At 42.6% G+C, this 143423-nt stretch overlaps 3 protein-coding genes and 3 long non-coding RNA genes across 12 annotated transcripts; 3 read left to right on the top strand and 3 right to left on the bottom strand.

Moving 5' to 3' along the window:
• Positions 1-645: 645 nt before the first annotated feature.
• On the bottom strand, positions 646-4254 carry LOC141578328 (uncharacterized). Its single transcript, XR_012508528.1, has 2 exons — positions 3921-4254; positions 646-814 (listed from the first exon to the last, which is right to left on the bottom strand). It is a non-coding gene; the product is annotated as an uncharacterized LOC141578328 (long non-coding RNA).
• A 39991-nt stretch (positions 4255-44245) lies between these two features.
• UBE2E1 (ubiquitin conjugating enzyme E2 E1) lies at positions 44246-112429 on the top strand. The gene is made up of 6 exons (XM_074371645.1): positions 44246-44376; positions 45470-45654; positions 49441-49491; positions 108948-109080; positions 110404-110551; positions 111628-112429. Exons 2-6 carry the CDS (start codon positions 45503-45505, stop codon positions 111723-111725), a joined length of 582 nt encoding a protein of 193 aa, XP_074227746.1. The 5' UTR covers positions 44246-44376; positions 45470-45502; the 3' UTR covers positions 111726-112429.
• On the top strand, positions 95956-104330 carry LOC141578813 (uncharacterized). Its single transcript, XR_012509510.1, has 2 exons — positions 95956-102940; positions 103506-104330. It is a non-coding gene; the product is annotated as an uncharacterized LOC141578813 (long non-coding RNA).
• LOC141578812 (uncharacterized) lies at positions 105767-110150 on the bottom strand. The gene is made up of 2 exons (XR_012509509.1): positions 109439-110150; positions 105767-109104 (listed from the first exon to the last, which is right to left on the bottom strand). It is a non-coding gene; the product is annotated as an uncharacterized LOC141578812 (long non-coding RNA).
• Positions 112430-113796: 1367 nt separating the features above from the next.
• On the bottom strand, positions 113797-129932 carry NKIRAS1 (NFKB inhibitor interacting Ras like 1). Of its 7 annotated transcripts, XR_012509508.1 has the most exons (7): positions 129775-129899; positions 123176-123224; positions 122217-122327; positions 119506-119747; positions 116687-116816; positions 114463-114684; positions 114215-114353 (listed from the first exon to the last, which is right to left on the bottom strand). XR_012509508.1 is itself a non-coding variant. In XM_010947762.3 (5 exons), exons 3-5 carry the CDS (start codon positions 122308-122310, stop codon positions 114111-114113), a joined length of 579 nt encoding a protein of 192 aa, XP_010946064.1. In that variant the 5' UTR covers positions 122311-122327; positions 123176-123224; positions 129813-129932; the 3' UTR covers positions 113797-114110. The 7 variants fall into 7 exon arrangements, 5 of the variants coding, with proteins under 5 accessions (XP_010946064.1, XP_010946062.1, XP_045367195.1 ...); XR_012509507.1 differs by lacking the exon at positions 114463-114684 and having other exon boundaries at positions 114222-114353; XM_010947762.3 differs by lacking the exons at positions 114463-114684; positions 116687-116816 and having other exon boundaries at positions 113797-114353; positions 129813-129932.
• On the top strand, positions 129930-132304 carry RPL15 (ribosomal protein L15). The gene is made up of 4 exons (XM_010947759.3): positions 129930-130079; positions 130707-130888; positions 131032-131168; positions 131948-132304. Exons 2-4 carry the CDS (start codon positions 130717-130719, stop codon positions 132251-132253), a joined length of 615 nt encoding a protein of 204 aa, XP_010946061.1. The 5' UTR covers positions 129930-130079; positions 130707-130716; the 3' UTR covers positions 132254-132304.
• The last annotated feature ends 11119 nt before the right edge of the window (positions 132305-143423 follow it).

The following is a 143423-nucleotide window of genomic DNA, read 5'->3' as shown; positions in this document are numbered from 1 at the left end:
TTGGAGAAGACAGTTCTCTAGGACATTAGTCCCCCATCTTCTCAGTCTGCCAGCTTTCTGAATAAAGTTGCTATTCTTTGTCCCGACACCTCGTCTCCTGATATATTGGCCTGTTGTGCGGCGAGCAGAACGAGTTTGGACTCAGTAACAGAAGTGGGGTGGAAGTAGGGGGCGTTACCCTGCATCACAACTTGAAGGGACCATTCATGTCATAGTCTATGGGATAACTCCCCCTGTGGCTGTTCAGTGCAAAACCTGAGTGCCCTGTTATACATATTTATATGGCCGGGGACAGTGTGTGTGTGTCTGTGTGTGTGAGTCCTCTCAAATTGACTGATTTGGACTTCTCACCAACTTTGACAGTGGGGGGCCCGGAACTTTAATTAAAAAAAATAAATGTAACATGTCTTACCAAGTGCGGTTTAGCAATTAAATTCTATAACAAAAAATAAATTCTTCTCACAGAAAGCACATTTGGTTCTCTGTACCCCTCCCTAGTGCTTTGCAAAATAAATGTGTTGACTCTGAATTACAGGTCCCAGCAGAGGATTTCTCTCCCCAGTAAAAGTTAGATTTCCCATTTTTGTGAGTGACCAGTCCTAGGCAAAATAGGCTCATGCCACCCAGATTTACCTGAGGTTCACATGTTTTACAATGAAGAGTTTATTAGTGAGTTTCCACTTGTACAGACCAGTCCGTGTGTAGTCTTTCCAGGAGGGAGTTCAAACAAAGCTCTCTGTCATTAATGCTCTGTCTGCAGCCTTTAAACTTTGAGTTCCTTTGATCAGAAATTCCTCTTCTCAGAAATTGGATCCTAAGAAAACAATCAGGAAATGTGAGCTAAGATTTAGGGGCATAGATCTTGTAATATAGTAATGACAGCAGCAATAAAAGGAAACAACCTAAATGCTCAACCACTGAGGAGTGAGGAAATACATTTCTGTGACGGAGCACCGTACAGCCTCTGAAAATAGTGTGCTCTGGGTTCTGAGTGGTACCAGAAAGTGGTCACCATATGTTTGTGAGACCTCGAAATGCTCCCAAATATGTTGTTAACATTGCAAAAGCTGTGGCTATTGTTACAAATATTCAGCCTCTTCTCCTCCTTTGACTGTGGGTTCAGTCGTGGGGATTGTGACCCCTGGGATGCAAGCAGGTGAGAAGCCAGGGAGGCTTGGGAAGCACTGGCAGGACCTGGCTTGCTCTCCTGAGACTTTGCCACCGTCCAAGAACACATCTAGGCGAGCCCGTTCGTTCTAGAGAAGGACAGCAGGCATGTGCAGCCCAACCCCTCACCCCAAGCTGAGCACCGCCTGGTTCCCAGCCCCCAGCACACCCACAGGGCCCTGAGACTAAAGTACTGTAAACCCACTGATGGGGGGTTTGTTGTGCAGCCTTTTGTGGCAATAATTGGCTAACACAAGAAGAAGGTCTACTTCAGTTCTAGAAAGATCTTTTCTCCAAAGACATAGCATTTGACAACCTGTGCAAAAAGGTCTTGACTTTTCCCTGCAAATGCCCATTTGATCCATGCTGAGTCCACTGAGGTTCAAAGGGAGAGGACATAATCCCCAGTCCTCCGTGGGAAGGACATCCAGGCCATATTACAGGAAGAACATGTAGGAGGGCGATATTTTATGACCTTTTTTGGAAAATGTAATCTACTGTTTAAAGTTCTCAGACGATTGCTTTATGAGCACTCTGTGTGAGTTCTTTTTTTAAAAATTTTATGTATGTATTTTTATTATTTGGGGGGAAAGGTAATTAGGTTAATTTATTTCTCTTTGGAGGGAGTACTGGGGATTGAACCCAGGACCTCATGCATGCTTAGCGTGCGCTCTACCACTTGAGCTGTACCCTCCCTGCCGTGTGAGCTCTTTTCATTCAATGCATATTTACTGCACACCTACCATAAACGCACCAGTTACTGGTCTAAGATGGGAAGCTGAGAAGCGAACATCACAGAGGTGGTCCACGTATTGCTGGGCGAACCAGAGGAAAGCTTCGGGCTCGGACCCGTTAGAAGGACCCCCTAGTAACTGACCAGATGAGCTGGTTGGCTGGGGGTCAATTCCTAGCGAGTAGCCCAGCCCTAGAGGACCAGAGAATAATTCCAGCTATAGAAGGATTTTGCTGTGATTGTGTCTGTTGTGATGGAAGCTTTCTTGGCAGCTTCTCTGAGTGTCGAATGAGAAGGCCAGAGCTCTCAAAGGGCTTAGAGTCCAATTCCATTTCACTTAAGCCGTTACTATAGCTTTAATGCAAAGCAGGTGCTAGGATTGTGAAAAAGGAGCTAAAGGCAGCTTTGCAGCAACTGCTGACTCAAGGTAACTCAACGTAACCCAACATGTGATCCTCAGCACGGAGTGTGGTCACATGGCAACAGCCTTGCCGGGAAGTTTTATAGAAATGCAGTCTCGGGCTCCAATCCTATGATAGTGAATCAGAATCTGCATTTTTAAAAAAATAATTTTTCACTGTGGTAAAAAAAAATACACAGATAAAACTTACCCTCGGGGGAAGGGTAGAGCACGTGTTTAGCACGCACAAGGTCCTGGGTTCAATCTGCAGCACCTCCATTAAGATAAATAAATAAATAAACCTAATTACCTCCTCCTGCCCCCCCAAAAAACAAAAAAAGGTAAAAAAAAACTTACACTCGATTTCTAAGAGTACAGTTCAACGACATCAAGTACTTTTACATTGTCGTGCAGCTGTCACCATCACCTCCAGAATGCTCTTCATCTTGCAAAACTGACTCTGCCCCCATTAAACAATGACTCCCCATGCCCGCCTCCCCAGGCCCGGAAAACCAGCATTCTACTTCTGTCTTGATGAATTTGACTACTCCAAGTACCGCGGAGAGAGGACTCATACAGTATTTATCCTTTTGTGACACTCAGCATCTTGTTTTCAAGGTTCGTCCATGTTGTTAGCAGAATCTGCATTTTAACAATGTCCTGAGTCTGCATGTTGAAGGCTGAGAAGTCCTGGTCTACTAGATGACTGGGCCGGGACGGGGGAGGGGAGGAGGTCCAGAAGGACCATCCTGAGGGGACTCAGGCTCTCCCCCCTCCTCCCGAAGCCACCCTCTTCAGTCATATCCATAGTCCCCCCATGTGTGAGAGTAGTCATGGATTCCTGAGGTCAACCATGCTGGCTCTGATCTACCAACAACTGGACGGCTAAACTGGCCCCTGGACCTCAGAAGTTCCTGGCCCACAGGAACTGCGCTTGGGAGAGTGTAATTTGTACATCACTCATGCAGCAGCAAGGCAGTTAGAAGTCTGTGGCTGGCCTGCACGGTCAGCAGCCTGCCTAATAACACACACTTGCACAGTGCCAACCATGATGCCAAGTCGTTATCAAGCTTTACCATGTTTACCTCTTGTAACAGTCCTAGGAGTAGGACCTATTATGACCCCCATTTAACAGATGGAGAAACTGAGGCACAGATGAAGTAACTGTCCTGAGGTCATACGGCTGGCAAATGGTGGAGCAGAGATTTGAAGATGGGACCCTAAGGGGTACACTCTGCCTCCTCTCGTAATTGCTGGTTGTGGGGAGGGTTCTACTTTTAATCATAGGGGTTGGTTTATATGTAAGAAAAAAACGAAGCCAGAATGTCAGAAAGTGAGTAGGAACCCCTTGTGATCTGGTGGGCTTTTTCACAGTAAGCAGAAGAAAGTTTGGGGTCCATGTTCATGTTATTAAATAATCAGTTCCCCTCCTCCTCTCCCGCCACACTTCCTCTGTCTCCTTCACAGGCTCCTCCCCGCAACCTCCAAGCCTTCCCCTCCCCCTGGCTCCCCCTCCCCCTCCCCATATGCTTCCTCCCTCCCCCACTCCGTGCTCCCTCCCTTCCCCTAAACTCCCCCTCCCCCATACTCTCCCTCTCTCCTTCCCCCCTCCTCACTAACCCCTCAATTCATGTTGCTTGCTGTGATCTGGTTTCGGATCATGTTCCGTTGCTTCCTGGTGTCTCAGTGGAAATGTCACAGCAAGATTTCAAATCCCCGCTCTGGGAAGATGAGCCAGGTTGGCTGACACCTTGGAGATGAAAGGGGAGCCCAGGGTCACAGCCAGACTGCTGCTGTATCCCAGCATCTCCCCGCCACTCCCTGCCGGCCCCAGCCGCTGCTCCCTTACACCATCCTCTCCAAGGGGCTTGAAACCTTCCTCATCTCCTCCTCCTCTTTTCCTCCAAATCTTAAGGGGTCTCCCACCTCAGAAGGTCTCACTTCTGTCTTCTACTTTGCACGTCTCACTGCCTGAGTTCAAGCCCTTATCGTCAGCATCTTCTCCTAGCCCCTCCTCTGCCTCCCTCCCCGTGCCCACCCCCCACATGCCTGGCAGGGCAGGTGTCTCCCCAAAACACACATCAGCCTGTGCCGCTCCTCAGCACTGCCTTTAACTCCCGCCCTGCATCGTGGGTGCATTTGCCAGCTGCTCAGTGAACATGACCTCTTTCCTTGCTCTTTTTTAAAAAAACAATCCCAAACTTACTGAAGAGTTGCGAGTTCTTAGCTCACAGGGGAAAAAAAAATGTGACAATGAATATATGTATGTTCATGTATAACTGAAAAATTGTGCTCCACACTGGAATTTGACACAGCATTGTAAAATAACTATAACTCAATAAAAAAAAGTAAAAAAAAAAAAAAAAAAGTTGGGAGTTTAGTCCAAACAGCATTTTCGTTCCCAAACCATTTGAGAGTGTATCGCAAACTCGATGCCCTGACTATTCCAGTATGCGTTTCCCACACACTTATAGAGTCCAATCCTTTGAGAAGTTAAGAAATTAACACAGACATTGCTGCCACCTGATCTCCAAGCCCCATTCAAGGTTTGACAGCCATCACTAGCACGTCATCCTCACAGCAGAAGGATGCAGCTCCAGGTCACCTGGGCATCAGTCATCAGGCTCCTTCGATTGGGAGCAGCTCCTTGTTCTTCCCTTGACTTTTCTATCCTTGGCACTACCATCCAGATTAGCTCGAAGGTCCCTCAGTTTTAGTTTGACTGGATGTTTGCCCTTGATTAGATGTAGGCAGGAAAAGAGCCCCTTTGTCGGGACTGTCAGAGAAGCCACACTGGGTTCCTCCGGCTGCATCCCGCCGTGCGGGGCGCCAGCTGTTTGCCCAGGGCTGGTGATGTCCTCTGGGCTCCCTGAGCTAAGCGGTGTCTTCCAGGCTCCTCTTCAACAGTGTGACTCTCTCCCTGTCCTAAGTATTTCCTAGAGACCACTGAAACCATGTAAACATTTCATTCCTCATCAGACTTTCAATTGAGTCATCTGTGTATCTACCTCAGAATGGACTAGTGGTTCCCTATTTTATCCAGTGTGTTATGTACAACCTGTGACTATCATCACGTTCCTGCCCTCTTTCATCCCACTGCAATTGCCTATATAAAGACGCTTTTAGCCACATTTTTGGCCATGGAGGTTCGTGTTTATCAAAACCATGTGCTTCATTCCTACCCAGGGTAGGGTTGTCATCCGAGAATTTGTTGTTACCCAAGCGCCTACAGCCATGACTTGCATATGAGACAAAAGTCGTCATAAAAATGAAACTGTACCAATGGACCAGAACACAGTCTCTCCCTGTTTCACACCAGCAGCCATCCCCACCCATCACATCCACACCCGTGTGGTTTGTAGCAGTGTCCAAAATTACAACTCAGCTTCAATGCAAATCAGTTCCGAAGGTGAAATGACAAATCTTGCAGTGGCGCGGGGTTTCCTGAAGTCAGTGAAAGTAACTTAGCAGGACTGTTCAAAGCCTTGACCGAGTCAACAGCTACCAAAGAGAAAATGGAGAAGTAAGACGAAATAATGTGAATAACAAGGATTCAGAAAAGGCCTTCAAAATTGATGAGACCATCAAATATTTTTGCAGAAAAAAAGAAGTGTGCCTATTTACGAATGTGATGTGAAACTCAAAGATGAAGCAGAGGACAGCACACGATTTTATCAGGGGAAAAGGTTCAAATTTGTTTTCTCTCAGAATGACCACATGGCTGAGATCCTAATCTCAATTTTGTTAGAGGGTAAAGTTCCTTTCATAATTTTGGTATCTTTTTTTTTTCTCCAGGATGAAATGCCAGTCAAATCTTTTCCTCTCTATTTGCTGTAATGTTTCGGGCCCTTCCGTAAGTTGGTCCTCTGTCAATGTCCTTGTCTCGTGCCAGTTACCTGTGGGTCATGACCCCTCCTCTGAACTCAGCCAGACACTCGAAGCCACGTGGAGAGGGAGCCTCTGTCCCCTGCGGTGACCCTTGCCTGTGTCCCCCCTGCCTCCCAGTTCCAAATCTCTTTCTCTCCCCCTGGCCTCCCCAGCCCCTATGCTTGTTTTTGACTTTCTGATCTCACGTTCCTCACTTATCAGAAGAAGGAAATATCTTCAAAAGAGAAAAATGACTTCAAAAGGGCTGTCAGTTGAAATAGGTTCACGGATCATGACGGCAGTCACCACCCGATCTGCCCACGTGCTGCGACCTGCATGTGGGTTACTGCAACGCACTCTCCCCGGCCTTGTGAGGGGAGGGGCCGGGAGTCTCCTGCGTGTCACAGATAAGCAAGCTGAGGCTCCAGGAGGTTAAGTCATGTATTGCCGTTTCCTCAGTCACTGGAGAAGTGACGATTTGAGTCCAGGAGTTCAGGCTCTGGACTGCTGGGTTTTACCCTGTCTATAAACGGGCCCTGAGGACTGAGTGGTGCTCTGTGAATACAGGCATTGTCACGACCACACGTCCCCGGGTATGCTCTGATGCCCGGAAGACACTGAATGATACAGGAGGCATGACTCAAAGACACTCCATGTGTGTGTGACTGGTTCTTTAGACCCCAAAATACTCCACTACTGGCACCCAGTGGCACCCATAGGCATTGCCTAACCCCACTCTATTGGCCTTGGAAGATCCACTTGGCGGTGAGTAGAGGAAGGGAAGCAGACCAGCTCGCCCTGAAGGACATGTCACACAGTCCCCAGACCCTCCCCCAGCCTCTCTGGTAGAGGCTAACTTTGGTCATTCGGCCCTCGCTCCCTCAGGCCTACGTGGGTGGGACCAGGCAGAGGGACAGAAAAGGAAGTGTGGTTTCTGTTTGATAACAGAGTCATCAAGATATTCACGGGGTTCTGGGCTGGCACTGGAATTTGCTATTGGCAAATGCAAACAGGGGTGTCAAATGCCCGCCTTAACATGAGAGAATCCATCTGCCCCCTGCCCCAGGGGCTCCTGGGGCCCACAGGTAAAGTAGGGGTATCGGTGCATGTCCCTCCCTCCCCTACAGACCCCAGGTTTGATGGCCCTCCCTCTGCTGAGGCTGTGAGCGTCTGGCCCCAGGGGACAGAAGTCCCACTGCTGTGCTTTGTGTTTTCACTCTTTCAGACACACTGAGCTTGTCCCCAGCCAGCTTCTGCAGGGGCCCCGGTTGGTGAGTGGGTGCTAATTTGCCTAACAGGCATCAAGGGGGGTTGTGTGTCACCAGCGAGGGAGGTTACAACCTGAGGACGCCCTGGAGGTGTTGGATCTGACTAAGGCAGTAAAACCGCCAATTTCACACATCTGGGGGGAGGGGGCGGGAGGTAGAAGGAAGAATTGTTTTTGTGGACACGAGCAGTGAGTGTCAAGCAGACTGGGAGGAAAGCAAAGACCCCCAAACCACCAGGCTTCTTCCCAACAGAGACTTTTAGGGGGAGGGACAAGCACTCAGGCGGGTCCTCTTGTCCAACACGTGAGGAAGCCAAGATCCAAAAACCATCAGGACTGGAGCAGGTGCGTCCGGGGGGTGAGGGACGGAGCCAGAAACCAAACCGGGTCTGGGCTCCTCCCTCCTCGGCTTAACATCACACAGCCAGGGCTGAACAAACATGAGGTTGTAAAATGGCTAATGCATATGGTCCCATGCAGAAGCCGAAGCTTAAGCCTGTCAGGCAAGAACCCTCAGGGCGAGGGATCTCTTTTAAGAGGCTTTAGGTGGTTATCAGGACATCTGCCCGCCCACCAGTGCCACCCCTTACAGTTGCTCAGTTGTCACACTGTGCAAGAGTGTTCTGCTAAAAAGGCGAGTGGGCACTGGGAACACCTGGGTTTATCTCTGCTCACTCAACCATGTGTCTCCGTCTAGGGCTGCTTTCTGCCCAGAGGAAGGTGGGTACCATCTGCCCATCCTGCATAAGGCTGCATTAGCCTGGAGGGGCTGCCTCTCTGCAATTCACAAGGGTCCCCTGTGGGCTAGCCATGGCATCCTGAATCCATTTCCCCTTCTGAAACGCCTTTTTCTTTGGGGGAACCAACCCCAACCCAAACTCAGTCCTGCAGTTTCATGGAGCCGACCCCATTCCCATCTCCAGCAACGGACCAGTGACTTAAAGCTGTAACCAGTTTAAGGATGGGCACCTGACTCAACGAGAATTAATTCCAGAACTATTGCTGGAACTATTGGTACCGAGGCAACCCTTTCTTTGGAGCTGCTAATTTTGGGAGCGTCTCCGGGAGAGGAAAAGTCGATGGCATTGCTTGAAGCCTTGGAACCAGTTGTGTGACCAGATTCATCCTCTTAAATTTCCCCGGTATATGAACCAATTCTTTTTCCCTTAGGCTGGATTGTAATGAGTTCTGTCCCTTGCAGCCAAAAGAGACCTGACCACTACAGTGACAGAGTCAAAGTGTCACCTTATATGAAAGCTCCTGTAGCCGCCACTGACAGATTGGTCAAGAGAGCTCTCCGAAGCTGAACCAAGTGTGATAACGCATCCCCATCCCCCAGGGCTTGTTAGAGAGACTGGGTATCTGGGCACGTCTTAGCACACACCTGTAGCGTCTAACCTTTCTCTTCTCCTGGTCCTGGAAGATGCTGAAGCACTCATCTCTCGTGTCACTTACAGTACTGTCAAGCAAAGACCCGCATTTTAAATTCCATTTAAGCTCTTTCTGCAGACCTGGGTAACCAAATGAGACAGCCATGGAAAATATATGACTTTCATTATTATGACATGGGAAGCAGAGCTGTCTAATTGCTTTTGTCCACTGGTGTATAAAGATTGAGACCAGATGTGTTTAAAAATTTAAAAAAAGGAAAAGAAAGAAAGAAAGAAAAAAAGCTTGTGTAGGCTGTTGCTTTGAACAAAGCAGTCTGATTTCCTCTCCCTCTCTGTCTCAGTAGGGGGAGGACCCCACAAAAGTCCTTTAACTGTAAGTTTTCATAGCCTCATTGATTTTGCTTTTCACAGGAGATAACATTGTGAAATTGACCTAGAAAACTTTATTTTCGCTTCCCTCGATTCAATGGGACGCCTGTGAAACTAAAGGGCCAAGCTGTGGTCAGCTTTGAGCCTTTCTCTCGGGACGGCGGTTGCTCTGCTGAGCCCGTGGGAGAAGGGGGCCCCTGGACAGAGCAGGTGCTCCTGCCCTCCACTGGCTCAGCTCAGGACGTAAAGTCTTCACGTGTAGGTCCACAGGAATGGCTGAGATGATGCTCATCTTTAAATAGAACCACCCAGGGCCCAGCTTCTGTGTTTCATTTTCCAGAAGAGCCCTTAAATCTGCTTCAACATTTTCTTTTTAACCTCTCCAGTTATTTTTAGCACACCCAGCCGCAGAGCCCAGCAGGCCTGCAGAGGCCCAAATGACGTCCCGAGCTGGACGGGTGGAGTCCACGTCTCCTTTGGCAAAGATGCATTTGAAGCATTAAAAGAAAGAAAGAAAAAAAAGGGCAGATCTCAGAGGAGGGTGATGGAGACGCCTGGATCGTGGTCCTGATGCTTCTGTGTCAAGCAAGGGCTGCCCACTAAAAATACAATTCATTGAAAGGTTACCTCATTCTTTTCCAAATTAATTATTATCCTGAAAATTAAGAGTGTGTGGGGGTGGGGGTTAATTGGGTAAAGAGAAATCTTCCTGAGGGTCATTTCCTGAGGGTCCTGGGTCACCAAGAACCATGCCTGGGAGACTGCAAAGAAAGGAAGGCAGACTCCTTGATAAAACCTCAAAGGGGATCCTCCAGCCCTGGTCCCTGGTGCAGCCCATCACTTTCCTGGTGCAGGATCTCCTGCGCATTCCCGGGACGGAAGCCATGTCGCTGCATCTCTGAATATGTCCAGGGCTCTCACAGCTCCGTGGGGGGCCTTTCTGTGCTCCGCTACAGCCCCCCACGGTTCATTCCTGATCGAGGGAGGATAAATAACTGTAATTAATTTCCCCTCACATGTTTTATAGGCAACAAACCCTCAAGGATAATACTCGAAGAGAGAAAAAAATGTGTGAAAGAACTTGAGATTCGAAATACTTCTGCTGGAACAAGCGGACAATGTCCTCCAGCTCTCCATCCTCAGGTATGTTATCGTTCCCATCAGAGTTCCCCCAAATTCAGCCCTCTTTTCTCATACGGTGCCCTGGGCTTTGCATGAACTCTAACCTGATCTCCAAAGGCAGTGACTGAGGTGTGGCATTAGCCAGGATGGCCACCACAGAGAAGCTGCCTGGGAGAAGGCACTGTACTTGGGAGCCAGGTGACCTTGGGCAAGTCATTTAACTGCTATAAGCCTTGATGTTCTTGATGCTAGGGACCCCCTCGGGGGATTGTTAAGAGGATTAAATGAGGAATGAAAGTGGTGATGGTTAAGTAGGGCTGCTGTGATCACAGCCTCCCTTATAAGGTGACCCCTGGATTCATGCTGATGCCTCCCCCAAAGCGTGACTCCCTTAGAAAAAGGAGTTTCAATAGGTGGAACACAGTGTGAGGTACAATGTGGAGCCCAGGAACCCACCACATTCTCCATGCAAGAGAGGTCTACTCAAATAGCTCCCTTCTTTTTTTTTTAATTCTTATTTTTCACTGAAGTATAGTCAATTTATAACATTAGTTTCATGTGTACAGCAAAGTGATTCAGTTATACATACACATACATATGTATTTTTTTAGATTCTTTTCCATTACAGCTCATTACAAGAAATTGAATATAGTTCCCTGTGCTGTACAAGAGGTCCTTGTTGTTTATCTCTTTCACATATCGTAATGTACAACTCTTAACCCCAGACTCCTAAATCTATCCCTCCCTCCCCTTTCCCCACTGGTAACCACAGTTTGTTTTCTGTGTCTATAAGTCCATTTCTGGCTTGTAAATAAAATTTGTTTTTTTGTTTTTAGATTCCACGTTTAAGTGACATCATATGATGTTTGTCTTTCTCTGTCTGACTTACTTCACTTAATATGATCATCTCTAGGTCCATCCACGTTGCTGTGAATGGCATTATTTCACCCCTTTTTATGGCTGAGTAGTATTCTGTTCTCTCTCTCTCTCTCTCTCTCTGTATATATATATATATATATATATATATATATATATATATATATATATATATATATATATAGCACAACTTTTTATCCAGTCATTTGTCAATGGACATTTAGATTGTTCCCATGCCTTGACTACTGTAAATAGTGCTGTTCTGAACACTGGGGTGCATTTTTCTTTTTGAATTTGTTTTCTCTGGATATATGCCCAGTAGTGGGATTGCTGGATCCTGTGATAAGTCTATTTTTAGTGTTTTAAGGAACCTCTATATAGTGGACAAATAGCCTCCTTTTAAGGAGACTCCCTCCCCAGCCCCAGCAAGGAGGGCTGAAGGAGCGGGCTAGGAGGTCATGTTCTGAGTCATGAGCCCTCAGGTGTCTACCTGACCTAAGGTCAGCCTGTCCCAGGCTGGCCAGCACCTTTCAACACTTGGAATTTGAATTGGGAAACCTGGAAGGGCCTAGGCTGCAGCAGTGGGATCCAAAGCTGAGGGCCGTGAATCAGGGAGAGGGCGAAATGGTGGGAAGCAGGGGCAGCTGGGGAAGGACGGAGCAGACCCATTCTCCCGTTCCCTTTCCTGTCAATGGTCCCCGACCACTAACCACCTTTCTCCTGGGGCAGGGGAAATGCAGGACAGCCACGCCTGCACTGAACTGTGGCTCCAGGAAATACCCGCCCACATTGTAACGCCTGGAAACTGTGAGTGTGACCCGATTGGGAACAAGGGTCTTTGAGGATGTAATTAAGTGAAGGCTTGTTGATGACATCATCTTGGATTATCTGGTGGACCCTCAACCCAATGACTGACAGTGTCCTTACAGGAAACAGAAGCAGAGAAGACACAGAGTGACACAGGGAGGAAGGCATGTGAGGACGAAGGCAGAGACCGGAATTATGCTGCCAGAAGTCAGGTAGCGCCAGGAGCCCCCCAGAGCTGGGAGAGGCAGAGGAAGATGCTCCTCTATAGAACCTGGAGGTACTGCAGGGCTGCCCATGTTTCCATTTTGGACTTTGGACCTCTGGAACTGAGAGAACAAATTTCTGTTGTTTTAAGCCAGCAAGTTTGTGGTGATCCATTTATAACAGAAGCCACAGGAAACTAATACATCTTGTGAGCCAAAATTGCCTGACTCCAACACATAGGTCAAAAATAAGGGAAAGTTCCTCTTTGAGGAGTTATGCCTACTCTAAACTCTTCCTTAGGTTCCATCTCTGAATGTTGTTTACTGCTGCAGAAATAATAAACAGAAATGGCTACTGTTAATTGAGCACACACTATGTACCAGAAAATGTAATATGCTTTACAAAAACATGAATTCGAAAAGATTTGTGCACCCCAGTGCTTACAGCAGCATTATTTACAGTAGCCAAGAAATGGGAACAACCTAAGTGTCCATCAACAGATAAATGGATAAAGAAGATGTGGTCTATACATATATAATGGAATACTACTCAGCCATGAAAAAGAACGAGATTTTGCCCTTTGTAGCAGCATGGATGGACTTGGAGGGCATTATGCTGAGTAAAATAAGTCAGACAGAGAAAAATAAATACTGTATGATATCACTGATATGTGGAATGTAAAAAATACAACTAACTAGTTAATATAAGGAAAAAAGCAGCAGATTCACAGATATAGGGAACAAACTAGTGGTTACCAGTGAAGAGGGGGCAGTAGACGGGTGGGGGAGTGGGAGGTACAAACTATTGGGTGTAAGACAGGTTCAGGGATGTATTGTACAACACGGAGAATATAGTCAATATTTTGTAATAACTGTACATGGAAAGTAACGTTTAAAAGTTGTGTAAAAATAAATTTTTTTAAATGAGGGATACTGTCAAGAAAGAAATACATGGGAACTCTTTGTACTATCTACTCAATATTCTGTAAACCTGAAACTGCTCTAAAAATTATTTATTTTAAAAATTGTAAAAAAAATTTAGTGTGTTTTCTACTTAATTCTCACTGTGTTTTCATTAAAGAATATCTTTTTCTTTAACTCTGCACTAATGTCATTCTCATTTTCCAGTTAAGGAGACAGAGGTTTAGAGAAGTGACCAGAGGAAACCCTCCAGCCCAGAAGAACGGGCTGCTCTCTGTTCCCTCACCCCCGGGGGTCAGAGGCAGAGGAGGGGAAGGAAGGTGGAAGGAAGCCAGGCGCGAGGTCTTGGCAGGCGCACACTGACACTGTACGGGTCTACATGATGGGTCCAGGCTCCTTGGATCACAGCAGGTAGAAGGAAGGAAGTCGATCTGGATCCTGGTCCCAACACTACATACTGGCTGGGCGACCTTGGGCCACCACTGCCATCTCTGGGCCTCAGTTTCCTCTCCCCAGCAACCGGGAGTAGAGCGCTCCCTTTCTTGTATCAGGATTAAAGTAGAACTTTGTGTTCAGCAGGGAGCAGAGGCTCAGCCAAGCCCGTCAGAGCTGTCAGACTCCCCGGCTGGCAGTCCCTCCTGCACCGCCAGGGTGTTTCAGAGACCTCCCAGAGAAGTGTTTACAATCTCTCTCCAGGAGGCCGATTTCCCCCTTTGACTTTAAAATTATGCATTTCAGGTACTGCTTACCAAAATTATCTGATCAGAAGACTCACCCAGAGGCTTGTTAAAAATCCACGTTCCAGGGCCTCACCCCAGGTTCATCGAATTCATCTCCACTGTGGGGAGCATGGGAACCTGAATTCTTTAATGAGCAGTCCCAGAAGATTGTTGAAATCAGGAAAGTTTAGGAATCTCTGCACTAATTCAGGGCTTCTTAAACTTTAATGGGCTGGCCAAATACCCGGCGATCTGGTTGAAATGCAGACTCTGGGTCAGCCAGCTGGGTGGGCCTGGGAGTCTGCATTCCTCACGGGGCCCCAGGGGATCTCCCTGTGGCTGGTGGGGTGACCACACTCTGAGTGGCAAGAGCAAGGAACAAGCATGATGTAAATGGAACTTAGAGGCTTTAGTTTTCATCCTTAAGGTCTATCAGTGCTTTGCCGTCTTTGAGGACCCACGCTGGCCTTTAACCATCAGAACAACCATAGGATGTGAACATTACCTTCCTTCGGCATACGAGGGTCCCAGCACCACGGGCAGCCAGGCAGCTTTCTGGAAGGAAAATGGCAGTTTCCCACGGATGTGCATTTATCACAGCCGCGTTCACAGCGCATGCTCATTCATGCGTGTGTGCACCCCCAGAGCCCCAAGGAAATTGAGGCGCACTCTGCCCTCTCTGCCTGCCCGGGCTGGGTTTCTCTCTGGTCATGGAAGTGCTGAGGTAGCACTTTCAAGCTGTGTCATCCCTCACAGAAGTTTCCACTCTGGAATCTCCCCTTGAGCTGCCCTGCCTGTCACTCTAACCCTCCCAGTTCACAGGCGTTTACTTGACTGGATAAAGCTCTGGTCACTCCCCCACTTCCCTGAACTTAGGTTTCCTTTTCCTTCCACCTGGGTGCACACTTTTTTTTTGTTTTTTAACTTTTGACTTTGAAATAATTACAAACTTTGAGAAGAGTTGTTAAGAACAGTACACATAGTAAAATGATGCAGCCACTTTGAAAAAACAAATTGGCAGTTTTTTAAAAAGTCAAACATACTGGGAGGATGTAGCTCAGTGGTAGAGTGTGTGCTTGGCATGCAGGAGGTCCTGGGTCCAATCCCCAGCACCTCCGTTAAAATATGAAACCAAAGAGGCAAGCAAACTTATCATACGACCTAGGTATATACCAGAAGAAGTGAAAATGGGGACTCGAACACAAAGACACACAGCAGCATTCTCCACTGGAGCCAAAAGGTGGAAACAACCCAAGTATCCATCAGTGGATAAACAGATGGACAAAATGTGGCAGATACATACAATGGACTATCAGTCAGCCATAAAAAGAAATGAAGTCTCCTGATACAATACGGGTGAACTTCAAAAACACTAAAGTCGGTAAAAGAAACCAGACATATAAGACCACATATTGCATGATTCCATTTACATGAAATATCCAGAGTAGGTAAATCCATAGATGTAGAAAGTAAATCACAGAGGGTAATAGCTCAGTGGGGGAGTGCGTGCTCAGCACATGTGAAGTCTTGGGTTCAATTCCCAGTACTTTCATTAAAAAAAAAAAAAGTAAATCAGAATATGGATGCTAGGGTGTTAGCATTAAGGGGCTGTTTAATGGGTATGAGGATTCCTTTTGAGATGATGATGATTTGAACCTAGATAGAGGTGGTGATTTGATTGCACAGCACTGTGATGTTATTAATGTCATTCAGTTGTACACATTTACATGGTTAGTTTTATGTCCTGTGAATTTCACCTCAATTGTTAATAACTGCTAAGATTTATGGGATTCTGTATATGTTTCGAGACTGTATTATATGGGACTCTCTATCTATTTTTTTCTCTTTCTCTGAACCACTTATGCCAACCAAGTATTTCAGCATGTGTCCTCTTAAGAATAAAGACATCTTACAGAACTCCAGTAAAATTATCAAATTCAGGAAATTTAAAATGAATGCAATATTATTACCTAAGCTACAGTCCACAATCAAATTTTGCCAATTTCCCAACAATGTCATTTATGGCAATTTTCCTCCCAGTGCAGGGTCCAGGATTATACAATGCATTGAATGGTCACATCTCTTCACTTTTCTTCAATCTGGAGTAGTCTCTCAGCCTTTAAATTTTTTTTCCTGTTTTTTTTTTAAATTAATTTTTATTGAAGTATAAATTTACTTTTTATTGAAGGATAGATTTACAATGTTGTCACGGCTTCAGGTGTCCAGCAAAGTGACTCAGTTTTATATATATACACATACACATATATATGTTCTTTTTCCAGATTCTTTTATACAATAGGTTATTACAAGCTATTGAATATAGTTCTCTGTGCTATACCTTAGGACCTTGTTGTCTATCTGTATTGCATATAATAGTTTGTATCTGCAGATCCCAAACTTCTAATTTATCCCTCTCCCTTTTTCCCTTTGGTAACCATAAGTTTGTTTGGTATGTCTGTGAGTCTGTTTCTGTTTTGTAAATAAGTTCATTTGTATCATTTTTTCAGGTTCTACATATAAGTGATACCATATGATCTTTGTCTTTCTCTGTCTGACTTACCTCACTTAGTGTGATCATCTGCGGGTCCTTTTTTTGGGGCAGGGGTTTGGGGGGGGGCGGTCTTTCCTGACAGCCATTTTTGAAGAGTCTAGGCCTGTCGTTTCGCAGGCTGTCTCTTGATTTGGGTCTGTCGCATATTTTCTCATGATTAGATTCAAGTTACGCACCTTTGGCAAGAACACCCCACAAGTGATGCGGGCTTTCTCAGTGCATCACATCCATTTGTCCCCTTACTGACAACGTCCACTTCAATCATTTGGTTCAGGCCGCGTCTGCCAGCTTTCTTCACTGTAAAGCTACCGTTTTTCTCTTTGTATTTAATAATAGCGTATGGTGTTTTTAAGGTCTAACAAAACTAGTAACTCATCATTTTTTCGGTGCCAGGTGCTATTTTTGTCTCTCATTCAATCTCTACTTAATCCAGGGAGAATATAAAGCTACATATATAATTTAAAATAGTCCCTGCCTTCAAAGAGATCTTTGCTCTGTTGGGGTGACAGCTTCCAAAGTCCCTAAATTCTAGAGTATTGATTCTGCCCATTATATTAACTACTTCTTTTATCCATTTTGTAAGCTGAATGCAAAAGAGAGCTGTAGGAAAATCCAGGACAAATATACTCATTCTGGCCATGAAAACCAAGCACTTGTTAAACCTCTTGCAAACAGGAGGACTAAGGAATCTAGAATATTCAACCAGATCCAGCAAAGAAGTGAAATAGCAGTATACTGGCCGACACATGGAGTTTTATTGTAAATCCTGTTTCCATATTGTGTGCTTTTAAATGATCATTGCTTTTTCTTTAAGTTTACTATTTTGATGGACTGATTCTTTGAACTGTTGGAATACAGCTTGAATTAAAAGGAACTGAGATCAGGGTGAGAAGTAAGTCCCACCTGGAGGTGTGGTTAAAGGGCCTCTGTGTGCCTGTGAAGAGACTTGCTTTTACCTGCTTGTTTTCCCTTATGTGATTAATCTTCATCGTCTCCAGTGTGAATTGTCCAAAGGCGGGGGGGGGGGGGGGGAATCACACCGACAAAAAGATATGTCTTGTGCAACTTCCAAGTGTTTATCATACCATGTCACCTTATTCATTTTCAGTGCTAGAAAAATGATAAAAATACATTGTAGAATTAAAAAACAATGTCTATGTGGCTCAGATATTTGAAAAGATAGTTCCCATTATATTATTTGCTTGACTTACATCATTTCAGATTGATTTTACTATTTAAATTACCTATTTTACTGCAAGATACATATATGTATTTTTCAATCATCTAACAATTTCATAGCCGCTTGGAATAAATGCACTGGTCCAGTGACGTTTTCAGTGACTTTTTCTAGAAAAAATGTGCACCATGGCTACCATGTACCAGACAGAACACACAAGTAAGCAGCCCTAGGAGGCGGTCAATGGACATCTCAGGTCACTGCTTTTCAGATTTAAAAACATGGTTATTTGCTCTCAACCTGCCTTCTCTTAGGTCTGGTTACATTCCTAGGACTGTCAGCTGTGATGTAGCTTTAAAAGCAGCTATACTGGGAGGAAGGGGTGGGAAGGGATAAATTGGGAGTTCGAGATTTGCAGATACTACTATATATAAAATAGATAAACAAGTTCCTACTGTAGAGCACAGGGAACTATATTCAATATCTTGTAGTAACTTATGGTGAAAAAGAATATGAAAATGAATATATGTATGTTCATGTATGACGGAAGCATTATGCTATATACCAGAAATTGACATATTGTAAATTGACTATACTTCAATGAAAAATATATATATATATAAAGAGAAAAAAGCAGCTATAATTTTGTACTATTTAAGTCATATATACTCACCATAGAAAAGGTAGAATACAGCACAGTAAAAGAAAAAATTACTCATAATTCCCATCCAGAAATAGTTACATACCCTGGCTGGTTACTTGCTACATCTCAACTCAGCAAGGTGACAGCACTGTCTTCAAAATTGGGGGACACACAAAAGCAAGGCACAAATCCCTCTTTAGACCTGTATGTTGGTGCTAAGGCACAAAGGCTCAAGGGCTCTCAAGGAAGTAATAGAAATGATGGAACCGTGAACAAAATCCTAGGGCAAAAACTGCTAAGGTGAGTGGTCCCAATAAAAGTGGCCAACATTTAACTAGCACAGCTCTAAGCCACTCATGTTGCAGGCCTAACTTTTTATTTTATCCTGCCTGCAAAATAAAAGCCATGATTACTCTCACTTTTAAAAACAGCCCATGAGACTTGGAGGGTGTAACAGATGCTCCCATTGCTTCACTTCATATCTCCTCACCATTTTGGTACTCCCCAGCCTGGCCCCAAATGGCCTGTCCCTGTATCTTTGTGAGAACCACCTTTAGGCTGCAAAAATCCACTTTGCCCATGAACATGACAGGCCAGAACCACCTGGAAGTTAACTAACCCCTTGAGAGGTCCTTAACATGTGCCCAACATTGTAGGGTATACATACCCCAGCTCCCTCACCCGTTGGCTGGGATGACTGTGAGCTGGGTGTTCTATCCCACTTCCCAGAGCTTCCCCGTAGGTTGAAGTGTTAGTTTCCCACTGTGGTAGCTGGTTTAATAATGCACTCTATTGGCTGCTTCTATAGACTGAATGTTTGTGTTCCCCCAAAATTTACATGTTCAAACTTCATCCCCAGTGTGATGGTATTTAGAGGTGGGGGTGCGCTTTGGAAGGTGATTAGGTCATGAGGGTGTATTAGTGCTCTTATAAAAGCGACCCTACACTTGGAACAACATGGATGGACCTAGAGATTGTCATTCTAAGTGAAGTAAATCAGAAAGAGAAAGAAAAATGCTATATGATATTGCTTATATGTGGAATCACAAAAAAGAACACAAATGAACTATTTATTATTTATGACTTAGACGATTGAGTTCTTGAATATGTGTAAGCACATTTGACTGTCTTTATGACCAGATTACTACATTCTGTTGGTTCTTTTTTTTTAAGTTGTTTTTTCTTTTTATTTATTTTTTTGAAGGGGGAGGTAATTGGGTTTATTTTTTATTTTTAAGAGGAGGTACTGCAGATGGAACCTAGGACCTGGTGTATACTAAGCATGTGCTCTGTCCTTGAGCTATACCCTCCCACTTTGTTGATTCTTATTTTGTGGTTGGCTTTATTCCTTTGATAACTATGTAAGTTTAAAAAGCTAAAGCTCTAAACTGTTCTTAGAAACAATGAACAGTACATATATGTATATTTTTAAATGGAATTTAAAAAATAAAATGAAATAAAATAAAATAAAATAAGAGACCCTAGTTACAAACTTCCAGTTATAAGATAAATAAGTCATGGGGATGTCATGTACAGCGTGGTGACTACAGTTGACAATACTGTCTCGTATGTTTGAGAGTTGCTAAGAGATTAGATCTTAAAAGTTCTCATCACAAGAAGAATTGTCACTACATGTGGCAATGAATGTTATCCGAACTTATTGTGATAATCATTTCACAATATACACACATATCAAATCATTATGCTGCACACCCCAAGGACAATGCTGTATGTCTATTATACCTCATTAAAAAAAAAAAAAAAAAAAAAAAAAAAACAGGCCTTAGCGATCTCCCTTGCCCCTCCTGCCCTGTGAGGACATAGCGAGAAGGTAGCATCTATGACCCAGGAGCAGGCTCTTGGCAGACACAGAGTCTGCAGGCGCCTTGATCTTGGACTTCTCAGCCTCTAGAACTGTGAGAAATGAGGTCCTGCTGTTTACAAGTCACCCAGGAAATGGGGTCTGTTAGAGCAGCACGGGTGACTAAGACGGCTACCTTCCCCCCTTTCCCTGGCCTGTCCCTGCACCTCCCAAGTGACTGACTGCCCCGACCCCTCATCTGGGGGTCGGCTTCTGCGGGGACTGGGCTCCAAGAAAGGGGTGAGGGGTGGGCAGCCTGCCAAAGGCGGTACGGGGAGAGACAGAGCCAAGGTTGGAAGTGTGAGGTCTCTCTGGAGCCAGCTCCTGTAACGTCTAAGATGAATTGCTTCCCCCAACTGGGGCCCCCATGGGGCTGGCAGAGATCAAAGAGGTGGAAGGAGGAGGGGGCGTTCTCAGGCCCCATCATAGAGGCCCTGCTGCTCAGCCCGCAGAAGTCGCCAGCACCTTCCAGGCTCTCCCAGCACAGGAGACATTCCCAGTCAGCCTTTGTCACACACTCGTCAGACCACACGTTGACCTTTTGTCTGTCAAACGAAGCTACTGGTCCTGGCCTTCCTAAGCTCAGTCCGCGGTACCCAGACGCCCGGAGTCGGGCAGCCAGAGGTGCGCAGTGGCCTGAGGCTCACACCTAGGCTGCGGGCTGCTGCTTGGGGCAGGAGCAAGGCTGTCTTTGTTCCTGAAGGGCGTTCCTCTTGCCTTGGGCTGGCAGAAGCCCGGGCTTTGCCCTCCCTGTGGCAGATGGGCAGAAAGTTTGGGCAGTCTGCGAGCCTGGCACACAGCCCCAGAGGACACACAAATGTCTTTGTGGTGGATGCCAGGGCTGAACCGTGCCACAGAGAGCCATGTGATGTCCTTTAGAAAAAATGAGGCATCTTTCCTTTCAAAGGAAAACCCACATTTCAGAACCACTAGGGAGTAAGCCGCTGACAACATGAAATCACTATCCTTTGTCCCCCTGGGACCGAGAATGAGGTTGCAAGTTTCTCAAGAAAAGTATGTGATTCTTTTCTATAAGGCATGATTCATTCCAGAAAAGTCCACTTTGTTCTCCCAGTAACATTAGGGAATTAGAATCAGTATTTTGAACGTACAAACTGGAGCAGCGTCCCCTGTGAGCACATAAGAGAAAGAACCCAATTCTGTAAGAATCTGTGATGTGGGAGGGATGATGGGGTTCAGAGTTTTCCTGAGCATCATTACTATCTTGGATTGTGGGAAGAACCATTTTATGTAAAAATCTCTATTTTACATGCAAATCTGCTTTAACCCTTGTCCTGACCACGCGGGTGGTCCCCTGAAATCTGTCGTGGCTGCGGCTCATCTGGATTTGCAGGAAGGACCCAGGTCTGCCTGGAGCAGTAGGCAGCCCTCCGCTCAGAGGCCAGCATGCTACCTGGGCTCTCCTGGAGCCAACCCCTTTCAGGATGACCTCAGCTGCAGGACACCAAGCCTTCTTCCCAGGAGAGGCCACCTCCCCAGGCAGGTCCCAGCAGCCAGACTTCTTCCTTTCTCCCCACTGCATGGTCCTCTCCGGCTCTTGGCAGCTTCCCAGCTGCTCAAGCTGAGCACGGTCCTCCCAGCTTCCCTGTCCTCACCGCCCTTTAGAAAAGCCCACTTTTCACAGGATGCTCTTACCACCAATTGCAAGGAGATGGAGTCGGAGAAAGACCAACAAGCACAGAAAAGATTTTGTTTAAAAATCATAAAATGGCAGAATTTTGAGGGTTAAATGAGATTATATACAGAAAGTATCTAACCCAAGGAAGTAAAAGAAGTAGAATTGCCAGATTCTAATATGGGCCATGCCTAGCTGAGCTGTTTCATTAACAATGGCCAATATTCTCAGTATTCCCACACTCGGGGGCTAACTCAGAGATGTCCACAAGAAATATGATGCAGTTTTTTGGGGGGAGGGGCAATTAGGTTCTTTTTTTTTTTTAATGGAGGTACTGGGAATTGAACCCAGGACCTCATGTATGCTAAGCATGTGCTCTACCACTGAGCTATACTCTCCCTTTTAAAGAAATATAATGCAAATCACAGACGTAATAAAATGTCCAGCAACCACATTAAAAAAAAGAAAAGGAAACAGGTAAAATTCACTTTAATAACATATTTTTTAACCAAATATTATCATTTTAATATGTAATCAATATAAAAATTATTGAGATCGTTTGCAATCTTTTTTCCATATGAAGCCTCTGAAGCCTGATACGTATTTCACACTGAGAGCATGTCCCAGTTCAGTTCAGACTGTCCAGACGTCGAGAATGACTGTCATACTGGACACCTTGGGTCTAACTTGTCTTATTTTATTTCTCTGCCCTGCAAGATGAGAACTCTAACCACTCCCATTTTACAAACAGGGAAGCTGAGGCTAAGAATTGTTCAATAACTTGTCAGAGTTCATCAGCAATGAGCAGTGGTTTTACCATTAGACAGAGTCCCATTTGAATCCTGGTTTTTGCTGCTTCTGACTTCCATGGTAGGCTGCTTCAAGTCTCCCAGCCTCAATTTCCCCATAATTGAAGTAAAAGAGAAAAAAATAACATCTGCTATTCAATTGCAAGGATCAGAGATCACGTACAAGGAGGCCTGTCACGTGGCCAGCACATAAACAAAGTTGAATAAATTTTGGCTATTTGGGTAGAAAGGATGAGGCAGAAGACCTCCACTCAGGACAAAGGAATAACTGCCTCCCTGGGTCTGTGAGCCTAAAATGGGCACATCCCCTCCTTGTCAATCTTTCCTCTGTGCCCCACGCCCTCAGCATCCTCAAGCATCCCCTTGGCTGCCACAGACCAGGACTGCCCAGCCCACCAGCACCTGCCTCCCAGGAAGCCCCTCATTCCTCCCCTGGGACCCAGGAATCTCTCCCAGCCCCTGTTTTTTTTCCCTTGTGAAACATTTGCTTTTTACTGGGTGACCATTAAGCCAATGGAATCTCAATATGTCTAGTCACGTTATGTATTACTGCAGAAGAATGACCGTACTCAGCCATAAAAAAGAATGAAATAATGCCCTTTGCAGCAACATGGATGGACCTAGAGATGATCATTCTAAGTGAAGTAAATCAGAGAAAGACAAATAACATATGCTATCACTTAAATGTGGAATCTAAAAAAAGACTCAAATGAACTTATTTACAAAATAGAAACAGAGTCACAAACATAGAAAACAAACTTACGGTTACCACAGGGGAGAGTGAGGAGGGATACACTGGGAGTTTGGGATTCACAGATACAAACTACTATATACAGAATAAATAAACAACAAGTTTCTACCAGATAGCACAGGGAACTATATTCAATTGCTTCCAATAACCTAAAATGGAAAAGAATATAAAAAAGTATATGTATTTATATATAACTAAATCACTATGTTGTACACGAGAAACTAACATAATATTGTGAATTGACTGTACTTCAATTAAAAGAGAAAGTAGAGGAGGTGACAGAAAGTAGAGGAGGTGACAGCTCTACCACTGACAGCTCAGTGGTAGAGTGCCTGCCTAGCATGTACACGGTCCTGGGTTCAATCCCCAGTACCTCCACTTTAAAAAAAAAAAAAGAGAGAGAGAGAGAGAAAGAAAGGATTACCATGAAACTCAGTGGCTTAAAGCAACGTTTATTTTGCTCACAAATCTGCAACTTGGACATAAATTCAACTGCCAAGTTTCAGAGGTGTTCTGTGCATCTATTTGGTGCCAGGCACTCTGCAGATCTGTGAACATGGGAATGACTCTAAGTCCCTGACTCTTGGGAGCCAAGAATCTGGTGGCAGCCCTCCCACAGAGCTGCCTGCCAACTCCCCCTCCAGCAGCCATTCTGCTCCCTGTGGAGGTCATGCCTCAGAAATCCCGGGTCCATTTGTGGGCTGGGGGTTTTCATCCAGGTAACAGCAGTGTCTGTACTTCCAGGGACTTGCAAGCCCTGGAGGGAGGAGGGGAGAGAGGACTGTTGTGTCCTGTTGTGTCGAGAGGGTCTGGGTGGGACATCCGTTTCAGAAAGATATCCACAAGAATTCCCACTAAGTGATTTCATTTGAATCCTGAAGCTGGATATGTATTTTTTTTAAACTTAAGAAACCTTCACTGTGTTCCTGAGAGAGTAAATCCTAAGAGTTCTCATCACACAGAAAGTGATACGGAACAAGACAATCATGGATTGTGACAAGCTCTCTGAAAGAATAAAGAGGGTGATGAAACAGTGACTGGTGAAGGGAGGGCTTCTCGGGGGAGGTGACATCTTTAAGAGACACTGAACTGAACGAGACAATAATCCAGCCAAGTGGGGATCCTCTTGGATTGAGGGGAAATAAGTGTAAACACCTGAAAGAGGGGAAAGGCTTAGAATGTCCAAGCGAGAGAAAAAGCAACAGAACGAAAGGAAACACAGTGTGAGAGGAGACTGGAGGGCTCAGGAGCTGTTGGTCCCAGAGCAGAACGTTTGAAGTTGACATTGGTCTTGCCCAGTCAAAGCTGTGAGGGGGGATGGATGCTGGGGAGGGGGTGAGTTACTGACAGGCTGGGGTCCTGAGAGACCCTGATGTGGTGTTGACATTACCGAGAATGGGGGCAGAAGTGAAAAGGAGAGGAAGACAGTAAGCCGGGAGATTAAATCCTCAATCAGTAAAGTGCAGCAGGAAGGCAGCTGGTTGATGGCCTCAGGGAGTGATGCCAAGGGGCAAAGCTGTCCAGACCTTCCAAAGTCTTTGAGGTCTCTGAGAGAGAAAGGAGGTGGAATGGTTTGGCCAGAGCTCTGGGGAGCAACATGGGCACTGATTTCCCCTCTTGGACATTTTTGCAATGCCTAGGAAATAGTCTGGAATGATACACACCAACCTAGAAGCACAGAGCTGGGTGTGTGGACCTACATTAGGGATGGACGGAGATTTTCTCTCTTGACTCATACACTTGTGTTTTGTTCCTTTGTTTTTAACAATGAATGTATATGCATGATTTGTGTATTTTTAAAACAACGATGACAAAAAATAAGATTAATGGGGGGGCGGGAAGCAACATAAATAGGACACCTCTCCCCACATGACTATTAACAGAAGAATCTTCACAGGCGATAACAGGCCTCAGGGTATATGAGGTCATAGTGCAGGGTCCCCATGAAATCAGCCACTGGACTTCTCTGATGGGGCAGCTGTGCTCCTCTTCCGGGTCACCATTCCAACACCAGAAATGAGCCATCAGAAACTACAATGGGTCCAAGAGGGGCCACTAGCATTGATAGAGTATTTCAAGATAGTCTCAAAATTTTAAGGAGGGCTCATTGTAAGTCTATCATCTTAAAGCTTATCCTGACAAGATTAAAAAGAATTATGCTTTGATGGTTTCAAAAGGGATTTTGTGAAATGTCAGATGCTTCTGAGTCAGTCTCTATTAAAGTGCAGTATCTCTGGGTGGTGGCTTGTTCTCAGTCCCCTGTTTGCCCTCCCCTCTGGGGTGATTCCTTTGTGGGTTCCCAGGGGAACATTCCAGAACTGTCTCAGTGCCAGAATCTCTAAGGAGCCCACTCCAGGTGCAGAGCCTCTGGGTGGAGTTTGTGGTTTAGGGCGGTTTGGTTCTTGCCTGCAGGTGGTTGATGATCCTTGGGCAGGCTTTGGCTCCACTCCCAGGGCACTGGCTTCACAAGGCCGCTCTGACCCTGCCCCAAATGGAGGGGATGGAGATCTCGGTGGGTGGGGCCCAGGAACCTCCATACTTTTAACCATGATTCTTCTGCACAGTCAAGTTTGAGAAATATTGACGTAGGGGCTTGATTGAGGCTGTGAAGGGTAATTTCAGAGGGATCCCATTCATGAGATGCCCTGCCTCCTTCCTGGGCTTGTAGCTGGACAGATGCCATTCCTGAAATTAAATTATATACTTAATAAATATAAAGACGTAAGGGAAATTATCAGGCCAGTGCATTCATTGCTGCATTGTCAATGAAGTTAGACCATTTTCTAAAATAAGCTGAACTGAAACACAGCATATCTGTTTTGTTGAGTTTTGCATGAAATTATGGATTAAAAAAAATTTTTTTTATCAAGTTAAGAAAAATTCAACTCTCAAACCCTTGATTGTTTTGAACCCTGGCATTTAAACTTTAGTCCTCATACCCTGTCCTGAAGTCCAGTGGCTAAATCTGAAAAACAATGCCACGTGCTCTCCTGTACACAAACTCAGGATATTTGGTCGTCCTTAAAATAAAGCAGGAAACCCAGGCACATGGCGCAGAATCAGATCTCGGCTATTACAGAGCCTTGTTTGTGGAGCAAAGGAAAAAAAAATCATTGCATGCTTTATTACACTTCAGAATCTATTTACCACTGCTTGCTCATTCTGAGTTTGGATTTTCCTTTGAAATAAAAAGCACTGTAATAAAAAATCAGAGAGAAGGGCACTGTGTTGAAAGAATGGCAATGGAACTATAAAAAATAAAATAAAATAAAATAAAAGTCATACTATTGTTGTTCTTTCAGATTCATTCAATATTCACTTAAGAAAAAAAAAAAAATCAGGATCCAGGCCAGGTTCTAGGCACTGGACCACAGCAGCAAATGAAACTAAATAAGCATCCTTGTTCTCCTGGAGCTTTTATTCTAGTTGGGAAGGAGATAAATAAACAAAATAGAATGTCCTGTGGTGAGAGATGCTATAAAGAAAAAGAAAGTAGGTCTGGGGGTAGAGGAGGGGGCAGGGGTGTTTTTTTGGTGGGGGGAGGGGGTTACTATGTTTAGGTGGACCAGTCAGGGCGTTTGAGCAGACACCAGCAGGAAGTGAGAGAGTGAGGCAGCGGGGAGCCTGGGGGGGGGGGGCGGGGGCGGGTCTGCCCTTGCAGCCCGTCAGTAAGGGCAAGGCCTGGAGGCAGAAGTGTGTTTGGTGCATAACTGGAGCAGCTAGGAGACCAGAGTGGCTGCAGTAGGGTGAGCAAGAAGCAGGAGATGAAATCAGACAGGTGGCTGGGAATGCCAGATCACAGGGGGCCGTGCAGATTTAGATTCAGATTTTGTTCCAAGCTGGAAAGCCACTGGAGGGTTTTGAGCAGAGAAGCCACCCGATGTGATTTAGGAATTGTAGATCAGTTGGAGGCTACAGGTGGAAGCAGAGAGGCTAGGGAGGAGGCCACTGCCGGAATCCGGGTGAGCGGTGATGCCAACTGGCCAGGAGGGTGGCTGTGAAGGGGGTGGGTGTTGCACCCCTGTTTTGCTTCCTCTTGGTTGTCAACTAAAGAGCTGACAAAGAGCTCTAATTCCTCTATAAAGACAGGACGCGAAGCAAGCCCACGTAGTTACTGAGCCCCAATCTATTTAGGTGCGTCTTCTAACCTGCCCACTTCTGCTGCCTTCCAGTCCTTCCAAGACCAAAGTCTCCAGGTGGCAGGGGCCACACTGCCCCATCCAGATTCTCCCTTCTTTGCCAGGGGGAGCAATGTCACCCCCGAGACCTTTCCTTGGGGAGATTCTCCTGACTTCTCTGCTCTCTATTCCTTGAGTTTTGGGGGCCAAATTCTTCTTGCTCTTGGGGAAAACACTCTTAATAGGCATATAATTTATGGATATTTGAAAGGACAGAGAACTCAGCTCAGGAAGCCAGTTTACCTAGAACAGTAATGACTATGACCAAAGGTAGGAAAACCTTCTCCTAAAATCCCAACATCTGCATGTTTACAAAAGCTAATAAATGAAACTTGTAGCCCACCCTCCCAGGGATGCTCATCTGGGAAAACAGGCTCCCTGAAGACTGCTGCTAAGACATAATCTCCCCGTGGAACTTGAGGTGTAGACAGGAGATGTTTGGGGCCAAGGAAGAATGTGAGGAGATGCCTCGTTAATACCACTAGGCAGTTGCCCTTCTCATCCGCTTCCTCCCTTCCTTCACTCACTCATTTATTGACCCATTCATTCATCCATCAGATGTACTGGTTCCCTACTATGTGCCAAGCACAGTGCTGAGCGCTGGGGCACAGAGACTTAAACATAAAAGTGAGAACCAGACAAATTCTTACATCAAAGGAACTTGCACAGTTGGAACCCCAGCTTTTATTCCTCGCCTGATAGGTGGAGTGGCTGTGATGCCCAGAACAAACATGGGCCCCACTAAGACCAAGGCAACAGAGTCTCTGAGGCCTGCCTCCAGTCTCTGCCCACCTCCCCTCCTCTGCCCCTCCCCCCAACCTCCACCCTCCCCTCCCCCTACCTGACCCTCCCACAGCTCTCCCTCCCTCCCCCGTCTCTGTCCTCTGCCCCATTTCTCTCTCCAAACACATAGGTATATCTCTGAAATACTCAAGCCCAGGGCCATCCCGATCTTAACTCTTAAATTGAAGCAGAAGGAATTAAAATTATATGGAAAGAACTTTCTGACCCAGAGTCTGAGCCCCGGAAGGTGGCTTGTGTATTCACTGGCTTAAAGTATTTTTTAAATGCTCATCATGTAACTGTGAAGAGAAAAAAAAATTCAGGATGCAAATGTATACATACAGAATGATCCCAATTTGGTAAAAATAATATATTGAATCACAAACACATATATATAAGGAAAATACTGGAATCAAATGGAACTCCATGTTTTTGCCGTTATCTCATGATAGTGGATTTATGGGAGAACTTTTCTGTTTTCTGTATCTATTCTTCCTTTGCTAAATCTCGTGTGCTGAGTGTGTATTGCCTCTATTATTCAAAAGTAACTTTTTGAAAAATCGGGTTTCAATTATGGCTACCATTGACCTAGTGCCATTTACTGAAACTTCAAAAAAAGTTCCATAGGGACCTTTAGAAAGTGGCTGCTAAGTTCCAGTGAATTCTCAATGACAATCTTGAGCCCATCTTCGTTTGAGAGAGGAGAACCTGAGCCCCAGTAAGCAGGGCCCATGGGGGTCAGAATAAGGACGTGTGCTCAGGCGCACTAGCAGGTGTTGGCAGATCACACTGGGCGGCTGCTGAAAACGCAGATTGCCGACGCGGCTGGTCCAGGGGCCGCACGGGAGCAGCGGGTCTGGGGTCGGAGCCCTGCATCAGGATGCTGGCTCTTAAGACTGTCGCCGGGAGACACTAGGTCCCTTGCCTCTCTGTGTCTCAGTTTCCTCACCTGTAAATCAGGAATATTCTTTTCTACCTCGGGGGGTGGTTATGAAGATAAATGAGAAGATGATGTCTGTAGGGCATCTCGCACAGTGCGTGGTCACCGTGCGTTATTGAAAAACGTGGGACACTTTTCACAGACCCAGGGCTTGCTCCCCGGGTTACACCATACCCACTCTTCAATACCCGCCAGCCTTCCTGGAATCTATCAATGCCTCTCTTATTCCAAGTGCCCCAAGCACAGTCTCAACTCACCCACACGTAGATGTAAATATTGTCTAAGGGGCCTCTGTTTGCAAGAAGGCCCAGGGAAATACTAGGTCTTTCTTTGCTGGAGAAACTCACTTTGAGTTTTTTTTTTGTTTGTTTGTTTTTTTAAGGTAAGGGATCTTTGGTTGAAATGTTTGCTTGGGGTGGGGTGGGGGGAGATGGGAATTAAAATTTATGTTCCTGAACCCACCAAAATAATTTTCTGTGAAAATTTCGGTTTTAAAAATTAGTGCAAAGAACCTTGGAGGAAGAAAAGAAGAAAGAGTTGTGGGTTTTTTGTTTACTTCATAGAGGCTTCAAGGGGTTTCCTCTTACAGAGATGTAAGGAGGGGCGGTGTAGAGAAGATCCAGGGAGAGAGGCCCCATTCGTTCACAAAGCCCCTCACCCCCTGTGCCGCCCCTTCTCTAAGGTCTTACTGTTGGGTGGGCTGGGGCTTCCTGAGCAAATGCGGCTTGTCTCGCTTGCTCAGGTAAATCCAAACACGGAGGAAAACCAAGTTAGGAGGGGCCAAAGGCCATTCACCTGAGTTTTGTTTTCCCTTTTGCCCTGGTAAAGATGGATGGACACCGGTCAGAATGGCCATCATTAAAAAGTCTATGCATAATAAATGCTGGAGAGGGTGTGGAGAAAAAGGAATCCACTTCTACTGTTGGTGGGAATGTAAATTGGTGCGGCCACTCTGGGGAACAGGATGGAGGGAGGTTCCTTAACAAACTAAAAATAGACTTACCATATGGTCCAGCAATCCCACTCCTGGGCATATATCCAGAGAAGACTAATTTGAAAAGACAGCATGCACTCCAATGTTCACAGCAGCACATTTACAATACCTAAGACATGGGAACAACCTAAATGTCCATCAACAGATGACTGGATAAAGAAGATGTGGTATATATGTGTGTGTGTGTGTGTATACACACAACGGAATACTACTCAGCCATAAAAAAAGAATGAAATAATGCCATTTGCAGCAACATGGATGGACCTAGAGATCATCATTCTAAGTGAAGTAAGTCAGACAGAGAAAGACAAATATCATATGATATCACTTCTATAATGAATCTTAAAAAAATTATATAAATGAAGTTATTTACAAACTAGAAATAGACTCACAGACATAGAAAACAAACTATAGTTACCAAAGGGGAAAAGGGTTGAGGGGATAAGTTAGGAGTTTGGGATTCACAGATACACACCACTATATATAAAATAGATAAAAGACAAGGACTCAGCACAGGGAACTACAGTCAGTATCTTGTGATAAGCTATAATGGAAAAGAGTATATACATATATATATATATGTATAACTGAATCCCTTTGCTGCATACTTGAAACTGACATAACACTGTAAATAAGCTATACTTCAATTTAAAAAGAAAAGGATGGATGGAGAGCAGAAAGTGGGACGCTGCCTCCCAGTGGCTCCTGGAACACACCCGCCTGGGCGGGAGCTAGCCTCAAGTTCAGCATTGATGTCAGTGATGGTTGTCTCCAGGGTGATTGCGTGGCTTCATAATACAATCAAATGGTTGGCAGTCAGTCTAGACTACCAGGGTGGTTGTGGCTGAGACTGAGCTGAGGAAGAGCAAGGGGTCTCTGGAGGTTTCTGGGGCTTCCAGGGGCTGTTTTCTGGATTCTCTCAAGGTGTGAACTGACTGCTGCCACTCCTTGTTCCACGGGTCCACTCACAAAGCCCGGCTTCGTGCAAGCCCTTCTCTGGCTCTAGTCTGTTTTGTTCCAGGAAGTGGCATCAGGGGGCCCGGAATTCTCTCCGCAGCACCTCCCTCCTGAGCACTGCAGATAGGTTCCCGCTTACTAGGAGCCCAAAGGCTACAAAGAGCAGGGGGCAGTAAATGCAAGACGAGCTACCATCATCAGATCACCACCCCTTGTGACCTTATTCGATCCTCAGGACGACCTGCGAGGGAACACTTAATAGCATCATTTTATAACAGAAAACAAGGATCAGAGATGGTGTCCGGACAATCACACAGAAAGTGAAGTGTGGAATAATCTCGAGGCAGCCAAGTATGAAATGTGAAGTAAATAACATGACACTTAATAGAGAATAAATAAAGGTTCCCCAACTTAATATGCAGTTTGGTGAAATTTATACTCTGGTCAGGCTGAGGCTATTCTAGATAAACAGCTTACTATTTATGTACCTCTGTGTACTTTTCCATTCAGTGACTGGTTTGACAGCTGTTTGCTCATTCACTCATTCATTCATTCATTCATTTGACAGATATTTATTGATCAGTTGCTGGGTGAAACCAGAGAGGATGGGAAAGGGAGAGGCACTGCCTGCCAGAGCTTTGAGGGGGAGGTGGAAAGGGGAGGGATGGCCATCAGCTGCCACCACCCCAGGGGCTCTGAGTCCTCAGGAAGAACGCCCACCGCCCACATTAGGGCGCCCCCTGCCCCTGCCCCCGCCCCCGAGTGCTGAGAATCCTCTTTACAGGAAATGTGAGTCTGACTCCAGCTTCCTTTTGTGATTCAGTTCCTTGTGTGGAGCTGTTCTAGGCTCAGCACAAGTCACTCTGCTACGTGACTATTGTGCAAAGTCCTAGCGGTTGAAAGTTAGTTAATGAAAATTGTAGTCATTCTCTGTTGTCATCCACGGGTAGCTGGGGAGATGGGGCTCCGGGTCAATCCTGAGTTTGAATTCTGACTCTGCCACCTAGCAGTGTGACTCTGTTCGAGTTACTTCATCTCCCTAAGCCTACATGTTCTCATCTGTAAACTGGAGACAATAAATGCAGATGCCTTAAAGGGCTGTTGGAAAGATCAAGTGAAATCATGCAGGTAAAGTGCTTAGGACATAGTGAGCTATCAGCACATCCCAGCTTGTCTTAATAACCCTGTATGACGACCCCTCATAAGATCATTTTTAAGAGTTTTAGAGTGGAAATAGGCTAGGTGAAATTTTTAAGAAATCTTTTTTTTTCTTTTTATACCCATCCTGACATGATAAATGATAATTATAATTTTTCAATTTTGTGATATAGTTACCACAGCTCGCTGAGATTTTCGTGTCCCTTTCCCATACCAGGTTGATGTATGTATATTTTAAATCTATTGCAAAGATCTTATTGGCTTTCATATAAGCTATAGTAAATGTTTCCAGGATTAGGATTTTTTATAGTTCCCCGATTAAACATTTTGTATTTCTGATATTTGAAGCAGAATGAAAAGGTCAGGGAAAAAAACCTAGCGGCAAAGATCTCGTGAGGACTGCACACAGTTTTCACAGCTATCTTTACTGCGTGTGGAACATAAAGCGTGATGGCTCTGGCTGAGGGTTCTAGGGGTTTAGATGCCATTTGCCAAGTATGATTGCACAGCTTGGAGAGGACAGATGCTCATCGGAGAGGTTTAACCCAGAGGACCCGCTGTCAGCTGTGCCTCTTTAAAGTGCCTTGACCACAGCCTTTAAAAAAGAAATTGTGTTGTCATCATGTTTGGGTGTAATCGACCAACTAATTCTCTCGATTCAAAATCCTGGGGGGAGATCGCTGGTTCATTTTATTGGAGAGTGATATTAAAAACTGAGATCTGGGTGCTAGGTGTGCTCTTTGCTATTGGGTTACGTTTGCTTCTGTGCCCTTTTAGCTGACGGAGCAAGGAGCTAGGTGTGTGTGTACTAGTGTGTATATGTTCACGTCTGTAAATATTTCTGTACATAACCATCCCTGTAGTAAGACTAAATGTGAGTTCAGACTGGAAAAAAAAATCCTGGGGGTGGGGAAGGAAACATCTTTCACAGAAACAGCAGAACAGATCCTTCCAGAAAACACACGATCTGTTAATATTGTTTTAGGACCAAGTGAAGCTATTTGGAAATCAATATTTAAACATTTTTATGAAGTGAGCCATATGTCAAGTGAAACAGGACAAAGGGAGGAGAACTGTGAAGAGGAAAACACGGAGTGTCTGTTTCTGGCATCACTCCGTGTGTCTCTTTTCCTCTAGGCGAAGTTTTTCATTACTGTTCATGGGATTCCTTCTTCCCTGTTGGCGGTACCACCAGAGCAGGTAAGTAATAAATGATTCTGCTTGTTATTTTATATCCATGTTGTATGTCTTCCTCTGTAAATACCTATTCATTTTCTGGTTATTTAAGTGATAGAATAACATCAGTGAAAGTCTAAAAAAAAAAAAAATAAGGGAAAAACAAAAACAGAATAACATCCTTTCCATCCCCTAACACAACACCTGGCATTTCTGTGTCCACACTTTACCTCTGTATGGTCCTTACAGGATTTCCTGCCCGGGCTCTGCAGTCAGCCTAGTTGAGTTTACATCCTACCTCCCCTTCTCACCAGCTGTTTGACCTCAGCCTTGTTGCTTAAATTTGTTGTGTCTCATTTTCTCACCTGTACAACAGATAAGACTAGTACCTGTCTCTCCAGGTTAGCTGAGGATGAACGGGAACAGTGATTGGAGAGCTCTGGCTTAGGGTTTGACATTGTGATTGCTCAAAGAATGGTAGTTACTAGTGTTACTCTTATTTCCTCCAGTGGTCCTTACCACAACCCTGTGAAGTTACAGAGGTTAGCACAGTTGCCCTCAGCATCTGCTGGTTTCAAATCCAGGGATTCAACCAACTGCAGAACAGAAATGTTGGGGAGGGTTGTTCCAGAAAGTTCCAAAAAGCAAAACCTGAATTTGTTGTGCACTAGCAATTATTTACATAGCGTTTACATTGTATTAGGTATTATAAGTAATCTAGAGATGATTTCAGGTGTATGGGAGGATGTGTAGGTTAGATGCATATGCTACTCACAAGGGACTTGAACATCCTTGGACATTGTTATCTGCATGGATCCTGGGACCAATCCCCCAGGCATACCGAGGGCCAGCGGTACTGGTTTTGTCTCCCACAAGAAAACTGAAGATTGGAGAGGCTAAATGACATTCACAGTTCTGGCTTCAGGTCCAGGGCTGTTTTTTAAGAGATTTGAGAAATGGTACATGTTTCTGCTTGTCAAGAGATGCCTTTTAAGGGAGAAGTCATTGCCTCCTGGTGTGATGCAAAGGGAAGTACACAGTGTCACCCAGGACTGGACTGTCTTGCCCCAAATGTTTGACTGAAATGAATCACAGCTTCCCATGAAACCTCAGATTTACAGGACATAGAAGGGACGGAGGGGTCACATAAACGGCACCGTGAGAAAAAACAATCAAACAAATCTAGAATGTGGGACACCCTGCAGTACAAACTGGCCATGTCTTTTCTACAAGTCAAGGCCACAGCTAAAGAAAGGCAGGAGAGCTGAAACAGCTGGGGCTTGCTCTGGATTAAAGGAGACAAAGCAAACAAAATGTGCAGGGTCTTTAACAGGATTCTGGTCTGAACCTAGAGGAAAATTAGAGAATTGAATTTGTACAGAATATTTTGACGATACTAGGGAATTGTTAGTTTTGTCTGGTGTGATAGTGGTATGTGGTTATTTTTTAAAGAAGCATATTGAAGAATTTAGGGGTAAATTGTCTTGATATTGGTTTGCTTTATTTTTTCTTTTTTTGTTTGTTTTTGTTTTCAACTTTATATTTTGTTAGTTTGCATGCTTACTTTTCTAAGTGTTTAAAATAGATTTTTTTAATTTAATTATTTTTTATATTTATTTATTTGATTACTGTTGGTGTTGTTTTTATTTATTTTGAAGTTGGGAGGTAATTAGGTTTATTTATTGATTTACTTTTTTAAATGGAGCTACTGGGGATTGAACCCAGGACCTCATGCTTGCTAAGCAGGCACTCTACCACTAAGCTATGCCCTCCCCCAATATCAGTTTAGTTTAAAATGTTGTAGCAAATTAAAAAACACAGCAAAACAAACATGACAAATATTATCAATTGAGTGTAGACGGTAAGGTGAGAAAATGGGGATCCTTGTAGTATTTTTTCTACCTTTATGAATGTTTGAAATTTTCCTGATGAAAAGTAAATAAACAAAACAAACAAACGAAAAAGAACCTTTTAAGAAAGCAGAAGCTCTGTATTAAAGTTGTTCCAGAGACAGCCTAGCACTGCACACTGCTAAGGAAAACCTCTCTAGCCATTTCTAGAAAGGGCCAAACCTAAATTATCTGTAGAATAGATTCAGAAGGGCAATAAATAAATAATGGGATGGTATCAATAACAATGTGTTCATAATGTAAACATATTGGAGCGCCAAGCAATTTTTTATTTTTAAATAAGAGAACGGTTGATGATCTTGGTAAAGATTGATCTATAAGTGGGGACAGAGTTAAGATAAAATCTATAGAAGTTGAACTCCCGATTCTGGGCTCTGCTCTAACTCATTCACTGACAAGTGAGAAAGTTTGAGCAGAGTAAATGTGGTCACCTCCAAACTGATAAAATCTTTATTTCACTTTCAAGCCAAGTTCGAGGAAGATCACAAGTTTTCATTTCATTCTCCAGCAGTTTCCAAAAATAACATCTTAAATATATACCTCTTGTACCAACCCACCATCCCAAGAATTTATTTTAAGCTAAGACACAAATGGAACTAAATAAACTCTAAATATCAGAGCCTAAATCTCTGCCTTAGGAAGGCATCCTTCTAATTTCCCTGCCTCCACCACTCAAGGACAGCAGTGCCAAGGAGTGACCCAGAGTTGTGGGTAACTAGCTTTTCAATTGTTGGAGGGTTTCTGAGTATAAATCTTTATATAATTATGTGAAAAAAAATCTATTTTCAAATAAAAGTTATGGCTCTCAACCCCTGATTATAGGAAAATTTAGAACTCTAAGAAGAGGACAAACATCCCCCCCATCACCCAGTTCTAAATCTCTCTCCTAGACAGGATAGAGCCTGAATAGCTCATAAATGCTGAAAAAATGACCTTTTCAAACCCAAAGCGCCGATTATGATGTTTTATTGCCTCTGGGAATCCAGTGTGCAAATCTTACAGAAAAGAAGCATGTTAAGTCTAAACATTTTTATCAACGTTTTTCACACTTGTCCATACTGTGACTGACAAACTTCTTAGAGAAGTTCCTTGTGTTTTAAACTTCTTTGGAAATCCCAGCTTGCCCACCTCCAGTTTCCTTTCAGACCTCTGGATTTAGCACTTTCAAGAAGCCAGACTAATGTGCCGTCTAGAAGAGAATGAGTTCCAAGTAATAGACACAAATCCTCTGAAATGACCCTTCAGCTGACAGTTTTCCAAACAATTTAAGCGGAAGCATCACATACTTGGGCCATTCTGACTCACTCATTAAGCGAGGAACATTTCTGGGCAAACCCAGTGCTTTTCTGACTTACCTGTTTGTTCAGGCTTTCAGAGGCTCCTGCCTCTGTAACCACCAGTCAGCAGGTGACCACTCAGCTCCCTGGGCGTGGCATTGGGCTGGAGCTGGAATGGGGCAAGGGTCCCGCTCCTCCCTTTGCTTACAATTTCTCCAGTGACAGGAAACAATGTGAAATCCTGTACGAGTAAAGGGTTGGCTGCGTGTGTGCTTCTGATTTATTAACTCTGGAACAGCCAGAGAAAGTCTGAGGTCGTCAGATTAAGTCTTGAAAAATCCATTAGACCAGGATAACGTGTTGGAGTCAACTGATGATAGCTACCATTTATTGGGCGCTCAGGCCGTGCCAGGCACTGGACTGGGCAGTTTACAGATATTTCTTATTGAACCTTCAAAAAAAACCGTATGAACTGAGCTGTATTATCCCAGTTTTACATATGCAGCAGCAAAGGTTCAGCAGGTTGAAGAGCCTTCCTGAGTTCACTGCTAGTACGAGGTGGTGAGAGTCTGGAAACAGGTCTGCTTATTCCCTAAGTGCCCCGACCTGGGCTCCTCACTGAGATGGAGGAGTAGGGAAGGATGAGGCAGTGGGAAGACCGGGCGAGGGTCCTCCCCAACGCTCAGCCCCTCACAATCTCCGGAGAACCCAGTGGTGATCTGGGTAACCCCAGCCACAAAGCCATTCTCCTGTTTTCCTACTTTACCAAGATTTAAAGAGACTTCTTAAGGTGATGAAAGCCAAGGATGAAGAAGAGCATGTTGGAATCTTTGCTTCAATTCTCACAGTCACATATGGAGATATGATCTGCCCCCATATCACCATGAGATTAAGGATTGCCTTTTCAGTGAGTGTAATTCAGGAAGCAAAGGGTGTGAGTGTGTGCGTGTGCACTGGAGTGGTGACTGTGCTCAGCTGATGCCCACTGCTGAGGGGATGTGGAAGACTATGACACAGCCCACTCCACGGAGAGCAGAGCTGGGTAGACGGGACGAGTGTGTGCTTGCCTCTTTGAGGTTACTTCTGGCGGCTGTGGTCTCCGCTGCCACTCCACAATTGACATGTGGAGATGTGGATTCCACAGGCCCCCGGGTTCACTTTGATTTCTCCAAGGGAAAGGCCTCAGTTGTGCTGCCAACTAGCTGCCTGACCTCAGAAAACTCACCTTGCCTTTCTGGACCTCGGCTTCCTCGTCGTTAAATAAAACAGGGCACGTTCGAGGATGATCTCCAGAGCGCTTCCAGTTTGGAATTCTGTAACGCTGATGTCAAGGCTGGGAAACCTTTCCAGGCTGGGGGGCTAGGAGTCGCTTCAGGCCTCATCCTGGGGTCACTCATGCTTCTCCTGGGGAACAGTGACACAGACCGCCGCCCCCCCCCCCCGCCATCGCTTATCAACGGCCTGATGGTGTGATCACTCACGCTTGAGTGATGGAACATTGGAGGAGGTGGGCAAGGGGGAAATGGCATTATTGAAGACAAGGATGCTGTTCATTCCCTGCCTTCCTGAATTGCTTACTGCGTGCCTACTAAGTGTCAAGCCCTGTTCTAAAATAGTTCTAAGCAGACATTTCTCTGCTATCGCGGGACTTAAACTCCCAGAGCTCCAGCATTAAACAGTGATTAACTGAAACGAGGGCGGAGAATTAGGAATTAGGAGCTGCTTCCCTGAGCCCAGACTCGTCCAGTGGCTTCCTCCTGCTTTCCCGACTGCTTCCTCTACTTCCTGGCTTTTCTATCCAGTGGATCTTCTTAAAATACCCCTTAGGCTAAGATGCCTCTAATGTCTTTCTCTTATACTCTTATCCTGTAATGAAATCCAGTCTTCTCAGCTCCCCGGGGAACCCTCTGCAAACTCAAGGTGCCTACTTTCCAGCCACCCCTCACTTTTCTGAGTCCTTTAAACAAATTCATCTACTCATGGTTTCCCCACACACTTCCTGAGTTTCTTTTTGCTTCCATTTTTTTGTTGTTGTTCTTTTAGTAGTTAGATTTTGGTTTTTAGTGGCTAGATTTTTAAAACATACTAAAGGAAGGCACACTTATGTTAAGTAAAACAATACAGAGGTATGTATTGAGTTCACAATCTCTCTTCCATTCTCCACCATCTCATTCCCTCTGGGGTAACCGCAATTTTTTTCCTCCAAGTTTACAGGAAATTCACACGAATGATTGATATAGGGAACATCCATGCGTACATCCTCTACCCAGATTCATTAATTTGTAACATTTAGATGCCTTTGTTTTCTTTCTCTCTCTCTCTCTTCCACACACACATTGTTATCTATTTTTCTCGGCAATGGTTTTCAGGTGTCATGCCTCTTTACCCCTTAATGATTCCCTGTATATTTCCTAAAAACAAGAATATCCTCAGTATAGTTATCGACCTCAGGAAATTGAACATTGATATGATACTTTAATCTAACTTCTGTACATTTTTCAATTGACCCAATTATGTCCTTTATGATTTTTTTTCCCATCCAGTACAGAATCTGTTCCAAAATCATTTATCACATTTAGTTCTCATGCTTCTTTAGTCTCCTTTAATCTGAGATCTCAGTCTGTCTTGGTCTTTCATGCCAGTGACACTTTTGAAGAATACAGGCCTGTTTTTTTCTTTTATTTTTTAATTATAAAATACTTTGTATTTTGCAATTTGCATATATTTATATTTTAATAGTAAAATATTTTTAGTCTGTCTGATGTTTTCCATATCTTTTTAAATGCCATTTCAATGCCTGGTAATGCCTCTCCATTTTCCCAAATCCTATTTGTCCTTCTAGGCTCAGTTATAATCTCTTCTCTCTCGGCCTTTGCTGGAGGCAGAGAGTACCCCTTAGATTTTACGTCTGCCACAGCACCAGGCACTGTGCTTAGCACACACAGGGCAGTTAATACATATTTTTTGATTAATTGATTTGGGGCTGAGACTGAGTTCTCTCTGCTGCAAAGACAGAACTCATCAAGTAAGCAAGTCAAGATTGGTATCTCTGCTGCCAATTGCTTCTGGGGTTTGCAATTATTAAGGTAATTTTTTGATTCAAAACTGGATCCTTGACTAAAGATTTGCCACACCAGGGAAGTTGCGGGACAGTTGGTGTTTTTTAAAAAGTTTCACACACAAGAGAGAGTTAAAAGTGTGAAATAAAAGTAAATTCCCCCACTATTTCATTCCTCCAAAGTTCAGTAAATTGAAAAAGTGTTGAGTTCAAGAAAAGGTTTCAGAGGCTAATGAACCAAACTCAATCCAGTATATTTGAGTGTATCGGTCCTTATGTCATCAGTGTATAGGAGATTGAAGGCCAGTTTATTTAGAGAGTAGGCCCCTCAGAGGAGATGCTAAATTATAAACAGAGAAGAATGCTTCCTTACTAAGCACTATCTATTTGTTGACATCAAACCCACCTTTCTGCCCTTGCCAGAGAAAGCATTAGATTCTTATCAAGTCTTGGTAAATTTTGAAAATCACATGGTTGTTCAATGCCTCCATGTGGTAGAAAAAATTATTTAGCTCTGTCCTAGGTTCCTGTGATGGCAACGTGCACGACCAATACAGCTTGACAATACTTAGGGTCCTTCAAAGGGGTCAGTGTTTTGTTTTGTTTCAAAGGCCTGTGGAAAAGTGACCCGAATTGAAGATAAAAGCCCCAGGTCTCATTAGACTTCATGGAAGTGGCCGTTCTTTGCAAACCTTCCTTATCCTTCTATATAGGGAATGGATTTTTCAGGCAAAGGAAAACCATAAAATAAGTGGACTGAAATCCACAGTGGGTCCATCTTTTCAGAAAAGCTTAACAGAAATTCTTTTTACATTCCAAATCTAAGTTTTTTTTTTCTTTTGACAAAAAAAGGAAATCCTTTCTATCCATTCATAAAGTAACTTAAAAAAAAGAATAGTAACAAATGTTCATTTGCTTGACAATTCCTTGGATGTGAAATTGGCTAAAGAGAATAGTCACTTTTATGTCGAAGTTCAGTGTAAGCAACAAGCCAAAAATAGGAGTGCTCCAAAGTTAGGCTGGGTCTCTTTCTTTTGAATCAACTGTATCATTTCACCTCCTCAGGATCAGTCAACACCTTGATCTTCAAGTGCTTCTACTTAAACGTACTTGATACCCTAAAGATGGCTTGAAGAAGAGAATTGGGCCATTCTGAGAATCGGGAATAGGCATTAGTAAAAACTCAAGACCACTTTTTCAAAGCCCATGGATGGCACTGTGTTGCACCACATGGGCCCTGTGGCTGAATGAGTCTTTTAAATGTAGATTGAGAGCATCCTCATCAAAGCATCCACTGTATATGCACGTATTTGCTTATGCACGGACTACCACAGAGTTGGGGGGAGGGGCAGAGGGTGTTTTTGTGGCATCCCCCTTGGTTTTAAACTTTAGGATAATATAGCAGGAGAATATGTTATCTACTTAAAATATACCCATAAACATGAAATAAAGAAATAATAAGCATTATTCTCAGAATGGAAAGTAGGGAACTTCAATAGCGGTCATGAATTGGTTCAAGTGAATGTTAGAAAATCAGATATTTGAGATTTGCAAATGTTAGCCACTATATATGAAAATAATAGATTTAAAAAACCAAATTTCTTCTGTAGAGCACAGGGAACTATATTCAGTATCTTGTAATAACTTTTAGTGAAAAATAATATGAAAATGAATATAGGTATGTATATGTACGACTGGGACATTGTGCTGTACACCAGAAAGTGACACATTGTAACTGACTGTACTTCAATTAAAAAAAAAAAAAATCAGTGATTCCCTTAAGTTGCTTCCAATTTTTCCTTTTTCCCAACTGTCTTGATCGCTAATATGTTCTTGGAAATATTATCAGAGTTCTTTTATATTTAATATACTGTTCTTTAAAGTAATCGAGACTCTTCTCCACCCTCCAACATCGTCAGAACTGACAAAATCATCTGTGGCCACTGCTGGCCACAGCCACAATTCTGCCACCGACTAACTGCTTGACCTTGGACAAGACACACTGGTTTCTTTGCCTTAATTTCTTCACCTGTAACTTGAAGATATCTTAGGCCCCTTCCAATAAATAAAATCCTAAGATTTCTTGACCCTATCTTTTTCTTAGGAGATTTCTTATACTGCCATCAATTTGAAGTCATAAAGACCCCGCGTCCTAACAAAACTCCTGAGAAGTACGATCAGGGTGAGATTAATACTTCACTTTGCGTAACGGTTAATAAACCACCTTTATTACAGATACCCATTTGATCCTTCTCACAACTTGCCAGTCAGTACAGCGCAGATATTGCCCATCATAGATGAGGAAGTGAGGCTTAGAGAGGTCAGTTTAGCTCCTTAGGCCTTGTAGCTAAGAAGTACAAGAGGAGGGTTACAAATGAATTATTATTTTTTTATGACTGAGACAATTGTATATTTAAAATAATCTGACCTAAAGAATACTCTTTTGAAATGAGTGGATTCTTTTCTAAACATTTTGAGGTTTTTATTTCCCTTCAGTAGGTCATTCCCAAACCATAAAGCACTAACCAGGGTTAGAGATAAGAAAGACTCTGTACACAAAAGAGAGCTAGTGTCCCTCCAGACTGGTGAGCACTTCCCTACAGAGGATGAGCCCTTCCATTACACGATTTATTTCTCCAGGGACTAATTCAATCCAAGCATCAACAACAAAACACAGACTATCACGTTCAGATTTTTTAAAAAATATTATTATAGTTAGTATCTAAGTGTACGATTAATGCAAACCAAAATTAAAGAAAAAAACTCACCCACCATCCTAATCATATCAACAAATCAAATCCTTTATTTTCCTGTATTCTCTGCCAGCCTTCGTCTTTATATATATATGTCTTTGCGGGTTGGACTTATAGTGTACATGTTTATTTTAAAGTATCAGGAACCCAAATTTTCGTAAGAGGAAGTCTCCATTTTAATAACTGTCTTTAGATTATTTTTTTCATCCCAACCAAGTTTACTTTGTGTTTGCTTATTGTTTTCTCTTGAATTTCTATCTTTTTCATCAGAAGTTCAAAAAGTATCCAACCTGGTTTGAAGGAGATGTTTTTGGGTGGTTTTCGAATAACATACAGTGGGGACGGTCATTGCTTTTATACTACCAGGACTCCTGAAACCAAACACATCTAGGGAATTTTCAAAATTTCTAGGCATTCGAGTGACTGAGGGACAGCTGTCTGGAGGTAGGAAGTTGGAGGCTGAAATGAGGACCTATATGGTTTTTCTAGCTTCTGGACCCCTTAATTCTATGACAATTCCTGGTCAATACAGGTTTCCTGGTGCGTATTGAGCAAGAAGTCTTATGTTAAGGGCTAGAAGGGGTTTGGGTGGGTGGTAAGAATGCTTGTTTTCCTGGTTAGTGAATATACCACGAGTTTTATATCTTGTGTTGTCTGTGGTAACTGAAGCCACTGTTGCCATGGAAAAGGATGGCAATTTGAATGAGATAATTTAGAGTGGCCCATGGAAATCTGACTGGGCAGTTGCTTAATGTACCAGACATAGTAATTGTGACGTGATACATATCACTTCAGTTTCCTTCCGTTGAAATGACAAATAAGTGAGAAACTAAATTGTAATTTGATGGCTTAATTGTAAAAAAATTAATCTTGGTAAAAATGCTAAAGATGGAACAATTCAGAAGAAATTAGAGGGGTTATAAAAATACAATGATTATTTGAATAGCATTTATATCGTAGCTGAAGAAGGCACAGCAGTCCTCAAAACTTTTAATCCAATTTCCGACACTAAAAATTCTAAATCCAGTCTAAAGTCAGTAGTATAGGGTTTATTCCCATTGATTTCTCACATTTGTAAACCTGCACACATTGGTTGGTTTTATCTGTCACGAAATCCTTTATATCGCTTTTATAAAACACCACATCCTTCTATAAAAAGTGACTGGAAGAATCTAAAATTGTAAAATTGCACGTGCCTGAGCAGAAAACTCCTATCCTGGGATTTTCTCACAGGCGTGCCTAAACCGACCTCTGCTCCTAGCAGGTAAATTGCCAGTGTCAGCCCAAAGGAAACCACGTTGTGGGATTTCTTTTTTCCCCTTAAGCTGATCACTTTTTAGGAGAAGTCCCAGCGGCATTCTCTAGTCCAAAATCCTGGCCACCAGATTACCATCTTTTTCACCTATTTGCCAACGCCCCCCCTTTCCAAAAGCCCTTTTTGGAAAAAGGTCCTCTCGTGATCACCCTGTTCCATACAGTTCCCAGCGCCCCGAGTCTCCGAACGGCTTCCCCTCTCCAGTCCACGATCCGGGGTCCCCCAAACCACTAGGGAGGAAATTCACACCCCTCGCCCCCTTGCCCCGCGTCCCGAGGAGGCGCCGGGGTCGGGTGTGGGTGGGGAGGAGCAGGGCTTCCCGGGGTCCCCCGTGGGCCCCTTGCGCCCCCCCGGAGGTGTGCAGGGGGAGGGGAGCGCGGGTGGGTGGGACCGGGCCGGGTGGGGGAGGGGAAGAGGGAGGGAGGGGGGAGGAGGAGGAGTGTGTGTGCGAGCGTGTGTGGCTGGGGGAAGCCATTGCCTGTTTAATAGTTGCTGTTGCTGCACTTCCGCTTCTCTCCCAGCGAGAGAGAGACACGAGTGGCCAGGCCCAGCCGCAGCCGCAGCAGCAGCCGCCGCGGCGGCACGGAGCAGCCAGACACAAAGAGAGGTACGGGGATCCCCCTGCCGCCCGCCGCCCCCCGGCCGCGCCGCCGGGCCTCGGGGACACCCCTCGCCGTCTCCCCCGACCCGCTCCGCCCGGGCCGCCGGGCACGGGGCCGGGGGAGCGGAGAGGGGCCGGGGAGCCCCGGGGGTCCGGGCCCGCCCGCGGGGGATGGGCCCGGGACCCCGGGCCGCGTGGGGTGCGGGGGCCGCCGGCGTCGGGGGTGGAGGGGGGCACTGGGGCTCGAACTGTCAGCGCTGCCCTGGGAGCCCCCCACTGGCCGCCCAGGGGGCCGGGAGCGGGGGAGGGGAGGCGGGGGAGCCCCGTTTTCCCCCGGGGCGGGGGCCCGCGGGGATTAACCCCTCCAGGGCGGACAAGCTCATTGTTATTCCTTCGCCAAGGAGGCCGAGTCCCCGCGCACCCCCACCCCCACCGGGGGTGCCGATCGGGCGTGTGCTCGGGACCCCCGCCCCTACCGCGCAGCCCCGAGCCGGACGGCCGGGGGGCGGGCGGCGCGGAGGGGCGTCGGGGCGCGGCGGGGGCCTTGGGCCTCGTCGCCCCGGCCCCCCCCCCCCCCGCCGGCCTCTCCCTTCCCCCACTCGGGCACCCGCTCCCCGCCTCCGTCCCCCCGTTTCGGCTTCCTCTCTTACTCCTCTCCTTCCTCCTCTCCTCCCGACCTCGCCAAACTCTGCTCCTGGCCCCCCGCCTCCCCGCGACCCCCGGAAAGCGGACGAAAACAGCCAGAGGCCGGCCGACCGCCCGGACCTTCCCTGCTTGCCCCGGCCGGGCTCCCAGTGCCCCCGCCCGCCCGCTCCCCTCCCTGCCCCGAGGGGAGCCCCGGGGGGGGGCGAGGGAGGGGCTGCTAGCTGCGCTCCCGACCGTTTTCCCACTGCGTCCCCCACTTAGGGCAAAAAATAAACAAACAAGCCGCGTCCGATTTGCGAGAGCCGAGATGGGCCTGAAGACTTTGAAAAGCGAGTGGAGGGCGGTGGGCGGCCGGGTGTACCCCGGGCCAAAGCCCTCCTGACAGCACCCGAGTTCCTTATTTACACTGGCCGCATGGTTTGTGTGTTTCTGTTTTGTTTCCCTCCCCCTGCAGGGGCAGTTTGCGGGGTGGGGTGGGGGGTTCGCTATGTCGGATGACGATTCGAGGGCCAGCACCAGCTCCTCCTCATCGTCGTCCTCCAACCAGCAAACCGAGAAAGAAACAAACACCCCCAAGAAGAAGGAGAGTAAAGTCAGCATGAGCAAAAACTCCAAACTCCTCTCCACCAGCGCCAAGAGGTACCGTAACCCCCCACCCCCAGCAGGCTTCCTATTTCCCGGACTGCCTCTTGCTGCCTTCGGTCTGCCTCCAACGAGGGCAGTTTAAAACGTTCCTCACTGTTCATGTGTTCTTAAAAAGGAAAAATAGGGCCTTGGAGGCCTTAATTATTTTTCTCTATTGCTTCTGTCTTTTTCGTTTAATCCTTGTCCACATGTAGCGTTGTGGCTTGCCTTTCCCTTCTCTTGCTGAAGTTTGTAAGAATCCTCATTACTATTATTAGTGACCCCCAAATCTGATTTCAAATTACTTATCCTGTTAATCACTAATCTGTGACCCTCCCCAAGGCTGTCATCCCACCTAATTACTAATACCTGTCCAGACAACTCTATCACAATGAATTCTTCTCACTTCCTCCTCACCTGTTGCACATATGATCTGTTTTGAATAGAGCTTTCTCCACAAATTGCATAAGGAATAAATAACTCATATTAGAGTGAAAAATTTAATAGGTGGAGATAGGTGTTTTCGGATGGAATTTTGAGAGATTTTTCTGACTTGGAGAGTTTAGGCTAGTTGAATGAATAATGATGTAAAGTGGTTATTCTAGGCTAAGAGATTTTGGAGATTCTTTTTTGTTCTCTTTGAGAACTTAAATTTACCAAATTTCAGGGAAACTCCAATTTTTTCATGCTATTTCGTCTCATGCTGTAAATGTTTTTATTCAAGTTGAATTCAAGCAGTGGCTTTTTCTTTTCTCTCTTCCTGTCATGTGTCGAGAAGAAGGTACTTTTTACCTACATCATCCTTCAGTAATATCGTCTGATCCCCATGACCCTTAAAGTGATCTATGGCAGATTCGTGGGAACCCCACAAACCCTTTCATAAATCCTGTTGTCAGACGTTCAGTCATTAAACTTTAAAGTGGCAAACCAGAAAGGTAGGAAGGATTACAAATGGTAGGTTAGAGTTATCTTAACAGCATGTAAAATAAAATGGAACATGAGGCTTTAGATCTTTCCACTGAGAAATGAGCCCAAACTCAGCTTGAACGTTCTCCCTGGCCTGAAATTTGGAAGGCTGGTTAAGTGCTTTGGGGATCTAACCATAGGAGGTTGAAGGAATGACTAGCTTGTTTTAAACAGCGTAGAGGTGCAGAGTTAAGAGGCAAGATGCCTTGGCAAGATTGTTCTCATTTTCAGAAGGTTAGGCTGATTGCATCTCATCTTCCCAGGACTCCTAACTGACCCTCCTTGGTTAGCCCTGTGCTGGTTCTCCCAGAGCCTGGCAGGTACCCTGCTCAGTTTGATGGGGCCTTCCCTAATCTCCCCTCTTCTCTTCCCAGCCTCTGGGCTCCCTGATCCCTCCTAGGGCAGCTTTTGGCCTGACCTAAGGCAGAATATTTGCTTGAGGTCATTAGTATTTTTATATTTTGCTGGATATCCCTGGTGTATATGAATATATTTGAGGATAAAGGTATGGGTGTCAAATATAAAATAGTCTGCTTTGTGTCAGCAAATTACAGAGGGGGGTTTTTCATTAGACACAATTTGTCCATTTATGCTGAGGAGGTTAAAAACTCATTTGGAAATGCTTGGGAAAACTCATTTGGAAATGCTTGGGAAAGGTGTAAAAAAAAAAAATGAAAGGTGGGAAGCTACCCGCAGTAATTTTACTTACAGGGTTATTTAGGTCCCTGAGTATCTTGCTGAAAGAATGGCTGTTAGTATAAAGCAAGGCTACGGTTAACAGTAAAGATGAAAAATAGGAGAGGGATAGTGGGAAAGAGTAAGGGTAAAAGTGATGTTAGTGGGACCCTATAAATGCTGTTCTGGGAAATATATTGATTTGGAAGGTAGGTGTTGCCCATAGAATTGGAAAAGGCGTATGTACCAGGAGATAGAATGAAAAAGAAGCCTGAATTGGCAGACAGGTTACTTAACTGCATATTGGAAAGTAGTTTCTAGTACACGGGTAAAGGAGAGACGCCATTGAGGGTGGTCTAGGCAAGAATTACTGTGGAGCGTATGTATGAGTTACTCTTACAAACTTTTGACCAGTACTGTCGAAACAGTGCAGATGTTTGTTACAGAGATGAAGTGGATAAAGCTGTCTGGTATTGCACTTTCCAGGTATTAAAGAAGAGACTACTTTTTCAGTGAATATTTTATAGGAGAGGTTGGATTGGCAAGAAGTGAAGTGAAGATGTATTTTTATACCAGTTGTGCACAGGGGAGGATATTTTTGCCCACTTACCTAGGTCCTAACAGATACAGTCATTCTCGTAGATGCAGGTTAAGAGTCAGGAAACCAGGGTTCCAGACTTTTAGCCTAACACAACAGTGAGTCAGACAGTGTCTCAGAACTGAAGGGTTTATTGATAGCAATAGAATTGAGCAGGACACAGATAAGTAGATGTCAGAGATTGTAAAAACCCCTTTCTAAAGTTGACCAGATTTGTAGGGGACAGGAAGTGTCCTCCAGTAGGAAAGTTTAAAGAACTTCGCTAATCACCACCCCAATCATAAGTAAATTTCTCTTTACTTATATATAGAAAAGTTGCATCCAGGCAGCCTGTCTTCCTATCCTCAGAAAACGTTTGGAAAGAGAAAAGCATCCATCGTGGTTGCTTTTAGAGTGTGTGTGTGTGTTAGCGTGTGTTAGTTTTTTACTACTGTGCTGCCTCGGTGAGCTTTTTAAGTTGTAACATAGCCCTTTAGGGCTTTATATGACAGGAGCAGGAAAGGTTAGAGAAACAGAAAGACACCGTTCAGAAGGTGGAAGAGGCTTAAAGGCCTCAAACTTTGTCGTATTAATTGATGCTCCAAGCGCCTAGGTAAGCTGGAGACAAAGGCCAGGGCCTGGTGTGAACTGCCTGGTGGCGTCGGCCTAGGCGTGGGGGATGGGCCCTTTGTGAAGTCGCGGGCTGGTGCGGAGATAGGACACCGGGGGGGGCGGTGTCCCGGGCCCTGTGCCAGTGTGGGGTGCAGAAGTGAGAGGGGGTCCGGGCGAGAGCAGGTCCGGGCAGGTGGGCCGGGAGTCCGAGCGGGCCAAGCGGGCGGCCGGTGCACCTGTGCGGGCCGCGGGCCGGGGTGTCCCGGCGCGGCGGCGGAGAGTCGGGGGCCGCGACTTAGCCCGCAACTTCGCCCGGGGCCCGTGTGTGCGCGGGGTGGGGGCGGGGCGCGGCGGCGGCGGGGGCGGCTCACCTGGGGGGTCACCGTGCGGCCTGCACCCCCCCAACCCCGACGGCGGCGGGTCAGTCAGCGCCCGCGGGGCCTCGCGGGGAGCGGCCATGTTGGCTTCGTCCCCGGGGACGCGGGCGGCCTTGGGGGGCGCTCTGCTGGGGATGGGGGGCTCCCGAGGGGTGGGGCTGCCTGGCGGGGCGCTCTGCCGGGGGTGGGGGGACCCGAGATGTGGGGCGGCCTGCGAGGCGGGCGCGTCCTCCCGATCCCCTGCCGCGGGTCTCTGATTCCTCCGTGCAGGGCTGGCGGGACTGTGGCCCCGCACATTCTAATACAATTCTGCAAACTAGTGAGGAGCTTCAGAATGATTTTCTAAATGGAAAACTCCGAGAAATAGCGCTGCCTTAGTGTGCGAGGCGAGGTTCGAACCAGGCCTGCTGGAGGGTGCCGAAGACCACGGCTGGAACTCCCTGCCTGGGTGGGCAGGTTCTTTCCTCCACGTGGACTGCAGCCCTCGGGTGCGGGTCCTCTTCCCCGGAGAGGCGGTCGCGGCCGGCGGGGTGGGTTTGATGGCCTTGCAGGTGGAGGCCACCCACGCCTAAATGTCCTTCTCTCTGTCTTCAGGATTCAGAAGGAACTGGCAGACATCACTTTAGACCCTCCACCTAACTGCAGGTGAGCTCCCTTTCCATTTTCTTCTTGTTAAATTTTTATCTATTTTTTTCTTTTATTATTATAAAGTTTTGCTTTTGTTCTTTGGTTAATGTTTGTTTGGGTGCCAGCATCAGTTAACGACTGAAATTTAGTAACCTCAGTATAATATTTTGATGAGCCGCTGACCATTTCAGTACTGTGTTGAAGAGAAGTAATGGATTTATTTGGAGTGGACGCTTTTATATATATGAAACAGAACTGTCAGATGTATTCAAAGATATTTGCTTGCCTAGTCTTGGATCTTTGACAGGTCATAAGATGCTTAGGTAGGTTTTAGTTTAGAAAATCGCTTTGCTATCTTAATCTGTTATTCAAGTGCTTTACTAAGTTAATAGAGCATAAAGTTAAATCAAACACTGGATCCTCAAACTTATTACATATAAATTTTGTGTTGGATTTTGGGCATACCAATTCAGAAAATAATTTGTGACTTTGATAAAAAGATTTTGCTTTATTTTATAGATTTAAACTTTTCCATAGGGATGCTTTTCCTTGAAACTGCTTTACTTGGTCTGTATACGTACGTGTCTCAGTTTGAAAACAATTTGATACCAGCCTTTGAAGGGTTTGTTGGTGACTTGATTTTATTTAGACTAGCCATTTGGCTACTCTTGAGTCAAGGTGGAAGACTTAGTTTTACTGAATCAACAGTGAAGTGAGGAAGGACTTATTATATATTACAATAGAGCCATTTGAGAGCGATTAATAGTTGAATTCTATTATTCCCATAGTTTAAAAGTTAAGTATAACAGTTAACCTAATTCTTAGTTCTGAGGACTGGCATTGGAATGGGATGTGAGAGTTCAGAAGTGTACTAAACAGATAGGTAGAGGTAGCTGTTCCTGGCGAGGAAATAATTCAGATGGCTATACACAGAATTTAAAATGAGCATGTGGAAGTAAATATTCAGGTTGAAAAGCTAAGTGAAGTATTTTACTTATTAACACTGAACTTTCTAAACTGGTTAGTGGATTAAATGGAAACTTTAATATTGCCATTTCGGTAGCATGTGCTTAAATTAATATTGGTCTGGTGTAGGGTGTTCTTTGGTAAAATTTTGTCTTGTTTTGTCAGCAAAGTAAGTCATTTTGAGTTTAAAATGCTCTTAAACTATCATTCTGGAGGATTTCTCTCAGGGCGTTAAGAATCTTTTCAGACTATTGTTCTAAACAGTGGAGAAATGGATAAGACTTAGGGTGGTGATGTTTTTCTTTTTTCTTTTGGTAGAACCGCTGTTCAGGGGGAAACCTGTAGCTTCCCTTGGTTGGTTGTGTTGAATGCATGGGCGTTCCCCGTGGTGGATCCGTGCTAGGTTGTTACCACCTGTTTGGTATCATGCCTCTTCTGTGTGTGTCTCCTGTGAGTTCAGACAGCTCTAGCGAATCAAATTACAAAGTTTTTAAAGCCTGGTTTCAGAACTAGTAACATTTATCAAAGCATAAATGGCTTTCTTATGAATAACTAGTCAAATTTAAACTTGTAAACAATTTAAAGGTTTTCATGGGATTAATCACTTTTTAAAAATCAAAGAAGTACACTTTAGTTTCGTACCATTTTAGTTGAAAGTGAGGGATTTGTGCTACTGACCGTGTAGAGCTGCTTATCCTTGGAAAACCCTCCTAATTACCCCTTCGAGGTGAAACCTTTGAGTCTGACTTGGGGGTCAGGGGAAGCACCAAACCTGGTGGATACTAACTGGTGTTTGGTGGTTGGTGGCGAACCGTCAGCATACTGAAACATTTTGAAAAAAATCTCTTCCATTTCAGAGAAAACACTAGGCATTCTTATTCTACAGGAGAAATGTGTGTTACGTTGACTTTTAAAAATAAAAACTGCCTCATTTTCTGAAAACATTTTGCAGTAGGGCTGATTAGGTAATAAAAACTACATTTCCTACTTCTGGTTGGCTTACTAGTGGTATTGACAGAATGTTTTACAGTAACCCCGATATTCAGCTGACTTAAGTGAATTTGGTTTCATGGTTTGTGTTGGTACCTTATGTGATTGGCTTATTTAATATTTTAATGTACATTATTATTTGAGATGGAAATGGATAATTAGTTTGGGGAAACTTTTTGACATGAGCTTCCAATTAAAATGTTTGAATTAAATGATGTATTGAATGTATGCATGTTTATTTTTTATAATTTTTAAAAATGTTACTCAGCACGGGAGCTTGATAGCTTGGTTCTTATCAAGTTGTAATTTCATCATCCATGAATTATATTTTGAATGCGTTAAATAATTGGCTTTCAATTAATATATCTTAGATATTAATCTTTTGTAGGACTGCCTTCAGTCAGTATTCAGTGTATGGTTTTAAATTTAAATACATTAGTACATAGCAGTTGGCATGTAGCAGCTTGTCAATAAACCATTGATTATTGCAAATCAGTGGAAGAATTGCTTCTCTTGAAGGTGCACTGCTTGTGTTCAGTAATTTTAGCACTTTACTTGGCAAAAGTATTTGAGAAGTTATTGAACTTCAAAACTTGTGTGAAATGCAATTGCTAATAAAGTTATAATGTATAAACACATCAAGTTAAATCCTTAATATTCTGTATTATGTTTAGTAGATTTTTTTTTTACTTGGTCTGTATACGTACGTGTCTCAGTTTGAAAACAATTTGATACCAGCCTTTGAAGGGTTTGTTGGTGACTTGATTTTATTTAGACTAGCCATTTGGCTACTCTTGAGTCAAGGTGGAAGACTTAGTTTTACTGAATCAACAGTGAAGTGAGGAAGGACTTATTATATATTACAATAGAGCCATTTGAGAGCGATTAATAGCAGAGTATTTTGAGTGAATTTTAAAAATTGCTTTATATTGCCATTTAAATCAAATTCCTTGGTATCTCTGAATTGTTTGGTTATATGTATGTATACAGATGAAATAATTTCCCAACTCACGTACCAGGCCTTTGGTTAGGCTTTTTTCCTTGTGTTTCGGCTCTTACTCGTTTAGGAAAAAATGCTGTCTTAACTACTGTAATGATTTCCTAAAGCACTGAATTGTAAAATTATGCCTTTTAGATAGCTGGTGACCGCTGGGCCACTGGAGTCAGTTTCGTGGTGATTATTTATAGCCCGGGCTTCAAGCTCTGCTAAATTGACGAGTTATAGCTGTGTAACTAACCTGTAGCCATAAATGTCTGTAGGCAGAATGTCTGCACATAATAAATGACAAATTTTGTCCAAGTCCTTTAAACTCCAGATTTCGCTTAATAGATATACTGGAATTATGAGTAAATACTCATTTAGTGCCTTGAAAGCTAAAAATTAAGGTTGAGGGGAGGGTGCTATTTTAGGACGAAATGTCTTTGAGTTGTCACTAAACTAAATGGTGGAGGATAATAAAAGTAAAATTTTCTTTTATATGATTTGATTAGATTTTGACCATTATTTTCCTGTTTCCTAAATATGTAAACCCAACTAAGTCACTGCTTTGTTGTTTTTCTGGGAGAACTATTAAGTAATCAGATACAGTTGGTTTTAAAGTTTTACAGCTAAATCTCACTTTTTTGAAGATGATTTAAAGGCCACAGTGAAGAGCCTTAAAAATAAATGTAACACGGTTGTCTTAAGAAGTTTGCTCAACCTTCTTTTCCTGATTACTAATAGGGCGGAATGCCCCACTTGCTTACCTCAGTGTTGTAAAGTTGAAATGAGTTTGGAGTTTTCTGTGTGTGCTAACTGGTAATGTTAGAGCTGCGCATTTAGCTCATTTTAATAGCTCATCTTTTTTTTTTTTTAATAACATTGCTTTTTATTGCTTGTGTTTTAAATATAACTTTAGGCCATTACACAATTATAAGAATGTATGTTTTTGAAAAGTTGAAATGCAGAAGTCATGGAGTCAAGAGTGAGAGGTCTGAGGGGGAGGATATATAGCTCAAGTGGTAGCGCACATGCTTAGCATGCACGAGGTCTCCTGGGTTCAGTCCCCAGCCCCTCCTCTGAAAATAAATAAATACATAAATAAATAAACCTAATTACCTCCCGCCTCCAAAAAACAGTGAGAGATCCCCCTCATGACCTCTTCTGATCCTGCCCCTTGCACAGAGATGCTCCAAGTTAGCACAGATTGTTTCTGTGAATTTGCATTGTTACATCTTGTGGTTTTATGAAACTTCCTGGCATTGGTGGTAGTAATAATGAGATGTCAGTTTAGAAATTAATGGCTGCTAACCTTGGACTGAAAAGAGATCCTTTCCTTACAACAGTTAAGGCTTGTATATCCCGTCCACGTTTACCATGTTTTAAATTCTTGTTTGGGTATAAAAAAAATGGGTTCAGCAGAAGTCATCCTTTCCAAAATCCTCTATCATCTTACCTGCTGAGAAATATCCTTCCTTTTATATGCCTCTTGTTCATCTGATGTTACTAAATGCATTAAGGATATAAATTGTGACTTCAACATCTGAATGATGTTTAGTCTCAACATAATTTTCATTTGGAAAGTACTACTCCAGTGTGCTTCCCTTTATGTGCAAAGGTCGTGTGGAAAAATAGTGAGCACTGGGAGACCAGAGTGTCAACACAAAGTAGCCCAAACCAGGATCAAGTGCCTGGAAATTAGATCAGCACTTGGGGCCCGAATGGGTGGGAGGGAAGGAAATCTATCCAGAAGGGAATTGTGTCCTAAATGAGTAGGAAGTCTTGTGCTCTTATGCTTACCAAAGGACTACGTATGTGGACAGCCTAACTGTGCTGCTGTCGTTTCTCATAAAGTTAAAAAGAATGACCCAGCACTTCTGCCCCTAGTCCCAGAAGGATTGAAAACAGGGAGTCAAACAAATATTGAGGCAGTGTTCATAGCTGCTCATAATAGCCCAAAAGTGGAAACAAGCAAGTGTCCATCAACGGATGAGTGGATAAACATACCGTGGTGTATACATACCATGGAAAAGGAATGAAGTTCTTCTACTTGCTACACCATGAATGAACTTGAAAATACCACACTAAGGAAAGTAAGCTAGACACAAAAGGACAAATATTGTATGATTCCATTTAAATGAAATGTCTAGAATAGGCAAATTCACAGAGACAGGAAGATCAGAGTTTTCCAGGGACTGAGGGAAGGAAGGACGGGTAGTTATTTCCTACTGGGTATAGAGTTTGTTTGGGGTGATGAACATTTTGCAGACAGATAGTGGTGATGGTTGCACAACGTTGTCAGTGTGATTAATGGCATTGAATTTTACACTTAAAATGATTAAAAATGGCAAATTTTACAGTATATATTTTATCACACAAAAAAGGTAAAAAAATAAAAATAAGAATATACCATTGTTAAAATGTATTTTGAGGTAAAATTGCTTACAGTTTTTACCAAGCAACGCTTCAATTTTTAGGGATTCATGTAAAGGATACTAATGTTAGATGCCTGTCACAAGCTGTGAGGGAGCCTGTTACACATAAAAAGTCACTGTCTTCAAGGAGTTCATTGCCTAGTAAGCGTGGTAAGAAATGCACATACGGATTTTGAATAGTACCTTGGAAACATGAATATTATTTGGGAAGGAATAAATGCGTCTAACGTGTTCAGAGGGGTGAGCTATTGGTTTGACCTGGGTGTGAGTGTTTGTGGCTGGAGCGCTTAGTGATCTGGGAAGGCTTCTTGGAGGAAGTGAGAAGTGGGGTGTGGAGGCGTAAGGACAGCTGGAGTAGAGGAAGCAGTGTGAGCACAGACACAGCAGAGGAAAGGCAGAGAGGGCCCTGGTGGGCAAGAGTGAATACGCCTGTGGCCAGAGAGCGAGAAAGTGGGAGAAAGAACAGATCACACTTGTGCTCCTCAGTGTCAGGTGAGGCTTTGAAATGTGGTTTACGGATGCTGGGGAGTCACTGAAACCTTTCTGAGCTGGAAGTGCAATCCAGGTAGAGCTGAATGTCTGGGTAGAGACAAGGTGTAGGGGTGGAGGGGAGCTCTTTGGGAACCGGGAGACTTTCAGGCTGCTGCAGCAGTCCAGGTGGGAGCCACGTGGCCTTCCTGGCTGGGGACAGGTGGTTGGCCATCAAAGTGGAGAGGAGAGAGAAGTGGAAAGCAGTGGAATCCAGAGAACTTCATTGGCCATGGATTTAGATATGGAGGACTTGAAGGGGTCAGAGCCTCTTCGGGTGTTGGGGAGGATGGTGGTGCCATTAACAGAAGTAGACACGGTAGGAGGATGAACTGGCTTAAAGGAGGTGATGAGGTCAGATCCTGCTCCCCAGTTTAGTTACTTGCTTTGTTGACCATGTAACACACAGCCTAGCATATTGCTGCCACTTAGTAGGCCCTCAGTAAATATTTGCATTTCGATTGTGTATTTAAGCTTCTTATTAATCAGCCATTGAACTCTCAAATCTGTCTAGCCTACTTTTAGATTAGATGAATTAAATAGGTTATAAACTACCTAAAAGGCAGGGACCATGATTTCTGTCTTTGATTACAATCCTGCATGATTTTCCCCCCAATTTTTTAAGTTTGAAAAATTCAAAACACAGAAGAGTTGAAAGAACATTAAGGGAACACCCATCTTTCCCCCTGATTCATCAGCTGTTAAGATTTCATCGTGTTTGCTCTGTCTCTCTTATCTCTATATACTTATTTTGCGGAACCATTTGAAAGTGAGCTGCAGGCATCATGACGCTCGTGTGTTTAGGTTTCCTTGCGGTGAGTCTGCGGTGGGCTGGCAAGTGCAGGGGCTGGCACTGGCCTGGGTGTGTACGTTAGATCTGAGGGTGGGTGATAAGTACACCCGATTGCCGAGGGGAAGAGGAGAATTGAGAACCGTGCTCTGAGGGATGCTATAAATGCAGGGTGGGAAAGCAAAGAGGACCTGGAGGAAAGAGAAGCAAAGCTTGGGGAGAGCTGCAGCCCTGGGAGGCGGGGGTTTCTGTGGGCCTTTGAGTGTACAGTTAAGAGTGTGCATTGTAGACTGAGAGGAAAGTAGTGAAAAGGCGAGAGAGGGAGATGTGATGCGTTTTGAACCTGCTTGTAGAGAAGGTGAGAGAATGGGCAACTGAGGTTGTGGGTGGAGAGCAGATATTTTGGAAGCCCGGTGGCCTGGGCTTGGCCTGGACTTGACGATAGTGGCCTTTTCTAGGGCACTGGAAGCATCTGTGGGCCTTGAGTAGCACTCCAGCTACTTGTGTAAAGAAGCAGCATCTGTTCTCTCAGGGTAGACTTTAAGTTCCTTGAGAGCAGGGACTATGTCTTTCCATCCCTACAGTGCCCAACAAAGAGTAGATAAACCATACATATTTGTTAAATTAATACACAAAACACAAAAACCTAATTCGGGTCTGATGGTTTAAGGGAATGTCCTCATTACCCTCTTCAGAAAATAATGGAAAGACCTGGGGAAATTGCTGTCGCATTTTGCAGCTGGCCATGGCTGGCCGTCTCTCTGAGTTGGCACCCAAGCGGTTCTGGCAATTTTCACCTTCCTGGAATCCCAGGAGCTCTGGGCTGCAGTGTGATACAAAAGACAGTGCTGCGGGCTCGACTGAGAAGATGTGTACGGAGAATATCAATACCTCCGATCCGCCTGTTTTGACTTTACAGGACTATTGTTTGCCAACAAATGCGCGTGGGTTTAGGGGTGCCGCGTAAATTGGGCTTCCCGGAGACGTTCCCCCATATCCCAGAGCTGTTCCAAGAGCTGGTTATGTTCGAGATGCTGGCGCCCGCCTGAGACATCTGACACATTCCCCATCAGCAGTGGAGTGAAACAGGGTTTCATAATAAGCCCATTCTTATTCCGCCTCTCTTATGCAGTCATGCTCTAAAGTGAAACAAAAGACCTAGTAACTAGTGTCAGAATATGCTTCTAATCCTCTGGGAAACTTCCTACTCTGCAGGCTAAGAAGCTCATCAGAGCTCCTTGCTTGAGAACTGTAATCCAGGAAGTGCTGTGTGCTAACGGCTCCTTTCTCGAAACATACGTGCATGTGATTGTGGATTGCTTTGTTGAGTCCACACCACAGGTCGTCGGTGAAAAAATTTGAGGAAGGCCAAAGTGGTGTCTCACCCAGGCAGGAAAGCGCTGCAAAGCCAACAGTTTTCATAGGCAGAGCATAACTGGGAGTTGTCACTGGGCTTTGCTACCTGGGGCAGCATAGGGTTTACTAATACTTTAATTAACAAAATAGTTAAAAGCTGATTTCTGTCTGCTTTCTAAAGAACCTGAATATGACAAAATGAAATTCCAGGCCAAAAGGAAGGGGCTGTATCATCCAGCTCGTACACAGCATTCAGCATTGCGTTCGTTGCAGGCGTCACGTCCGGCTTGACCGTGGTGACCTGTGTCAGTACTACACTTAAATTAGAGGATCTCCAGCATTCGCATGACGGCCGTTACGTGTAACATGTGGACGTTGGGGTTTCTGTTTAAACTGACTGATGGAAAATTGATATGGGATGGACCCAAATATGTTCTATAGAAAAAGACATGGAAGCACGTTTTCAAATAGCAATAGATAAAGCAGCTCAGAATGGCTTTGCTTAGAGAAAAGTTACAGAGTGGATACAGCTCAGAAAGTCAGAATTATAATCAGGAAGCAGTGCTGTACATGAGTGACAGTGGCGTGAGCCAATCAGATTTTATTCATTTAAGATGCAGGCAGGCCTCGTTTTGTTTCTCCAGATTGTGCTTCGAAGATAACACATTTTTTGTAACTTCAAGATTTGTGGCAACCCTGTCTTGTTAAGTGACAGCAATTTTAGCAATAAAGTGTCGTTTAAGGTGTGTCCGTGGCTTTTTTAGACATAGTGCTGTTGCACTCTGAGACTGCAGAATGGCGTAAACGTAACTTCCGCGTGCTCTGGGACACCAGTGTGTGTGACTCACTGTGTTGCTTTATGGCAGTGGTCTGGACCCGAACCTGCATTTTCTCCAAGGTGTGTCCTCTGTGTGCTGCGCTCTGTGGGTGACTGACACAGACCTGGCCTCGGGCTTATGCGGCTTGAGTTTTAGTAGGCAGTACAGACCGTATCCAAGTTAGAGGGTTAGTAAACTGTACAGTAGTAAACCGTAGGCTGGTAGGAGAAAAATTAACAGTGCAGTAATGGAGAATAATTGTGGGTGGCGGTTACTTGGAGAAGACTTAAAAAGACATTTAGGAAAAGACCTGAAAGATGAGAAGCAAGGAGATACACTTGTGAAAAGAGCACATCCTTGGGAAGAGCATCGCAGACAGAAGCACAGACACCGGCTGTGAGCTGGGGAGAGCCGCATGATACAGGAGCCTGTAGACCAGGGCAGAGTTTGGATTTTATTCTAAGAACAGTGGGAAGCCATTCAAGGTTTTGAAGCAAGGAAGTGACATTATTTCAGTAGTGATTTAAAAGTCTTTTCCTAGCCTCCTTGCTAGCTGGGAGGAAGGCACGAGTTGGCTTTATTCTGCGCAGCTGGTGATAGTAGCTAGGACTGAGGTGGTGGCACTGAAGGTGGGTTTAGAACACCTGGACATGTGGATGGATTGCATATGGCCGATGAGAGAGGACCAAGAATGGCTCCAGGTGTCTGTGGTTTTAGCCATTACGTAGATGATGGTGCTGTTTTATTGACAGGGAGAAGATTAGAATAAGGTTGTGTGTGTGTGTGTGTGTGTGTGTGTGTGTGTGTGGCAGGAAAGGGAAGTGTGTCTTTTGGATGTGTTAGGTATGAAGTAAATGCCAGTGAAGCATCCAAATGAAGGTGTCAGATAGAAGTTAGCTATAAGTAACTGGAGTTCAGAGGAATATTGTGAACGCAAGACACATAAAAGCTTGAGATACGTATAGGGGCTCTTGACTGTCTGGGGAATACCTCTAGCTTACCTAGAAAGAAAGGGTGTGGTGAGAAGGGGACTCAGGATGAAGACTTGGACATCTTTAATTAGAGTTTGTATAGTCTGAAGGAGAAGCCAGCAAAGGAGACTGCAAAAAAAGAAGGAAAATCACGAGAATATGGTGTCAGAAAGCAGTGAGTGGGAAGTGTTTTGAGATAGAGTGATCATCAATTTTGAAATATACTGTTGAGGTGGAAAAAGATGGAGACCAGCAAGTGACCACTGGAGTTTACAACTTAACCAAATTTGTTGTTAATATTCAAGACAGATCCAGTGAGGGGCTGATTGTCAAGAAGGAAAGGATTTTTTTATTTCTGTTACTGGAAGATTTCGTTGTGTTTATCGAGGGAAGTGATTCACTATTAACCAGATTTTTAATACTAATGTAGAATTTCTTGACATTGTGTATATTATTTCCCTTTGTGAGGGGTGTGTTCTGTCATTTTCAATGGATAGTCAAAGGAGTTGAGGAGGGTTCCTTTTCTCTCCCTTTACCAGAAAAAGTTAGCTTGTGCTTTACTAGATTCAAGTCCCTTGTGGTCTTTATGACTAACATTGTAGCATGGATACTGTATGTAAGTAGTGCAGGGTTCATATATTACAACTTGATGAATCCCTTTTGCTGGACTTAGTTTGAAAATACTAAGCAGTGGGTAAATTGGAAAATCAGTAAATTGCTGCTACCGTCCTTGAACTTTTTTTTTACATGCTTTGACTTGCATCCACATTTTGTGCTCTTCCCCCTTGTGAATACACTAGAATGAGTGGGTAGAAGTGTTTACTATTAACACAGCATGTTATTCATCATATTCAGTTTCTTTTCATTCTTTTAAGATTGGCTGTTGTGTTAATGTTTTACACTGAATGTACCTGGAACTCTTAAAGCATCATATAGGCATCATGTTTAATTAATTTGTTTCAGATTATCCCAGGTACTCTTGATAATTGAGATTGTCCCCTTTTCTGAGGTTGGCTCCCAAGACACATACTTGTAAATTACATGCAGTAAGCTAGGGGGCAATAAGACACCTAGAGTTACTGCTGAGTGTGGTTAACAGCTTCATATGAGAGTGTCCCAAGATGCAAGTGTTTATCTCAGTTCTTCCCATCAGAGCAGTGTGTTTACATAGCGGCTATGTAAAAAAATTCAGATGCCAGATTCCCATTCAGATTTAGAGGTATGGGGGCTTGGGGGAAGAGTTGCACAAACATCCTGAGGGATCTAGCTGGTGTCTTTTTATTCACATCCCAAAAGTTGTCAATCAAAGCGCTACATTTTTAGTCTCAAAAAAATGGTATATTTCATTGACATTAACTTTGTTTAAAAGTGGCTTCTTTGGGTTATGATTGGTATTTTTCACATTTTAAAACGATTAGAGATAATCTTCTAGTATTCCCTAGGAGTAGATAAGTAGTTGGAGGAGAAATTATTTATGATATCCCTTATTCAGATAACTTTGACAAATTTCTAAATTAAAATTAGCGATATAGGGAAATCATTTTTATCTGTATAATGTGAAGCTTCAGACTTGAATCCTGGCTCTGGGTCACTTGGTGAGATGCAGGCAGCTGGTAGATTGTGTCCTTTGGGTAAGTCAGTGACTCAGACTGCCTGGAAAAGTGACAGCAGAGTTCTGGGAGCATTGAGGGTAGAATTAAGAAATTTTCGGGATTAGGAGACATTCTGCTAGTTCAGAGTGCTGGAATCACAGAAGCATTAGGTGCTGCCAGAGGAAAGCAAATGGTAACGTGTGGAACCACAAGTGTTTTGGCTGCATGGAACTTTCCTCCCCAAATAGCTCAAGTTTCTCCTACCACCACTCATAACCCTTCCTCCTTTATAGAAATGCATCTCTGTTTTTTAAGGTAATTTATTGGAATTGGCTTTATAAAATTTTATTTCTTAGCAGACTTTGCTAGAACACATTTATCCTAAAGAAAAGGAGATTGTTGAATTGGTGTACATCAAAGACCCTAAAAGAAAACATTTGTTTTATAACAAGCACCCAGGAGGGTTTTTTAAAGATAAGTTTCCTCTACGCTAAGTAAATATTTCAACAAATGTATGTTAAGTGATTATAGTAATGTGTGAGCAGAGACTGGCAGTAAAATAGCAATACCATATATTACTTAATAGTATGTGATACTCCTCTGGCCTTGGTGCTTTTTCTGAGTAACCTTTTGTATGAAAGTCCTCAGAATGCATAGCTTCATTCTTCAGCTAGACTGGTAGCCCCCTAGAAAGTGTTTCTTCTTTGTAGCTTAGTATTCTGAGATGTTTTCACATCTAAAATGTATTTATTATGTAGTAAACATTGTCAAGTGATATAGGCCAGTCCTCATACAAACTATATGTCAAAGACACAATTAAAAAAAATTTTATTGAGTTATAGTCAGTTTACAATGTTGTATTAATTTCTGATGTAGAGCACAATTTTTCAGTCATACATGAACATACATACATTCATTGTCACATTTGTTTTCACCATGAGCTGCCACAAGATCTTGTATATATTTCCCTGTGCTATACAGTATAATCTTGTTTATCTATTCTATATATACCTATCAGTATCTACAGATTTTGAACTTCCAGTCTGTCCCCTCCCACCCCCCTTCTCCCAGCAATCACAAGTTTATATTCTATGTCTATGAGTCTGTTTCTGTTTTATATTTAAGTTCATTTGTTGTCTTCTTTTCTTTTTTGAGATTCCACATATGAGTGATATCATATGATATTTCTTCTTTCTCTTTCTGGCTTACTTCACTTAGAATGACATTCTCCAGGGACATCCATGTTGCTGCAAATGGCATTATGTTGTCATTTTTATGGCTGAATAGTATTCCATTGTATAAATATACCACAACTTCTTTATCCAGTCATCTGTTGTTGGACATTTAGGCTATGTCCATGACTTGGCTATTGTAAATAGTGTTGCTATGAATATTGGGGTGTTGGTATCTTTTTGAATTAGGGCTCCTTCTGGATATATGCCCAGGAGTGGGATGACTGGGTCATATGGTAAGTCTATTCCTAGTCTTTTGAGGAATCGCTGTACTGTTTTCCACAGTGGCTACACCAAACTGCATTCCCACCAGCAGTGTAGAAGGGTTCCCTTTTCTCCACACCCTCTCCAGCATTTACTATTTGTGGACTTTTGAATGATGGCCATTCTGACTGGTGTTAGGTGATACCTCATTGTAGTTTTGATTTGCATTTTTCTGATAATTAGTGATATTGAACATTTTTTCATGTGCCTGTTGATCATTCGTATGAAAGACACAATACTTGTTAGAACCAAAATTTGAAATTGGTTTCATTCTGTCTGGTCATATTGTTGAACCCTGTGTAGATGTAGGGTTTTCTACTACATTTTACTGTAACTGTTTACATCTAGGTATACTGGGAGGAAATTCTGTGTTGTAGTACCTGCAAGTTAAAACACATGACTGAAAAAAAACTGAACAGCTATTAAGATCTTGGAGTCCAAATTAATTGTTAGGATGGAAGTTTTTGTGGCTTGGAGGATTGGATGCTCCCGTCTCTGTTTCTGTGTCCTGTTTACTGTGAGGTGTGTATTGATGAGTGAATTTTCATCTGCTCTCTCCGCTCTTACGGCAGACAGCGGGTGCTGTTTGTCTTTTTCCCAGGCCGCTCTTGAAACCTTCCTACAGTTAGTGTTACAGTCCAACTCTCATTGCTTTCCCAAGATTTAAACTCCCCAGACTGGTAGTGAGCCTCTCCAGGGCAGTCATCTTCCAGTTCTGAAGCTTCTCTGATACCCGACAAGCCCCAAATCTAGGGCATGGTGTGAGGATGGTAACATTTACCGGTTGTCGTTTGGCCTGAAGGAGCATAAAAAGAAGTGCCATCTCGTTGTTTAATGGGCTAAGTCGAATCTCAGACACCTGGTGACAGTACTGCAGGCATAGTTGGCATTGACCTTTCTGGTTAAAATCTTTTGTCAGTTCACTGTTGCGTTTCTTTTGGTTTGTGTTTTTTTGTTTCTTTGAGGGGAGGTAATTCACTCTTGGGTTTCTGACTTTTTCATACCCTGGTTTGCTTCCTCCCCTCCCTGTCCCTTAAAGAAAGAAAAGTTAGCCAATTGGGTGAAGTTTTCTCAGAAATTTCTTCTGAACATACTCACTTGGGCCAGAAAACAGATAGTTTGTGACACTTGACTTTTCAAGGAAGAGAGATGATTGTGTGTATCCAGACTATATATATGAATTCCTGTTGGCCTGAACTTTTGAAGGTATGATTCATTCCCCAACAGGTGTTTACCAAGCCCACTAGATTAGTAATTACGTTCCTTGAATGAGGTTTTTTTTTAAATTGAAGTATAGTCGGTTTACAATGTTGTGTTAATTTCTGGTGCCCAGCATAGTGATTCAGTTATACATATATATAATTCCTTTTCATATTCTTTTTCATTATAGGCTATTACAAGATACTGAGTATAGTTGCCTGTGCTATACAGGACCTTGTTGTTTAGCTGTTTTAGGTATAGTAGTTAGTATCTGCAAATCCCAAACTCCCAATTTATCCCTTCCTCCTTCCCCCTCTGGTACCCATCATTTACATCATGAGAATTGTCTGTAATAGTAACAGACTTTTGTTTGTTCCAGTTAAATCTGACCACCAGCTTTGCAAGTGTATTGAGGCCTGGCATGGTTGTCAGTGACTCAGCTGGGGTGGGCCGGGCAGTCTCCTGCCTGCCCCACCTGCGCTCCCCGCCTGCTTGTTTTACTGTAATGCAGGCTGAGCAATACAGATCATTGACGACACTGCCAATACTCTGGTTTGTGCCCGCCCTGGCTTACTCCACTGTATGGCGCTTTGACTTAAGATGCAGCTGTAACCAGCTGCTCCTCACCACATTCAGTCGCTCATCTTAACATTTATTGGGCATTTCCTGGTGTGCCAGGTACGGAAGACAGAGCAGTGGACAAGCTCTCGTGGAACTGACATTCATGTGGAGGGAGGGACAGTTTTAAAAGTGCATAAAACAGTTCTCATCCCAAGAGAAAGATTTTTCTGTTTATTTTTGTATCTGAATGAGACGATGGATGGTCACTGAACTTACTTTGATAATCATTTCATGGTGTTTGTAAGTCAGATCATTATGCTGTACACCTTAAACTTATACCGTGCTGTATGTCAGTTATACTGCAATACAACTGGAAGGAAAAAATGTACAAAAGTAATTGCAGAAAACAATACTAGCAAATTAAAACGGGCTAATGGCATAGTGAGCGGCTGGGCAGGTTGGAGTATTGGTAGGTGCCATTTTAGAGAGATGGCCCTGAGTGACGACAAGGATCCAGCCACCAGAAGGGCATTTTTAGGCCAAAAGACACCAAATAGAAGGGTGGACATTATGAGCGAGGACTGAGTAGTAGGAGGTGAGGTAGGCAGGGCTCAGATTGTATTAACTTCAGAAAGCCATTGGAGAGTTTTAAGTAGAGGAGAGAGATACCACCATCCTTGGCCTATATTCACACAAAATTCCCAACTCATAAAAAGAGAGCTTATGGAGATACTCTTTGTAAATATCCTTTTTTTTGTTTTGGCCTTATGAACAGATTCACTGACATTTCTTTATATAGCATTTCTGTTATATCTGGATATAATATACATCTATCATACCTATTGTATCTAGATGTCTTATATCTGTTATATCTAGAAGTTTTATAAAAAATTAGACACGCTACCCCAAATTAGTGTCTGAACCTGTGAGGGGCAGTGTAGCTGTACTCAGCTTGCCCTGACGGGCCGGTCAAGTGAAGGATGCGGGCTCTGCAGTGCGCGTGCAGCGTTCAGAGCCCACGGCAGCAGCTGCTTCGTTGTCTCTGTAGTCTGCTTGCCTGGCTTCCAGCTCAGGTGCAGACAGCTGGACCCCACCGGTGTGGCGGCTTCAGGAGTCTGGCTTCTGCCTCTTCAAAGCAGGAACAGCAGATGAGAGCTTGGGGGGGCAGCCTGCTGGATTCCCTCCTAGGCCCCACGGGGTTAGCTGTGGTATCGAAGAGATTTATCTGCATGGTGTGAAGCCCCACATCTGTGTGACAGGACCGTGTAGAGTGCTCTCCAGTTTCCCTGATTTGGTAGGTGCTCTGTGGAGTAATGGTTTTGCCTACTGTTTAGTTATGACAACTGCAATAGTTGGACTAAAACTGGACATGTGGGCCAAACACTGGTGATAGGGCTAATAAACAGATTAGAGCAGGGATATGATATTCTCAGGCATGTGTCTGAAACTTTTAAGCCTCTGGTTTGGTTTGTTTTTTATGCTATAGAAATGACCTGTATGAACTGTAATTTTAGCATATCTTAATAAGTGATTACAGGAGGCTTAGAATTGCATTGGTAAGAAATTACATCATTTCTTAGAGAAGGGTACTTTTTTAACTGAAGGACTAGTTCTCATGACTTGTTCAGCTGAGCTAATAAGAAAGAGTTAAGAAAGAGGCCCTTAGGAAAATTTTTTTTGCCACCTACCATTATAGAAAAAGTTACACGTCATTCAAAATTCATACCTATCATTCAGAATTCTTAAGGGGACAAAATTTCAGTGGAAACATAGCATGGGTATTTGCTCAGAGGGAAACTACACCAATAATACAAAATAATCAGAAACCTTCAAGTAATTTATATTTAAATTTGAAGTGAATGTTGATAATTATATTGCAGAACGATATGAATGTGTCCAATGTTCTGAGTATTCTGGGTATTTTGTATTTTGTATACTTTATACAAAATGATGAAGGAGCAACGGGGAGGCTTGATTTGTGATATTCTGGGCAACTCTTTAGACTGACTATGCACATCTGTTTCTTTTTGCTTCGTATTCTGTGCTGTGGAGATTTTAAAAATAGAATAAAGTGTGGATAATAACTACTGCAGCTAAGACTTGAGTCAGTTTATGATTTATGATTGTTACCCTCATTTTGCAGATGAGGGGAGAGAAGCTTTCAAAGGGGTCCGCATCTTGCCCCGGGTAGCCTGGCTCTTGCCTGGGGAAGCTGGTGCTGAGGGTGCAGCCGGCAGCGTCTGTCTGCCCGGCCATCATGCCCTTCCAGAACTCTGAATTGTGGACCTCGCTTCACCTTACGGCCCGTTCAGTTTTTACTCAGCAAAACTGTGCTTAGATTTAGAAAGACAGGCTTATTTCACAACTTAGCTACTGGTATGTTTCATCAGGCTGGCATTTACCCCTCTGCACGGTCTCCAGCTTAGGCGTGATCATCATGGCATTCCTCTTGAAAACTGAGGGATGCCACTTGCCCTGAGAATTAAGTGCCCCCAGTTCCTTATGTGATACATAAATGCCTTACAGCCTGATTCCAGTTTTTCCCCGTGTTACTTCACTCCCCCTTTAACTTACTGTGTTCAGTCTGCTCCCCGGAACGTCCCTGTCCCGGTTCCCATCCTTAGAGCCCAGACAAAAGTGATTCACCCCACACAGCTCTGAGCTGAGTCCCGTGGCACCCTAACCCGTGCCTTTGCACAGCATTCAACACATGCAGTTACGGTCATTTGTATTTGTCACGCCAGCAGAATGAGTTGTTAAAAATCTGATTGTTTTATTTCTGTTTCTTGTGCCGAACACCAGGAGATGCCTAAAAACTTTGACTGATTACTAAAACAAATTACAGATTTGATTAGTAGTCGTTGTGTAAATGTTACCAGTGCATTTCTTTAGATGTTAACATCAGTCACTAAGAAATTATAGTCAAGTTGAAGTGATTAAACCACAAAGTCAGTTTTGATCTTTCATTGGTAAAAACAAAACTATTTCTGCTACTTTATGCAAATGTAATATTTATCCTTAAGATTTTAAATATAGGTTTAATTTTTAAAAAATAAACAATATACCTAGTGATTTAAAATTTAGATCCGTTTTACAGTAAGAAAATGGGATCGTTATTTGGATATTTACCAATGCCAGTTGAAGTATTTGCTAGTAAAGGCACTTGAAGTTGTTGCGTTATAGATAGAATAAGTTACTTCTGCGATAAAATGTCAGAGTAACAGCCATCATCAGAAAAAAAGATTTGAGAATTTTTGTTTGGCTAAAATTATAAGCTGCGCAGTTATGTGTGCCTCTGTGTGTGCACAGCACTGAATTAGACTGTGGAGACACGAAAGCGATAGACACTCTCAACATAAAATGACATAAAACAGGCAGTGAACAAGATACTGTATATTAAGTTTCTTTAGTGACCCTAAGGTATCTGTGTTTGATTTTTTTTAATCATAATTCCTTTTCTTCTGAAGTGTGTCATGTGACTGCAGGGATTCCCAGACCCCCGAGGAAGAGAGGAAAGCTTGCCTGTAGCTGGGGCTTACCTTCAGTGCTAGGGGAGCAGTTGCTGGGGGCTGGGGAGGAGGGGACGAAAGCCCTCCATGATTCTGCTGTGCCTGGGGGGCAGTCCCTCCCTCTTTTCTTCTTGGGGGGGTGGGGGAAGGAAGTACTGCAGTGGAAGTTGTATAGATTGAGGGAGAAGGGAAGGTAGAGGCCTTTGAAGGATGTGAGCTGAGAAGGGAAAGGGGTCTAGAGGAGAGAGGACATATCTCTCCTGAGGTTAGAAGTGGGGTCTTGCTTGTTTTTCCCCACAGACTACATTTACATCCCCTCATTTGCTCTTTTGTACAAAAAAGATACATCTGAAAGAAGCAGGAAAAAAAGCAAAGGAGGAACCATGGACTGATTGGCTCTGCTGGACCTGTGTTCCTAGAAAGAGGAGCCCCAGAGTTTGCCCTTATTTCAGAATTTCTAGAGAAGCCCTGGCGTTGTAAGAATATGGCCACGCTACATGCTTCTCGCTTCCCTTCTCCTTACTACCTCGATAGCTACACACCAGGAGTTTTGGCTCTAGAATAATTTAAAAGACATTTTTGCCAAGAAAACATCTTTGGAAAAAATCATGTATGTATGATTTGTTTTAAACTGCTTCCTGGCCCTCAGAACTCTGTTTTCCTTCCTTCCTTTCTTCTTTTTTTTTTCAATTTATTATTTTTTAATGGAAGCACTGGGGATTGAACCCAGGACCTCCTGCATGCTAGGCACGTGCTCTGCCTCTGAGCTATACCCACCCTCCTTCCTTTCTTCTAATTGACGTATATAGCACTGTATTAATTTAAGGTGGGCAACATAATGATTGGATAATTGTGTACATTGTGAAACGATCACCACAGTAAGTCGAGTTAGCACTTGTCACAACACATAGTTACAGAATTTTTTTCTTATAATGAGAACTATTAGCAACTTTCCTCTCTTAGAAACTTTCAGTATACAGTACAGTGCTGTCAGCCTCCGGCTGTATATTACATCCCTATGACTATTTTATTATTGAAAGTTTGTGCTTTTTGACCACCTTAACCCATTTCTCCCCCACCCCCAACCCCGCTGCTGGTAATCACCAGTCTGTTTTCTGTATCTATAAGCTTGGTTGTTTTTGGATACTTCGTGTTTATTAGTTTATTTTGTTTTATGATTCCATGCACAGTGAGATCATATGGTATCTTTCTCTGACTTATTTCACTAAGCGTAATGCCCTCAAGGTCCATCTGCATTGTTGCAACTAGGAGTAGTTTTTGAACTCTTGGAGGAAGAGCAGTGTGACTAACGTTGGGGTGGGGGCAGGTTTGGGGTCTTGGTTGTGCAATGCCTGGTGCTGTGGATTACCCAGCACTGCTCTTCTCGCTCCTTTACTGCTCTGCATTCACTGAGATGTGGAAGCTGCCCCTGCCTGGGGGTGGTGCTCCACTGCCCTGCGTTTCCCCCCACCACCCAGTGCTGCAGGGAATACGTGGAGCCAGGTGACTGACTGGTCACAGCTGGCGCATTGGCTCCCCCACGGGGTTGTGATAATGGGACTACAAAAGCAGTAACTCCTATTAGGCAGTTACTATTGGGAGAGCTTTAAAGTATAGCAGCTCATTTAAAATTTAAACCATCCCTATTGGTAGGTACTGTTATCCCCATTTTACAGGTGGTGAAATCAAGGCACGGGCTCTGTATAGCTGGTGAGTGGAAGAGCCCAGGCAGTCTGGTTCCAGGGCCCATGTTCTCAACCACACCACTTTGGGGAGAGTAAGGGAGTTGAGTCTGATACCACTTTTGCTGTTAGTTAAGACTCTCTATGTTGCAAGCAACAAAAGTCCAGTTCTAACTCATTTAAGTAAAAAGATAAGATTATTAAAAGGACATGGAAGAATGTGAGTGATAGCTTAAGCACTGAGATGTTCTGGTTGACAACCCACAGAAGCCAGGGATTCTTGGCATCGCTCATCTCTGCTTCTCTTGGTGAGGGTACCTTGTTTCTCCTCACACTGCGGGTTGCTGCTGGCTGCCCGCGCCCTGCCTGGAGGAACGGGACCATGGGCAGCAGGGGAGAAACTGACTTTTTTTTTTTTTTTTTTTGCCAATTCTAAAACTTCTGGGTGAGGAGCCAGTTAGTGCAGTTTGCTTAATTTCTGGACCAACCAGCTAGTTTGGTAACTCGTCCAAATGACACCAGGGTTGATTGTTAACTTAACAAAATGGAAGACACCTGTTCATTTGGCTCTTCATAACTGGCCAGTGTGTCTCCTCAGAACCCTAAGCGCTCTGGGGACGGGGACCACGCCGCCACCTAGCTGCACGGTGCTTGGGCAGTGGTGACTGCTTAGATGTTTACTGAGTGAGTGAAGGGCTACAGGAATAATTTTCCTGAGAAAGGAACACTTCTAAAAATAGAATTCAGTTTTCTGATTATTGTCCAGGGAAGGGCACAGATACAAATAGTCTGTTGGAACATTTTCAGCAAGGGAGAAGGGACTGTATTTTTTCTGGATTGTGAAATAGTGAAGTTTATTTTAACCGCACAGCACCACATCTCCGGCTTCTTCACCTTTCCTTCCCTTTTCCCTCGGTCTGTATGTTTGTTTCTCAGCTTTGCCTTTTATTTTGTGACTCCCTCCTCTCTCTCAGCAGAATATTACATGGAAATTTTTAATTTTTATTTTGTATTTTTGAAGTAGAAATTTTGTCCTGTGTGGTCCTAACCTTAAAAACGAGTAGTGGGTGTACCTCCCTTGAAAACAAACCGTCATATATTAAGAAGTGAGAGTTTAATAAACTTATCCTAGTGGGGAAGATTTGTTTCCTAGACACTTTTGGAAGCAGCTACATTGATGAATTAATTTACATGTAATACATAAATTAATTTAGTTCATTATTTTAGAGAATAATGTGTTTTCCCCCATTTTTAGATTATTAATACAATGATTCAGCCTGAAGCAGTAGCTAGAGTATTACATTTGATGCAGAGAGAAGGATGGTGGGGAGCAGGGGCCCCATTAGCAAAGCTGGAGGGGAGGGTAAGTTTTATGTTTTACAGCATGTTTTGTTGGCTATGTAAAGAAAAATGATGGTCATGACTGTGAAGAAAGAGGCTGATTTAAGATACCAGAAGTTTTATATCAGAAAATTCAGCTTTGATAAATAACTTAATAGGTTAAGTCTTAGTCCGTGTGCAACGTTTTTTGAAATGTCTTTGGGCAAGGCCCACAGTGCCTCATTATACAGTTGTGCAGTTATCTTTGCTGTCATGAGAGCTTGATTTTGAGTCTCACAAAATGTTCATCCAAATCTTAACTCTGCTTCTTAGCACTGTACCCTTGGGCAGATCATTTAACCTCTTGCAACTTTATTTTCTCATCTATAGATTGGAGATAATAACCCCTATCAAATTCTCCTTCAGAGGGCAAATATTTGTCACCATTTAGGGTGATTTTTCTAAAACAAGTCAAGTCACTTGACTTACTCACTTGAAGTCCCATAGCCCTTCTGCACTCCCTGCTAACCCCCTTCCTCTGGTCTGCTCTTCCCTTCAAGGTTAGACATTGAATAATTTTTTCCTTTTCAGTTTTAGTTTATAATTTTTAAATAAATGTTTTAACATTTATACGATGGGTGAATTCACTTCAGGCACAGTTTCTTCAAATAGGATACATCGGGATGCTCATGACACACAAGACTCTCATAGCTTTTCAGTTGTGAGTTAGGATGTCTTTACCTAACGTGTGAGCAGGAGAACAGACCATGGATCGAACCTGTTTCTTTTCTAACTTTGTAATGTAGGAGGTCATATTTCAGAAACTCAGTTTTAATGGGGTAATTCTGGCCAGCTGTAGTTAGTTGGCTTTGGGTTTCCTAAAACCTTTGACTCCTGCCATGTCCTTCAGAGGCTTTAAAAAAGGAGGCTTTAAACATGGTTCCCTTCCCCTTCTTTTAAGTTACGGAATTTCTTTTTAAAGTTAAAGCTATTACTGCATTTTGTTTTAGAACTTGTGTTGTTCCCTGGAATGCTTACAGGTCAGTGTGAGGAATCACTGCTCCAGTTGATAATAGTTAAGAAAAATATACTGAGTTACTTACTTGAAGTAATTGCTTAAAAGCAATCTAGCATTAAGTGTTGTATGTTTAGCGCAGTGGTTCTCAGTCCTGCTGCTGCCTCAGTTATATGTAATATTTTAAAAAAATATTCAGATGCCGGAGCGCACCCCACTGAACCGTCTTCTCCAGGGGCAGGCTCAAGCATCTGCATTAAAACAGGATGCATGAGCCAGGGGTGAGAACCAAGGAAGTGATGCATATTTTGCATATGGTGGACTTTTGGTCCTAATTTCTGTTTTTATTATATAATATAAATTGTTAAGCAAAATAGAATAAAAAGATAGTCATTCAATTTTAGAAACTTATTTTTTTCATTTTTCAGACTTGTAGTAGAAAACCTCAGGGTAAAGACGTGTAGCTTTATCAATTCATAAATATTTGTTTTTGGTGAATTGAGGCTGGATTAAATTTCAATGTGAGGTTCTATGCATAATGTATAGAAATAATCCTCAAAGTGAACGATTTATTTCAATATGTAATAGTTCTATATTTAAAGGCATTAGGAAAAAGGTGGGGAAGGGTTCGGTGTTCCTCTGTGTTTCAAGCTACGTCTAACAACTTTTCAGCTGCTGCTTTTATGATCTACTTGTAGCAGACAAGATGTATGTATTTCAGAAAAAAAGTTTTGAGCATTTACTGCTGATGTTAAGGTTACTTTTTATGTTCCATGGGCCTTTTGGAATGAAAGCTACTTAGATACAGGTGAAATGTATGGAAGCAGCAAGAACGAAAGCATTTTAAAGTCTTGTGAATAAGTCTTGATAGCAGTTTTTGTAACTGAAGTTATTAGGTGTATCTCAAATGAATATCCAGCTAATAAAATCAGCCATCCATTCCTGGAATTTAGGAAACAACTGATTTAGAGTGCTACATAAAAATTATTTTCTCCTTTCACTTATTGCTTGTAAGTTTTCACCTATAATGCACTCACCCATTAAACGTCAGATGTCTTCCACGTGTCAGGTGCTTTATTGGGGAAATACATGTAAACAAGACTGGCTAGGCCCAGGCCCTGTTGGAGCTCTTAGTCTGGGGGAGCGAGGGATTTTAAACAGGAAGCAAAGGGGCTCTAGATGTTACTCTGAAAGCTGTGAGGTGCTTTGATTCTGCTGGTCAGAGGCAACTCTTGTTTTTTCTTCCAAAGAGCAATACTGACTTTTCTTGGAAATTTTAGAGCTGGAAGGGAACTTAGATCTAGTTCAGTTCCTCATTTTACAAGTAAGAACATTCAGGTCTAGGGAGGTGATGTGCCTTTCCTAAAACGGCAGAGCCGAGGAGGACTGGGGTGGGTTAGAACACCCGTCTCTGACTCCCACCCCTGTATGAGTGAGTGACGTGTGACAGGGTGGTGCCCAGAATCTGTTCATTCAGCACCTTCCAGTGATCTGCTGTGTGCTCTTTCTGTGCTGGAAGCTGGCATTGCTCAAAGTGAAGAAGAGAAAGCTCTCATCATTAAGCAGTTCCCAGTCTAGGGTGAAAGACAGGCAGCTTTGAAAAAGAGTTCATAAAGGAGTTACTTGTTTAGCGTGTGGATTAAGATGACAGGTTCTGGAATTAGACTGAGTTAAAATCCTAGCTCCCTCTTAATAGATGTATAAATTTAGGAGAAACATAAATCTATGCCCCTCAGCTTCCTTATCTGTAAAATGGAGACCAGAATGCTTGTTACCTCATAGATTTGGGGGATTTAAATATATATTGCGTGTAAAGCACTTGGAACAGTGCTCTGCTCATTCATAATAGCTAGTATTACTATAAAAAGCATTTTCTAAAAAAAATTATTCTATTCTTTTTTCCTGTTGTACATGAGGAAGTTGAAGCCTAAAGACATTAAATAACTTGCCTGTGGTCACACAGCAAGATATTTCAGGGGCCAGGATTTAAAAACAGGGAGTCTAACCAAGTGCTCTGTTTAGGGGGGCTGAGCCATATTGTGTTCCAAACTCAACACCAGTACTAGAAAAGCTCTCAAAATTCTAAGCATCCAGTATTCTGGTGTCACAAAAAGATAGCAATGTGTTAACTGTGAAATATTTAGTGATATATTTGCTTTCTTCTGAAGAGAGGAGTGACTAAATTTGGGGAATGTTGCCTGCTTCACCCAAGTCCAGCTTGCCACGTATTTTATTTTTAGCCACTGGCTGATCCCAACTTGAAATTCAGAGGATTTCTGGTATGTTAAAAATCACAAGTGTCTTGTTGCATTTTATAAAGCATTGGACACAGTGTTTGGTTGTTGGTTTTGGCTTTTGGCTTTTTGTTTTGTTTTTTAATTAGGGGGGGAAGCCTACATCTGATTTGAGTGAGAATGGTTTATTTGATAAGCAGCGTTTTACCAACCTCAGTCTTTTGAGGAACTTTTAACATAAAGAGGATTAAATAGTATATGGTATATGCTTTCAATGGAAGACAGACTGTTCATACGGAAAATTGAAAATCATAAATCTTTATCATTCTGTTGTAAATTTCCCTTTCTTTCTACCTATCCATTCATCTCTGTTGCTTTATACTACACAGTGATATTTTTAAGTCCCTGCGGAAGTTTTTCATATTGTTTAGTAAGTGTCTAATAAAGTGATAGCTGGTACCTGACTTCTAAAAAAATATTTAATATGGCTTTCTTTTTCAAGCAGCATATGGTTGGGCCTTTCCAATCTGACACTCTTTGTATTTAAATTGGGATGTTTAGACATTTTACATTTAATGTTATTGTAGATATGATTGGGTTTAGTCTACTGTCTTACTGTTTGTTTTGCTTGTCCCATCTGTTCTTTTTCCCCGTTTTCCTTTTTTCATGCTTTCTTTTGGTTTGAGTTTGTTTGTTTCTAATATATGCTTTGTTGGATTACTGGCTACACCTTTTTTTTTTAGTGGTTGCTTTTCAGTTCATATAATGCATTTTGAGCATATTACAGTCTGCCTTCAAGTGATATTATGCCCCTTCCTTCTAGTACAGGATCCTTCAACATTTCTTCATCCTAACTGATGTGCAATTATTGTCATAAATTTTATTTTCACATGTTATAATCCCATAATACTTTGTTACTGTTTTTTGCTTTAAATGCTTTAAATAATAATTTATTATCTTTTAAGGAGATTGAAGAAATAAAAAATTTATATTTTCTAAATATATTACTATTTCTGGCATTCGTTATTCCTTTGTGTAATTCCAGATACACACCTGTTATCATTTTTTCCACCGTCTTTTAACATTTCTTACAATCAGGTCTGCTGCTGATGAATTCTTTCAGTTTTTGTATATCTGAAAAAATCTTTATTTCACCTTTGTTTTTGAAATATTTTTGGGGGTATAGAATTCTGTGGTAACAGGTTTTTCCTTCAGGTGCCTAAGGATGTTGCTCAGCTGACTTCTGGCTTGCATCGTTTTCTGTAAGAAGTCTGCCATCATCCTTACCCTTGTTCGTCCATGCAATGTCTTCTTTCCCTGTGGTGCTTTTAGGATTTACTGGCTATCACTGGTTTTATGCAGTTAATTATGATCTGCCTTGGTGTAGTTTTCTTCATGTTTCTTGTAGCTTGGAGATTGTTGGGATTTGGATCTGTGAGTTTATATAGTTTTTATCAGATTTGGGAAAAATTGTTGCCTTTAATTTTTTCAAAAATTTTTTTCCTGCTCTTTCCCGCTTTGTATATTAGGCTACTTGAAGTTGTCCCACAGCTCACTGAAGCTCTGTTCAAAATCTTTTTTTTTTTTAATTTTTGTCTGTTTCAATTGAATAATATCTACTGCTGTATTTTCAAGTGTATTCATCTTTTTTTTTTTGCAGTGTTAATTAAGTGCTGTTAATCCCATCCAGTGTGTTTTTCATCTCAGATACTGTATTTTTCAAAAAGATTTTTGTTGTTGTTTTATTTTGGGTTTTTTTTTTTTGGTTTTTGGTTTTTGGTTGGTTGGTTTTTGGGGGGGTGAGATAATTAGGTTTTATGTTGTTTGTTTTAACAGAGATACTGGGGATTGAACCCAGGACCTTGTGCATGTTAACCATGCATTCTATCACTGAACTACACCCTCCCCTCCCTCAGATATTGTATTTTTTATATCTAGAAATTTGATTTGGGTCTTTTTATAATTTGCATGACTCCACCTGGTACATTCAATTGTCTGTCATTCATTTAGAACTTGCAGAATAAAAACAGTTCTTTGTCAATTTTATTATCAGTGTCATTTCTAGGTCTGCTTCGATTGATTACTTTTTCTCCTCACATTTTCAGTTTACTCCATATCTGGCAATTGTTTATTGAATACCAGACATTGTGAATTTTACCTTTCTGGGTGCTGGATGTTTTTGTATTCTTAAATACATTCTTGAGCTTTGTGGTTGAGATGCATTTAATTTACTTGGAAATAGGCTGGTCCTTTTGAGGTCAGCTTTTAAGCTTTGTGAATGAAGAATGATGAGAACAGCTGGTCAGGCTCACTTATTCCCTTTGCTGAGGCAGTGGTACCATTTTGAGTATTTTACCCAGTGCCCTGGGAACTAGGAGGTGTTTCTTCTCTAACTAGTGGGAACACAAACTATGCTTAACCCTGAGGAAGCCCTGGAGCTGGCCCCCCTCTCTCGTGGGCGTTCTTTCCCTGGCGCTGGGGGCATGGTGTCCTCTCGTGCGTGGCCGGCTGGCGCTCAGTCAGAGCTCTGGGTTCTCTCTCTGCGCAGCTCTCTCTTTCCCAGCTCTTGTGATCTCTGGCCACCTGCGTTCTCTCTCTCTGCCCTGCAGGGGCAGTTGTAGGCTTTTCTGTGTTCTGTTTTGTTTTTTTTTTTCCTTTCGCAAGAATCACTGCTCTGAGCTGCCTGTTGTCCAGTGTTTAGAAACTATTACTTCATGTATTTTGTTCTTTTTTTTTTTCCCCCAGTTATTTAAAATAGTAGGGTAAATTTCATCCCTGTTACCCATCTTGGCCAGAAACTGAAGTGACTTAAAAAGACCAGGACATTTTTTCGTAAATAAAAATTAGTCATTAGAAAATAGTACTTTTATGTTACTCCAGTTTTTAAACGTTTATTATAATAATACTTTTAGAAATATGGATGAACTGTTTGAAAAAACAGAAGATATGAAGTTACTGGATTCTTGTCATAATGACTTGGAGGTGGGAATTAAGCTCATCTTAAATAGCTTGTGTTAAATTTTATCTGCTATAAATGAGTAAGGAGTTTTATTTAAAATTTGTCTTGATGTTTAGAGAGTGGTACTATTTCTGGCCATGTCAACTGCACTTTGCAATTTTAGTTGTTTTAGACTGTTGGTTTATTTTTTTCTCCTCTACTATTATTGACTTAGGATAAAGTGTGCTTTGAGTACCTCTCATTCCAATATGATGTAGGTCAGGCCACATGAGAAAAATATGTGTTGATTATAGTCGGATTTAAATGGCTAGGTTGTTACAGATTACGTTTCAATTTCTCACAGATTTCTGTTAGATTTGCAAATGAAATATTTTGAATCTGATGGGGAGAAATGTAGATGTCATATATTCATCTCTTGTACTTTCTCATTTTTCAAAATTGCCTTTTCTAAACCAGTGCCACTCAGCTGTGGGGTTCGGGAGCTACATTTGTAGTCACCAGTAGCCACCCCCCCCCCCCAACTACTGCCCTGAACACAGTATGGCACTGTACTCTTCTGACACGAATTTGAGATTCTGTGAGTGAGTGAAAGAGCTGCATGCAGCTGAGAGCCCCCGTTTTATATCGTTGTCCTGGATCTTTTTGTTCTGTGGAGGTGTTTGGGTGGTAGTGGTTTGGAGTTCTGGCAGGAGAGGGATGAAGGCATTCTGGGAAGGTGGTGAGGGGGTGACTGGAGGGCAAGAAAGAAGAGTCTCTGTTTAAAGACTTGAGGCATACAAGTTAGTACTTGGATTATTCTAGTGATGTTAGCCCGGAGCAGATTAATCTACCTTAAGACATTTATTGTAACTAGATAAAAGTAAATATGGTATACCTTTTTCGTTTGACTGTGATGGGTAGTAAATCTCAGATTTAACAGGCTTTATGTTCAGATCAGGTAAGAAGATAGATTTGAACTATTTCATGGCCCGTTGAAGTTTTTGTGGTTTTGAGTGAATGGCAGTTTTTGTGGCATGAATTCACAAAAGTTGTAAGTACATTTTTTTTGATTTTTAAAATTTTGATCCTTAAAGTCATATGTAAGATTTTATACTTTTTGAGAGAATAATGATTCCTTATTATAGAGGGGTAAATGGAATAGACATTTATAGCTTAGACTTTTCTGAAATAGGTGCACAGAAGCTTTATTTTTCCTTCCTTGAATATTTAATCATTTTACTTTGCCCAGGGGTGAGGGAGGCCATTAGGCTTATTTACTTTTAGAGGAAGTGCTGGGGATTGAACCCAGGACCTCATGCATACTAAGCATGCTGTGTACTACTATAACATAGTATATATCCTATATATATAAATGTAAAAATATATAAGTATACTACTATAGATGACTGTATTTAATTCTGCTCATTATTATAATATACCATAGTATATAAACTATATATATTTTATATAAATATATTTTAAAATAAATATTATAGCAATATAAAGTATGATATAAAGCTGTTTTTCTGGCAGGAGCATAGTTTGAGGACAACTTTGTCTAGATTTATAAGATTAAAATTGACTTCCTTTCTATCACCCCAGTCTAGGTTTTGTTGGGGCTGGAGAGAGGGAAGAGAGGAGGCTTCTAGGTTACCAGAATACCTGGACTTAAGCTGTGTAATTGTGAAGTTAACTCCGGGTTTTTTTTTGGGGTTTTTTTGTGGGTTTTTTTGCAGGGAGAGGTAATTAGGTTTACTTATTTATTTTATTGATGGAGGTACTGGAGACTGAACACAGGACCTCGTGCGTGCTAGGCATGCGCTCTACCACTGAGCTACACCCTCCCCTCTAACCCTGGTGTTGTTAACCACAGGTTATGCAATTCCTGACATGCTGTCTAGCACATAGTAGATGTTAAATATTTATTGATTGACATTCTGAACTGTACATAGTGTTTGCTGTTAATAAAAGTGAGTCAGTGTGTGAACTGCACAACCCTGTGGAGCACCATTCATGCAATGACGCTCTAGATTTGCTCAGTTCTCTGCTTGCTTGCAGAAATGTGTCTTGAATCATGGTGCTTCCTCCTGTAGAGTGTGATGGGGTATGAACCAAAGTTACGGATTTGGTTTCTGTTACACACAGTCTGCTTTCAGTGATTGAGAGCTGGGCTGATGTGCCCCCTCCCTTCTCCACTCTCACCTGCCAGTCTTTCCCCCTCTGCTTCCTGTTCTGTTTGAAACTAGCATCTTTTCCAGTTCCCCCGAGCATCCGTATCGTGAGCGCCGTGTACATCTTCCACATCACTGTCGTCTTACTAGTGTGTGGCAGTTAGAACAGGGGACAGGACAGTCCAGATGGCTCTCAAATCTATCTCCGGCCACCTTCACTGCCCTCTGGAGTCAGTGTTTCCAACCAAACACTGGAACTTAAACACAAAATATGTCTAAAACCTAATTCTTCTTTCATGCAAATGCTATTCTTGTGTTCTGCTGTCTCTAACAGTTCTTGTATTCTGCTCTCTTGTGTTCTTGTGCTCTCTCTTCAACAGTTTTGTATTATTTACCCAAGTTAACAGATACTGTCATCTTTATCCTGCATTCTGGTTGTACCACTACCAATTCAGAGTGTCTTTTCTTTATTTTTTTAATTTTACTTATTTATCTTTTAAGCTTTAAAATTTCTTAAAACTTACTAATTTTTTAAACTTTTTTTGTAGGGGGATAGGTAATTAGTTTTATCTAATTTTTTTTTTTAAATGTTTGAACCCAGGACCTCCTGCATGCTAAGCACGTGCTCTACCACTGAGCTGTACCGTACCCCACCAGGCTATCTTTAAGTTTGATATTACTTTTCACCACTTGTAATTTCTTATGCTTAGGGCTCCTTTAATAAAGGTCTGTTAGATACAGAACTGGAGTAAAAATAATTAGTGGTGGCGCCATGGCGTGTGTGTGGTTGGCGGTGGTCTCTCTGAGGTGCAGGCTGCTGTGTTAGTGCTCCCTCCACACACACACGAAGGTTGGGACTTTGTATGAGCTAGATTCCTTTTTTTTCTTTCCTTCTTGCCTGTTTTATTCCATTTTATCTTGATCTTCTACTCCTGTTAGCCCCCAAAGCACCCATTCTTTTTTTTTAATTTTTTTTGGTGGGGGAGGTAGACAGGTTTTTATTTATTTTTATGGAGGTACTGGGGATCGAACCCAGGACCTTGTGCATGCTAGACATGCCCTCTACCACTGAGCTATACCCTCACCACCCCAAAGCACCCATTCTAATGTGTTTCAATGTATTATTGATACGTGTTCTTACGACTTAATTAGTGTGTTTGTATTTTTAATGTACGTAAATGATGTTACCTCATTTTCTTTCCTACTTCTTCACTAAGCACAGTGTTTTAAGCTCTCACCCTGTTGCTATGCAAAGGTCTAAGTCATTGCTTTGGTCTGCTACCTAGTATCTGTGGGGTGTGTCCGTTCTGTCTGCAGAAGCCCCGGTTGCTTCTGGTGCTCCATCACCGCTGGCAGAGCAGCAGCAAGCGTCCTGGTATGTGTCCTCGTGTGGACTTCTGTAAGAATTCAGTGGCTGGGGATCATAGGGTTTGCTTAGATTTACTTAAAGTTGTCCCTCATGGCTCTCCCGAATGCTGCCCCCGTCTCCAGGCCTACTGCTAGCAGGGCACGGGCATTCTCATGTCCCCGAATCCCCTTGGCATCTTCTGATTTTTTGATGTTTGCCCATCTACAAGTATAAGGTGGTATCTTGTAGTTTGATATATATTTTTCAGGTCATACTACTTGTAAGCCTCTTATCATATACTTGTTAGATTTTTGTGTATCCTGTTCTGTGTGTTGCCTCATCATCATTTGTCCACTTTTCTATTAAAATTCTGTTTGGACACCTTAGTTATTAAACCTTTGTTCTAGACTTTCCAATATCTTTCTCTCTGACCACTGTTAGCTTTATAATATAATGATATTAATTACCCCCATTATAAATTTAATTCAATCCTAGTCTAAATTCCAGTTGGATTTTTTTTTTTTGAGGCAATTCTATAAATTTAAACTTACAAGTGGAGAATATATGCACAAACAACGAGGTCAGCCTTAGAAAAAGAAGAAGAAATTGTGGGGCTGGGAAGGGAGTCACTTTATCAGATAGGAAGACATGCCCAGTATTACACTGTTCTTACTGCCCTGGGCTTGTGGTAAGATACACCAGTGACGCTGACATAGAGTGTTTAGAGACAGATGTGTATTTGTAGCATTTTAATGTACGATTATAGTGACACTGGAAAAACGTTAGTGGAAAGGATGGATTATTTGATAGATGGTGTCAGGAAAACTGATTCACCACAGAGGGGACTAAAACTGGATTCCTACCTAATACTGCAGATGAAGAGAGAGCAAGGTGAATTAGAGACCTACACTGGCAAGGTAAACTGTAAAGGTAAAGAAGAAAATGTGACCCGTAGGCTAGGAGGAGGGAGGCCCCCCTCCTACTCAGCTGTGAAATTAGGGGCCTTTGCATGACCGTCCCCCTTCCCTGAGCATCTGTACAGGAACAGTCCCCATCAGTGTTTTCTGACTATGTTGTCTACATCAAAATTATTTGCAGTGGCTGTTAAAAATGAACATTCCTCTTTTCTCTACCTCTCCCTCCCCCACCGTTTCAGTGTGTGGAGTGGGGAGGGGTCTGCCTTTTTCTGAAGCCTCTAGAGCCAGGAGTGGCATGCTTTTTAAGTAAAGGTCCCAATGGTAAATATTTTAGGCTTTGCAGGCCATGTGATCACTATTAAAACTACTCAACTCTACTCTACTCACAGTACAAAAGCAGCCGTCGACAATGCAGAAGGGAATGCACATGGTAGTGTTTCAGTGAAACTTTATAGATACTGATAAAACGTTAGTGTCAGAAAATATTATTTAGAATTTTTTTCAATTATTTGAAGGTGGAAAATTCACCCTTCTTAGCTTGCACACGGAATAAAAATGGGCAGTGGGCCTGACTTGCCTGTGTGAGTCATAGTTTGTCCACCCTTCTCTTGAGTGATCCCGAGGCAGCTGGAGTTTGAAAACCAATGCTCCAGGTTATCTGATAGAATGAACTGTTATTGTCTACATTGTTTTGAGAAATTTCGTGTTTCATAATAATAAGAACTTCCAATACCTATGAGGAAAAGTCGTTCTCGATGCTCAGGCAGAAGTGATTGAGTAAATGTTCTATGGTGTAAGGCAGTACTTGGTTTTTTAAATTGCTCCTTAAAAAGATTCAAGAATGAGTGATAGAAAGGGAAACTGGGGAGGTTAAACTGTATTTACTATGTCCTGAAGTGTACCATTCAAGGTGAGAAATAGAAACAGCCTTTGTTATCTGCAGTAATGATAGTGAGGTGTCTAGCTATGGCTCTTTTTAAATTGATTTATCAGGGTGAATAAAATAAATGCTGCCCTGAAGTAGTCTAAGGGCAGGGACGAGGTGCACTGTATGGGGTCAAAATATTAATCAACTTGTTATATACTTATTGAAACTTCCAAAAGAGGGCTTTCCTATGCAAACTTGCGTAATTTCCTCCTTAAGTTGGTGAAATGGTCCTTCTGATTGATGTTCCAAGAAGAATAAACTTCTCTTCCCTTTGGTTCATCAGTAGGGTGACCATATAGTTATCAGGATTCGTGGCAGGATGATCCTAGGCAGACTAAGGTGTGCAGTGTGACGTTGTTCACCAGGCACATAGAACACTGTGGAAATACAGGATGGGGCAGCCCTTTAAACTCCTGGATCAAAATAAGATGTCCATTAATACCATGTTTCCATAGAACATGGTGATGTCAGAATGAGCACTTTCAAAGAAAGTAAGGGTTGTGATAGATATTAGCAAGCAAGGTAACTGTAACTGAAATGAAATTTATTTTTACCCCCAATGTTGGAGACACTATGGCATTAATATTTTTTAAAATATATTTTATACATTTATGTATGTGTGTGGTTTTTTTATTTTAGTTTATGGGTAGATATGATAGATAATTCAAACAGTAGAAAGAGCTATATAGAAAAAGTAAGTTTTCCCGTGTCCACCCCCCAAAGCACTTGCCAGCGTGCATCCTGTGCAGGTTACTTTAGGTATATTTAATCTGTAGGTAAACACACACACACCTCCCCTACCTCTGTTTTTATAAAGACAAATAGTACTATGTTACAGACACTGTTCCATTACTTGCTTTTTTCACTTGAGACATCTTGGACTTTTCCCACTGTTTTTACAGCAAGCATTGGTGGTAGTATCCTGATTTATAAGTGAAGAAACTCAGAGTTTAAAACCTACTTAAAGGTAATATATATTAAGTATTTAGCTAAGCAGGTACTGAATAAATGTTAGGTCTTACCGTGTTCCCTTGCCCGAGTATGTCTTTATCCTTAAGGAGCTTAAAGGAAGATAATCACAGCACTTCAGGAAAAACAGTAAGACAATTATTAAATGTCCAAATATGGGATATGATCAGTAACTGTCCTGGCAGGTCAGACATGGCAGAAGTCAAAGTGTAGTCATGGGACATTTTTAGATGAAGGTAGTGAGCCTGGGGAAGGATTTAAACAGAAGGCCAACAGGGAGGACCTATACAAAGGGAAGAGAGAGGGTAGAATTAGCAAGAAAGTCCTGACTGGAGCCAGAGTGGGAGGTGGTGGTAGGGTGCCATCAGTGCCACGTGCCTTTTGTGGCTGGCTTCCTTCACTCAGCGCCGGGCTCTCCAGGTCCACCCATGCTGTGGCACGTACCACTTCTCAGTTCCTTCTGTGGCTGAATGATACTCCACTGCTAGGATATACCACATTTGGTTTATCCATTCATCATTTGATGGATATTTAGGTTATTTCTACTTTTGGCTATTATAAATGGTGTTGCTATGAGCACTCACATGCAAGTTCTTGTGTGTACATGTTTGATTTCTCTTGGGTTTATGTCTAGGAGTGGAATTGGTGGGTCAGATGGTAACTCTACTTACCATTTTGGGTAACTGCAAAACTATTTTTCAAAATGGCTGCACTGTTTTACATTCTCATCTAACCAATATTTGTTATTTTTGTCTGTGTTTTATTATAGTCAACCTAGTGGGTGAGAAGTGGTGTATCATTGTGGTTTTGGTTTGCATTTTTCTTTTTATTTTAATTGAAGTATTGTTGATCTCTTCAGTATTATATTTCAGGTGTACAGCATAGTGATTCAGTAATTGTACAGATTATTGATCTGCATTTTTCTAATAGCTAATGATGTTGGGCATCTTTTCATGTGCTTTTTGGGCATTTGTGTATCTTCTTTGGAGAAATGTATGTTTAGATCCTTTGCCTGTTTAAAATTTCATGTCTTTTTATGACAAATTTGAGTTCTTTGTATTCCAGATAAAAGTCTCTTACCAGATGTATGATTTGGAGATACTTTCTCCCAATTCTGGTCTTTTTATTTTCTTGATGGTATCGCTTACAAAAGGGTGTGATTTTGATAAAGTGTCCAGTGAAGTATTTTTTTTCTTTTACTGTGTGTGCTTTTGGAATTACATCTAGGAAACCGTTACCTAACCTGGAGTCACAGATACCTACTCCTATGTTTTCTTTTAAAAGTTTTACAGTTTTAGTTCTTAAATTCAGGCCACTGACCTGTTTTGAGTTCATTTTTGTGTGAGGTGTGAGGAAGGGATCCAGCTGAATTCTTTTGCATGCAGCTGTCCCACGGTCCCATGCCATTTGGTAAGAAGACTTCTTTCTCCATTGAGGAGCCTTGGAGCTCTTGGTGAAAGTCAGTTGACCATAAATGTAAGGGTTTGTTTCTGGACTTTCAAGTCTGTGCCATTGATCTATATGTCTATCCTTAGGGCAGTACCATACTGCCTTAATTTCTGTAGCTTTTTAGTAAGTTTTGAACTTGAGAAGTGTGAGTATTCAGCCTTACTCTTTTTTCAAGATTATTTTGGCAATTCTGTTGTTTGTTTTGCGGGGGTAATTAGTTTTATTCATTTATTTTTTTAAGGTGGAGGGACTGGGGATTGAACCCAGGACCTCATGCTTGCTAAGCACGTGCTCTACCACTTGAGCTATACCCTCCCCCTATTTTGGCAATTCTAGGTGCCTTGCATTTTCTTACAAATTTTAGGGTCATTGTCAATTTCTTTTTCTTTTTTTTTAAAGTATGATCAGTTTACAATGTTGTGTCAATTTCTAGTGTACAGCACAATGTTTCAGTCATACATGAATATACATATTCATTTTCATATTCTTTTACACCAAAAGCTACTATGAGATATTGGATATAGTTCCCTGTGCTATACAATATAAACCTGTTTATCTGTTTTATATATGCCAGTCAGTATCTGCAGATCTCGACTCCCAATTTATCCCTTCCTACCCCTTTCCCCCCTGGTAACCTTAAGTTAGGATCATTGTCAATTTATGTAAAAAACCCAGCTGGAATTTTTATAGGGATTGCATTGAATCTGCAGAAGAATTTGGGAAATGTTCATTTTAATTTCTGTCTTAATGTTAAATTTTGATCCATGAACATAGACATCTTTTCCATTTGTTTGTCTTGTTTAATTTTTTCAGTGATGTTTTGTAGTTTCCAGTATACATATTTTGTACTTTTATTAAATTTATTCTTAAGTATTTTATTCTTTTTGATACTAAAAATGGAATTTTAAATTTTTGTATTCTCTGATTATTCATTAATAGTGTATATAGAAAGACAGTTGATTTTTTTTTTTTTTTTGGTATGTTGATTCGATACACTTGGTAACCTTGCTCAGCTCTTATATTAGTTCTCACAGTGTTTGATTCCTTAGGATTTTCTCTATATGAGATCATGTTACCTGCAAATAGAGATGGTTTTACCTCTTTTCCAATCTGAATGCTTCTTATTTTTTATTTCTTTATTTTTTTTGTTGCCTGTTTGCCCTGGCTAGAATTTCCAGTACAGTAGAAGTCGCGACAGTGGACGTGTTTTTCTTGTGGGAAAAATATTCAGTCTCTCACCATGAAGTATGGCTAGCTGTGGGGTTTTCAGTGTCTTTTTAAGAGCCAGACTTTCTCATTTTGATGAAGTACAGTTTGTTAGTTTTTTCTTCTATGGTTCATCTTTTTGTTACCTAGGAATTCTTTCCCTACCCCAGGATTGTAGAGATTTCTCCTGTGCTTTCTCTAGAAGTTTCATAGTTTTAACTCTTAAATTTAGGTCTGTTCATTTCTGTTCATAATTTAGTTTTTAAGGTTAAGTGCATATAGGAGGGTCAGCAGGGAAGGGAGGTACTTGTTGCTGATTGCTTGTTTCTTGGTAATGAGTAAATTGATGAGAATCACTAAATACCTGCAAACCTGTAGCCCTGCTTTGTACAGCTTTTGCATTTGCTAGTCTGCCAGTGCACCTTTAAAAGCCCTGATGGTGTGTTTTGAGGAGCACTACTCATGACCATCTGTGATGATCACGTGTCATCTGTCCACCTGACATCCCCTTGGGGTACCAACACCCCTCCGAGTAATCCTTCCTGTTCCATCGAGAGCCCCCCTTCCCTCAGTAATGGTGGGAGCATGAGTCAAGCCCCGCCCACCAGAGCTCTGCCTCCTCCTAGCAGCACTGATGGCTCCAGGCAGGGTGTTTGACCTCCTCTGAACTGATTGGAGCTGTGGCAGAAGTATTGGGGAGGGCTGTTTTAGAAGGTCATCCCTTCTCCTGGGGTAGCTGTTAGTTGGATGTGACCCTTTTCCAAGGCATCATTTGTGGAGAGCCTGTCTCAAAAGAAAGTCACCCAAAGTTGAGGTGAGATGCTGTTAATGATGCTGTTTGTCCACGTCTGCCCTTGCTCGATGCCCTCCCTGGGCCTTTGCAGTTGAGTGGGCCAGTGAATTCTTTTGGCTCAGGCTCATTTAAGTCAAGTATCTGTGCCTGTAACAAGTAAGATATTAATCTTCTCAAGTAAATGTCTAATATATAGGAATTGCAAATGAGTTAGGATCTGTTTTATTACAACATAGTAAAGGAATAGTAACTTCTGTATGTGCGCTGTGGGCAGAAGCAGCTCCTTGTGGTTTTTACAAAAGCTCGGAGATCCTGATAAATACCTAGGATTGTGACACTGCTTTTGTGGGAGTCCCATGGTTAAGTGAGAATTAACTGAGAAGTATATCTTCTTAAGTGTCTGCTTTTAATGAATATATGGATTAATTATTCATTTGACCAACTTCTTGATGGTATTTTATGAGAATTAAATGCATAATAGAGGCTTCACATTTACGAAGGCAGATTGTTCCCTGAACAAGTTAGGATTTTCAAGTGTCATTTTTATTACTTTAATTATTTTGTTGAGACTATAGCTTGAAGTTAAAATGAGGAATATTTTCCACCTTACAGACCTAAAATACCTACTCTGTGAATCTGTATCTAAACACAAAAAAGAGTTCATTGTGTGGTGGTGAAATTAAAGCAGGCTTAAAGCAGTCCTTGGGCTTGAAAAGGTAGCTCTCTAAAACATCTCTTTTCCTGTATTTGGTTAACGAAGGGTACGAACATGCACTTCCACCGTCTTACTAGTGTTTTTTATTTTCAATTTTATTAAATTAGTACATAGCTTAATTGATGTAAGTTAATTTTTATATTATTTGACTTCAGTGTGATACCCTCATTCATTATGTGGAATTTTACTACAATTTTGACCTGTGAAGTGAAAAGTAACTGGATTATTGGAAAGCCAAAACGTAGCTGTAGATTTTTGTGGCAGCTGTTATTGATACCCAAGTAAGCCGTCCTTATTTCTATGGAAGTTTTATTACTTACTGCTTTTAAAATAATTGTGTGGGTTTGAATAGCGCTTTGGGGTCAGAGCCACCTTACATATCGGCGCGTCCTTTCCTTCTCGAGGCTGAGCCCGGTGACGCGGTGTGAGGGTGTCATTAGCCCTGCTGTCCAGTTGAGGAAGCTGAGGGTTGTCCTGACTTTAAAGTGTACTGTGTGTTTAGTTGTATCATACTATTAAGTGTACTTTTAAAACTTTTGAAAGCAGTGTAACCCTTTCTTAAAACAGATTTTATGGAAGTGAAGCATTGAAACCATTAAAGCTTTCTCTCCATTTGGAATATGGTTTGAGTCGTTGCTTTGCAGTAAATAGTATTTTTGTAGTGTGTTGCCAGGGCCCACTGACTTGTAAAGACAGCAGGCTAACATTTCCTGCCACGTTTGTGTCAGATTCTGACTTGCTTTCTCCCTTTCTCCTTCCCTTGATGCACACAGTAAAGCTCCCCAAGGTCTCACGTGGATCCAGACGCTTCCCTGCAATGCACCTCTCTCTATACCATGGCAAGGCGAGCTCCTGCTGGCTTTGTCCCTTTGCCTTGGTAGATCAGCAGGGAAGGGGCTTTAGAAAGGGGAACAGGGAGTTCAGAGGTCAAAGGAGAATCAGAAAAGCAGTGTCATGATTGGCAAGAAAGGTTTAAGAAGGCACGGTCAGTCAGTTCTTGACAAAAAGGCTGGTGAAGAAAGCGGGAGATGTCATTTAATTTTGAGACTGGAAGCTCATTGCTAGCCTCTAAGAGACATTTACTGCAGAAGAGTCAGGTAAAGCGGGGTAAATCTCGGCGGTGGCGATGTAGGTAGAGTTAGGGAGTTGGCACTAAAGGGCAGGAGGACCCTGGACTGGCAGCTTGAAGGGTGATAGAGGGGTGTGGGGGGGTTATTTTAGGCTTTGTTGAGTTCTGTTTCTCTTTTTGCATGGGGAAGTTTGAACTTTTTGTAACCAAGTGTTAGATTCATTGATAAAGTAAGAAAGAGAAATTTGATAGACCACGTTTATCTTGGAAAGAAGCGCGTATTCTGAAATGAAAGGGGAAAAGAAGGAGGAGTGAAGATACAAACGTCCCGGTGGAAGAACTGAAGTGAGAGGGAGCAGAGAGGTGGGGCTGAGTGAGGAGCCCTTAGGGACAAGGCGCTCAGTGCTTTAAGATGCTCTTCTCCAACGCTGTGCCTTTCGGTTGCCTGTCAGACTGCAGGTGTGTGCCAGCCAGGACAAAGTCACAGTCACTCTGTTTAGGACATTGCTGGGCACAAAGGCCGCACATCCCCTGCACTTCGGAGGGGCTGTCTCTCATCCGTGTGCTGTCAGCCTGCTTGTGGTCTGGAAGCTCCACATGCCCGTGGAAACTGCGTCCAGTGTGTTCCTCCGAGGAGCGAGTCTGAACTATGGAGGTGCCTTGGCGGTGAGAGGGAGGCATGGCCCTGCCTGGGCCCTCTGGAGGGGCTGCGGCCTGAGGACCGCGGACAGGGGCTGGGCCAGAGGAGCCCCAGGCTGGGGCCAGTCCTCTCTCCCGTGGACACCGCTGTGGTGGGTACCACCCGGGGCTGTGAAGCTGTCACTAGGAGTCACCTGGCGACTCCAGCTCGTGGGGGCTTGATGCGGGCTGCTAATTTTATCTCATCTTGCAAGGATTTTGAAAACAAAACTGCAGAATAGGAGGAACTTGACATTAGAACGAAGGACAAACTTTTAGTTGAGTAAATTAAAATTTATGGAAAACATAGTACTTTATCCCTTTCCCTTTATTCTTTACCGTTTGGTGAAAGCTTTGTCTTGGACTTGCGGGTGAGAACCGCTGACTGAGCTCCAGTGCGGAGGCCGCTCGTTTTGGGAAACTTGTTCTAAATACTTGTCACAAGCGAGAGGGAAGGCGCTCTTGTGTTGATTGTGCGTGAGTGTGTGTGTGTGTGTGCGTGTGTGTGTGTGTGTGAAGGGGAGACGCCTGCCCTGGGAAGCCGTTACGTGGGCCCATTTCCGAGCCCCCTGTACTGGAGCTCACAGCCACCTGGCTCCCTTTACCCGTCTTCAGTTCACCTTCTCTTTCAGTCATCTATTGTTGGCCCTTCTAATGGCAGTTTTACATCTTTGTGAATCTTGTAGAAATTTTGTACCTTGCGTAATGTTGAACAAATACTCCTGTCTAAATAGACATTTTCAAATTGGTTTCTACGTGGAACACGTTGGGATTCATTTTGTGCTGCCCTCTTGCTGCCCTGGGTGGCGCCCCAGAGCCTCCTGACTCCCTCCTGAGGAGGCGGCTCTCTCCTGGAGCCAGTCCTCCGTGCCGTGCCACCCGAGCACAAGCGTCAGGGTCTCCCGAGGAGGAGGCTCTGGCTGCCTGCCCGCGCCAGCAGCTGTCCCCTCGGGCGCCTTCACCTTGGCCGAGCTCGCGGACCTTCTGTCCCCGATCAGGTTTCTGTGGGGTTGCCGCTGCTGCTCCAGGGCTGTTGACTGCACTGCACTAACTTCGTTGTTTTGCTAAACAAACCTCCTGCTCTGATTTTGTGCTCTCCTTTCAGCGGTGTCTTAGTTGGTCTGCCTCCCCAGGGCTTCGTGCCGGGCGTGCTGTTCACAGAACCGCACAGTGGTGAACATTGATGGCTGTCCCAGGTTTCTGTTGATGTTTGTTTTATCTCATGCTTACGTGGTGTTGAATGTGCCTGTTGGTGAGTCTTTAAACTTGAGAGCCCTGGTTCTGAATAGAAGCACAACCCAAGCAAGCTGCTAGATAAACTGTTTTTTTTTTTCTTTTTATTCATTTTGCTTAACTGTGTTTCCTACCAGTATACTTGCACCTTTATTTGCTGCAAGGCATAAACCCATTTAAACAAAGCCATAAACCCATTTAAGAGTGCTTTTAAAAGAATATTGAATACTAACTTCTTGAAATAAATAGACAAGACCTAAAATAGCAGGTACACTATATTTTTAAACCATTGCCTATAACAGCAAGCAAATCAAGCATATAGCTAATGGTATTTTCTCAGCTAAAATCAGAGTATGTGGTTTGGTTGTTTTCTGAAATGTTAATACATTGAACATACAAGATCATGTACATAAACTCAACGTTTTGTTTATTTAGCAAATAATGACGTACTAAGTGCTACTTGATCGTACTTGGAAAGGAGCTTGGGGTTTCTGGTTAACGGTATCGCTGGGAAACCAGGGAGAGACAGCGTGTGAATGTGTTGATACAGTCAAAGGATCTGTGGCTTATTGATAACCCTTCAGGATTGTTACCATGAAGTGACTTCCCCAGAGACAATTTTGTTCTCGCTGTCACTGCTCTAATCCAGATTGTTAGATTTCAAAGCCTCTTAATTAGGCTCTCTGCTTCGTTCAGTGAAGGTGGACTGTGTAGCTTCCTATTTCTGAATAGGTTGATGTTTTCAGTGTTTGGGGTTTTCATGCTTCTTAAAAGTGACTGTTTTCGCTACACTCCTGTAGGCAATGCAAAGCTATTAAAACCTAAATTGCTTGGTAGGCATTTAAGGTCCTCTGTGATCTATTCTCATTTAGTCATTCCAGTTCCATTTTTGACTAGATTCCTGCAGGAGACACACATCACATCTCTGTACCAAAATTGTTCATTTTGGTCCCCCCACCCCACCCCACCCTGAAGAAAGCCCACTTGGCTTTTTAAGCATAACGTAGATTCCGTTACACTATGAAACCTCCCCAGTTCTCCTTAGAGTGAACTTCTGGACCATCTCTGTTCCTGTGTGGTACTTCTGTTTCCATTTTAGTCTGCATTGTACTGTGTATGGTGCACTGTACGTTAAACTGTATGTAGGGAGTCCGTAATACTACGCCAGTGGTTTATGCTTAATTTCTGGGAGCCAGTTGGATGCTCATTTGGAAAAATAGCTCATAGTGCCATGTACTGTTGTGCTTGCAGGAGCTTGAGTTGATAAAGGAGCTGTGTCACAGGGTTTTAAGATGTTATCTTTGTTTTTCCTTTTCATCTTTTCTCTTAGTTTTTATTTTTATTAAAATTATATACCAACATAATCCAGAGAGTCTAATGCTTTAAGGTTTGTTTCACAGGAACAGCTGTCCAGCAGCTTTCCCCACGCTCTGCTCTCTGGGCGGCTCCTGGCACCTCTTTGAGCTGCTTGTGTTGCTCTTAGCACCCTGTTTTTAGGCGGCGTGTCCATGTTTACTTGCTCTTTCAGTTTTGGCAGCAGCTCTAGATTCACAAGAGTGAGTGGTGAAGATCTAGTTATTTCCTCCCCAGCTACCCCCCCCCATACTTTCTTTTAAATGTATTTTCTATTGCTTTTTATCACCTCTCTTCTGTTATTTAAAATTCTTTTAATATACGTGTATGTACTGTTCATTGTGTCTAAGAACAGTTTAGAGCTTTAGCTTTTGAAACTTACATGGTTATCAAAGGAATAAAGCCAACCACAAGAAAGAATCAACAGAATGCAGTAATAAAGGACAGTCAGATGTGCTTACATGTATTCAAGAAATCAGTCATCTAAGTTATAAATACTAAGTAGTTCATTTGTGTCCTTTTTTTAAGATTCCACGTATAAGTGATATCATATGGCATTTTTCTTTCTCTTTCTGGCACACTTCAGTTAGAATGATGATCTCCAGGTCCATCCCTGTTGCTGCAAATGGCATTAGTTTATTCTTTTTTATGGCTGAGTAGTATTCCATTGTGTATATCTATACCACATCTTCTTTATCCAGTCATTTGTCCGTGGACATTTAGGTTGTTTCCATGTCTTGACTACTGTAAATAGTGCTGCTGTGAACACTGGAGTGCATGTGTCTTTTTGAATTATATTTTCCTCTGGGTATAAGCCCAGGAGTGGGATTGTTGGATCATATGGTGAGTCTGTTTTTAGTTTTTTAAGGAATCTCCATCCTGTTCTCCATAATGGCTGCCCCAATTTACATTTGCACCAACAGTGTAGGAGGGCTTCTTTTTCTCCATACCCTCTCCAGCATTTATCGTTTGAAGGCTTTTTAATGATGGGCATTCTGGCTGGTGTGAGGTGATAGTGTAGTTTTGATTTGCATTTCTCTAACAGTTAGCAATACTGATCATCTTTTCATCTCCCATACTCTTTTTGTTTATGTCACTGTTACAGCACCGTTTCTACTGTGTGAACATTGTTCACAGCTGTACATGGTACTGTGTACCAGGGTGGCAAACTGTGATTACTTTTTTCCTGCATAACTTTTCCCTCCTGGAGTTAATTTTTCTCTTCCTCTTTTCCTCCTCTTCCTCTCTCCCTACAGCCTCTCTCCTTCCCCACCCCATACTTCTCCATACTTTTACAATTTCAGATGCTTTCACGAATGTCTAAACCTCCTCAAAAGACAGGCAGGTGCTTTGGGTATTATATGAATTTCCTATTATCTGAAGAAGTCTGTCCTGGAGCCTCCGACCTGCTCCAGTCTAGGACTGCTCAGTCTGTGCCCGGCTATCCCACTAGCCTCTCTGGATATGCTCTCTACTCTCTGTTCTGTCTGCTCTCCATTGAACCTTGTTTCTTTTCTCTTTCACTTACCCGCAGTGTTGCTGTTCAAATCCAAAGGCAAGCTGATTGATTCCTTGTACGTTGTTTCTCCCTGAAAACTTGATATGTTTGTTTCCCCACAGTGTACTGTGCCCCTTTGAATTTGAAAACTTATGTCCTGGAAGTTTTCTTAAGTTAACCTTTGGACTTCCTTTGTTTATCCCTTCTGGATCACACTTAACTATTCAAATCTTGGACCTTTTTATGATCCTTTAATTTTTATATTTTTTCTTTCTGATTTTTAGCTGTCTTTTTTTTACTATCTTGAAAGATTTCAACTTTACCCTTTATTGCATTTTTAAATGTTTCTGTTTGCTTTATTTTTAATTTCCAAAAGCTTCTTTTTCCTTTTTTCCCCTACTTCCCAGTTTTATTGAAATATAATTGACATATAACGTTGTATTAGTTTAAGGTGTATAATGTGATGATGTGATATGTGTATATACTGTGTAATGATTGCTACAGTAAGTTCAGTTAATACCCATCACCACACACAGTGACACAATTTTTTTTCTTGTGATGAGAACTTTCAAGATCTCTCAAATGTATTATTACCTGTAGTCACTGTGCTGTGTATGACATCCCCAGGATTTATTTTATTATTGAAAGTTTGTGCTTTTTGACCACCTTCACTCACACACACACACCCATCTTTTCTGAATGTTGTTTTGTTTTAGCCATTTTGTTGTTTCACTGAAGCAGTATCTTCTATCCTCTGGATATTAATGATAAGTTTATTTAAACATTTCCTTTGTAATTTCTGATCTAATTGATCAGCTTGCAGTTTGTTTTGCTCTTTGTTTGCCATGTTTTGGGTAGCCGTCACTTAGGGGAGCCTTTAAAGTCAGTCTGTGGCTGTTTCGTTGCCCCAAGGAGCCGGCCTGGGACATGAGGGCCAGGCTGTGTGGTGGGAGCGGAGGATGGAGACTGGCCAGCGTCACTCCCCTGCCCTCATCCACGTTCGTGTCCCCGGGTTCTGAGGCCCTCGATTTCAGCCTCTCTAAAATAAACCTCAGCCTGACAGGATTTCTGTTGCGGTGTAACAGATAACTGCGACTTTAGCAGCCCCCAACCATACACACATTTAGGACGTACAGTTACCGTGGGTCAGGAGTCGGGGCACAGCGTTGCTGGTCCTCAGTTCAGGGTCTCTGGAGGCTGTGACCCAGGATGCTCAGGGTTCATGGCCGGCAGTTGAGCGGGGGGGGGGGGGTTCCTCTCCAGTCGCCAGGGCCAGTCTCCCGTGACTCTTGCTGAACCTGGCCTGACCTCGGCTGGGGTGATGCTGAGGGACAAGTGGTGAGAAGTTACCTGTCCTAGAGGGTCTCAGAACTCTGCTCGTATCCAGTTGGACCCAGTCCTTATTCTAGAACCTTTCCCTGCATCGCTTTTAACTTCCACAGGCGCCTCAAATTCCTGACGCTTCTGGGGAGTTCATGCGGCGTGATGGCCCACACAGTGTGGGCTGGTGGGCGTGGGCTGAGCTTTCCTGACAGCCAGTTCAGGGTTCTGTCTGCGATGGCTCACGTCCTTTACGACTTGTCTGTTGTCTGCCAGCTTCTGTTGACCTTGCCTCCTTTCCTGCTCTTCCCATCTTCTTGGGTTTATGCCTTTTTAGAAAATCTCTTGACTGTCCTGCTGGTGGAGCTTGGAGAAGAGATTGAAGGTGGTACATGTATTCAGTCACTGTCTTTGTGCACGTGTTCCAAGGTGGCTAATTCCCTCCTTAGGTTAGGGTTTCATTTTCCTGTATTTCTATTCTTTACCCTTGTTCTACAGTCCTGTGCGGCCTCCTCGCCTCTTAATGAGAACTTTTCTTGCTTTTTGGCCTTTTCTGTAAAGCTTATCCTGAATAGGCATATATTTCAGCAGTTAGTTCTCTGAGAGTGTATTTCGTATAAAATTGGAAATTACTAGCTGACATTTTTGTCAGGACCCTTTTCTGTTTGGGGATAATGCTTTGTACTCCCTTCGGTATTAAATGATTAGAATCATTTTAGGAAGGGACTGTTACTAGCAGGAGGTTACATATGCATTACATGTGTTCATTTACAAGCCAGAAAGGTGGCTGGCCGGTGGCCACCGGTGACAGTCCTGTGTGTCTGCTTACCAGTCCCGGTACTGGACTTGGGCGACTTGGGCAGCTGTGAAACGTCACATGTGGACGTGACACCTGGGCCTCTTCGGCACCGGCTGCAGCACCTGTTAAAGCTTCTGTTGCTCCGGCTGACCCGGAAGGGCGGGTGTAGACAGCAGGACAGACCTGGCCGTGAGATTCAGCAGTGGGAAAGCAGCCAGACCTCCCCTCCGAGCCCAGCCCTGTATTTGACACACAGGGCATAGCTTCAGCCATTCAGCCTCTTGGCCCTCTGCAAATATGAATAGCCTTCCCTTTCTCTCCTGGCCAGCGGGGGCCGAGAAAGCAGCCCACGACTCCAAGTGCAGTAAATAGCTCTCCTCACCCCTGACCTGCAATTTCCTGGTGGTTCTGAATTGTAGATCCTGCAGAGGCGCGGGAGGTTGCGGAGGCCTCAGCTTCACAGAGCTCTGAGCAGCGGGAGGTGGCGCACCCTCGGGCAGGGGCTGACCTCCGCTCAGTGCAGGTCGTTTCGTGATCGCGGGGCCTCCCGGTGCCGCTGTGAGCTAGAATGGAGCGGAGCGGAGCGGAGCGGATCCGAATTCCTGGGCTACGTCCGGGACCAAACCAACTTCTGAGCTGGGAAAGTAGGTGTCATGTTCTATACCTGTTTTTAAGCCCCCCTCTTTTTCTCTCTGCAGTTTAGGAGCATAGTATTTGGACTGTTACTCGGTTGAACTCATGCTTGTTTCCCAAAATTATCTTTTGATTTTAATTAAGCTAGAGTTTTGTGTGTGTGTGTGTTTTGTTTGTGTTTTGAGTGAAGGTAGATTTATTCAGAGAGATACATACTCCATAGACAGAGTGCAGGCCATCTTAAAAGGCAAGAGAAAGGCTTAGAAGATATTCCACAGGCAGAATGTGGGCCATCTTACTCAGAAGGGAGAGAGCAGCCTTAGAGCCTAGGTCAGCTAGGAAAAAGGAGATTGGCCAAGCTGGAGATTTTCATCATTTTTGGAGTTGTCACATTATTTGCACAATCCCCTCTTCTCCACACTAAGTGCTCCGTGTGGTATGTATATATGTTCAGTTAAGTCATTTCTACAAATAAAGGGAGTCAGTTTTTAAGAAATTTTAGTAACACCTCTTAGCAGATCACAAGATTTTCTTGTTCCTGTTTAATTCCAGCCTCCATCCAAATGGGACAGAGAAATGAAATAATAAAGTAGGAAAGGCAGACTAGTAAATGTGATTAAATGGACTTGGCGGTGAGTCCAGAGGAGGCAGTTTTATTAGAAGCTCTGTGAATACAGTGGAGAGAGTACCAGTGTAGGAAAGCCTGGATCGCATTGGCCGGAACTGTGACTTCTAGCTCTGGGACTTTGTACAAACACGTCACTTAACCTCCTGAATCTGTTTACCCATCTTTAAAATGGAGATAATGTTATCGTTCCTGATACAAAAGATTTGGGTAAAGATCAGAAAAGTCAAAGTTTATGAAAGGATTGTGGAAATGGTATGTTTCTCTGCAAAGTGTTGGGTATTTTCCGCTTTTACGTTTATTTTTTACGTTGGTTCTTGGAATGATATTTTAAATGTCCGTATATTAGGTCAGAACAAACATATCTAGTAAGTTCTGGAGAGTTGAATTCAAACTTTGTTTTGCTTGTACTTGGATAAATGTTCATTTACTTTATTAGGGTGTAATATACATACGGTTAAATTCACCCACCTCAGTCTTGGATGTTTTGACTCTTTAGATAGACTTTGGACAAACTGAACAGATGATCTTAGCTAGCAGCTGGTATTTGGTAGGCGGGTCTGCCAAGTGGTCTGTCAGATCCCCTTGCCTTACTTTGAAAAGTACCTGCCTCCTGCTGTTGCAGGAAGTGTGAGCCTCTTTGATTAGCACCATCGGGAGGGTTTGTAGTCTCTGAGCTCTGCCTTTGAGATCAAGGCAGAAAGAAGCGGGTAGGAGAGAGCCCTTGAGCTGAAGAGAGGAGGGAGGTGGCGGCAGGGCAGGGTGATGGCGCCGCTCAGCTAGGTATGTCCAAGCTTGCAAAGTGAATGTTGGTGGAAGGTTTTATGACAGGTCTCCGAGCTGGGGATGGGAGCAGTCACAGTCATTTCCTATGGCTGACTTACTTGAGCTCTTCACCCAGAGATGTGGTCAACCAGTGGGTCGTTGTGGAAACTGTCGGCCTCAATGAGCAGGAATGAACTTGTCAAGTCTCCCTCCGCTCCTTGGTGATGCTGTTCTAAACCAGTCTGTGGAAACTGGGCTCAGATAGCCTAGATCGAGTACCCGCCAGTCCCCTAGACCCTTAAAGCACTGGCTTCCTGGTCAGAAACCCTCCTCACCCCAGGGGAACCGTAGTTACTGCACTTTCTCCGTTACTTTTTCTGCTTCTGGGTGGATTAGATTCTATTTCTCCTACCCTTTGTAGAAGGGCAATACATTCTTATTGTAAAAGTGAAACATGATCATTTTTTAAATCCCAGTCGTTTAGATCTGTTTAAAGGAGAAAATAAATCCCCTGCATCTCACCCTGTAGGTGTGATCTCTGTTCACAGTTTGGATTTCTTACAGAAGTGAGGTTGCTCTGCCTGCTGTCAGGAAACCTGCTTTGTCAGTTAAGCGTCCAGTATGGATTTCTTTAAACCCTGTTTAGTGTGCAGACTTCATCTCTCTTAAGAGCTGCAGAGTGTGCATACTACAATTTATTTAACTTATCTCCTGTTGATAATTTAGCTTGTTTCAAAAACTTTTAAATCATACAGAAGGTTCTTATAAATATCCTGATACTGTAGCCACGTGCACATGGCCAGTGATTTCCTCCGGTTAAGTTCCAAGAAGCAGAATTTCTGTGTCAAAGGGTATCCTGGGTTTATATTTGAATATGTTATGCCTACTCACAAACTAAAAGGACTGCTAATTTGCTCCCCCACAAGCAATGGAAGTGTCTGTTTCATCATACAATTAACACAGATTTTCAGCCTTACATTTCTGTGAGTCCTGATAGGAAAAATGTGCCTCGTGTTTAATTTGCATTTTTCTGAGTCTGAGTAAGATTAAGAATTTGTTTATTGGCCATATACGTTTCTTTTGAGAAATGCCTGTGTACTTTTGTCCATTGCTATTAGCATGTTTAACGTTTTTCCAAAGTCAGGATGTTAACCCGTAATCATGCACTGCGATATCTCCCCCCCCCCCCCGATAAACTGTTTCTGGTATCTTTCTGTGAAGGATCTTCAGTTTTCGGTAGTCACGTATGTTCATGTTTTCCTCTGTGTGTAACTTCTTTGGTGTCTGGGCTTTGGTTCCCCCAGAAGGAGACCGTTGAGGATTGGAATGCAGGTAGTTCAGTCGTGTAAGGAACACAGGTGGAGGTAGGAAGGAGCAACGGGAAGAAAAGACTGTCCATAAAGATGCCTTCTTAGCCAGCTCCCACAGCAGAAGGCACCCAAGGGGGAACTCCAGGGACCTGGGTAAGCGCTTGCCCCGGTTGTCCCGCCCAGCAATCAGCTGTTGTTCGAAGGCTCCTCTTGAGAAGTGTTCCAGTAACTTCTTGCTGTCTTACAAGAACATTCTAAATTACCAGTGTAAAACAGCGGCCTCCATCACAACCTCATATGTCTGGGGCCGACTGGGCTGGGAGGACTCAGGTGACCGGGGGCTGGGACACCTGGGGTCCTCGGTCCTCCCCCACTCTGCGTCTGTCCGCATGGTCTCTCCAGGATGTAGGTCCGGTTAGTCAGACTTCTTATGTGGGATGTAGGGCTTCCTAGGTGCACAGACAGACAGCCTGGGGGAAGGGAGAGACCATCTCACCTTCTAAAAAATGACCTAGCTTGGGGAGTCACACTGTCTCCCTTAGGGAGGGCAGTTAGACTCTACCTCTTGGAGGTGTGTCAGAGAATCTGTGGGTTGTGTTGTAAAGTTACCACCGCGTTAATTTACCTGCACTTCCTGCCCGTTGCCACTGACCGAAAAGCTTTTAGACACAGAGGTAGAGACAGGGCTGCTGGTGTTTGACAGAAGCTTGTTGGAACCTCGGGCCTGGGGACGCGGACAAGGCACCCAGGGCATCGGCTGCAGGGTGTCAAGATAAGAATGTCTCCCCACCCACAATGTAAAGCTGTTCACTTCTGTTTCCTTCTAGCACCTGTTTAAAGCTTTTAGTTTTTGTTTTGTTTCTTTTAATATCTGATGGGAATGAGTCAGACACTTGTTTCAATGGTTAGCCACTTATGCTGTAGTATTATTTTAAAATAATTTACCCGGCAGTTCTCATTTGTTTCAGGACCCCATTACCCTCCTGAAAATTATTACAAACACCAAAGAACTTTTTTGTTTATGTGGTTAATTATGGATTTTTACTGCATTCAAAGTTAAAACCAAAACATTAAAAAATATTAGTAATTTATTTTAAACTAACAAAAAACATGTTAACATATACTCCATTTTCCAAATATAAAAAACCTAGACAAATGGTACCGCTTACCGCATTTACACATTGCTTTAACGTCTGACGTAAGGACTATCCTGTGTGCTTCTGCGTTCAGACGGTTCCTGGGTCACACTGCACGCAGTCTCAGGAAGACTGCACAGTACGACTGGGAGATGGAGAGGGGAAAAGGCAAATAGTGTTTTAGAACTGTGAAAACAGTTTTGGCCTGTGGGCTTGCGGAAAACTGCTCATCTGGTCTTTCCCTGGTAATGTCAATGCCAGCTTTAGCTGAAAGCGTTTCATCCTCCAAATCCACATGCGCTCTGTGCGGAGGGAAGTTGTAGGGAGCTGGACCTCAGATGGGAGACGCCTGCTTGCGGTGTTTACTCAAAGCCCTGGAAGGAGGAGGCGGGCTGAGGATGAAGAGCAGAAAGGCAGCAAGATGGTAGAATCAGGAGCCAGGCGGGGGCTCCAGGTCAATCGGCAGTGCGGGGATGTGGCCAGGGGCCCCTCATAGATAGATGAAGTATATAACATCCAAACTGGAACACTTGTAAGGGCAATAAAATTTTAAATTATTATTAAATAAAAGCTTTATCAAACAATAAAATAATTATAGAATTCACACCATGTAATAAATGATCCCAAAAAGCACTGCAGCAGAATAGATCAGGCAGCTCCCTGGGCTCTGACGAGGTACGGAACCTCTTTTCTGAGCATTTACACTCCTGTCACTTCCCCACCTGCCCCACCTGGGGCTGCACAGACGGTAAGTGTGAGCTGATGGGAACCTTTATGATAATTGCGTAGCCAACGATGTGCTCTAGAATCTTTTCTCAGAATTGAGTAAAACCCAGTCAGTTCTTTTTTGAGAATTTTGGTCTTTAAATAGCTTTCCTTGTGACACCGTTGCTTTTGAGGACCAGCACTAAATGTGTGGAAGGTACCGGTGTTAACAGTGTGCCTTACCCCCTAAAAAGTCTAAACAGGACACTCGATTTCCGCCCAGCTGCCTCTCCTTTACCCTCAGTACAGTTAGCATCCTGATAGAAGAGCTGCTTGTGCTCAGCAGACCCTGTGGATGGAGAACTGGACTCAGTTGATTCCGGTTACAGTTGACTCTTGGACGACACAGGGGTTGGGGGCCCCTTGCACAACTTCCCCCAGATTTCAACTACTTATAACCTACTGTTGACCGGAAACCTTACTAATAACATAAACATTAACATTTATTTTATATGTTGTAGGTATGTCTGCATTTATTTTATGCATTCATGGCATACCTAAGTTTTTCTTAATTTTTCAGTATTTCTTGGCTACACAATTCAGCTATGAATTTTCTCAAACTGTCGCAGGTCTCCCCAAATTTTCCAGTATATTTATTGAAAAAAATCTGCTCTTAAGTGGACCCTCACAGTTCAAACTGGTGTTGCTCAAGGGTCAGCTGTCCTCACTTAGATGGCTGATTTATATATGCTAATAATACAAGCACTGCCCCTGAAAAGTCAGGGCTCAGCCACTTGATGCTAAGGCAGACACAGCAGCCCTGCTTTCTTTTAGTGGGAATGGATGGGTAATCACCTTAGAGCTTGTGCTCTGACTATTTTTCTTATTTCTCTGGGAAAAAAAACAAATTAGAATTGTTCTAGGTCAGGCTTGTGTAGTTCCTGCAGAAAAGAGCTATGGTCTGTTCCTCCTTAATCCTGACTAGCGACCTGTTCAACCTTGCATAGGAAGGTGGCTTTTGAGACACTGGGCACCTTTTCATTCTCCGTAATCATTCCTGTGTGTCGTCCCCACCACCTGATTTTTTAGGCCCTTGGCTTGGGGCTGCTTTGCCATTTCACTTGCTTGTTGCCTACCCCCACTTCTGTACCACTAGTCTCGAAGTTAAAGCACACTGCATAGCTCAGTTCACTAAAAACTCAGTACTTAGCCATCCCTGGTTGAGAATAAGGAACCCGATGGCCACGTGGGTTTTTAGGCCTGCAGTTCTTTCAGTGTCCCTATTGGAATATCTTTCAAATTATCTTGAAACTAGGTTTTTTTTAAAAAATTGTGTCCTTACTCTGTGTGCATCGAATTCTTTTTCAGAATTGGAATATAAATTTCCAGAAGGGCTCTGTGGCTGCTTTTTTTCTAAAGCAGTACCATGTAAGATAAAATGCCAATTGAATGGCTAGCTGGGCAGGACTGAGCTTTTATGGTGTTTTGTTTTTTCACCTATCTGGAAACGCCGTCATGTAATCTGCACAGCGGCACATGTTTTGACCAGCTAGTTAAATATTGTTAATTGCTATTAGGCCTACAAGCCCTGTAGTATGTGAGGAAAATTACTACTCTCTAGAAACTAGAATCCGATGTAAGATTGTGCGCCCACATAGCTGTAGCATTCTGTGTAAATCATCTACAGGCAGTCTGTTCTCTTCTGATTTGGAACAGATTTCAGAAATGAACTCTGCAGCTTCCGCAGGCCTCACACCAGCCTAGGGCTTCATGAAGAGTATGGTATAAATTCCTTTTAGGTTTGTCTACTTCCTGCCGGAGGAAGACCGTAGGTGCCCTTTCCTCAGTGTTGGCGTAACAGGACTTCGGGGGCTTTGTGGGGAGGCTTCTTAGGGACATGGATCATACTGTTTCCAGTTTTACGTTTGAGTTAGTTTTCCCTCTTACATGTAGGCAAACGCACCCTCTGGACCCGCTCTGTTCCGGCACACCTGCTTAGATGCACAGAGGACCACTGATGCGAATTCTTATGTGAGCACCAGCTCTTCTGGGGAGTCCCTTGGGTTGGCCCTTGGTCTGAAAGTTCTTTCCAGGGGCCAGGAACCTGACGTACATGCCAGGCTGCACCACCTTGTTTGTATGAGGAGGCTCCTCGCTTACTGGGAAGGACTGTGACAGTGGTTGTGCCCTCCTTTTTAATAGCCCTCACCAAGCCATGTCACTCGCCTGGTGGTCACTTCAGTGAGGTTTTCTGATTTTTCAAGTTCCTTCTGCTACTCACTCTTAGATTACAGGCGGCTACTGTTTTATGAAGGAATGCTGAGGACAACACGTTTTTTGTTTTTGTTTTATAAAATTCCTCTGGTTGTGTTAAATAGATCCCACGGAGAAAGGCGGCTTTCATTCCCTAGAGAGTGTGTCTACCGGGAGGTGATTGTGGAAGGTGAGGATTCCTTCTGGTAGATTGGTAAAATGGATTCATGCTATTTTATCACATTCTTCGTGAATTTCTTAGCAAAAGAAGAGTAAATTAAGAATGGACTTCGGGCGGTGTGTTTGCTGTGGGGAGCACAGCTCTGGTTGTGGATCTCTTCCTGTAAACATGCCTGAGTTCCGTGCATGCTGTGGATGTTGATCTCAACAGAGCTGAAGCAGCAGCAGGTTGATACTTGTTTCTTCCTGCGAAGAATTAGACAGTGAAGAAGGGAGCTAGATAATACAAATAGTAACTTAGAGCTAGAAGATTAGAAAGCGGAGTCGGTGTTCATTACCACTTAATGTCCTCCGTAGTTGGCTTCTCAAACTTCACTGGGCTTAGGAATCATCGGGAGACCTCGTTAAAATGCAAATTTTGATGCTTTAGGTCTGGGGTGGAGTCCAGGTCTGCATTTCTAGTAAACACCCAGGGGATGCTGATGTTCTTTGTCTGGGGGCTACATTTTGAGTAGCAGGGGTCTGTAGAGCATTGGGGCATATGCCAATCTAACTTTTAATAATAACTACTGTATAATAAATGCTTTTTTCTGTACCAGGCCCTGAGCAGTAAAACATCAGAGGATGGCACTGGAGTCGGACAGTAGAGATTCAGACTGAAGCTCTTTTCTGCTAGCTGAATTTAGAGCACATTTTCCCTAAGGCAGGATTCTCAGCCTTGGCACTGTTGACACCTGGGGCCAAGAGCATTCTTCTTGTGGGGGGCTGCCCGGTGCACCTTCCTGCGTCTCCCCACCAGGTGCCAGTAGCACCCTCCGTCCTAGTTGTGACGTCCACCTCCTGCAAGGCGACATCACCCCCGATTGAGAACCACTGCTCTGAAGCTACTGTAGAAATGTGGGGGCTTGGGGGACTTTGGGACGTGAGTGATGCACTTCATATAAGCAACTAGTTTGCTTTATTTACCTTGACACTTCTACAAAGAAGAGGAAAGCACGTGGACTAGCCAGGCAGCAGTCTGCCACATCTGTTCTTCTGGGGATGATGAAGTTCACTCCATGTGCCAGTTCTCTGTGTGTATGAAACGTCAGTCATTGCACCGTGGGATGCTGTCGGGTTTATTTGGGGTGTTTAGGTGGGTAGAACCGAGCTGCTCCTTTGGTTGGTCCTGGGCCTCTACCCCTTCTTGGAATACGCTGGCACACTTGACAGCTGCCCCCCTCCCACCCTCGCTGCTGCTGCTGCTGTCCACATGCTGCTTTGTGGCATGTTAGCTTCCCATCCTCTCATCCCTCACTTTTTTTCTAGGGTGTGAGACCAGATAGTTAAGGTTTTTAGGATTATGCTTTAAATAACATCTGAATTTTGGGTTTTCTGTGCTTGTAAGCAAGGGTCGTTGCTCCCAATAAAAATTTAAAAATTGATCGGATTGAAACATAATTTTTAAAAATGGATTATAATTTTTGCCTTGCTCTCAGGATGTTCTTTGTAAGAAATCAGTGATACCTTTTGAAAATTGAAGTGCAGCTTTGGTTTCTAACTTGAAATGGAAGCACAGTATAGTCTGGAATGAATTAGTACTGAGGATGGGAATGGGGAAGGAATGAGAAAAACATGATTTCATAACAAAACAAAATGAAGCTTAAACATTGGCCTACGTGGTTATCTTGGAAATGTTTAAGTCAATCCAGAGTACACATCAGATTCTAGTAGTAAGATTGCTCTAATGACAGTTTCTTTTAATTGGTTTTATTAATTTCTTAGGATTACATCTTAAATGACTTGTATTAATTACATTTTATACTGTTCAAATTCTACTTAAAACCATATGCATTAAGCAAAAGTTACTACCAACTGATAGCTCTGCGTTGTGTAATTACCAAGATAGTGTTAATGAGACAGAACTGTGGCCTCGGGCCGCCCTGCCCGCGGCCACCAGGAAGACGGGTCCCCGGGTTGCCGGGCGGCTGGGAACGGCCATGAGGCGGGTTCTGGGCTGCGCTGCGTCTGCTGGTGGAGACACAGGGCCTCCCAGCCAGCCAGCCCACCTTCCTGTGCCAACAACACGTTGTGGTTCCTGACAACCCCTGCATTGTTGGTGTATCTGCATGAAGTCAGAAACCCTTACAAAAAGAAAAAATTGTGTCAAGTAGAAATTATTATTTTCCTTAAAATGTTTATTTACCGCAGCTGTATTTATTTTGACTAGAAGGAAAAAACTGAATTAACAGCACAGTTCTTTTTGCCTTGTGTAAGAGTTCTATGTATTACACTTTGATTTTCAAAAGTGTTTTTGTTACAGAAAGAAACACCCTGAGAGGCAGAGGCATGTTCAGGTTTTGCCCTCTCAGTCTCAGCTGCGTGCAGACCCCAATCACAGTCAGGGTTCAGTATCCTCAGACAGGAGTACGTGGTTTTTTGTTCCCATCTTTCCTTAACATCTTAAGTTCAACCCCCCATCTTTCAGTTCAGAACTGTCCACTTCCTCATTACTTAAGACTGACTAGTAAACTCCCACCAGTGTTTAAAATTGGAGTTACATTTCTTACTGTGAAACCAAAGTATCCTCTGTTAAAGGGAGGGGGCGGAAGGCCGGGAATGGCGTGCTGACCGAGGGTAAACACAGCCAGTCGTTCCGCAGAGAAACAGGTGGGGTGCTGGCACAGACCTTTCCCTGAACAGCCTGGGGGAGGCTCCTCCTTGACAGCGGCCTTCTGAGAGCTGCTGACTTCCACCTGCATCCCTCCCCTTCCCCCTGTGCTCCCACCAGGGCTCTGTCTGCCCACCTCTAGACCAGGAGATCCTAACTTTTGCAGTGAGAGTGGAAAGGGAAAAAAAGCAAAAGTTTTGCAGGCCGCTATACCATAATTTTTTTTATTCTACGATTCAGAAAATGCATGACAAAAAGTTAATTCATCCAATAACAGCCTTGAAAAACGGGTACCTAAAGTGTTTATTCAGGCAGCATTGCTGGGTCTTTGCAGTGGGTTCTCAGACCCTTCACCGTAATTTCCAAACTCCCAGGGTGAGGACCCACAGGTTAGGGATCCGTGCTATTGAGTCTTTGACAAAAGCTCCTGTTTTATGCTGTATGATTTCAACTACATTTGATTCTACTCCACTTAGTATTATTTTTCTTACATATACCCCAGATTCATTCTCCATTTTTGAAGTTTAAGTTATGTTTATGTTGCATACTTGATTCTTGAACTCGCATTCTCCACACTTCTATCTGAACTTTCAGAAAAGTTTACACTAGGACTAAAGCTGATTGCAGACAAGTAGTGATCTTGACTTGACGTCTAGTTACATCGCAGGGGACACGCTGTAAAATGTTAATGCTTATGTTCCAAACTGGCCGTCCTGCTTCCTGCAACCTGTTCAGGTGCTTCCTGAATGCAAACCACCTGCTTAAAGTCACCAGAGGAACTTTTTAAACATACGGATTCTTGGGTCCCCTTCTGGATAGTCTAAATTCAGCAGGCCTAAGATGAAAGGTTCAGGAAGTATTTAATTTTTAAAGTTCCATAGATTATTTTGATGAACCTAATGAAATTTGGAAACCACCAGTTTTTTGTACAATCCATAAAATCTGTAGTGGTATGCTGTTAAACCTTTGATCTTCTTTTATCTTTTTCCTGCACCAAGGGTCAGCAGAATTGGGCCCATGCCAACATGTCACCTCCAGGGCTAGACTGGCTGTGCTGTTACTTTGCAGCATGGGGGTGGGGGCTCTCAGCATCACCACGCAACTGTGAGGGAGACAGTATGGCTGCTGATGCATGTTTTAGATGCCCTTGCTGCTTCTCTTGGCCTTGGTTCCTCACCTGTGAAAAGAGGGATTTAGAGTAAATGACAGCCTTTTTGCATTTAAGTCTTAGGTACCAGGAATTAGATACAAGAGAAGAGTTTGTCTTTTTATCTGCAGCCTCTGTGTTAGTGTCTTCTTCATCTGCCTAGTCACTTTTCAGCTATCTCCAGTCTGGTAGAAGGTATCATAGCTGTATCAGCCGGTGTCTTTAGACTTCCTGCCCAAGCACACTGCTGGATGCAAACATGTAGGCAGACTTAAGATGCCCAAGGACCAGTTCTAACCTCAAGACAATCAGAAATCAGCAGTACCCTTTCTCTAGAGGGTTCACTGCATGTCTTTAGAGGGAGAGGGCTGATGAAGAGCTCTCCCTACATCCCACCGTATGAAAACTATGGTCAGATGTCACGCAAAACCGAAGTCATCCTTTTTTTTTTTTTTAAACTCAGATGGTCTCTGCTGCATGACTTAATATTCGAGACAGTGTGAATTAAATGATCTCTCTCTCTTTACATACATGTAAAACAGGTTTTTAATACTTCTTGGGAATTCCCATCACAAGGAGATACTAAGGGACAATACTGTTTGAGCCAGTGGGAATAATTATTGGTGACCACTACCGTTTAATGAGATTACCGTGGGTCTGTTGTATTATTTTAATTCTCAAAACGTTCCTGAGAGGTGGGTGGTTTACGCTGATGACTTGCTCAAGGCCACACAGCTAGTAAGTGCTCGCTCAGGGCAGCATCTGAAATCCTTCTGCCCCCTGACCAGTCTGGGCCCTAACATTCCCCACCGGCCCCTGTTCTTTGCCTTCTTTTCTCCCTCCTTTGTTGCCACACCATGTTTTTCCTCCCCAACTTTCTTTCTTCTGGTTTTCTTTTGAGAGCTCACTCCCCTCAGCTATATGTTCCTGTTGTTCCTTCCACTCAAAATTTCAGACTGAAAGGGAAAAAAACCGTTGATGGGTTTGAGGAAAGTATAGGGCTAGAGGTTAGGTTGTTTTTTTTTTTTTACCCCCTCCCTTCCTCTTCATCTTCTCTTTCTCTTAAATGAAGGAATTGAACTTCATGTATAACCGGTTAGCAGAGGGACACATTGAAGACAGAGTTATCATCTTGTTCGTTATGGAAGCCGGGCCATCAGTGAGTGTCTGAGTGAATGAAGCCAGTTCACACCATACATTTATTTAAGAGTTTGGCCTGCTCTGTAGAAATTATTCTGTATGTTGACTGGGACGTACAAATCTCTCCAAGTGAGGACTTCTTGTTTGGCTCACACACATTGTTACCCTTGAAGCAGCTGTGAATGGTTAGTTAGGTTTGAGAAATGTGAAAATGCATAACTGAACACTTGACTCCACCACCCATGTTATCACCCTGCTGGGGGCAGATCTTTCTAAATGAATAACTAATACCCTTTCCCAAACTTGTCTTTTTCTCTCCTCTCAGTATCAGAGTATTGCACTTAAGTTGCTTGGACAGGCCTTGGAGTTGGAGGGTCCATATTTTTATATTTTTGTCTATTAATATGCTTGAATACAGAGAACTCTGTAAGACAGCACGATGCTCCAGAACGGTCTCTGTGGCCACTGCTGCGTAACTAAGTGTAAATGACAGGGATCTAACAGGCAACGGATAGATAAACGTCCCAACTAATCCATAGAGAACCTGATACAGGATTCAACATATACCGGAACGAAAATTGAATCACTGGATACCTGTCATCCTTCTCCCACCCAGTGTGGTTTACACTGTAAAGAGAATTGCAATCTGTTGGACTCCTTTTAGGGTAAAATTATGGAGAAACGAGAATAAGGAGGGAGAGCCCCAGTCAGTCAGAAATGACGTAGCTGTGAACAAAAATTTGTCACTAATTTATGTTAATGTAATTCTGTGTGCTGAGTGGTGTTTCCTTTTTTGGAAAGTATTGTTTGCATTTTCTTATGTGTCAAGAGGAGGGTTTGAGAACTGAGGGGATTTCCTACTTCTTCACAGCTAAGTCGGCTTAGAATGGTTTCAACATTCTTTTACCATTTACTTGACCTAAAGGCCAGTGGGTCATTGGAGCCTGTGTCAGAGTCTGAAAGGTACTGGTGTTTCATGGAGAAAATCCACACATTAAACAAAAAGGGAGAAGAGGTGATCTCCGCCCCCTCCTTTTTTCTTGACACACTGTAAGAACTGGGATGTGCCACCATCTACTCACCTTCTGACATATTACTTCACAGTGCTGGTCCCAAAGGCGACAACATCTATGAGTGGAGGTCAACCATCCTAGGGCCTCCCGGATCTGTGTATGAGGGTGGTGTGTTCTTCCTTGATATCACTTTTACGCCAGAATATCCCTTCAAGCCTCCAAAGGTAAGATGCTCCCGCTGGTTTATGCTAAAGGTACACACTCCCGTGAAAGATTATCGAAGCTTTTAAAACTGAGTTTTTAATCACAAAAAAATAGATTTCTGTTATATCTTAACAAATCTCTAAGTACATTTGAACAGGTACAAAACGCTTCTTTGGGGTGACTTTGCCTCATTTGGCAGGGGCCGTTTCTAAGAGTCAGTGCTTTGTTTTGATGGGGCGTAAAGTCCTGCTATGTACAGTAACAGTCCGCAACCCGTAAATGCCCCGTTTCCCACTTGACGGGACAAGTTTTTGAACAGATAGAAATGGTGTCAAAATATCTATGCACTAAAACAATTAGAGAGTCAGAATCTCCTACCAAAGCCTTGGGTTCTGCTCCCTGTCATCCTTTGGTCGAGTGTAGATCCTCACCTCCAGGCTCTGGTTTTTCTCATCAAGGATGGGTGGGGACTGCTCAGATCACCTGTCTCCTGTGACACTCAACAGTCTGTGGGTTTTCCATTCACACAGTCTGAGGGAAAACCTCTTCTTAGGGATGGGGTAGACTGCTAAGTAAAGGTACAACAGCAGCTGCAAGAAGTGATTGAAAGTCTGTCATTTAAAAAAAAAAAGGTGGTAAAGTTTTAGGTTATTTTTACTTTGGAATGATTCAGTATGTTTCACAAGTAAAAATTAGCAGATTAACCAAAATAACCCTGGCTCTTGTGACCTGGCGCTGATTGATCTGCTGCTGTGGTCCTCACCCTTTTCTGGCTCCTCACCCTGCGGAGACTGTTAAAACGAATCCTGCGGTTTAGGTGGGCAGGATCTGATAGAAAGGTTAGAAACAAATCTCATCTTCAAACATAATTTTCAGATTTTTGGGTGTGTGATCATTGTTTGCTAAGCACTTTGTCTTTGTGTATCCACTATGTTGTACCTCTGAATTACGACTCTAAAGCTTGCTGGGAAGCCGTGTAGTACTAGCAGCCAACACAAGAGGTCAGCAAACAATTAGTTATTCAAACGGAAACGTCAGAAAAGTATTTAAAACATTAAAACTGCTAAAGATGAATTCAAGACATACTGAAGTTACCTTGCTTTTTGTTGGCAGACTATTATTACTTTTTAAATGAAATTGAAAATCCCTGAGATTGTATCAGTGAATTCTCTCATCTCAGTTTTATTAAGTAGTCTCTTATTAGCCTTGGTTAAACTGTTATTGTATTTCTTTTTAAAAACTTTCTTTAGAAGTTTTAATTAGGGCCACTTAATTGAAAAGATGATTTAGTAAAAAGTTTCACTGTTTGCTGTTTAAAATTTTAACACTATCTTATTTTTTAGGTTACATTTCGGACAAGAATCTATCACTGTAATATTAACAGTCAAGGAGTTATTTGCTTGGACATATTGAAAGATAATTGGAGTCCAGCACTAACCATTTCTAAAGTTCTCCTTTCTATCTGCTCACTTCTTACAGACTGTAATCCTGGTAAGAATAATTCTTTGCCTTGTTTTATTCCTCCTCACCTGGAAAATACTTTCTACTTAAACTAAGATTTTCTAAAGATACAGCTCAGATTTTATTTTTGTACGAGCTTTCAAAGGCCAAAGCCAGTTGCTTTTTGAAGAAAGTGCTTATTAAGAACTCAGTCTACTGGTTGAAAGACGCAACCATTGATTCACAGGTTCACCATTGATACATTCTGGGAACAAGCTGTTATAAACTGAAGACTTACGTAAGGCTGCTTTAGGTTTTTACATTTTCAATCATTCTCCTTTATTTTTTTCACCTTTTGCATATTTCCTGTACAGTTCTCCAGAACCACTCTTGTACATGTTGAGTCATCTGCCTCTGACCTCACCTCTGCCTTCAGGTCCACCCAGCTCTGGCCCCATGGCTGCTTCCTGGGTGGTGGTCCACTTTGAAAGGGGTGTTTCTCTGCTGTATACTTGGTGTTTACCAGACTGTGGTTTGTGGCGGGCGCTTAATTTCCTCGTATTGAAATTTTTTTCTAGATAAATCAGACGTAAATTTAATTATTAAAGATTCTATTTAGGTTTCAGGGAAACACTGTACTTAATCAGAAGTACAGGTTTTCACCTGGCAGATTTGGCTCTTTCTGGGTAAACAGTGAGGAGGTAAATGGTATTGCACTGCAACAGCCCTGACCTGAGGACTTGACGATTTTTAGTGTCATGTGTTTATTGGTGCCATTGAACAAAAGGTCAGAACATAGCTGGGATGTTCACTGTAGTCTAGGGCCGAACACTGCACACCCTAACACAGAAGAGCCAGAAACCCTCCAAGGGGTGGTGTTTGCTGCGAGAGAAATGAGGATCAAGCCAGACCAGCACTAAAGCTTGTGCCTTCTGTTTGGATGAGAATTTCCCCACTGTGTGCATGCTGGGTTTTTTGAAGGCTAGAAGGAAAAAGTCTCCAGAATGGTGGAGTGGTTTGATCACAACTACTTCGTACATTTCTTCCCAAGCTGTCACTAACTTATTTGCTAAAACTTAAAATGTTCTTTTCCTTTCTTCAAAGTAATCTACATTCTTTTCTTCCAGCCGACCCCTTGGTGGGAAGTATTGCCACTCAGTATATGACCAACAGAGCAGAACATGACAGAATGGCCAGACAGTGGACCAAGAGATACGCTACATAAATTGGGTTTTCACAATTCTTTACGTTATTTGTCTGTCACAGAGAGAGCTGCTTATGATTTTGAAGGGGTGGGGGAGGGTGGGAGTTGGTAAAGAGTAGGGTATTTCTATAACAGATATTATTCAGTCTTATTTCCTAAGATTTTGTTGTAACTTAAGGTATCTTGCTACAGTAGACAGAATTGGTTAATAGCAACTTGTAAAACTGTCATTAGTTCTGCAGTATTAGCTGAAATGGAGTACAAAGAAGAATAGACATTTGGGTTCAGTCGCTTGTAGTCTGTAAATTGAAAACAGCTTAATTTTGTACAGGTTACACACATGGCCATTTATGTAAAGTCCTTCCAAGACTACATACTTTTTTGTTTGAAAAAATTGGAATTTGTTTTCCCTTCTTGGAAGGGAATATTGATATTTAACAGCTTTTAGAGATTGTCATCTCATATATATAAAAATGGACCCGTGGCTCTAAGACACCATATAGGAAATGAGTAGTTATGTATTTTATTTTATATGCCAGTCTACTTTATTGTGAAAAGATAGAGGTATATGAATCAGGACCTGTGAAAACCTGTAGTAAAATACCTTAAGCTGTTATCTGTAAGGCGTGGAGTAGGCGTTGCTCAGTGGATTGGTTATATGTTGTGGACTACTTAAGTCTGCATTTGTTACTGTGCTAATAAACAATATTAAAACCACCACCTAACAGCGCTGTATTCATTTCCTTTCTTTTGCTTTTTTGTTTTTTGTAGTTCCTTTTTTCCTGATAGATCTTTGCTACTAAAACTACCTAGAAGTAATGCAGACTGAAGACATTGGTATTGTTTACCCAGCACCCATGTTAGGCTTGGTACGTTACTGTATACAACATCCTCGCATGATTGTGTGTGAGGTGCCTTAGAAAAGGTTAGATAATTAACCCACTGTCTTTCAAAGACAGAAGCCTACTGCATCATCTTAAAAGTATTTTCCAACTTGCAGGTGCTGTGGTGGTAAGTACATGGAGAAATCGGTGCTCATAAATAATACGCCAAATTAGAGACCAATTTGGCAGTACCTAGGTGTACGCATCCTCTCCAGAGAAACGCGCCCAGGGGCCCAGGGTGAAGGTACGTACACCTTCACTAAGCCTGTCCCAAGAATACAGTCGCTCTGTACTAACAGATCTAACCCATGTTCAGTCGAGGAGCAAACTGCAGGGCCTAGTATATTACCTATTTTTAAATAACTGTAAAAGTACCCATCTGTGTTTGAAAAAAAAAACTCAGCAGCATTACCTGGGAGAGAAGATGTAACCATATCTGACTGGCAGTATTTGTGATGAGAAATTTTATATAATTATACATCAGCTCGTGCTGCCACCACGTAAGTTCTGGACCTTCTGTATGCAGTAGTTCCTGGCTGGGACTTGCTGAACTGAGCCAACTGCGTCTAAAGTCACTGAGCCTCGCCTTAGTAAGTATTCAAGATGCTATTTGCTTATGTCATATTTTACACTTAAAATAGTTAACTACTTTCGTGGTTAAAACCACTAAGTAGCTTGCTTCCTTTTACAATTAGTTACAATATTGTCAACTTGCTTAATACAATTAGCTCCATTACTCAGGTCTTGCCAACATGTTCAGAGAACCATGGCACAAACTCAGATATCTAATCTGAAAACTATTCCAGAAGGTACTGTGTTACTTGTGGAAAGTGGAAGCTTTACTGTCCTTAAGTGCTTAGCAGTTTTCTAAAGAAGGAAGTAACAGTTTGAATGTAGTTATACCACCTACTCAACTCATGGTAAACATAATTTGAACAAAGCTAAATCATAGGTTTTGTTCTATTTAGCATGATCTCTACCAGACAAAATTTAGGTCAAATTAGTACCCACGTTGCTTGCTGTCTGTGCCGATTTGGACACACACACAGAAATGTCATTTTATAATCCTAGACATTAGAAGATTGGTGAACTTTAAAAAAAAGAAAGAAAGAAACTTACATTTGAGCTAAGAAGTCTGCATAAAGTTAACCCCAGAATGACAGCTTCTGAAACAGGTTAAAGGGGAGGGGAAGCTACCCACAGGAATATTTGCATACTACTCAAACTTTATTTTATTCTTTTGACAAGTGCAACATAAATATAAATAACAAGTGCAACATAATTATAAATAAGGCGCTAATTTCAGGGACCAGTTTTAAACAATGAGAACGCAAATATATCACTTCACATCGGGCAGTAATAACTTCGCCCCACTAACTTCACTGTAACTGAAAGCACATTAGTTACTGCCTTGGGGTTTTTCCTAAGGACCACAGGTAGGTACAAATGACCTATGTTAAGTACGTTCACGGACACCCAGAGGCAGTCAGTATACAACCAACAGTTGTGGCGTCATGAATTTTTAGTTCTCAGAGCTAGAGTTGCCTTTGTTTTTCCGCCCAGGCAAAGGGAAGCTGGACTTGCTCTGGGGCTGGGAGAGTTTGCTGGCTAACAGAGTGAACGGCTCAATCAGAGTCCTCCGATCTGTAACCGTCACCTCCCACAGTCGCACCTTCTCACTCTTTGCCCATTGCTGGGCCACTTCAGCATCCACTTGTCTCTGCTCAGAAAGGTCAATTTTGTTTCCTAATACAACAATTGCCACCTGAAAGAAAAATGGATAAAAGATCACACTTTGCCAGCATCAGTTCCTAGGCAAAATGGAGAAATAAAGAAAACTGTCTCGTTTAACAAACTGCTTCATCGGAACTGACCCTCAGATGTGACCTGAATGGTAGTCGGACATTCCCTTCACTGCTTCCTCAGTGCCTTTTTGTTAAAAATGCAGGCGCTCCACAGGTTGCTATGAAACATCTTAAATTAACAACAGGTGAAGTTACTCGTCGCAGGTGTGGGTGGAAGACACGCGGGGAAATCAGTGTCCAGGGTACCAATGAGGGCCTGACTGCAATGTGTGCACCGCGGTTCAGCTGTACCTGTTGTTTGGGAAATCTGCAGTGTGTACTTGAGAACATAGTGGGACTCCCGGAGCTGTGAGAGTTCTGCACCCCTGGGACCTGAGTCCACAAGAACAGGAATTTTTGTTCTGTTCACATTATTCCCAATCACAGAAAAGTGCCTGATGCAAGCACTAAGTATTTGTTGAATGTATGACCCAACGGGAACATTATACAGTAAATGCCAGGCAATCAATTCTTCACTCAAAGTGGAATGCTTACCGCACACCGACCAGAACACGTCAGTCACAGCTCTGGGGAGGGGAGGAGGGGACATCCAGATGTTCAGACAGTGACTCTTAAGATGATGGGAAAGTGGAGGAAGGGCAGCAAGGGTTGTCAGAGGGGCCTCTGGGCCATTGCTGTGTTCCCGCCTTTAACTTGAGCTCTCGGTGCTCCAATTAAGGCCCTGCCTTCCTGGCAGGATGGGAGAGCAGGCCCCAGAGCTCCGCTTTCCCGGCACATCTCATAATCCTCCATTTCTGAGCAGAAGCCCTCCTGTCATTCCCCGCCCAGATTTTCATCCCTGTGTGTATCTCCTAGTCTAGCCTTCCTCTCCCTCACTTCCCCAGTTGCAGAAGCTGTCCCACTTTGCCCCTAGACTTCAATAAAATCCCTTCCCTACGTCCCCCAGCTCTGCGCCCCCTTCTTGCCTCCTGGAAGGAGGCTCAGCACTGCGGTACTCCCACGGCGCGCTGGGGGAGCTCTGGTGTCGTCCTCATCTCAGCGCTGCCTCCGACCACGTCCCTCCCTGAAAACCCTCAAACTGAAGGTGGCTGCTACTGGTCTACGGCACCTGCTACCTGCTCCTCAGCCCACACGCTACCTTTCCTGTAATTCCTAGTGACTTCACTGGCCACATGGATGACCCTTCCGGTAACCTTTGCTTTCAGTTCTTCTCTAAAGACCTTAATTATCCTCCTGACCTCAGCCATTCACTCCCATGAACACATCTAGCTCTTGCCATTGTTCCTGCTCTCCCCTCTGATCTCAATTCCAGGAACCGGCTCTGACCTCTCCCTTCCAGTTCTAAACACCCCAAGGCCCACGATCCCCTGGCTCCACTCCCCGTATCACTGTCCTTCAACCTCTCTCGTGTCCTCAGTCCCTCACCCAGCTTAGATCCTTTTAATTCATTCCCTTGCCTCATTACTGCATTGTGTTCACCTGGTAAACCCCTTTGTTAAGTTTAACTCTTACCCTTGCTTTTTGCCCACACCATTTACTGACCGTGGCTCAAGAAAAACGCAACCCTGCTGGCTGGTCCCAGTTCGTACCGCCAGCCTGAAGTGAGATGGTGTTCTCCAGCAAACACATCACATTTCCTCCGTTTCCTCTGTAACCAGACAGCATATCCCACCTGGGCCCTCCCCCAGCCTCCGGCATCTCATCTTCCTTCCCCCTCCTTCCCCTCAGCCAACGTCTTTACTGTTTCAGCAAGAATACAGAAGCAATCAGAAGGGGAAGTTCCCCATGCATCTACCCACATCGAACAACCCTATGGTCTTCTAAGCCTATGTGTGCCTCCTCTGGAACCATCCTCTTTAACCTGGACACGGATATCACTCCATCAGTCATCCCTTCTCTCCTGCATGTTAAGTTTCTTCTCCACTGAGTCATTCCCGTTCGCACACAAACACAATGATCTCTCTCATCTAAAACACAAAACCTTTTCACATATCCTTCTCCGGCTCCTCTCTATTCCCCTTTATGGGACGATATATTCACTCTGTGACTCAAAACACTTTGAAAGAGCTAAGTTTTCAGTGCTCAGTTCTCTCACATCCAGGCCACAGAACTGGTCTCTGTTTACTAGAACTGTTCTTGTTAAGATCTCCAAGTTACCTAAGGCTGGTCACGTCTTCATCCTCAGCTTTTCTGATCTATCTTCAGCCTTGACGTAGCTTGGGCACTCCCTACTTTTAAAGTGCTGACTAGACTTGCCTTCTGGGGCATCGTTACCTCTTGGTTTCCCTCTTACCTCACTGGCCACTTCTTAGACTCCTTTGCTGGCTTCTCCTCAGTTCTCCAACTGGTAAATGCTGCAGTGCTCCGGGGCAACAGCATTTCAGCTAAACTCTGAGCTTCTCACATCCCCTCCTCACCGTCTCCTGTCAGCACAGCATCCCAAGTGACCGTTTTAAAACAAATCAGAAGATGCTCAACTTCATTCATATCAAGGAAAGTGAAACTATTAAAATACCGTTTCACCCAGAAGAGTCACAAAATCCAAAAATTTAACCACACGTTGTTAAGACTGAAGACACAGGCATTTTCATACCATTCCTATGGGCGGTAACTTGGTAAGATGTTTATCCTTGACTCAAGAACCCCATCTCTGCTGACTGATGTAATTACAACTACCCTAAATTGTACAGAATAATAAATCATAAGATTGTTCACTGCGGCACAGTTCATAATAATGGCTGGAGGTAACCTAAGTGTCCATCAATTTGGGACTGGCTAAATAAGTTACCATACATCTTTATCCACATGATGAATACTGTGCATCAGTGTAAAAAAAGGCATCTGAGTATTGTTATGGAAAGGACTCCAAGATATATTATATGAGAAATACAGGGTGCTGAACAATATGTTATACCTTTGGTACAACAAAGAGGGAAAAATAAGATACATATATTTCTATTTGCTTCTATTTATATAAAGAAACTTTGGAAGGACACCCCTAAACTAGTGAAGTGGTAAAATATAAAAAAGGCATGCTTGAGGTACAGGAACTTAAGGGGTGAGAACTGGAGTTCACCAGAGTCTTTTTATACATTTTAATTTTTGAATCATGTGCAAACATTACCCATTTGTTTTTTCAGAAAGCAAATATGAAAATAAACAAGTGCAACCCAAGCTACATCATGTCATTCTGTCATTCCTTTGCTTCCAGTCCAAAGTGTCGCCCTCACCTCCTACCACACTCCCCCCGGCCGCCCATTCTGGCCTCGGTGCCGTCCCTCAACATGACAAGCTCCTGCCGCCCCCTGCGCCCGCTGGTGCCTCCACCCTCCAGACACCAGCATGGCTCTCTCCCTCATGTCCTTCAGATCTGTTAGTCACCTTATCAGGGAGGCCTTCCCAGATCACCGGACAGAAAACAGTACCCTCACTCCCCACCCCACTCAGCTTCCTTTCCTACACAGCATCCCCCTTCACTGCCTCCCCTCTCCCGCCCCCAGGCCGAAGCTTTACGGGAGTGGGGACTCTTACCCACCGCCTTCCCTGCACCTCACCGAGAACAGGCAATGCTGAATGAACGTGCTGCTTAAATCCCCGTAACAACCATGGGAGAAAGGTACTGCTACCATCCTCGTCCTACAGATAAGGAAACTGAGGCAGAAAGGGTGAGAAGCAGAGCCAAGATTCAAGTGTCACGTATATGAGGGTTTCACTGAACTATTCTTTCAACTTTGTGGGGGCAGGAAAGGAATCTAGAGGCTACTCCAGAAGGTAAGAACAGCACTTCTCTGTCTCAGTGGGGAAGATGGGAAACGCGGGGAGGGGAGCATTCATTACTTGCCTTTCATATCTTTTGAAGATTGAACCTTATGAATGTTATCTATTCACAAAGTAAGTGAGTATTCAAAATAATAAAAATAAGTGAAATATCAACAACCCTGATGTCCTTCAACAGGTGAATGGTTAAATAAACTTTGGTACATACATACATACCATGGAATACCGGCCGGCCATACAAGAGCGAATGACGGATACACACAACCACCTGGATGACTCTCCGAAGGAAAAAAGCTGACACCAAAAGGTTACAGACTGTGTGGTTCCATTTATGTTACCACTCTTGAAGTGACAAGGTCACAGAAATGGAGGACAGATCAGTGTTTGCCAACGGCTAAGGAGGGAGGAGGGATGGGAGGGAAACGCGCGGCCATAAGAGGTAACATGAGGGGTCCCTGTAGCGACGGCCACGTTCCTGACTGCACGCGTGTCAGTATCTCGCTTGTGTTACTCTACTACGGTTCTGCACTGTGTTAGCACTGGGGAAAGCTGGGTAAGGGATCTCTACTATTTCTTAAAATTGCAAGTGAATCTACAATTATCTCAAAATTAAAAATTTAACATAAAAAATATATATATACAAATTAGGTTAAGAACATCTGGCCGGTGCTGCTAACCAGCTCATCATGTAGTGCCCTGGACAATGAGGACTCAGCCACGAGAAGACCTGGAGAGAGATCTGCGGTAAGAGGTCCAGGCAGGGGAGCCAGCAACGGAGAAGGGGAACAAAATGCTTATGCTGGAAAAACAGAAAGGAGACCAGCGTCGCTGGAGCACAGTGACAGGAACAGAATGCCAAAGATGAAAAGAACAGACCCAGGCCAGATCATCTAAGGCCTTACAGACCATACAAAGAACCTTATTTTCAAATGGTAAATGGATAGAATCCAGTAATGATTTATTAGGTTTTTTTTTTTCCCATTTCTTTCCTCCCACCTTTTTTAAAGGCTGAAGATAATCCTATTTATCCAGGGATACAATAAAAAGCCCTAGGAAATGGTGATCCCAAATAATACGAAATGAACTATGTAGTATTTAAGATATGGAGTCATTAAAATCCAACTTGTACATGGTGACAAGTAAAGGTAGAAGTCAAATGCTGGTCCTGGTTGAACTCAGTCAGCCCTGTATTTCCAGGGCTAAGAAAAATATGACGATTACAGATACTGTGAATACAACTTAATGCTTCTGTAATATTTCAATTACCCAAAAGTTCATGCTACAATTTAAACAGTGCTGTAATTCATAGTTGACATTGTTAACATACCCACTTACCTCTTTTTTGTCTTTGAACTTATCAATTTCTTTCTTCAGAAGCTCCACTCTTTGAAAGGATTCAAGGTTATTCACACTGTACACAAGAACAAAGCCATCGGCAAATGAAAAATAATGCTTCGGCAGCTCCACGCCTTCCTGTAGGCCTCTGGTGTCATAGAGATGTAACTGTTCCTTTACCCCCCGATCCGTTTCCACTGAAGCCATATACACATCCTCCATTGTTTCACAGTCTTCCATTCCTGGGATTAAAAAGAAACTACTTTTATATATACAAATAACAATCACTACGTTATTCATCTGAAACTAATACAAGGTTATATCAATTATACTTCAGTTTTTAACAAAGCAATTACTCTTTTTGGATAACTCAGTACCAACTGTTGCGTATTTTCTCGGCCTTTAGAAATTGGTTTTCTAGGTTCCATATTTACTACATACAAGAATCATATTTCCACTTACTAATTTCTTTAAAATGAAAGGTAGTTGTTACAGTAAATGAACAAAGTGCTTTTTAAAAAATATTTCTTCTGTGTAGAAATAAAAGTCATAAAAATTTGGCAATGAGATTTACTATTACCTATTTTTTAAAAGGGACTTTCAAGAGTCAAAGAACTTAATATCTAAATAAGAGAATCAAAGGCTGCTTTTCTTCTTCGTCAGAGCCAAGGACAGGACCTGGGTAAATTTGATTTTTCTCTGTAAAACTTCCACTATTTCTAGGGTCTGTTTAAAGAACTCAAAAATTCACATGTGCAGGCTGGGTCTAGGCACTAGACCTTAATTCCCAAGTACCTACTGTGCACCTTTGTACGAATGTCCTTTGAGTACTTCAAACTAACAAGTTCCTCCCCACACTTGTCACCTGTTCCTCCCCCTTGCTTCTGTCCCTTGATCACCTCCACCTGGTCAGTCTTCAGCGTTCTCTCTGAACAAGGAAAGTATGGGTGAGAGTTATCGTGTATCAGCGACTCTGCTGCTGGGACGTCTGCTCCATCCACTGCCTCCTTCCATTCCCACTGGCACAAGCCCTTAACAGTACCTCCACTGAACTACGTCACCTGAACCACACAAGCCAGTAAGGATACCTTCACCAGAACTCCTGCAGTAGCTCAGGAAACACCTGGTAAAAGCCTCCTATCCTTTCCAGACTCTGCTGAAATATCAACCCCGTGGATCCTCTCCTGACTATCCACTCTCCTCCGTTCTGCTCTTACTGTGCCTTGTACGGGGACTGCCATTTTATACTTAAATTTCCTCCTATCTGTCCCCTCCGAAGCTAGAGTGCAAACACACTGCAGAGTCAGGACTGTGGCTAATCTATCTTCATAGCTCTGAGGACTAACAAATTGACCTACATACGTGGAAAGTCCTTAGTAAATGTCTGAATGAATGAATAAATGAGTGAGCTCATAACTGATGTCCCAATTCCATCCCCTGCTCGCCTGACTGATGAGCCTTTTAAAATGCATTTTACTTTGCCCTATTTGTGCAGGTTTTGTCTCTTCAACTAGTCTGTGACTTCCCTGAGAGACAAACCTTTCTGTGTGCACAGCAAGTATTCAATAACCATTTGTTGCCAAGGGGATTAAGGTGAGAAGATTAACAACCTGAACTGTACTGATTAGGGAGAGAGAAGATAGGTATGGTATGGCCCCACTTTTAACTACGAGCTATCCAGAGGTAAAACCATCTGGACAATATTCTGTACCACTAAAACACTCTATATTACAGGTTGTGAAAAACTGGCTGTAGTTTTCCTAAACCTAAATATTGTAGCATGATTTGTGACATGTGCCATACATGAAATATAAATAAAATCTCCCAAAAGCATTAGATTAAAAGGAATAATCATGTAAGGATAAACAGGCTGGCTCATGAGAAACCAAAAATTTACTTTCATCAGCATAATTCTTTACATTAAGAAATGTTTGGGGGAAGGGTATAGCTCAAGCGGTAGAGCACATGCTTAGCACACACAAGGTCCTGGGTTCAATCCCCAGTACCTCCTCTAAAAATAAATAAGTAAACCTAACTACCTACACCCAAAATAAATAAATAAAACTTTTTTGTTTAAAGAAATGTTTGATGTTTAGTAGGGGAAAATTATTTACAGGTTTGAGTATATCATCCCGTGATAAAGTAATATCTTAAGGAAATTAAAGGTTCTTCTATGAAGACACAAACTTACTGAGCTTTGATTATAAAAAAAATTTAAAGGCAAAAACCATAAAAACTTTTGTTGTGGTGGATGTTTTATCCACTAAAAGCCAGTCTGGTTCCCTTCCTCCCCCACTTAAGAAATTCTGTTCCGCTATAAATCAGGCGAAGTTCCGACTCCTCACCAGCTCGCCCGACCTCCTCTCCTACTCCATACTGCCGGCCCCTACTGCTCCACCACACCAGCGGAAGACTAAGGATGCAGGACGTCCTGGGTTCGATCCCCAGTACCTCTTCTAAAAATAAATAAGTAAATACACCTAATAACCACTACCCCCACCAAAATTTTTTTTTAATTAGAAAAAAAAAAAAGGTGTTTTTTCCTTGCCCCAAATTTTCCCCCTCAATCTCTGTTGACTTCTATGACCATTCTGGTCCCTCTGGAGCACACATCACTTGTGTGCCACCTTCCATCTTAGGTTAGTATGACCAACACAAGACCCCTAGCAGTTTCCAGAACCTACAGAGAAATTAAGGAAAAATAATCTTACCAATAGTGTGATTCCCATAAAGAAGCTGCTCCAAAATTGCCGTTTTTCCCACAGAGAGCAAGCCACAAACCACAACCTTACAGCCTTTTCCCATTTTCTCTTAGGATGTCACTGTAAAGAGAATAGAAGACCTTTAAAATTGTGTAGTTAAAAATCAACCTTCTCTTTTTCTTTCTATGTTTAAATTTAATAAGTAACACGTACAAAGGGGGAAATTTCAAATATAAAAAAGATACACAAAATAAGGTATAGCCTTCCAAACCCCATTCCTGCTCTCCCACTGGTTTCCTTAGAGCAATCAGTGTTACTGGTCTCCTATCTATCTCTGCAGAAGTAAGCTAGGAAAACAAGACGACGTTATAGATAAGAATATGTTTGTTTTCAAAAAGAATAAACATATTTTACACAAAGAATATTTCAATACTAATTAAGTCTACAGAAATCCAAACTGAATCCTAGATGAAAATAATCCTTGAAAGACTGCCTGCTCATCTGTATTTACCTAGAAAAATAAGCAAGATGTAAAAATATAAGGAGGCATGAAGATAAAAATCTGGATAGAAAATGGACGTAATTTTTTAAAGAAGCATTAACACTATCAATGCTTCTGTCAGTCTTTTCTCAGGAGAGTGAGAAATTGAATTTTGGTCTCTTTTAGTCAGACTTCTCTTTGAGTCATAGTTCTTCAAGCCAGAAAAACTGATCAGGCACTTTAAACTAAAAGAAAAGGAAAACTTATTTCTCCCAGCTTCCTAACACATCCAAGGAAGAGCAAGATTGGGTAACATTTTCTTCAGTTTTCCTCAAAACTTTTATTTTCTGGAAGGCAAGATACCAGAAGCCAAGACAGAGAGGGAAAAAAGGCTCATTAAATGTAGCAGAATAATCTGGTAAGAGAATTTAAATTTCCACATTGCCTCTGCCATCTCCCACCACCTCCTTATTTCCAATTCTCTTACCTGGCAGTGTGGAACTTGCAATAACTGACTGAAAGGGAGGCCACAGCTCCTTAAAGTCAGAAAACAACAAGAAAGTTCAAATAAGCATTCAAATAAAAGCGGTGGTGGGCATCTTTCTGTATGCGTGTATGTTGCACATTACTGTTTTTTTTTTAACCAACAGCTAAAATATTAAGCAACAAATGAACTTCCTTTAAGTCTTCTCTACTTTGTTTTCTCAAAGTCTGTAACTTTTTTATTAAGGTAGAGTTGATTTACAATGAGTTTCAGGTGTACAACATAGTGATTCACAATTTTTAATTATACTCCATTTATAGTTATTGTAAAATATTGGCTATATTCCTTGTGCTGTACAATATACCCTTGTAGCTTATTTACTTTATACATAGTAGTTTGCACATCTTAATCCCCTACACATATCTTGTCCCTCCCCCTTTCTTCTCCCCCCTGGTAATTAGTTTGTTCTCAGTATGTGTGAGTCTGTTTCTTTTTTGTTATGTTCATTCATTTGGGGTTTTTTTTAGATTCCACATATGAGTGATAACATATAGTATATGTCTTTCTCTGACTTATTTCAGTAAGCCTATTACCCTCCGGGTCCATCCATGTTGTTGCATCTTTATGTCTGAGTAATATTCCACTGTGTGTATAAATATGTATACACACACACACACACACACACACACACCCCTTCTTTATACATTCATTTGTTGATGGACACTTAGGTTGCTTCCAAAGCTCAGCTATTGTAAATAATACCGCTATGAAGGCTGGGATGCATGTATCTTTTCCAGTTAGTGTTTTTGTTTTCTTCAAATATACACCCAGGAGTGGAATTGCTGGGTCATATGGAAGTTCTATTTTTAGTTTTTTGAGGAACCTCCACACTGTTTTCCACAGTGGCTGCAATCCCCCCCGACAGTGTACAAGTATTCCTTTCTCCGCATCATCACCAACATTTGTTATTTGTAGTCTCCGATGACAGCCATTCTGACAGGTGTGACATGGTATCTCTCTGTGGCTTTGATTGGCATTTCTCTGATGATTAATGATGTTGAGCATCTTTTTCATGTGCCTGTTAGCCATCAGTATGGCTTCTTTGAAAATGTCTATTCAAGTCTTCTGCCCACTTTTTAATTTTTTTTATATTGAGTTGTATGAGTTACATTTTGAATATTAACCCCTTATCAGTCATAGCATTTGCAAATACATTCTCTGATTCAGTAGGTTGTCTTTTCATTTCATTGATGCTTTCCTCTGCTGTGCAAAGCTTTTAATTAGCTTCCATTTGTTTACTTTTTGTTTCCTTTGCCTTATGAGGCAGATTTTTTTAAATGCTGCTAAGATTTATGCCAGAGTGTTCTGCCTATGTCTTCTAGGAACTTTATGGCTTCTGGTCTTACATTTAGGTCTTTAATCCATTTTGAGTTTATTTTTGTATACAGTGTTAGAAAATGTTCCAATTTCATTCTTTTACATGTAGCTGTCCAGTTTTCCTAGCACTGCTTATTGAAGAGACTGTTTTTCCTCCATTGTATATTCTTGCCTCCTTTGTCATAGACTAATTGTCAAAGTCTGTAATTTTTTATGACCTAAATCAGACAAAGCACATATCTCCTGACAGGAAAATTGTAATGATACCATTACTGTGGTGCCGTAATAACACAGCACTCATTTCCAGAGCAGTATACTACATTTAACCAGTAGATAAATAGTCTCTTACGTGATATAACTATTATTTCCTGGGTGGCACGCTTGGGCTCCTTCTGATAAATCTTCTCAATAATATTTATCACTTGCTTCCAGGAAAACCACTTCTCTTAGGGAATTTCCTTTTTATTTTTCAGTGTAAGTGCAACAGAAAAATTCTCAGTCTTTATAAGGGCAGAGTTTTGTGTAACGCTGATCATCTATGGTAGGGTATCACCTACGTCGGCAACGATGGCCCATCCGACAAGGTTTTCCATGCATACTTCTGAATTTGATTAATGTTATCTCCTTTATCATAGGATTCCACTCTCTATATATTGTGGTCCCCTGTAAGTTATACCATTGAATCTTTCTTTCTAAGAGTTTTTAATAACAGTTGCCACCTAACCACACGAGAAGAAGGTAAGAAAGAAATCTTCTGGAGTATAAGAAAAATGATGGCAGCAACAGAACAACTCTGTTGTTCAAAAAGGTTGCTGCTGGAATCTAAATTCTGGTTTTTCTATTATTATTGCCCTTCCTCTGAAATTGTCTTAGCCCCAGTAGAATTTCTACATACCAATCCTTACTTCCTCACCCCTTTCTATTAAATCAAAAAAAAAAAAAAAAAAAAAGTCCCTTTACCACAAATTATATCAATCTTCAAAAAAAACTCCAGTGCTTTACAAGGGCAGGTACATACTGTAGTTGAGTGAAGCAGCAGTTTTAAGGAAAGAACATCCCATGATTAACAGCAATAGACTCTCTGTGAAAGGGAAGCAAATAAGAATGCTGGGGACTGAGGTGAACTGAAAAAATGCTGAAATCCACAGAATCCAGAGAAATCCAGAAATCAAAAATTCCTGAGGGTCTTTGGAAGTGGTCTCAATATACCTGCTTTAAAAGGGATATACTACAATTGTACTTTCTTCACTCATGATACTAGGATTAGCAGAGAGAGTTTGATTTAAAATATGCATTATTTTGTATTTGTGTGTGTGTAAAATAAATTGGGGGATTTATTTCAGGATTTCAGAGAAGATCTCATCAAGGGCAAACAGTAAAAGTAACTGAAAAGAGGTAACTCTAACCCTAGGTAAAGATTTTAAGGTTTTTTTAGGAAGGAGAGAGAAGGAAAGAAATACGACCGGGAAGAACATGTTAAATATTTTATAGCATCAAAAAGCAAACAGAGACGAAAGGGTAAGTGTGATTAATCAAAGCACACCTGAAGCATTCTAGGTTCCTAGGTGTCTTCAAATGGAAAACAACAATATTACATAAAACTGAAGATCTGCTACATAAAACCTGTTTCACATCAATTAAAAAGTATGAATTCTTTTTTTTTTTTTGGTTCTTGGGTTTTTATTGGATCAGGAGGGGTCTGGGTAAAAGTAGGAATTCTTGAGGTACAAACTACTATGTATAAAATAAACAAGCTACAAGGATACACTGTACAGCACAGGGAATATAACCAATATTTTACAATAACTATAAATAGAATATAACTAAAAATTTGAATCACTGTCATACACCTGAAACTTACATAATCTTGTAAATCAACCATACCTCAATAAAAGTAATTTTAAAAACTATTAATTCCTTAAAAAGTTAATATCTAAAAGATTTTAAATGAGTAACATTACATACAGATACAAAATACTTAACTCTCTATACATGATCATGATGGTAGGGGCTCACGTTACATATAAAGTACACATATGCATCTCACCCTTATATATACTCAGATTTACAAATAAAAACTACCAAAAGCTTCATTCTATAAGCATCATAACATTTCATAATTTCCAAACGCAATAAATACACACCATTTCCTTCTAAATGCAGAAAGAGGTCACCTGCAGTACCCTGAAAGGGCAGGGGATCATAGGAATAGACCTTGTGGGTGGCCAAGCCTCTTAGGTAAATCGAGGTTCAAGAGTTTGAAAGGCTCCAGCACAGATGGATGACCTTTAAGTTTCCTTCTAACGCTGCCACGCTATGAGAGCAGAAATGACTGACCCAGAAACTGCGTCAACACGAGGTTAATACAAAAAGCAGTCGTTACAGCTCCTTGTACAGCCCCTACCCTAAGAAACTGCTGGAAAATAAAATTCAGCTGTGACCTACTAATCGTTGGCTGATGTAAATGACTAAGAGAACGTGCTTAACAGGCAAAATCCAATGCAGTCTTAAATACGTACTGCTTTGCTTTCCAGGCTAATCAATACAGTTGCTAGAGAATAAAAACATGGTCTGATCCACTCTGTAGAGAACACTGAGCTGGGTCAGTATTCTCTTGGAAGAGCCATCAGAAACAGCTACCCTACGTTGCCAGTACTTCTGTTCTTCCCTCACAGACATCATTCTAGTTTTAAAATAGAACGTAACTTTTTTATGCAAACAGGAAAATATTAACACTGAAACACTGTTAACTTCAAAAGGAGATATTATAGATCTTATTACGTAAGCATCACACGAGGAAAAACTACACTGTGCATTGGTTTATGTAAACATCATGTACTGTGTGCAATGCTTTCTCTTACCCATATATGAATACATTTTATATATATAAACATACATTAAAAGAGTTTTGCAAACAATACCGCACATAATAAAATACAATAAGCAGATTCCAGCCTACCGCACTTTTATTCATTCAGTAAATATTTACTACAGTCTTACCCTAATGCCAGGCATTATGGACAAAGAAGGAGGCAAAACCAAAACCTCAGGAATCTCAAAATCAATTAAAAATACCAATCCAAATCTTCCAAATTGCTAAATGAGAAACTGCAGGCTATGAATTAAGAAACAAAACAGCAAAACCTAATTAAGAAATTAGCAGTGATGAATCACATTGCCAGAATCTTCTTTCCAAATGATTATTCCCACTTTACAATCAATTGCTCTTGACCAATGTTTCTCACACCCCACATCTGGTCCAGCAATAAACCCTCTACCTTTGAAATGAAGTAGTCCAAGGCCCCGTCTTCTCTCACTGATCTCTCAAAGATGTCCATGACATAATCCCCCAAATCTATGAGTATTCTACTTTACATGGTAAAAAAGGACTTTGCAGTTGCGATTAAGAACCTTGAGATGGGGAGATTATCCTGGACTATCTGGACCCAATGTGATCACAAGTGTGTAAGAGGGAGACAAGAGTGTCAGAAAGTGAGAGATTTGATGATGCTATACTGCTGGCTTTCAAGATAAAGGGGTCAGCAGCCACGGAATGAAGCTGGAAGAGGGAGGAGGCAGGGTGGTAGAGTGTGTGCTTAGCATGCTCGAGGTCCTGGGTTCAATCCCTAGTACCTCCATTAAAGAAGTAATTAAGTAAATAAACCTAATTATCTCCTTCAACATCCCCCCAAAAATTAGAAGCTGGAAAAGGCAAGGAAATGGATTCTTCCCCAACGCCTCTAAAAGGAACATAGACCAACTAACTTGATTTTAGCCTAGTGAGATTTCTAACCTACAGAACTATAAGGCAACAAACGTGTGCAACGTGTGCTGTTTTAAGCCAGTAAATTTGCTGTAATTTGTTACAGTAGCTATAGGAAAGGAATACCACCTCCTACCTAGTCTCTGCTTCCACATTTTCCTTTTCTCCTTTTAGCCTCAAAGCTGCAATTCAAATCATCCTTTTAAAATGCAGGCCACATGGAAGGAATTTCCTCAGGGGCAGGGTGCATGGTCCTTGGTTCAATCCCCAGTACCCCCATTTTAAAAAGTTAATAAAATAAAATGCAAGCCACATGAAGTCAGTCTCCTGCCCAAAATCTTCCAATGGTTTCCAATCTCAGAAAGTTTGAAAACCCAGAGTCCTCCTGAGAACCTTCACCTCTTTGAAGCCATCTGCTACTTTCCCTGTTCCTGTATTAACGTGGGCGTGCTCCAGTCTGGGCACTTCAAGGCTTTTCTCAAATGTTACTTCTCAAGAAGACTCATCCTGAACATTCCATGCAAAATCTCCACCCCAACCTCAACACTCCCTACCCCTTCCCCCCCTTATTTGTCCTTAGCATCTTATCACAGAACATAATAATCTTACGTTTATTGCCTTTTCCCCAGAAGCTAGAATTTCTGCCACAACCACTGCTACATTCCTAGCTGGCACATAGTAGGCATTTGTTGAATCATGTAAGGGCTTTTACAATGGTAAAGCTGCAATTAAAAAAAAAAAAAAAAGGAAAATACGAAATGGGGGTAAAAAATAACCAAACCCGCCGTTTTAGAAGACAAATGATTCTCTTAATCCTTCGCCACACTTACGCTTGGTATTTGTAAGAGAATTAAGCCATATGATTTACCAAAAATGAAAATATTCTGTAGACGCAAAAAAGCTAATCAATCACTTGTTCGTCAATAAATAACGCAACACAAAACGCTTGCATTTTCTCGGCATTTTTTCCCCTTAACACTTGCACCTGCCAACCAGATCGTGGCACAAAAATATTTCGCTTTTCTAAAAACCCGTGGTCCTGACATAGCACGTCGAGGACAAGATCTATATGCAGGAGAGGCAGGGACCGCAGGGACCCGCAAAAACACCGAGCCGCCCGCATCACCCCCCTACCCACCGCCAAACCCTTTTTGGGGCAAAATCCCTCGGAGCTGGGCCTGCGGGAGCTGAGGCCCGAATCGCCCCGGGAGGCGGGACGCGGCGCCCACAGCGAAGCCCCCGCGACACGAGCGCCCCGTTTGGGCCCCAGAGGTCCTCGTCCGTCGGGGTAAAGCAGGGGGCCCGCGGCTGCCCCCCACGTGACCAGCCCGCAGCGCGTGAAGCGGCCCCGCAGGACGCTTCCTGACAGTCCTGCACACGGCGCAGACCCCGAGGAGAACGGCGCGCGGCCTGCGCGGCTCCACCGCGGGATTCGGCCGCCGGAGCCCCGCCCCCAACTTGCCTCCTCTCGGCAGCGGGACCGTCCGGACGCGCACTCACCGAGACCTCACCGCTGACTGTCGCCCTTAGCCTGGCTCCTGCCACTCCAGTACGAACCCCGAGGAGCAGAGGGCGGGACCCTCCGCGAGGTTGCGCCCAATCCCGGCCGAACTCCGCCCACCAGGCTCTCAGCCGGAACTACATGTCCCATGAGGCTGTGCGCGGCCACCGCTCTCTACCGGAAACAGGCTCGCTGAAGTGGGGGAGGAGCGCAAAAGGGATTGTGGGAGAAAGGCTCTTTCCTTTTCGTTTGGCGGCAGCCATCAGGTAGGCTGTGTTGGGATTTTCGCTACTCCATCCGCCGCGGATCTCTCTTCATGTGGGCCATCTAGGCTCGGGGACCCTGCGTCCTTGGAGCTCCTCCTGCCTCCTGTGCGGCGCGGGTTTGATTGGGATGCGGGGCAGCGCGGGTGTGGAAAGGCGGCCCCTGAAGCGGGCTGGGGGATGCTGTGATGGCGGCGCGAATTTGAGCTGGGCTCAGAGCGTGAAGGAAAGGGAGGGAGGGGAGGCCGGGCGGAGGGCGTCCTAGAGCGAGGCCGGCGGGCTGGGTGGAATATGCTTTTCTTCGAGAACAGTCCTTGGCGGCAGCAGCTAACCCGGAGGTCTTGGCAAGGCCTCTTTCAGGCCGGACCCTGGGACGCCGCCTGCCCCAGTCATCCGCCCCCTTGGTGCCCAAGGCTCGTTGCGCTCGTTCGTCCCGCAAAAACGTGTCGAGGGCCGCCCTGCGCTGCCTCCCGTGGGCGCGGAGGTGCAGGTTGAGCCGGCTGTGCCTTGCTGTTCGTGCAGAGCCATTTCATCGGCAGGGCTGTTCTCGTGGTTGGTGGGGAACTAAGATGGACGGACGGGGTCTTGTGCTTGAATGGATTATGTTTTTAACACCCGTTTATCTCCAAGGTGAGCCGAGATGGGCGCTTACAAGTACATCCAGGAGCTATGGAGGAAGAAGCAGTCCGATGTCATGCGCTTTCTTCTCAGGGTGCGCTGTTGGCAATACCGCCAGCTCTCGGCGCTGCACAGGGCCCCCCGCCCCACCCGGCCCGATAAGGCGCGCCGGCTGGGATACAAGGCCAAGCAAGGTGAGTGGTCTGCGGGGCTGCTTGGGTCACAGTCAGCTCCCCGGGGAAGGCTGCAAAGCCGCGATTAGGAAGAAGCATTTGATGCTGGAACATTAGCAGCAAGTTTGTTTTTTGTGGTTTTTTTTTTTTTTTTTTTTGTCTAGGTTATGTCATATACCGCATTCGTGTGCGCCGTGGTGGCCGCAAACGCCCCGTTCCTAAGGGTGCTACCTACGGCAAGCCTGTCCACCATGGTGTTAACCAGCTAAAGTTTGCTCGGAGCCTTCAGTCTGTCGCCGAGGTGAGTGCTTTTTCAGTGGTACTTGTATTGGTCACCACCTGGAGATAGTGGGGGAGGATTAGAACGATTTTTCTGATGGTTAATTTGTACCTAGGTGAACCCTGTTGTGTTTAAAATGGGGCTGGTGATTTTTTTTCTTTTAACTTAGTGAAGAGTTGCTGTCGGAGACTCTTAGTCTTTGTTAGGAATCTCTTTGCTCATACGTAAGAAAGTGTTTTATGATTAGTGTGAACCTGTGGAACGTACTTTTCTTAAAGGGCGGTAACTTTGTACTGAACTAGTAAATGAACTATGCTTTGTTGTAGAGGTTGACAAACAAGGGCCTGTTACTCTCCATGAGCTAAAAATGTCTTTTTAAAAGAAAACAAGGCTGTGCAGAAGAGACCATGGTGGGTTTCAAAGTTTTCAATAAAAGGTGGCTGACCTATTGTAGTAGAAAAATACGTTCCAGAATACTAAATTTGGTTAGCCAGATATTCCTAGCATTCATGCCTTAGAGAGGAGGTAGTCAGAATGGTTTGAAATCTAAGGACGTTTGTATGTTATTTTGTAGACAGTATGCCTTGTCATACTCCCTCCAGGAAGCGAATCAACCTTATGATATTTACATATGTTACAGTCTACCTTATTACACTTGGTCCCAGCCTTTGGGAGATGCTTAGTAAATACTTGAGTTGTTTTAAGTGAGCAGCCTTAGTCTGATATCTAAAGAGAATTGCTTCCTGATTGGATGCTAGGTTGTGTGGGAGGCTGACCTTGGGCCTTTTTTCCTGTTCTAGGAGCGAGCTGGACGCCACTGTGGGGCTCTGCGGGTCCTGAATTCTTACTGGGTTGGTGAAGATTCTACATACAAATTCTTTGAGGTTATCCTCATTGATCCATTCCATAAAGCTATCAGAAGAAATCCTGACACCCAGTGGATCACCAAACCAGTCCACAAGCACAGAGAAATGCGAGGGCTGACATCCGCAGGCCGAAAGAGCCGTGGGCTTGGAAAGGGCCACAAGTTCCACCACACTATTGGTGGTTCTCGCCGTGCAGCTTGGAGAAGGCGCAATACTCTCCAGCTCCACCGTTACCGCTGATATAAGTAATGTTTGTAAAATTCTTACCTAATAAACAATTTAGGACATTCATGTCTGCTTACAAGTGGTTTTTAATTTCTCTGTTAAAACTAGTCTGCAGATTGTTTCATGAATGCATTGTCAAATTATGAAAGTTAAAAGTGCAATAATGTTTAAAGACTAAGTGATGGTGTATCTTGTTTCTAATAAGAGAAATGCTTTTGTCTTTGCTTTATCTTATTAGGGAGTTTATATGTCAGTGTGTAAAATGCTGTTTGCTACAATAGATGTAAAATAAATTCTGTTAAAGAGGAAGTGCAGAAATTAACCCTGTAGATTTGTTGGTGCATGTGATGAAACCTACAGCTTTATTGGGGTGATGCAATGCTCTGCTGGTTTACTCTAAAGTGGCTGACTTACGGAGTTTGGCAGAGACAAACTTCATAAATTGGATTTTCCTTGGAAATGTGGAAGGTGTCCTGATCCTTTACCATATGTGGAAAAAGTTAACTAAGGGCCCACATTTTTAGATGTCATCTACTATTTCATTTATGTAACTGCCACTTCTGAAAGGAGAAAAAGAATTCCACTATTTTTAAGATAATTGAGTAAACCTGTTCAAAGAGAGTTCTCATCAAAATCTGGTTAAATTGCCTTGCCCTCCGTGGTACCATTGATCACATAAAAGGTGGAAACTACTGGTTCAATCTCATAAATAACTGGGATCTCTAGAATATTGAATTTCATGCAAAGTAGTAATGATATTTACACTGCTATGTATTGAAACTGATGAAAATTGAACATTAGGCGAGAAGGGAAATTACTAACCTTAAGGTTTGTAAACTGTAATGCCAGGATTGGGAAATTGGTGTTCGTTGATACCTTTTGATTGTGGGAGGATAGGAAAACCTAGATCAAAAACTTAAATGTTTTATCTGTAATACTACTTTGTGACCATTTTGAACCCTCTAAGCTATCTTAGAGGGGAAAATATGGTTGGTTTTGTTTAAAAGTAACATTGCTAAGTCTAATCAAATGTCATCTTGGGTCAAGCCACTTTATCCATTCCCCTAAGGCTATTGAGAAAAGTCATGTAGTTGGTGTCAATACAAGTTCATGGTTTCCAATCTAATTTTCTGTGTTGTCTACAGTTATTTTTCTCTTCCTGCTCAAATGACCCTCAAGATCTCAACCATTCCACAAACTTGCCAGGCTACCAATTGTGCCCACTTTTTCAGCATAGCACCACATTTTGTTTGCATCATGGCTTCCAGTAGACTAGGCTTCTGTTTCCCAGGGTGGGTTTGAGTGTGCAGGAAATACGGAAAAAGGAATTGCCCCAATTCTTGGTTTGCTATCTTAATAGGTGGTTTAATTTTGAAATATAATTGCTGGTTTTCTTGAACCAATTTTTCTCGTATTTTCTTCAAGTGTCTTTTGAAAGGCTCACCTAAATGACTTCCCGAAAACATGTAGCAGGCTCACAAAACCTTGAGACCTAGATTCCTTCCCACCCACCTCAAAATAAAATCTTAAACCATATTTTGTGTGTTGTAGAGGTTCAACTATATATACAGAATAAATGTCATATTAAACAAATGGACCTGCTATCTTGTCGTCCGATGGATGCTTTAAAGCAAACCAAATAACCCACAAAAATAAAACACATGATGGCAGAAACATTCAACAGCTTCAGGGAAAATGTGTAGTGCTTAATCTTGGGTTTTTGTTCCTTGGTTCTTTGGTCCTTGCATGAATTAGAAAAACTCATTTTTTTCCCAACTATTCAGAGTGCTAATTTAGGGAGGGGGAGGGTTGATTCAGACCAAAGGCCAGCATTAGGTATCTCCCAGAAGGGCTTGCTCCTGTCTTTGCTTACCCTGCAGTTAGTCTCCACACGCAGCTAGAGAGAGCGGGAAACTAAAGTCTATGAATATCTTCCATGATTTTCCCACTCTGCCACCACATGATCGCGTGTCCTGCTGTTCTCATTCTGTGTCATCCCATCTTTCTGGCCGTTTCTCAGACACACCAAGCAATCCTAATGCCTTTATGATGGGAAAACACAGATACTTAATGTCACCAAAGAGGCTTTCCCAGACCACTCCACAAGCTGCTCCTGTGTAGTATTTCTAGAGCAGCAGATGATTAACACATACCCGAAAGGTTGTTAGAATTTTCTTTAGAATTAGAGCAAGTGGTTTCTTACAACCCCACAAGATGGAGGGTCTAATTTTAACTCACCCCCTTTGTCAATGAGCAAACAGACAAAGATGAAGCGATTTGCTCAGGGTCACACAATGGCAGTCTAAATTCATGTCCTCCATATAAACTTATTTTAAATTTTGATTAGGCAATACACTGACGTGGCTGAAACATCAAAAGATAAAAAAAAGGTCTACAGGAAAAGTCTCCCTGCCCCCTAGTTTCCCCTTCTGTAGGAATCAGTGTGATCAGTTTTTTTTCCCCCAATCAGGAGATACTTCAATAAATGTACAAATATAATACATATGTATTGTTTTCTTTTTTGCCCAAATGGTAAGATACTATACACATTGGTTTTTCTCATGTAGTTCTGCATCTTAGAGCTTATTCTGTATCAGTTTATGAAGGGCTTCCTCATTCTTAGTTGTGACTGCCTGGTATTCCATCATATGGATGTACCATAATTTGTTTAATGTGGCCTCTGCTGATGAATATTTAAGAATTTTTTCCAATCTGTTGCTTTTATAAAAAGGTTTTTGCATATATCTTAGTTTACATTGTTCATAGATTTTAGCTATTGTTACTAGTGCTGCAGTGAACATCATTACTATATGTACAGGTTTCAACCTATTTTTATACAGGAAAAATAAACCTAAAATAGAGACTCTTAGTAGGAAACTGATAAATTTTCAAAACAAAATCTGCTTCAAAGGTAGCATGGTTAGCCTGTACCTTTAAAGCTTATCATCAAAGCACTCAAATTTAATGAAGCAGCTGGAACACACACTTCATAGCCCACTCTCAAATCCTGGTAATGGGCAACCCACCATCCATCCCCCAACCCAAACTGATTGATCATTTAATTTAATTGCTATGCTATGAAGATCTGAACTCGTTCGCTTGCAATTCTCCTTGTGATTTAAAGAGAGTTTCATTATTGGGCCGTCCTAGTTGGTTTAGATACAGTAATTGATGGGTAATGTAATTATCAATCATCTAATCACTAAACTTTTTTCTATGAGACTGTAAACATACTGTTTAGGTTCCAGAGGTTGATTATTAACTAAGCTAGGAAGTTTCACTTATCAGAAAGGAAAATTCAAAAAATGATCATCCCCATTAAAGAATTCAGTCCATTGGCTCCCAGTTGGATTCTGTGGGGAGGATCTGTTAGAATCCATTGCTGTCAACACATCCCAGTATTAACATTGTGATTAGAATGAAAAATGTTTAAATGCTCTGCCTCCCCCTCCCAATTTAGTAGTTCTTTAATGTGTCCATTCTTATTTAGCTTTTGAATGGGGTACAGTGGTACAATGACTGCTCATGGATTTGCTCCTCTGTGTCCCCACTCTGTTCTTGTCCTTCCCTCTCCGTACAGTCAGTGAACTGGAGGTCCTCAAAGTCAGACCAACAACAAAGCCCAGGACAAGACCACGAAGGGCCAACCCTAAAAGACAAAAACCACCACTAAAGGTGTTAGCTGCCAACTGAAAAGCTTTCCTAGCAGAACTCATCCTACAATGTAATAGTTGAAATTAACTTGTCTAAGGCCATGAGACCACTGTTTTTATGTGACATGTAAAATACTTCCGAAGTTCTGAAAATACTTTCAGCAATAGCATTCTCATTGTTCCCAAATGGTGCTCTTCCTCCCATTACTCATCATGAATGTCACCAGGTGTCAGAAAAGCCACTGCTTATTTTAATAAAATGAAACTTTCATCTCAAAGTCTGGTTTATTTGGAACAGGTTCCAAGAGGGGTTGGGGAGCTGGACTAGTCAAGATTCTTTTGACTTCCTAGGGCTCTTAGTGGTCACCACTGCCACCACCATGACCTCCCCTTAATACTCTGTAGAATAACTGGGACCAGGAGACATTATTTCAAGAGGATTTTACTTGAATCTAAAAGGTAACAGGAAGGAAAGAACTAGGTATACATCAAACTAAATAATCTAGTTTTACAAGATAAGGAATACTTTTAGGGACTCACTTTGATGCCTCAAGCAAGCTTCTTTGTCTCTCTTGTGCCTGAATCTCCCATGATAAACATGAGGGACAATGTGGTCGAGCAGTTAAGGGCAAGGATGCTGGAGTCAGACTGCTGGAGTTCAGCCTCCATTTCCTGGACCAGTCACCTCCAGCAAGTGGCTTCAAGTCTTTTAAGTATAAATTCTGTAATGTGTAAAGTAGGTAAAACAATACATCCAGACTTTGTCAGAATTTTTCCAATTCTGCCTGGGGAGAAGGAGTACTCTAAGAGCCTGGATGTCTATGTCTGACTTTGTAGAGAGAAATATTTCTATAGTGGAACAAAGGCACCTATTAGGTCAAGACAACTTGAGTGAAATTTCTCTTATGAGCCAGTTCCCTTCCCTCTAATTCTGCATTTCCCCAGGCAATCACTTAAACGGTAAGTCGGTCTTCCAGCTGGACCAGGAATAGCTCTGTTTCTGCAGACCATAGATCTGGATTGTCAGTTCATATATCACTGATTTAAAATGCTCTTATCTGAATAATATTAGTGCTCATTAACCCTCCAGTCCCTAATAATTGCTTAGTGAACTCACAAAAAGCTTCTAAACATATAAAGTGTTTTTAATTCCAATGTATGTCATAACTGACTTACATATAAAAATAAATCCTGTTGCATCTTGATATGACCTAGAAAGAAATTTTTATACTAATATTTTTCCCTAAAGAAGTTGAAATTTGTGATAGAAGTGGATTCCAAATCAGGGATGTGTGTGCTAGTGGTTTATCACAGAAGTGCTCTCAAGGGAAGTTGACAGGGAAAGAGAAGCCAAGTCCCAGTGTGATTCCATCTTCCAGGGGGTGGTTTCTAACTGATTCCACCAGGGAACACTGGAGTAGAAGTTATGCCTTGGGGTGTGTCTTGTAGTGAGGAAACTGGCTTTCACACTTCTGCACCGGTCGGTCAGTCATGGGTTGGGGCTCCCCTGGGAGAATGTGAGCATCAGGTAAAGTGGTACCTGTAGCTCCAGGGCGACCTCCCATGAAAGTCACAGGTAGCAGGTGGACAGAAGCTGAGGAGGACAGCACAGAAGCAGTAACAGGATCTAAAGGGATCTGGGCACCGACAACATCTGTGTCAAAAACACAACGATTTCACTTTCCTCTCTCTTTTTTTTTTTTTTTTATGAAAGCATTGTCATTAGCAATAATTTCTTTGGTCAACATTTCAAGTATAATAAAATCAATGAACAATTTTGGCTGAATTAACTAGCCTTGGATGTTTTGGAGCTATTCTTAAAATTTAACCAGGTTTAGGTAAATATTTCAATGAGGTGTTCAAAATACATTTATGCCTCCAGTGGGGGCATAATTACTTAATTACATACAGTCTCTCCTAGATACAATGATTTTCTAATAGTTAACTAAATATTTTAATTTCTAGGCCAAGGATGTTAAAAAAAAATCTTAAAATAAATGAAAACATTCTTAACAAGCTTACTCTAAATCACTTTTCATTTTGAATAAGTAGTAAAACATGTTTGACTTCCTGGCTAATCAACTGTGGAGAGTATTGTAAGGAGTAGTAAGTTGCTTTAAATTCTTGACAATATTATTTAAGGGAATATTTAAAATATCAATTAAAAATTAATTCTAAAAACCATTTTCTAGATTACCTGTAAAATTATTTCTATCTTTAAATATGCTTACAATATATGGGTCTCTCTAACTTCTTAAACATAATGCTAACAAACAAGAATTTTTTTTTAATTAGAGAAAATTTGAAAAATACAAAAAATAAAAAATTACCTGAATTCCACCATTCAGAGAGAACCATGTTATTTGGTTTCTTCTCTTCTAGGTTTTTTTTTTTTTTTTTAACTAAAATGATAGAATTTCTACCTTTCAAATGGTTGAATCGATAATTGATAGAACAGGTAATCTGGACAACTCCCCCTCCAAGGACATCTATACAATACATTTTCCACTTTTATAATATAATATTATATATATTCACACACACATATATATATACACACATAAGGATACAAAAATAAATATAAGTATATAAAATAAAGTGTATACACAGGTGACCCAGAGAGAAGACAGCATTCAGCTCTGCAGAGGCTCAGCAACACTGAGAGCTTCAGTGGGTTAGAGGGATAAAAAAAAAAAAACATAGGAGAAGAAGAGGGTGTAGTGCAAGTTATAGAGTGCGTGCTTAGCATATACAAGGTCCTGGGTTCAATTCCCAGCACCTCCTCTAAAAATAAAATGAATAAGTAAACCTAATTATACCCCTCAAAAAATTTTTTTAATTAATTAATTTAAAACAAATAAACAAACAAAAACCCGTAGTGACCCAGTTCCACCAAGCAGTATGAGAGGAGGGTCCTGCTAAACCCTCCGCACTAGGATTGGAGTTGCCCCAAATCTGTTCTCCACAAAGCAGCAAGAGTGACATTTTCTGCAACTAGCCAGATCATGGCACTCTTTTGCTCAAAACTCTCCAGTGACTTTCTGTCTCAGAGTAAAAGTTTTATAAAAAAAAAAAAATTTTTTTAAGGACAAAAAGACTACAAGACTCCTACAGTACCAGTTTTCAACCTTATTTTTGAAAGGACCCAACATCCTTTTTTTATAATAGGAATTTATAATGCTGTCTTTACTATCATGATATGAAATTTATATATAACTAATCTACAAACAGAATTTCAGAAAAATCAATATAATGCCCAACTGTAATATGAAGGAAAAATCAAAGTGATCTATAATGAAACCATGTGTATTGCAGTATGTGAATTCCTGCATACAACTCAATCAGAAGGTATTATGAAGTAGTAAGAAGGTGTTTATACCTTTATGCAGAATTACTGGAATACAACCTGATACAGGTGTGTATGCTATCAGCCACTCAAATGCCTTTGGTGATCTGATTTCTGAACGGTTTAAAAACTCGGTAAAGTCCCCAACAAAGTCAACAACAAGTTTCTCTTCATTCGAAAGGTAACTACACTCCTAGAAAATACCATATACAAGGGGAAGGTATAGCTCAATGGTAGAGTGCCTGCCTAGAAAGGACAAGGCCCTGTGCCTCCATTAAAAAAATAAATAAATGAACCTGATTACCTCCCCCCAAAGAAGAAAAAAAAATTATTTTTTAAAGAAAATACCATATAAAAATTGTAAAAAAAAGTTCGGGGAAGGTATAGCTCAGTGGTAGAGTGAGTACTTAGCATGTACAAGGTCCTGGGTTCAATCCCCAGTATCTCTGTTAAAAATAAATAAATAAACCTAATTATATCCCCCAAGGGAAAAAAAGACCAACCAAACAACAACAAAAGCAAAGGGAGATTAAGGTTGCAGACAGAATAAGGTTGCTAATCAACTGAATTTGGGATGGGGAGATTACCTATGTGGGCCCAACGTGATCTCAAGGGTCCTTTATCATTTTTTAAATATTTGGAGGGGGGAGGTTATTAGGTTTATCTATGTATTTATTTGATAGAGGTACTGGGGACTGAACCCAGGACCTCGTGCATACTGAGCTTGCACTCTATACCACTGAGCTGTACCCCTCTCCCCAACCCCTTCTCACCTACTGTCCTTTAGATAGAGGGAGGCAGAAGAGCATGCCTGCAAGGTGAGAAGGACTTGGCCAGACATTGGTAGAAGGGGAGCGCAAGCCCAGGGCTTTGGGCAGCCTCCAGAAGCCGGGAGAGGCAGGAAAACAGATTCTCCCCTTGAGCCCCAGAGAGGAACACGTCCCTGCTGACACCTTGACTTTAATCTGGGGAGACCCGTGTTGGGACTTCTGACCTACTGAACTGTAAGACAGTAAATGTGTATTTCGTTAAGCCACTAAATGGGCGGTTACTGGTTACAGCAGCAGTAGGACCCTCCCACGGTACTGTTTTGCTGGCAGCCTGTGTCATTATTCTCTCTCCCACCCACACTTCCAGAACTCTGTTTCTCTCTACAGCCACGAGGTGAACCACTCAATGCCAGGAGAGTTTCTCAATGGGGGCATTTTGCCCCCCAGGGGACCTTTAGCAATGACTGGAGACATTTTTGTCACAACTGATGGGGGTGAGGGGGATTGGCACTGGTATCTCTAGAGGGTGGAAGCCAGGGATGCTGCTAAACATCCAGTATAATGCACAGGACAACTCCCGCCCCCTTCCCCAAAGAATTATCCAGCCCCAAATGTTAGAAGCACCACTCAGGGGAAAACCTTGCTCAAAACATACATCAGCGTATTCATAGAATATATGGGGCTGGGGGATAAGGCTCTACATTTAAAGCATTCCTGTGTTTTCCCCCTCCTCCTTCCTAACCCCTGCTTTTTCTTTCTTTTTTTTTTTTTTTTTTTTTTTCTTCTGGTCTTTATTCATCCCATGCATTTTCAAAGGGGTAGGTAATAGTGCCCTTAAGGGGTGAAAATTGATTCGTGAGGGGCAAATAAATTAGTTATTACAATAGTTTGCAGCCCTCTGAAATGCAGCCCTGCCTGACAAAATCTTATTCCTTGGTACCTCATTTCTCCCATTATGGAGAATTTAATTGACATTTAATATTTTTTCCCTTAGGTGAGTGATAATGGGGAAAAAAGGTTGAGAAACACTGCTTTAGCTAAAGTGTGTCATCAATCCCGTCCAAGGATAGTCTTTTCTTCTGACCTTTTCTATTAGGTTTAAGGGGAACTTACCCCTAAGCTACTAGGGTAGTTATGTTGCTTAGCAAAGAACATTAATAAATAAATATTTTTGCAAGCTAGTAAGTTCATTTTTATTTAAAAAAAAAACAAACTTTTGGGGGTGATTAGATTTATTTATTTATTTATTTATCTTTAGAGGCAGCATTGGGGATTGAACCCAGGACCCTGTGCATGCTAAGCATGCACTCTACCACTTGAGCTATACCTCTACCTCCTTTTTTTCAATTTAGTAAATTCTTTTTTCTTTTTTCTGTTTTTCAGAATCTCTTCTAGACATATTTAAATATGTTCAGTAGTGTTAAAACTCTGTGTGGGGGGGAGAAAGTTAACATTTGGAAATGATCAATGTCAAAGTCAAAGACATTATAAACTGACAAAAGAGGCATGTCTTTTGTCAGGGCATTCTAAAAATGTGTTTGCCCATGGAAGGTAATATTCGAAGTAAAGATAGAACCTCATAAACTTGAAAAAGAAAGTGCTCATTAAATGTTTTATCTGTTGTTAGAGAATCAGTCACACTGATTGGTCATGTGATACTGAGTCCCTCCCAACTCATTCTTTCTTTTTTTTTTTAAATTGAAATATAGTCAGTTTACAACGCTGTGTCAATTTCTGGTGTACCGCACATTGCTTCAGTCATACATGAACATACATATATTCGTTTTCATATTCTTTTTCACCATAAGCTACTTCAAGATATTGAATATAGTTCCCTGTGCTATGAACTATGAACTTGTTGTTTATCTACTTTATATATGTTAGTATCAGCAAATCTGGAACTCTGTTTCTGTTTTGTAAATAAGTTTGTCTTTTTTTTTTTTTAATTCCACATATGAGTGGTATCATATGGTATTTTTCTTTCTCTTTCTGGCTTACTTCACTTAGAATAACATTCTCTAGGGCCATCCATGTTGCTGCAAATAGCATTATTTTATTATTTTTTTATGGGTGAGTTCCATATTCCACTGTATAAATATACCAAAACTTCTTTATCCAGTCCTCTGTTGATGGACATTTAGGTTGTTTCCATGTCTTGGCTCTTGTAAATAGTGCTGCTATGGACTGGGGTACAGGTATCCTTTTGAATTAAGGTTCCCTCTGGATATATGCCCAGGAGTGGGATTGCTGGATCACAAGGTAAGTCTACTTTTAGTCTTTTGAGGAATCTCCATACTGTTTTCCCTAATGGCTGCACCAAACTACATTCCCACCAACAGTGTAGGAGGGTTCCCTTTTCTCCACAGCTTCTCCAGCAAGTAAATTCATTTTTAAATGTGCATGCTTATGAATTTTTTAAAAACTACATAAAGATGATGTACAAACTTACTGTTCAGCTGCTAACATCTAACTTAAGATATTTTCCTGTTTTTACCTCTTCTTCATTTTTCCTAGGACAGGTCATTGATTTGAAGAAGGAAAATCTAGTAGAATGCCACAGTAATGAATACAGAACCACAGATACTGGAAATTCTAAAATAGAAGATTTTCAGTTTAACATCACGTAATACTTTTTGTTTTCTGTTAAGCAATACTTCAAAATTTACCTACTTATATTATAATTATTAACAATGCTTAAGAGAAGTGTTTAGAAAGGTCAAAGAATGGCACAGTCATGGCCTGAACTTTACATTAGTCCAAAAGGAATGGGGAGGGTTTCTTTTGTGTGTATATCATTTGTTCTTTCTTTCCTTCCATCACTTATGTGCAGAAACTTTTCTTTTCCACAAAGAGAAAACTAAACACCTTCTTACCTTTCCTCACCCCCGAAACAAACCAGTCCAATAAATCAAAACCAAACACAAATGTAATTGTAACCTTATGTTTTGTCCTGGATATGAAGTAAGGAGGGAGCATGCGCCTTGGGCAGCTGTGAGCCACCCTGGCATAATGACACTTGTGATACTGATTCTTTGAATGATTAAATGATTACTCGGTTATTTGAGTGATGTCACCCTGCTGCAGGTCCTCTGGCTATTTTGCTTTCATTCTGCGAATGTATTAAAAATTTAAGTCCCAGTTTGAACTTTCATTTATGCTGAGATCAGCCCAGTGGATTGCCTCATTATACAGCGCCTGCAGGGGTGGCACTTCTGGGCAGGCAGCCAGCGTGTTCTCGGGGCAGCAGGAACAATTTCAGCTCAATTTACAAAGCAAAAGAATAGGCTCCGGTTGACCTGCAAGGACCAACTCTGCAAGAATGAGTGCTTACCAAAATGATGATTGTTCACAGCTTGCCCCTCTTCCTGAGAACATAAAGCATTCTTCAGAGATATTATCCCCCTTCTTTAAATGAA

This window comes from Camelus bactrianus, chromosome 1 (genome assembly GCF_048773025.1).
Source record: "Camelus bactrianus isolate YW-2024 breed Bactrian camel chromosome 1, ASM4877302v1, whole genome shotgun sequence".
Classification (NCBI taxonomy): domain Eukaryota; kingdom Metazoa; phylum Chordata; class Mammalia; order Artiodactyla; family Camelidae; genus Camelus; species Camelus bactrianus.
This window is presented reverse-complemented; position numbering and strand designations above follow the sequence as displayed.

Bases quoted from the DNA above. Each gene is read 5' to 3' on its own strand.
- NKIRAS1 (XM_010947762.3), bottom strand. From the start codon at position 122,310: ATGGGAAAAGGCTGTAAGGTTGTGGTTTGTGGCTTGCTCTCTGTGGGA. The intron at 119,748-122,216 runs GTAAGATTATTT...TTTTAATCCCAG, and splicing joins TTATGGGAATCACACTATTG to GAATGGAAGACTGTGAAACA. The intron at 114,354-119,505 runs GTAAGTGGGTAT...TTTTTCTTTCAG, and splicing joins AGTTCAAAGACAAAAAAGAG to GTGGCAATTGTTGTATTAGG.
- RPL15 (XM_010947759.3), top strand. From the start codon at position 130,717: ATGGGCGCTTACAAGTACATCCAGGAGCTATGGAGGAAGAAGCAGTCC. The intron at 130,889-131,031 runs GTGAGTGGTCTG...TTTTTTGTCTAG, and splicing joins GGGATACAAGGCCAAGCAAG to GTTATGTCATATACCGCATT. The intron at 131,169-131,947 runs GTGAGTGCTTTT...TTCCTGTTCTAG, and splicing joins GCCTTCAGTCTGTCGCCGAG to GAGCGAGCTGGACGCCACTG.
- UBE2E1 (XM_074371645.1), top strand. From the start codon at position 45,503: ATGTCGGATGACGATTCGAGGGCCAGCACCAGCTCCTCCTCATCGTCG. The intron at 45,655-49,440 runs GTACCGTAACCC...CTCTGTCTTCAG, and splicing joins CTCTCCACCAGCGCCAAGAG to GATTCAGAAGGAACTGGCAG. The intron at 110,552-111,627 runs GTAAGAATAATT...CTTTTCTTCCAG, and splicing joins TCTTACAGACTGTAATCCTG to CCGACCCCTTGGTGGGAAGT.